Genomic DNA, 144179 nt, shown 5'->3' with positions numbered 1-144179 from the left:
AAATGTTATTTTAAGTACATAAATTTAAAAAAAAAACTTGAAGGAGAGAGATACATTGAAGTTGAAGGTGCCACCACTGGGCACAAGTCATGGCCCAGCAAGGTTTACCAAGCTTGGTAAACCCATGGCCCCTGCCCTCAGACACTTAGGGATTGGGCTGACTCTCCCTGATCTGGGGGGTATTCTATGAGAAAGGTTAGAGTGGTGTTTAGTGTTTTATTTTGTCTTGCTCCTTGGATTGCCTGTCACCAACACATCAGTCCCATCAGTGGCACTGGTGGATCATTTTAATGCAACTTTGAATCTGATTATTTTAAAATAATAATAATTAAATTAACTTTTTTAAGTGCAAATTGAAAATGCACATTAAAACAGGAGGATGGGATCCACTCATGGTTTGCAGGCAAACATATTGCGCTAATGGACCATATTTATGAAGCAGTTAAAGACATCTTTCAATACCTGCTTCTCCCCTTACTAGATTCTTTGAGTATTAAAAGCACCCTTCAACTACACTGAAAAAAGGCTGAGCTCCAGTCGGGTAAGTGTCCTGTTTCATGAAATGAGCTACAAAGCATTCACCATTTTCCTTTTGAAATGTGCATGAGTCACTCTGCTGGCTGTTTTGTGGAAATGTGGTGCAGATTGATAGATCATTTCATATTGTGGCTTTGATGTTCAACTTTAACATGTAGTGTCTTACTAAAGATGAAAGCTCAAGGTCGTGCCTCATCCTTAAGTTGTGTCTAGACCTCTTCCTCACGTCTTTTCCTGCTCTTATTATTCTGCAGAATGCATTCTCCGTGACAACAACCCACATTACTCTCACAGACTTCAAGATGTCTGAAGTACATTTTTTTTTTTCCAGCAGCACAAATGATTCACCTCAATTTTATTTTGTCCTCTCTTTTGATCTCAGGTTATTTTTTCACCTTGAAGTAAAAGTTCCAAAAAAGAAAGGACAGTGTTTTTAAATTCTCCCTTGTCCGTCATGTGCTGAATAGACTCCTTTCCGACTTTTGTCTTCATTTTTATTTTCCACGCACACTTTTATTAACATTCACTCTCTTCACCTCAGAGCCCATGTGACCATCTCTCTAACCAAAGCATCTCTTCTCTGTTGAATCCTTCAGAGAATGAGCTCCAGTAAGCTCTGCTTCCATCTTTCATTGAAAGCATTTCCCTATCCCCCTTCTCCTCGTCTGTCCTTTAATTAGATTGGTTGAGGAGCCACAAAACTAGGAGAAACATTGTTCCTGCAAAGTCTCATAACCCTTAAAGACTAAACTAAAACACCCCCCCTCTAAACAAAGCCTATAATACATAGCCCACTTTAAAAAACCAAAAGCAACCTAAGCTAAATCCCTCTCCTTTTTGAGTTACATGAGAAGCTTCTGGGTCCCCAGTGGAAGACATGGCACTCCTTCAGTCAGAGCCACAGCAAAGCAGATCAGCTCGGCTCTGCATGATGTGGCTGCAGCCTTCATCAACCTCCTCCTCGTCATTTTCTGCTGCCGGACATGGTTGACAGGATCAGGAGGAGAGAGCCCCTCTCTGGATCTCCCCACAGAGAACATGAACTGTGTGCTGGTGTTTAGTGTTTACCCAGTGTTTCTGCATGGAACAATTTCACACTAATGCTGTCTCAATTCCATACTATATTAGGTTGGACTTGACATCTTCTTAAAGCTTCTTTTATGTGTCTGCAGTCCATATACGCTTAATCTCATATTTCTGCCAAAATAGGAAAACACAGCTTCCATTTGTTGCTGCTGTCTGTATTTGTCATTTATGACCAACATGAGTAAGCGTAGGTGGAGGATTTTGTTGACATCCACTTCCACAGACAAACCAATGAATTCACTCAGGCTAAGCGAAGCAAGCTGAATAAGTTAGGTGACCCTTCAGGCAGTCATTCACTTTGCCCTTCTTTTTCAACAGCTGAGTTCACCCATGGCTACTATTGGATGACATGCTGATTCGCCCAGAACTTCTTCTCTTAAAATGTAACTGCACTCCTGAGTCAGAGAAAGCAGTCACATTGTGTCCCTGTCGACTTATCTTTCCCGCTAGCACTGCCAGACGCCAGAACTTAACAAGCAGAATGAGACAAGTTTGGATGTGGTTAGGGAGCATTTACCCTCCTGGTGCTTTATGCAACTAGGTCACTGAGCCAAAGACTGCTGGAGCTCCTTCAGTGAGTACACTCTGTCCACTGTACATGTACTCTTCAGGGACAAAGATCCCAACAGACTGTACAAAGCAACTATATATCATGCTCAAATCCTAATTAAGGTCTAAAGGTGAAGCTGCAGTACTTTTGGAAAGGGAATAAGTTGGAAAGTTGGAAAAGGAACAAGAAGTGGTGATTTTTGAGAGTTATTGTTCCATTAAGAGGATATTTAGACTAGACTGACCGGGGTCTCACTCAGTCATGGTGGCTGGCACTTCGAAATCCCATCTCAGCTCCTTTCTTTTCTTTTCACCAAATTATTCTCTGGCCTCAGTGACTTCCAGGTGGGTGTTCAAAATGTCCCTTCAGACACCTATAGGTGACATCACATACACTAAACTCTGTCATTATTAAGCCCTTTTACTTAGACACAGTTGTCTTTGTTTTCTATATTTATACAATTATTTGTCTTCTCATCTGACATTGAGAAAGATGAAGAATTGGAATTAAGTTTATTTCTTCAAACATATATAAAAACATACCATGGTGTAATCAAAGCTATGACATGTGAGGCTTTATTTTGTGAAAGCCGTCTTGTGCTGGTGCTTAAAGAGGAAGCACAGCTGCTAGCTTGATGTTTTGTCTTCCTCACTTAGTAACTTGCCACCCTGCATCTCACCTTACAACAACCATGTCCTTTCTTTTCTTCAGACAGCCTGTCTTTAAGAGTTGTGTTTTCTAAAAATACATAGTTTCTTATGAAGTTTCTAGGTTGGAGAATTCTTGAAACATAGCTATCAAAGAGAGATTCACAAAAAAGAAGATGATGATGGTCTAAAATAATTACTCAACACTCCATCTAGTTAAATGTATGAAAAAAATATACTGAGGCTTGAACACATCGAGGTTACAGTGTGCCACCAAATTCAAAGCATTACAGCTGTTTTCAAAGCTCTCTTAAGACTGCAGCCGATGCACACTCCATGTGTTAACCCTCCTTGTGATGTTTTACGTATGCCGAAATTGGCTCCAGCTGGTGAGGCGTGAGGCCCATCCTAATTTGCTGCTCCTGTCTGATTAGCCGAGGATCCTGATTGGAGTGGCAACCCGGTCCAGCTATCCATTTCAAAGGATGCAATTTTAGGGACGGAAATTATAAAAGGTTTGCCAGCCTGACAGTATTATATGCTTGCCTGCCAATGTGCCTTTCGTTATTTGATATGTCAGATGAATAAATGTTAATATCTGTATTAACCTGCTGAATATTAGTACTGAGGTACTTGCTATCTACCTTGTTAATGATGTAGACCCTAATGCCTTATTTGTTTAGAATCAACTCATTTTGGGCTGCTGTTTTGAATGTTTTTGGTTTTTACTAGTTGGACAAAGGTTTTTCTTTCCATTTTCAGTTTGTCTTAGGCATTTATTTGTAGCTCTTAAAGAATCCTCTTATGGGTTAGGGTTAGAGTTAAAAGATAACTGTTTTTACCAAAAACATCTGGTTGGGGTTAGGGTTAAAACCTCTGGTATTATGTTGCTTTCCTTTTCCTTCATGAGCTAGGTCGTAACACTGCATTGACAGTGAAACTGAAAAGAATGGTTAAAAATTCAACATGGTATTTTCTAATTAACATTTCTCAATTGAAATTCTATTTATTTCAGATTGAACTTTCTGAACACATAAAAGGGACATTGACAAAGATTTGTCCTCGTTCCATTTATGGACCTTCTTTAAAGAAAAATAGAAAGAATTTAACCCAAAGGCCATATTAAAAATTTCTTTTGAAAAAATAAGAAAAGCAAATGGCCACAGTGGCTGATGATTGCTTGAATTTTAAAGCTCAGTACCAATACAAACTCATGCAAGTGAAAACCAGTACTGACACGGCTGCACATTTACATATTTTTAAGTTCCCAAAAGAGATCTCTTAAAACAAGGTATAAAATTTCCAGCAAAGTATGCATGTGCATTGCGCTCATCTGAAAATGTGTATGAATAACCAAACACTTCAAGCTTAATATGTTAAAAATGAAGAATAATCAGCTGACAAGGCCAAGAAAATGAAGTTGCAACATATGTGACGACACTCTGAACAGTGCACTTGCAGTAGTATTATAAATACACTGAGCAGCAGGTAAACAAGATTAACTATAATGGGCTCTGCATTAAGCTTAGAAAACCATGGGTTTTAAAGATTGTAGTATTGCAGTAGCACATGCCTATTACTGTGATTATAATGTACTGCACAGTGGTTGTATAACTAGTTAGTTAAATTTCATTTTAATTAAAGTTACTTCTATGGGAGCCATTCCTCTATATGTGTCAACATATCCAATTTAACCCTCTAAGACTTTTAGTAGAGTTAGCTGTAGTTCACTGACAACTGTCACTCAAATGAGCTTTTTTTTTCTTTTTTTTTTCTCGTGTCACAGTGTCAGGATCAGCGAATGTCGTGTGTTGTTCCCTTTTATTAACACCTGATGCGTGTGGAGTTATGAGAGGCCAAACTCATCCTCTACTAACCAGCGAGGATGTAGGGTATTTTATTAGTTTGAAAGGTCAACGCCAGCAACAAGAGCAAGTGAGTGTGCAAAAGTGCCAGCAGTAAGCGAGCAGCAAAGCCTAGCTATCTAGTGGCTGAAATATTGGCATAGGCTACGAAGCTGCACATGACTGCCACGATGATCACATTGCCATTGTTGATAAAAGCTGCTCTAGAGGAATAAATTCTATATATTTAAGAATGATCAATTCATTCTTGGTGTCTTTTAATGGGATTTTCTTGACAATAGGAAATTGCGATCCACTGGGTTTTCACAAGAAGATTGAACGAATTCAATGAGCACAAGTCAAAATAAGAAATACCCTAAGTGGCCTGTGAACGTGGAGCATTGTGAGACAACCTCTACAATGATGATCATGAACAACTTGCAAACCCTTATACTAATATTAACTACAAACCAAGCCCTGGAAGTGAATAGTTTACTTCATGCAGCTTGGAATTTTGTACCCAAATGGGGGGTAAATGTGATTAATAAGTACACCGCTCTGCTACACAATTCAGTTTTGGTTCATTACACTTTGCACTGAGGAAGCAAGACGCCATCAAAATGTCATTCCATGTTGCTCCCAACTGAATTATTTTCGTTTGCTGGCAGTAACTTACAGTTATAGTGTCTGTTGTCCTCGTTGTCTTTGTATTGCAGCTATTTTACAGCTGATCGTTTTACAGTGACATTACAGTAACAGTTACAGGACTTATTACCTGTAATTCATCACGACCTAACAGTGTGTATCTCACGAATAAGTGAGAGATTGCTTTTGCTCTGTTGAGGTTTGAAAGTGCTGATCAAAGCAGCCAGACTTTTCACTAAATTAAACAAAGAAAAAAACAACTTGTCAGCGTCCACAGCAGGAGCCCTTTATTGATTTCTATGGCTCATGTTTCAGCCTCATTACTCATAGAGCTGCAGTAAAAACCGGAGCAGGGAACGTCAGAGGAGACGCTGCTGCTGCTGCTGCCCACATGAAATTGCCAGAATCACCAGAGGAAAGTACCAAATCCCAAACCTAATTGAAAGCCAATCAGTTTCAATTACAAAGCTTTTCTGTGCAGCATGGTATTGCTGCTGTGAATGCCACTAATGGCAGGAGGGCTGCCCACTTATACCCACTCACAATATGTTATGGTGCAATTTTTACACAGAGTGGTGGGGTGAGAGACGAGACAGATAGATAAAATGCCAACAGAAACTGTCAAGGAGTTAAATGTTCAGCCCACCCTGTCTCTCTATTTCTCTGGCAGACTCCCACCATCATAGCTTTGGCTCATTTAAGTTTATTTGGCATGTAAAAGTGGTTATTTCCAGGCAAAATAGTGAATACATAAATAGAGATGGGAAGCTTGAATTTTAGCAGACTTTTGCCTAATGTGTTCACCAATATTTCTTTAGTGTGACATGGTAAAACCAAATCAGTTTGTGGTTGTTTATCAGGTCCGTTCCTGCTGACTGTAAATAACTGTAACACTGTAAAATATACATTTAGCCCTGAGGACACAGTGTCTATTTCCGATTTCCAAAAACAGTTTAAAACGTGGATTTGTTAGTCCATCTCAGATGAGTTTGTTCGTTGGCTTTTTGGCCTTGGTCTTTACATGCAGAGATCTCTTTGGATTCTCTAAAGACGTTCAGGTAAAACGTCTCTTTTCTCACATGAACCTTCTCTGTCGGTACAACAGATCCTCATCAGGAGTCAAATGTACTCAAAATCACTTTTGTAAGACATGTATGAGATCATGTAAACATGCCTTTACTTTATCTTTAGTGTGTATTCATGATGCACACACATCACAGTATATTCCCACTAAAATGTGTCAGTTTGCAGGTATCGTGGTGATTCAACTCTCTGGGGAATTACTGTTGAATGAATATTGAGTTTGACGGTGGAGTGAATTATAAATGAATGTAAGTGCAGCGTTGTCACGCAATGTTAAGAATGCCAAGTGTTCAAATTGTCGCAGAGCAAAAATACACATACATGTAGAGATGTGTTGAAAACGAAAGGAAGATTAAATTAAAAAACACAATGTGTCTCAGTAAGGTGTTGAACAGTGTGGAAAACATCGCTCCCAAGTCTGCCATGGGTATTCAACTAGATTAAAATCTGGTGATTCAGGAGGCCATAGCATACAAGTCACATAATGTCCACACTCATTAAACCATTAAACCTTTGCAGAAAGCATCTGCAGTTGTGTTTATTCACTTATTTACTTAATGTCTTTGTTCCTACGCTTTCCACATGTTTCTCAAGTTTCGCCAGATAAAAACTACAACTCGAGGCGGCTACAAATGTTGTGAATGCATTTTATGTTTTTGTTACATGTAAGTCAAGTAGCACTGTTTGTTTTGTGGTGTTATTTTACTTCTCTCTTTACTACCCTTACAGACCGTTTCACAGCATTTTGGCTTCAAATAGAAGGAAAATCAACCTCTTTTCCATGACTAAGACGAGACGATGACAAGCTAAAAATAGATCTTTGATGGGAGAACGTAGGATGAAAATGGACAATGGCGTAAATTGTGGGTGGAGGTGAGGCAGGCTGAATGAAGCCTGGTTGCTTAAACAAACCATCTTAATTATGCACTAAGACTCAAATTAAAATTGGTAAGCTTCGGTACAGTTGTTGTGAACATAGAAACTAGCTATTGAGACCTAAACTGTTTTTTGTACCAGGCTGTATACATGCTGTCAAGTTGGGCATTTTAATATGGGGACTTATGGAAATTCATTTTCGAAGCCAGCCTCATGTGGCCATTACTTTTTATCTAGTTTTTGACTTCACTTCACAGCTACAGATGTTGCTGCTTGGTAATAACTCGAAATATCCCTTGACTTGCTTGGGGGGGAAACAATGAATATAGACTTAAATTACTTTTCTGTTGCTATTGACAACATATACAGTAAATTATATTTTAACACCTCGACAAGCTGCAATCCACCTATCATTTCAAAGTCACAGTGTGAGATCAGGCTTTGTTTAAACCAAGTTTCTAAATTCTAATGGAGATTCTGCAAAAAATGTCCAGATAATGCTCAAGGACGTGTAGGATGTTTCTGTTTCACAGAGCCATAAAAAACCCCACAAACTCAGTCAGTGTAAACATCTTGTAGCTTCAACGCAGAGCTGGAACAAGATTACACAGAATCTATATGATACTGTCAGAGGAGTAAGATGATTTTTTTTCCGTCATTAAAGTTACACTGGGAATTTTAAAGTTCAACGGCAAACCTCTGTCTCTGACGTTAGTTATGTGGTTTTTGGCAGAGTTTGCATTATTAATTACCTGTTTCTGGCTGTTTTCAACTCAACAATTTAAAAAAAAAGCACACACAACACCAGGCATATCAGTCAACATGTTTCCAGCACTATCCTATCCGCTATCGACTGAAACGATTTAGCCTCTGGGGGCACGGCTGACGTTTCTGGGCTTCAGGAAACGGATAATGGATATCCAGGCCAATACTTCTTCTGGAGTCAGATTAACATGAATTAACATATGTGAGGCACATTTCTGCTATCTGCTGCTATCTCTATGAACAGATATATGTCTATGAATGCAGATAAATGTCAATGACAAGTGATTATTCAGCACTTATCTCTACTAATCTCTTGCTCGGATCAATTACACCTTTTTTGATAAAGGACTACCAAATACAGAAGCACAAATAGTACATGGCCAAATGTCACTGAAGTGGTTTAAAACTTCCTAATACTTCTGTGGTTATTATCTATTTCTTGGCTCAATTTGGCCTTTTATTTCACAGAGAAACACATATTTCAGAGACAAATTAAGGCCTTCACCTTTTCCTCTACCACACTGAAGGTTTAATGAATGCTATGACATCCAACACTATCCTGTTTAGTACTCAGACATTGTTGTTGTTTATCAGGAGAATAAATCACACCGGCATGACGCCATTCAAGGTGAAGTCAGAACTGAGAAGAAGTGAGAGACCAAAAACTTTGCTTTTAAAAACCTCACACCATCTCATCTGATGCACCAACACTCAGCTGAGAACACACTCCTGAGCGCAACACTGACAGCACACTCACACCTTCACTACTTCTGAGACTCTGAGACACAAAGTGACTGAATAAATGGATGAAACAACAAAGGGAAAGAGACCGGCTGGCTTTGGATAAGTTGTGTTTGATATGGGTGAAGCTTCTCCTAGGCGGTCGTAAGCAGAGAGCTCTACAAAGCGAGGACAGAGCAACAAATGTAATCTGAGACGAGACCGATTTTAAAGCCTGACACTGTCTCATTATGCACTAACACACACTCACAATGAAACACGACAACACGGCAAGAAAGCTCCAGCTCCTCTGGGAGTTATGGAAAGGAAGTAAAAAGGGACTGAAGGTCAGCCTCACTTTGCTTTTACGTGTCCATCAGCCAGCCTACACTAACCCTCTGATCTGCCGATCCAAAGTAGATACATGTTTACGCCATTATGTCTGTGACGTACACGTTTCATCATTCGTTCCATTTTAAGGATGTGTCATACAGTGTTATGCTGTGACTGCAACATAAATCAATACAACATGAGAGCACTTATGTCACTGCTGTGAAAGACTCGTGTCGCATGATTGCAGAATAATGCAGAGTTTAAACTCGAGACCCAGCAAGAAAACATTTGGAAGAGGTTGTGAGGATAACACTTGCTGTTAACTTCATTTTATGGTCCCTCAAATGGTAATTAGCATTGCAGCCGTTAATGAAAAAACAACAGAGGACTTCATTACAAAGCCGCTTGTTGACTGTGAATGGCTTTCTGTCAACAAACCTGGATCACAACTACTGAAGAGGAAGATTGTTCTGATGAGTGAGATTGAGATGAGTGTTAGCCTGTGATTATGACTGATACAGATTAAGAAACTTTGGTCATATCAGTGTTGCTGTGTAAACCCACCCTGACGTCACCCATTGGTTTGAGGACAACCGCTTCAGAGCCTCGAGTTTGGCAGTTTGGTCACAAACATACGTAGAGATATACTAGAAACAAACAATCATTCACGCCCACATTCATACCCGTGACAGGTCACAGATTACTTACCACTAAATCATATGTGATCAGCTAGTTTGGTGTTGTGCTGGACAAACTCACTGAGAATGACTTGTCAATCACAAGGTAGCCACACCTTCAAGTGTACCCTACTTTATCGTCTTTCACTTTAAATAGGACCAACATCATGCTGTATAGAAAAACTCAAAAACATTGTCGGCTTCACTGCCCAGATCTGACGGCTCTTCCCTCTAATTGTATACTGTCACTTACACTGTCGTTTAGCTGATGCAGTTAAACGTCTGTGATTCGTGACAGCACAATGGAAACCACACTTCCTCTGGTTTTGTCCAGATGGCTTTAGGTTTCCATTCAACCCCTCCAAAACACAGCAGGTGAAAAAGCACCCCCATTCTCCAGTGAGAGGGATTAGAATAGTCAGCCACACAAAGAGAGTATGTCTGCCCATTGAAAAGGACTGCGGATGGTATCTGTTCTGCTTCCAGTCTCATGTTTCCCTTACTGATTCACAGGCCGGTTTGTTTTTTAAAAATAGTTTTTTTTTATTGTGGCACAGGAAGAAGCTTTTGTATTGAAAATAGGACAATTCTTTTCACAAAACCGCTCTTAACGAGCAGTGGGATGACTAAAAAGAATACAAGTGACACACAGTTTTTACATCAACTGAACAAAAGCAAACACCTAAAAAAAACACCTTTAACTCACAGTGTGACACTTCCAGTCAAGATTCAGGTCATTCTCAAAATGTGCATACACACAAACACACAGCCAAACACACAGAATTATTAACACAAGTGTGGGCACAGCTCACCTGCTGTTTACCGGGTCACAAATACAAAGACAAAAACGCAGCTCTGCGGCTTGAACTTCAGCTCCAAAAGCTGCAGCAGGGTTCATGTTGCAATACTTCTCTGCAAAAGCGACATTATTAGTGCTTGATAAAAACACATTTTTATAAAATTTGATAGTAAAGTAAGTTTAGTGATCTGAAAAAAGTTCTGTACCAGCATCTGTTTGTAATCTCAGTTCAAAAATACATAGATATAAAAACACCGTACAGTGGACTGAGTGGTGCTGTAAGGTGCTGTCTCTTTGCCAGGAGCCTGAGTTGATGTAGGCCAGTTTACTGGCTGCCTGACTTACCGAGTGACTCACTGACTGGCTTTCAACTGGCTCACAGTTCGTCGTCAGTGTTGACTGTCTGGCTGACTGTGTGGCCGGCACACTGTGCCACAGTCTGTCACTTTGACTGAATGGCTGGCTGGATGTGAACAAACTGAAGCACACACTATGACACTATGGTGAATGGGTAACTGTGAGAAGTTGTTTGGCTAGTAAAATGCTGATGATCACTTAATTGTTTTGTCTATAAAAGCTTATAGAAGATTATATAAAAGTTGCCCTCTATCATTTGTTTATATGAATGTAAAAACTGTTGACATTGTAAAGCCAAAAGCTGTAAATACTCATATTAAAAAAAAGATTATACAGATTTTGGTGGTTGCGTAAATGTGGTTGGTGCAGGAGCAGAAGAAACCCAAATCAGCAGGAAAATGAGCAAATTCAACATGCAAACATACATTTGGGTCATAAGTGTCATTTTGTTGACATGCCAAAGATGTCAGTTTGTTGTCATAAAGGACTATAGAAAACAGAAAATATTTATATTTAATGAAATCTTTTTAAATAATGTAATAGTTAATAGACAACTAATTCATTAATTGTCTCATTGCAGTTCTATTGTACATGTAGGTTTTAAAATAAAGCAATATTTTGTGTGTAGTTGTTTCATTGGTATGCTATTGTTATGAATGATTCACTGGATCACGTAGATGGATGTTTTCTGTTTGTGGATGATTTAGATATAAAACTGTCACAAAACCTTTTACTATGAAATCAAAGTCTACATAAATAAGCATAACATCAAAATTTATAATTTCATTAAATGAATTAAATTTATTCAAGAAATACTAAAGTTTGGTGACCTTTTTTTTTGTTTAAATTCAATTTCTAACTTTAAGTGTAAGATTTACTTTGTTACTTGATTAATCCCCCTTGGATACATTTTATTTATTTTTTCCACTCCATTGTTAGCACATACATGCACGCCACAAAATCCTTAGACATGCATTTATTTGGAGAGTTGTCTGTGATATGTGGCATCAAAACATTCAGATTTTATAGAAAAAAGACTAACAAAATGAAAACAATGCAGCATTAAAAAAGCTGGGATTATTTAAACATGAACCGGTATAAAATGTGGTGTTTTTCTCGAGTTCAGCACCACAGACAGAGGTAGCAACCACCAGAACGGCCAATGTCAAATGCAGCACCATGGACAGCGACTGTCTACCAAAGCTCAGCGGTGGAGGTTGAAAAAAGATGACTGAACCTCTGAACAGCTGCAGGGCACGTATCCATCAACACTGCATGAAAACAATATGCCGATTTTTGGATTGGAAACAGTTCATTGACTGGCTGACATTTGGAAAGTCAAAGGTTCAATCAGCACTTGAACGCACCACAGCGACAAATACTCTGTCATATTTTAACAGACTTTTCAAAGCAGTTGTAGTCAGTGGGGTGCATGAAAATACATTTTACATCCTAATATATATATATATATAATATAGATGTGTTTCTAAAGACAACAAATAATGCTCATACGCATTTGAGTTAACTGTTTATTTGTTTATTGAATGATTGATTTATGTCAACAGCTAAGTTTATGTAAAAAGGAGGAAAGTAAAGGTTTACCTCGCATGACAGTCCTGAAATTTCTATCTATCTCGGCTGTACTGCATGCTTTTCATAACCAATCATAACAAAATGCTTTGTTACTTAACATTAACTACACCTTTTTTCTCAAAGCAGTGGTTCTCAAACCTTTTCAATAATGTTAGTTATGTGTCTAATTCATTAAACAACATTATAACTGTAAAACACTTAAAGGCAGCATTTCAAACGTTCAGCTTTTTGTCATGTCTAAACAAAAACAGCATTGAAGTTGCATTGAAATGTGCCGTTTTCATATGTTGTGCTTCACTGCGGATCTTTGTCACAATTTGTTTTTGTGTTTGTTTTTAACAGAGTCACAGTGAACTAAAATCATCACGAACGTCATGAATGAAAGGGCACACTATATGTTATCCACTGCGCTTATTCTTATTCCGCTTATTATTACGCCCTTTTTTTGGCTTGCTTCTCCTCCCAGAGTTTTTGTCGCACAAACACAAAACAAAAAAGGCAGAACCAAGCTCACTGGTGGACAGTCATCCACCATGACCTGTTGAGTTAAAGAGAGAAAGGAGGAGAATACAGAGAAGAATAAAGAGAAACACAGATGCACAGCAGTAGCAAATCATTAACTAACTATAAACTAATGGAGATATGGTAGCAATAATGACAGTAATAATATATGTAGTGGACGTCATGCAGGACCACAGCTGTAGCCACGATCCATGAGAACCTGCTGGACGAGGGAACACAGAAACTCCAGGGAGAAAGTTTAGTTAGTATTTTTTTTATTTTTCATCCAATTAGTAAAATTAGCAGGTGTGCTTACATCAGAACAAGTGACTAAATAATGTGGATATAGTAAAGTCTTCAACCCATGTACTTTATGTACAGTAGAGGGTCCCCACCATGGAGAGGTTACTAGCACATACGATGCATGGTGGTGTGGAGTCCGTCTTCTCACAACAATCATCCATCAGAGTTATATAAGTGGAGGAGATAGAGAAAGGAATCAAGGGTGACTAGAGCATGTGATTACATCAGAACAAGTGACTAAATAATGTGGATATAGTGAAGTCTTCAACCCATGTACTTTATGTACAGTAGAGGGTCCCCACCATGGAGAGGTTACTAGCACATACGATGCATGGTGGTGTGGAGTCTGTCTTCTCACAACAATCATCCATCAGAGATAGAGGAGTGGAAAGGGACAAGGAGTATGGAGTCAAGGGTGACCAAAACATGTGATTACATCAGAACAATAAAACAATTGACTAAGTAATGTGGATATAGTAAAGTCTTCAACCCATGTACTTTATGTACAGTAGAGGGTCCCCACCATGGAGAGGTTACTAGCACATACGATGCATGGTGGTGTGGAGTCCGTCTTCTCACAACAATCATCCATCAGAGTCATATAAGAGGAGGGGGGGAGACAAAGAGTAAGGAGTCAATGGTGTGTAAAGTGGAGGAGTGACTCACAGGAATAAACAAAAGACAGATGGTAAAGGAACTGAGAATTGAATGTACCTGCACAAATACAGGTGTATTTTCTCTCCTTGCAACAAGGAGATCCACCTGTAAGTCAGTGCACCTTCAAAAAACTCCCCACAGTATAAACAGAGGGCTGAACTTTACCTCCTCTTTTGTCTTCGAACATTCTGGGTCTGAGCGAGTGAAAATGAACAGACGTGTTGACGTGATGTAAAAACTTTGATCATGAAGTGTGTCCTGTTGTTGACTTTGAAGATTAATTTATGATTAGTTGTTATTTGTCTTTTTTTTCCCCAGAATCATAGCAAGCATCAACAAGTACAGTCCAGGGCAGCCCCCCTGAACTCACACCCTTTTTTAGTACATAAACAGAAAGAGCATCAAGTGTTTCCTGGTGGTTTGTGGCTCCAGTTAGAACATTTTATATCCACAATAAACAGACCGTCGAGCTGGAAACTGAGCCACATTCCACCGGTGTGGCTGATTCAGTGACTGATGGCATTAACCCTATTGATGTTTCATGCAGCAAATATAAACGTGGACAACCCGGTGAAAAATATGCTGCTCTTACACTTAGACTACGTCATGATGCGACGGCAAATGTTATTGATGTGATCTGTGGTAAAACTACAAAGTTCAGAAGATGGACTACAAAATGCTCATCTGAGATACTTACTAGATACTCCCCGTGCGCTCTGATCGTGTTTATCATGCAGGAAATATAAACGTGGGGAGTTTTAAAGGTGCACTGAATTGCAGGTGGATCTCCTTGTGGTAAGGATGGGAAATGCACCTGTAATCGTGAATTATGCCCATAAAGACAACGGGAGACCTTTCAGATCACTTGGACAAGAGGTGGAAGAAAGGTAGGCCTCTTTAAAACAACTCCAGTCGCCTTTGGCTTGCTTCTTTTACAAATATGACAACTTTATAGAGTCTAAGCTGTTATATTCTAAGTAACTGGACTGTGAAATCTAAAATCTAGCTGTATCTGTTTAATCTAGCCTCTTTTTTTCTTTCACTGTCTAACTGATTAAATTTCCCCAAGTGAATGCATCCATACCTTGAACTCCTCCGCTCAGCCTGGGTGTCATGGACAGAGCTCCCATCGTCAAAGTTTCCAGACCGATGACAGATCCTGTCCCCTTCCTCAAGCACCACTAAAAGGTGTTCACCCCTCTGCTGGTTGTACTGTCTGAAGGTCAGTCCAGCCTGCAGGGCTTTTATAGGGTTCTCTCGGAACACGTGTGTCTTTTAAGTCAAGAGTTCTGAATTCTGAATTCTGAGTTCTGAATTCTAGAGTAGTCAGCCCAGCTCTGCATCTGAGCATCACGTCCATAGAAGCTACTGATTTGCCCAAGCCCGGTTCTGACTGACTGTGATGTTACTGAGAGTTGTTGTGAACTTACAGATGATTAATATGATATTGTTTTGAAATGTTTACAGTGATACTCTGTGATTTATTATCTGTACTGCTGTAAAATAATTATTATATATCACTGTAAATTTCCTAAAATTGTTAGCCAGTAATTTACTGTCAAAGTACAATAACATATTTTACAGTAAAACACTAAAGTCTCTAGTTAACACATCATATCTTGTTTTAATTTGTAAGAAAACAATTATTTGGGTTTATTCTTGGATTATGTGCCAGACTAAGTCTCGGCCAGGAGCAGTAAATTCCTAGACTCCCTTTTGCAATTGAAATAAATGAGATATGTGTTAATTAGAGAGCTTCCACTCTCTTGTGTAGAAAATAACTTTTAGATCAGTGAAAGGGAAATCTGCTTCCCTGCTTGTTTGACCTCAAGTTGTACCTATTACTGTAGGTCAAAGCTGTGTCTAAAAACCCATAGACTGATGATCATCATTTTAAATTCTTTATGAGCATTTTTGTTCACAGACAACTGTTTTTTCAGCTCAACTCAAAACGTAGTCTGAAGTTAAAATTTCTTTCAACTAAAAATATAAAACTGTACTGTACTGTAGAGAAAACCATGCCTCACACACGTGACAACACACAGGTGCTATTAAGTTTATTAAAAAGGTCTTACATCTCTTATTTCACGTGGAATGGGTGATTATACAAGTAGAAGAGCTCACATGTCCTTCATTACACTTCTATTTAAAGGTGCCTCATATTATTCCCCTCAGGGAACAGCATCAAAATAGATAGAGATAATGAAATACAATATGTTTCCACACAAAGAACAAAATTATCATCACAATATTTATTAGTGCATTGAAGAGGATGATTACTTGAATCACTGAGTGCTGTCTTTATATAGGCAGCGCTGTAATTAATCAATGTCACATTCATTTGACAACATTTGCTGTTTCTGTTCACATTAAATCTTTCATCTTTTTAACGCACAGCAAACTCCGTTTCCAGTTTTCAGTTTTTAGTTTGCTGGGAGCATGTTATTCAAAGTTGCTTCTCTGATCAGAGAAAAAGCTCCAGACGAATTTGATCACACATTAGCACCTATAACAGATAAAGGGATTACTGTGTTAGGCTCACAGTCAAAGTGTCTCCTTTACCTGTTATTTTTTAAATGTTTATAAACTCAGATTTTTGTGCTAAGTTTATTTTTAAGGATGTACTTTATCTTATTACATTGTCCCCTAAACAGAAATGTAAGGTTTTATTTTGAAACTTGATTTGGATTGGACCATTAAGATTTCACTGCCAATTTGGTGACACTTTGGATCTATAAAAAAAAAAAAAACTGGATACAGTGGTGGAGACAGGTCTCAAATCTTATGCATATACTTCCACAAGCTGAGCTGCAGACAGACTTTGTTTCTTGGACCTTTAGACAGCCATGTTGATGTTGGTTCATTATCTGACCTGACATGACCAGGCTTCAACATGTTGTCAACCCACTTTTTGAAGGACATCATCCTTTTCGACGTGAACCGATGTGCTACCAGATGTAATCAACAAATGTCAACATCTGTTTGCTCTAGCTCTATAATCAAAAAGATGTTTGGGCAGATAACTTAGGTGAAAGTAAGAATAGGGACAGTCAGTGACAATGTGACGACTGTCAGGGTATAATAACATGAGCTGAATAGAGGATAATGAATGGTCTGGCTCATCCGGCCTGCTGTGTTCAGGCCTGACCAGCAGCTGTGAGGGACAAAGACCAAAAACCACAATGGAAAACACAGAAATCATAATGCCTGTCGCTGTATGGGACAGGAGCTTATGTGTCAATTTGGGAAGTTCCTGGCAGACTGACTCAAGCCCCACAAACAGTTTTGACTGTGTGAGGCATCACAGGATTAGCTGTTTCATCACCTCTGAGGACAAGCAAGCTAACACCAGCACTATCATTTCAACCAATGAATTCAAGTGTAGCGTGAAACTTCCCTCCAGTTTTAAGTTTTAGATTTTGTACTTCTTTGTAGAAAAGGCACAGTCCTTCCTTAACCAGAACCAAATGTTTAACCCTGATAATAGTCAAGAACTAAGAGTGCTTCTCTGCAATACCTCTTGTTTGACAGCAGGTGACACAGGAGATTTAGATGTTAAGGTATCTACTTGTTTTTAGTAGTTTAGTAGTTAAATGTTTAGAGAGGTTACTCGTACGTGTGCGTGGCATTTTCTTGTCACAAATAGTGTAAGTCCATCTAGCTGTAAGTCCATTGACAGATAAAAACGTAGCACTACACCACTCCATGTTTGACGTTATTCATTTATTTCTCTCCCACTTTCACAACACGTTACTTTATTTGCGAAAGCGTGCAACGATGCACGGCTGTGCAGCGCGCTCTATTATTGTGACATTGGCCGACTAAATATGTTAGGCAAATGTAAAAAATAACGTTTCTGAAAACATTCAAAAGTGTTGCAGCCAACTGCGTTTTGTTATACAGTTGTGTGTATCAAAGTATTAATGTCACATCTGCTGTGAACCTGGAGCCAAGAGATGGTTAGCTTAGCTTGGCATAAAGACTGGGAAATCCTTCCATAGTTTACTTTGAACAATAGAACATTTACTACATAACATCTGTCAATTGTACACAGGTATCAAGGGCAGCACCCCCTGCTGAAAATACGTTCTGCCGCATATGACCATTTTCTATTAATAAATATTCTGTCTGGTGAGAAGGTGGTTACAGGTTTTTGTAAGTCATGTTTCATCTGTCTGTGTCAGTCTGTCCCTGTGGACAAGAGGAAAAAGTCACCCTATGTAACACATTCATATTATAAGAAGCCTTTTCTTACTTATCCAGTTAAATAACACACAACCAACCCAAATGATAGCATTTCTTAAGGGGCTGACAGTGATGTGTAATGTTTTGAAGCATCTGTCTTTTTTCTTTCCCAGTTTTTTTAATCTCTAGCTCACTTTCTTCTGTCTGTTTATGATGCGGTGACATTTGGAGGCAAAACCCATCATGATATCATTTTGAGACATCTGTTGGTATTCGTCTTTGATTTTCCCTCTCTCCCACACACACACACACACACACACACACACACACACACTGCACATATGCAGAAGTTGCCATTGTGAATCCAGAGCACAGCATGGCAATCTGTTAATAACGCAGCTTCCAAAGTTCAATATTTCAGGCCATAACTACAAAGGAAAGAATGAAATGTATAAATAATGAATTCAGCATTCCCTGTGATTAAAGCTGAATATCAAACCAATCAGACAATCGTAGCCGCAGCTATCTGATTATCATCCTCAGACTTTTTTTTTTCTCTGTCTGCTCACTTTTCTCAGCTTTCATGCGTAAAACACCAGGGAAAACAGAAGCGGAGGGGGAAAAAAGAATAAGCATGAAATATTTGTTATTCATGAGTTTCATTTTATTCACATTTCCCTCTGTGTGATAGTTCATATCTCAGTCTAATGTAGTTTCATGCAGATGAGCATCCTGAGTGAGGCTCTGTGGTTGTTGTAATTTTAGTTTTTTTTGTCTGTCTGTCTTTGAGGGAGTTAAAAACACAAACATAAAAAAAGTCTTTCACACTTGCTCTGACTCATGAGGTTCACGAGGTCACGCGCACACGGAGGGGTGTCAGCTGTGGGCCTGCATCGCTTGACTTCGATGAATAACAGGAGCTCAGTTTAAAACACTTTGTGTTTGCACTTCAGCACCTTCTCGCATCAGGCCTCCCACAGCACATGCCTGTCTTTGTTTGGAACAAAAGAATAAATATATATATTCCAATTCAAGCAATGCAACTTCAGGCTTTCACTTTATTTTTCGGTTCTCACCGCCTCTCTCTGCCCTCTTTTCTCTTTTTCTTCCTCCCTAGTTCTCTCCCACCTCATCCACAGCAAGTGCATCGTTCTGTATTTTCCGCTTACACTGCAGTACGATCATCTACCTCAAAAACTTACTCGAAATCAATGTTCACATCCTCTGCCTTGTCCTGAGAAATCATCCGCAGCATCTGCCGAACCAATTAATGCTGTTATTTGTTTAGACGCTGATGAAGGTATTAAATCAGCAGTGGGGAGGAAATAAGTTGGTAAATGAGAAGAAGGCTGGCTGTGATCCGCTCAGTTCGAAGTAAACAATGCCGAGAAAGGATGCACAAGATTGAATTTGCTGTAAATAGAGTATGAGGATCTTTATTGTCAACATCCGAGAACTGAGGCATTTTCTTATTTCCCTCATATTCTCAGATAATCAAGTTTAATGTAGAATCGCAAACATCCTGACTCATTTCCTCTTCACCAAGATAACAACATCATGGCCATCGTGTGTCATGTGCAGCTGTCAGCTGAACTGGTGACACTGATTTTCTTTCCCACCTCACATGTCACATTAACTCTACTGCCTCATGGCTACAGTATGTGATCTGATTATTTCATCCATTAAATCAAGATGTTGTTCGAAATAATCAGCTATAACATTTTCACAAACGTCTGCTGTGTAATGCAAGACAATAATGATGCAAGCACGGATGCAAATTAGACACAAGTGTTTTCATTTGAGCCGACAAACAGATTTGAGGAGTCACTAAATGCATCAAGCTGAACTCACTGCTGCTTTGTACTGTTGTAAAGTTGCACACACCTGCATCTCCAACCTGCTAAAACAAAGTGTGGAGATCCAACAAAGCAAGACTAGTTAGCTATCAGTTCATCACTTCATTTTATGACACTTTCTAAAGACCAGGAAGTCACGATGAGGTAATAATGCAAGTCCTGGTCAAGTTAATCTTCATTCAACCATCTTCCTCCCCTGATCCGGGATCGGGTCGGTTGACAGCTGATTAGGCAGGGGTATTCCAGATGTCCTTCACCCCGGCAAAGTTTTCCAGTTCCTCCTGGGGGATCCTGAGGCTTTCACAGGCCAGATTTGTAATCCTGCCAGTGAATGTTGGGTCTAATGCCAGTTGGATGTGCCCAAAAAACCTCCAAAGGAAGGCGCCCAGGAGGATACCTAATCAGGTGCCTCAGCTGACTCCTTTCGACACAAAAGAGAACCAGCTCTACTCTAATCTCCCTCTGGGTGTCTAAGCCTTTCACCCTATCTATCTGAGACCAGCCACCCTAAGAAGGAAACTCATTTCAGCTGGTTGTATCCACAATCTCATTATTTCAGTGACTAACCAAAGCTCATAGCCATAGATGATGTTTGGAACATTGATCGAATGGTAGGTCACTTTCCGGTTCAGCTCACTGGTGTTTACAACGGTCTGGTAAAGTTTCTGCATTCCCACTCACGTGGAAATCCACATGTCCATTACATGCTCCATTTTACCGTCACTCATAAACAAAGTTAATTTGAGATAATTAAACTCCTTCATTTGGGGTAGTAACTCACTCCCAACCTAGAGGGAGCAATCACCGTCTTCCAAATCTCCAATTATATGGTGATTTAACAAAGGAATGACATTGCAAGCAATTAAATAACACACAAATGAACCTAATTAATGATTTATTTTAATGTCTTCTGTTTGAGATTGGGAGCAATGTTTCAAATCAGCGAGTCTCGAGAGAGCTACTATTGTAAAATATCCAACAACGATGTGAGAAAAGTTGCCATTTGGTATTTTGCTCTTAAATTGTGATCTTCATTTTGGCAGAAAAGATTCTTCCCAGTGCCCAGCAAGCACAAGGATTTCATTTTTTACTCTGTGCCCCAATTAGTGGTGATGTGACGCTGCTCTTCAATGCAGCCCCAGCCTTGTGATTTAGACAGATAAGATGGGTGTATTTTTACATAAACGCAGAGCCAGCATAGCTTTCAGCTAGACAGTCCAATAAACAAAGGGTTGCGAGGTTGACAGCCATCTGACAGTTTGCTCATCACTGCCATCAGAGAGTGAGCAGCCCCACGCTGTGCCTGTAATCATCTGACGGGATCTCGCCACAGTGGCAATCAGACACAGAGCGATTTCAGTCACAGGGCTCACTGTTCTCCCTCAGACTCCCCACATGTCTTCCTCTCCGCCTGTGATCAGGCAAGAATCGAGTGAAAACTGACACTTGAAGTTGATGCGAAAGCGTTTTAAACTGAAGTTATTCTAACGGATACTAGATGTCGACTAAAAGACCAATCTGACTAAACTGAAGTGAGTAAGGAAAACATCAATTATATTATATTTTTGGAGGGGGAGAGAAAAAACTGTCAAAAAATGTATTTGTAAATTGCTCCTAAGGCCACAAATTTCACTCTACAGAAATAATTTATACATAGAAACGTAAGAAAATTTGTGTTGGTCGCAGTGATAACACTGCTGAAGCTGTCACACTTATGGTTTTGGCGTGGGACACAAAGATGCACCAGCAGCACCCATCCACAGACTCATAGACTGCCATATTAAAAAGACGGGAACATTTCTGGAGGAAAGCAGAAGTAATGTTTCTTTGAATCACTCTAACAGGTCACACTTCTTCATTTTACACACAAAATACCTATGTAGACATTCAGGAAGAGCTCAAGATGCTAAAAGTGAAGCCGGATCAATGATTGGATATATTGTTTGGCCAGAAATCCTTCCTGTTCCAGGGGTTCTTTTAGAGTTTTTTCTCTCTTTCTTAAGTCTTTTGAAAATAATAGCCCATTAAAAAGGCAATGAATTGAATTTGCTGAGCAGTGTCAATAATAATGTATGGGGGCGACGGGGCCAGAGTCAGGCACACTCGAATTTTTTTAGAAATTTTTCTAATTTTTGTTTTAATATATTTAAATTTAGTCACCAACCAAAGAAGACATTTCGACTCAACTATTTTCTGAAGGCCAGGACACTGATAACACATGTTTACTGTTTACTGTTTGCCCTGTAAGACGGCCAAGAAAAGATTAAATTTTTATCACAATCCCTCCCAATCTGTCCTACTTTTGAGGGATACCACAAAATCGGTGAAGTGAATTTGGTAAATTTTCTAAATAAAACACCAAATGCAGACTTCTGATTGTAAAAGAGACAGAGACAATTTAACTAATGCTATGCTTCTGAAATGCTCCTGGTGGGGTGTAGCAGTTTAATTATGGATTAGGGTTTGGAGGTTTTAGAATATGGTCACCCTCGGCTGATGAGAATGACAGTTTTGAAGGTAGTGAGACATAATCTATGGGAATAACAATTAGACTAAAACTAATCCTGAAGCCGACCTGATCCATTCAATAGATGTTGAGACATGTTACTTAACACCACAAAGTCAGCCTCATGGTGAAGCTAGGTGAAAAGTCAAGATCAACAGACTCTGAATGCATGCATTCTCTGGCGATTGACAAAAGCTCAACTTTTTTAAGGACTGACATGACTAATCCATCATTTTCTTGTTAGTGAAGTGCCATGCATGTAGCAGCTTCACTGAACCAGCATGGACATGAGAGATGACCCCCGAAAGAAGCAGAGAGCTTATTTGATTGGTATTCAAGGAGACGCCTCCGATCCACTCACAAACTAGAGGGAGATATGGAAGTGAAATGCCTCTGAACACAAGTCGGAGGAAGCAAACGTACAAAAAACGGATGTGACATCTTCTGTTATTGTTACTCTGCCCACACGTGTCGCTGTCAGTTTATATCAGGGCTAGAAACACTCTGCATCCTGATGTAGATGTGAAGAGTCATCCACAGAAATTAGGTATAAGCGGTGACTCTAAATTCAGCTCGAAGACCTGCACCAGGAATTAAGCTGTATGTTTCTTTATACTTAGAACATTTCTGTCTGCTTGCCTTTTTTCTTTTTCAGACTTTATCCACCTGAAATGCTACCATTTCTCTGTCTGATCTCCACCTGTTGCCACCATCTTTCTCTATCATTACGTCTTTCTTTTGGTGTCTCGACTTTGTCTCTTTTCCCTTTTCATCTTTATGCTTCATTTCATGTCCCGTCTGCTTGCTGTTCATTTTGCATTCTTGCTGTGTCTTTAACCTTACCTCTCCCTGTTTTTATCTGGTTCTTTGTCCTTTTCAATTAGATACCTATCATCTACACACTATGTTGAATTCATCAGCACTTTAACCAAGTCTGAAAATGCAGAACCTCATGTTTTATCATTCCTTTCTTCCTCCTGTGTAGCAAAAATGTTTCAATATCAGTCTGGTGCGTAGTCACATTCATGAACATGGCACATTTGCTTTATTTATGAATATAGTCAAAATAACTAAATTAATTTGAGATTAATGAATCACCAACTACATTCCAAAATTAATGATTGTTGGTTGACAGGATAAATAATTAACAAATAAGTATGTGTATCTGGATTAAACTTATTAACTGTTTTTGCAGCAGCATTTTCCACAGATGGTCAGTTGACTTTATTTTGAAATTACGCTTCTTTATATCTCTCCTTGTATCTGTCTTCTGAACCTTCATCATGTATTTGACACAAACTCACCAACAAATCAAACATGCATTAAGTCTGAACCCTGTCTCCGTCCTAAACACCTGGACTGCAGTGTGGGTGGATTGTGTGGATTGTCACAGTGCATCACTGCACCTTTTCATCTCTCGCTCTGTCCCTTTGCCCACATCCAATTTTCTCTGCCCTCCATTATTACCTTCTCATCACCTCTGCTCAGTGATCTGCCCATCTGCTCATGCCTAACTGTTTTTTTCTGTGCTACTTCAATCTTTTATCTATTGTCCATTTTATACCTTAATATCATCTATCTGTCTTTGTCCTCTCACAAATCTGTAAGATTATAATCTGTATAATTTGAAATCCCTCACATTACCCAAGAGACAATATTATAATACAGATAGAGAATACATTGTCTTTGTAAGAGACTGCTGAATACAATACAACTTTCTCAGTATGCAGCCCAATTTTAAACAAACAACGTGTTATTTTTCTTTTGACTGTACTTTTTTATTATTTATCTCAGTCCAATTATAATCTGCAGCTACAAACTAATGTTACCCGACTGAAATGTTGTTTGTCACACTATGATTAGTGGACAAACCAGCACACCTGCCGTCTACATGCCTAACCATCCCAACCCTTACCTTAACCTTGACCTAAAAAATTCCTTATCTTAACAGAAGATGAAGTATTAACCCAGTAGTTAATGGTTTACCTTGCAGGGACCAGGTCCCACAAAAGGACATATGTCCTCATAATGTAATGAATACCAACACTTACACACAGATTCAAGCCAACCAACATATCAAAATACCGATAAAGGTAATCATTTGAAAACATACATACATGCATGAATGATGAAGTACATCCCAGGAAGTTCAGTTTGGATAATAGATAGATTTGATAGTGTTTGTCAAAAGACATTATGAAGGTTTAGCCATGGCTTCACTGCTTTGCTACAGTTTCCACATTACTACAGCAAGGTGAAAGGTTCTTCTTGGAACTTCTTGATTTAGAGAATTTCAAGAGTTGGAGACACGAGGATAGATCTGGAATTGTGGGAATCCTCTGAATTTGAGGACCTAAACTAAATAAATGGGCCAAAGAGTGAATGTATACTTTTAGTTGCTGAGGATTCAGTTAAATTCAAATAAAAGCTCAGCGATTAGGTGTCTGAACCTAGGTCTTTGAGAGTTGAAGTTACTCTGACTTTCCAGGCACTATTTAAATGTTAAACTACTTCCTGTTTCTAGTCGTGTCTCCTCGTAATCCTCTCCTGCCGGGGAAAAGGATTACCCACTTCTCGAGTCATTAGCATATGTAGACATCATGCTCATTTCCAGGCATTTCACCAGACTTTGCGCAGTGCACACATCCAGACTCAGACACAATAACGCTTTTTTTTTTTTACTCAACTTTATCTCCACTCTGCTGTTTTAAACAGTCAGGACAGTGATGAATGTCATTTCTCTACATAGCTGCAGTGCTAGCAGGAGAAGAATCAATGCAAAATCACTAGAGACTCATCTTGCTCTTTGTATCCCTGCCACAGCACAGACAAAATGACCTCAGCGTGAGAATCACAATAGGCCCCATTCATCAATCAGAAGTAGCTGGGGAAAAAAATCTATTCTGCATCAGTATATCAGAGTGTGTAATGGTTCTAAAAATAAATGTTCTGACATTTATTTAATCAATGCAAGGAGATAAAACTCACTTTTCTTGTCATTCTCACCTTGGAGCCGCACACCTCTCAACACCCTTACGGCAGCATCAGAGATCATTTGAGGAAACCTTGAGTGAAACTCAACTTTCAACAAGACAACCTTAAAATGTGATTCTGTCCCCTTTGAAGGTGTATTTTGTTGAGCTTGTAGTTTTGAGTTGGAAAGTACATCTTTCCCTCTGTGCATAAAGAGCTTGCTCGTCTTGTGTTGTACTCTAGGTGGAAAAATGTAGTGTACACAATGTTAGATTACCCCTAGCTTCCATATTTGTAGTAATGATCCTTAGTGTGAGGGCCCCCTGTATGAAAAATCTAGTTTTAAGACCAGCTGACAGTGTGTTTATATAGTGCATATACATTTCTGTTCTGTTTTCGTATTAACGATATTGTCGATATCTCTATGTATTTTACCATGAACTTTTAGAAAATGTTCTTGAATGCCAGACTACTGCACTGTGAAAAATATTATTTTTTATATAACTCAACTTAAGTGTTTAGATGGACCGCCGCCTCTCAGAACTCCTAAAGGATGTTTATCGATTTAGTTCTTGGTCACTTGTGTGTCTCCACACAGCAACAAGCCGTGAACACTTATTGAGTTATTCTGGTGAGCATGTTAGCAAACAGTTACATTGTACTTCTGGCAAGTGCAAGTCCAATGTTCACTTTTTCTTTTTAGTTCTGTGTGTTGCTCTCTCCACAAACTCCAGAGGGAAATATGTGACTCTATAAGCTGCTGAATTCTCCACTGTTTACCAGCTAATTGCTAACTTTGCCTGTGTGCCGCCTGGTGCTGAGCAGGTGTGGAGTAGGTTTAACAGCTGCCTGCTGCCTTTTTGGAAACAGGGTTGATGAGAAGTGAGAGTGGATTTAAACAATGAACTGAAAATGAAAATAAACACGCTGGAAAGTTAAGAAGAAACTGTAGAGTTGGTTGAGAATTCTCTGTGGGTTCAACACATTTCACATTACAGTCATTAACTAAATTCCTGTTGAGGATTGAACAGGTACACAGGTACATTGCAGATTGTATTATGAGGCTATTAAATATTTTCCATAAGCACAAAACCCCTGGGCAGTTTGTTTTATTGGGATATGGACACAAATGTTTTTGAGTGTTTCTTGAGGAAGTGATATATGATGGCAAATTGCCATTAAGTCTTTATTAATAAATATTACCCTGTCTGTCACATATTACTGTAAAAGATGCTCAGCCAACATTCTGATGAAAGCAGAGCACAATAAAAATGAACCAGGTGGACTAGCGTTCATAGTCAGCATCATTTGTTGTTAACTGGTGTATGAGCCACAGTAAAGTTGAGCACAGACGAGAACACCAAGTTTAAAAAAAGAAGACAAAAAAAGTTTTCAGCTTTCTCCTCACAGCTGCTCTTGCTAACAAAGAATCAATGTGGACGGAGTTGCTTCGGCCTGAGCTCATTGATGTTTTGAATTTTGATAGACTATCCTGTCTGTCTGTCTGTCTGTCCGTCTGTCTGTCTGTGGAGCTTGTTAGTTTGTTTTCAAGCAAGGATTAGTGGGAGATTGGGGTATTATCTCTCCGACTGTGGTTGTATTATCTTTCACTGACCCAAGACCAAGATAACAAGACTGTGGAGCAGAGGGGCTGATAGAGAGAAGGAGAAGAAGAGGAAGAAGGAAGAGACCATGAGAAACAAACGCAACATAATTTAATCCTTTTTTTTAATTATCTTTTGTTTGTGTTGTTTTCTTGTTGTTTGTTGTCTCCTGGATTATTTAACCCCTCACCGAGGCTGTCTGCTTTTTCTTCTTTCACGTGTAGTGAATAGCTGCGATGATGATAAAGAAAGTTTCCTTTGGCCAGTAAACAAAACTTCAGTGTTGTCTGCTGAACTGTTGACTTTTGTTGTTGTTGTTGTTGTGCTTCCATTTAACCTAATTTGTGTGTGTAGCTCTTGTAGGTTTATTCTATAAGTTACATGTTGCGGTATAATGACAGCCCACTATCTTTCCACCATCGGATCTCTCTTAGACTTTTCAGCCACCTTCATGTTGGCGCATAGAAAAAGCTACAGTAGCATTTAGACAATATGCTGCTTAAAACAGTGATTTACAGATTGACTTGCTTTTTCAAAACCAAATAAATCAGAAATATATATTTTTATATATAATAATATATAATATATATAATATATAATTTTTTTGTTTATTGCCAGCTACGTTTTGACATAAAAAGAATCTGTCTGTGTAATCGGTGCATAAATAAATGAGGAAGAATAAGGGGGTAAAAGAGAAAATAGTAGTAAATATAGTGAAGAAAAAGTCAGGAATCATAACAGCTGTACGTGCGTATTTTCTATGATTCCATTACTTATGATCAAAAACTAGTGAGTTGACAACCTTGCTAGAGGCCAAACATGCAGACACTTCATTGCCAGCTCTCTGTCAGTATTCATCGTTCGTTCCAGGCCTGAAAACTACCTCCAAACTTTCTCTCCTATCAGACACTCCGTTAGTGTTGTGAGCAATCAGACCGAACGGAGCTAACCAGCTAACAGCAGCTGCAGGATATCAGAGGGAAATACGATGAGACACCATTCACCTGATTGCAAGTCAGCGTAGTATCAGAATGATTTAAAATCTGTTATTTTATGGTAGAAAAGTTGCAAAATGTTGCATTAGGCTCGTCTACACAGGAGACGTATTTCAGTTGTCTGTCCTCGCACACATCTGGCAGAACAGATACACTTCAATTTGAATCAATCCAGCTGTCTAAACAGGCTGCATCCAGACCCGTACTCAATACTGTGCCTGAACGAACCCTGTGTAGACACTGTTGAAGGACTAAAGCTGCTGCCGTGCTGATAACGTGCTGCTTTCTATTACACAGCCTCTGTAGACGTTGTGTTAGATTTCACGTCCAAATAATTAGGTTAAACTGATGACTTAATCTCAAAAAGGAAAATCACATCTGATAGGAGCTCACATATCCTCTAACCAACTACCCTAAACTTTCCTGTCTCTCGACATTAAGTTCTCTCTCACGATAGCAGAGAAGCCAAAAATAATCTTAGAAAAAGGCAAAGTAAGTTTTCCCATACAGCCCTGCAGTTGAACCTGTCAAATCCGCCCAGGCCTCGGAAAATGTGCGCGAACCAAAAGTGTGACACACTGTCATTGAAACATCTTTCCATTTTGCTGCGTAATTGGAGGGAGCTGTGGCCCGAGACAGAGCGAGAGAGGGAGGGAGGGTATTAGTGAATTATGGGAGACAATTGGATTGGCTTTTACGTTTTATAATGGTGCTAAGCCCTATAAAGAATCTTAATGGATATCTTCAGTGGAACATTGTGCTAATGTAATAGCCTGATCTCTGTCCCAGTTACAGCTCATGAGTCTGAGGGAATGCTGATTATTTGCTAATTAACTGGAAATAAATATGAATGGGAAAACCATTATGCAGAAAACTAACCTCTACTGATAACATCGGTTTAGTTCACACCCACTGAGAAATGTAGAACCAGGGTTTCAATAATAACAATACAATAGATAAACCATTTTATTTATTTTTTTTCATTTTGGTGCTAAACTGTTCCTGTGATTGTGTAATTATTTGAAAGCTCCAATAAGATCCAGACTAGAAATGGTTCTCACAGTGTAACAAACCAAAATGTTCTCCCTCCTTCAGAGCCGCCGTGACAAGTTGAGCATTATGTGACGTCCCAGGAGACTCAGAGAAATGGGGGCAACTTGCAAAAGCAATATCACTCCAGTCACGAATAAATCACTGAAACCTGAAAGCTATCAGAGTTAGCGAGCTGCCGGGGGGAAATGATTATGGGATTAACGTTTGGGGAAAGTGTGTTTTTGCGCCATCAGTCACAGAAGCGATTTAAGTCATACAAAACCAACAACAAGAAGTGACAAGAGGAGGAAATTAGAAAGCTCTGGGCAGCAGACGCCCACTCTGAAGTTATTTAGAAGAGACGTTCGCAGCTGGAATGAGTCGCCTCTCTGTCCACCTGGTGCTCTGTCATCTCCACTGTGGATGGGTCGCCGCGTTACACAGATTATGAGAACTGCTGCAAATATTGTGGTGATAAAACCTACATGCATTTGGTAATGAGATCTGTACCGTGGTCCTACAGAGGCCCACACAATGCAATTTAAGAAATTATGCTGCAAGTAGCACTCGGGAGGGTGGAAAATGTTTCCAGGGACCCTAAAATGGGATGAACATGGGAACATTTTCTCTGAAGACCACCCATAGTGCGTTACGGGGGCTGTCATAGTGAGTTATTCACCCAGTTATTACCCAATTATTCTCTAACCCATTCATAATGTGTCATGACCACACACATAATGCTTTCTAAAGCACTGTATCAAATTATTAGTAATGAACTATAACTTAAGTTTTTGGTGGATGCTCTTCATTAGTGACTGGTGGGGCTTATAACACATTATGAATACCTACACTCACTTATACACACATCTCGACAATCAACTGTAGTCAAGTTATGTCAGGTTTAATAAATACATAAATCATTATTATGTAAAAAGTCAAAATGCAAAGAATTACAGTTATGTATAAAACATATATAATATGTATTATAAGCCTGTTAAGTTAACCTATAGCTAATAACTACTCAATGGCATCCATGAGACACTTGACATTACAATTCATTATAAGTTACATCTATAATGTTTCATGACTGTTGATATAGTGCATTATGTGTGTTTATTAGTGTAGTCATAAAGCATTATGAACGCATTATAAGTCACTATGAATGCCCCCATAACACGCTGTAAATGTGGTCTTCATAGAAAGTGTTACCAATGAAACAATGAGCGTGTCCTGTCTGTGTTTGTCACTTGTCAGCATCCCCTGGAGACAGTTTATGTTGTTATCTTGTGTTACTTGCAGCATTTCTGTTTTCCCCACTTGTCACTTGTCAAAATGCTCAAGATGTTTTCTCAGTTTACTTCTGTCTGTTTGAGTGTGTGTGTGTGTGTGTTTTTAAGTTACAGTTCATTGAGCTCTCAGGGCCACCATACCTTTGTGAAATTTGGTGACATCTGTGGAGAGTATTGATTCAATGTGCACAGGTTTTTACTTTGAAGAACAACACACTCATTGTTTTTGTGAGTATACAGCAACATTAGCAGCTCTGTGTTCTGTACTTGGGCACTGTAGTGCTTCCCTTTGTCATGCTAATAATAAAGTTAAGGCGTGTTTACCCTGTTTGCCACGTAAGTTAGTTACTGTAGTTTACTGCCGATTTGGCTCCTTTCTCTTGTTCCATTTTCATGAGGTTTATCACTTCCATATGTCTGATGCAACTTGCACATGTTCAAGTGCAACTGTTGAGAAATAAACTTTTTAACAATACTCAAGTAGCACAAGTACACACAGAAACTTTGGTCCAGTAATGAGAAGAAGTGTGATTTGTTCACAGGTCTACAAAAACAAGATTTTCAGGATGTTAAAAACATGTTTTAAGCTGAGGGGTTTTAAAAAGCAGGACAGAGCTGGTTGCTGACACATTATTTGCTACAGACAAATTCATTCAAATCCCTCAGCAAAAATTGATTTCATTTTACAACTCCAGCATGTATTTCATCAGCGTTTCCTCACGATGAAGAAAAAAGTAATTAGTAGTCAATATTTAAAGCCACGACGACAAACAATTTTCAGTTTACAGAAAGTTTCCGTTATACAATCAGTCAGCCCTAAAATATTTTGCTGGTTATTATAAAGCCAACGACACATGATAATAATAATAACAAGGATTTTTTTAACCTCGGAACTACTGATCAAGTTTCTCCTGATACTTTATGTAGAAAAACATACAGTAGACAGGTTTACTGTCTACTGGACATTTTAGATTTTTCAGGCTCAGCCAGCAAGAAAACAAAATCAATAGAGGCTTAGAAAGGACATGACTGTAACTGTATGAATATGTATGTAAATCGGGATATGTATAGTTGCTGGTTTGATGTACAAAGCGGGGACCACAGACAGGTTTTCATCCAAATATAGAAACCTTTTTTTATTTTTACAATTTCACCAAAAATATCATACAATTCCAGTTTAATTGTACAGTTTGTTAAATATCTAAATACACTTTTACAGTTGCAATGTCAGTAGAAAAAAATATTGGATTTTTTTTTCTATGAGATACAAAATTTACACTTCCCTACACATCAAAATTCACACACATGTACACAACATTGTGTGACTGGCCGGCACTGGCCGCGGACATTAAAAACCTTTGCTCTTTATAAAATGACATTTCTTTACATCGCTTGACAAATTTTAGTCTGAACACAACAACATTGGGGGGGGAACCATTAACCACTTAAAAAAACCCAAAACCAAAACAATTTTCGTATCACAACCAAAAAAACGGCAACACATTTACAATGGCCTTACCTCATAAACTGTTGTAAAGTATTGTGATTTTTTATACTTTGTACTGCACTGAACACTGGTTATCAAGGAGTGAATACACAGTAATAAGAGGTTTGTAACTTACTTTACCACAGCGGATAAAAGCTGAAATAAAGTAAATGTAAACTGTCACCATTAAGACTCTTAAGTCAACCCAAGTTACAGTTTGATGAAATCAAAACATACTTTACATGTGCAATGGAAAGGTACAATATACTCTGATCAGCGAAAAATTATGACACTTTCACAAAATTATCCGAAACTTTACTTCAAGGGATACAGTTAGCAACATCCTTTTGGCTGATTTCTCTAGAGACTTCCTTTTTCTATTTTATGCAGCTCAAATAAATTCTCCTGTAAATAGCATATAGGTGGATGGACTTTATGTAGAACACAGTAATGGCCACAGAGGTTCAAACACTTTACTTCGAATCCCCTGGATCTGTGCGACAGAACAGTTCATCCTAATCATCATCTGCTCCTGTGAATTCAAGCTGAAGTTCTATTAAAGAGAGCGTAAAAGTCCGGCCAGAGGAACTGAGAATTGTGGAATTAAGTCATTACCGAGGCAGTTTTATTGTCAGAAAGCCAAGAGCGTTGGTTGCGAACGAGAACTTGTACTCTACTGAGTGAGCCAGTGCTTAAAGCTGCATTAATAGATATTTTTTTGGCCACTTGGGGGCAGAAGAACTCCGCAACAAACTGACAGACACAGACCTGAAATATGAACATCCTAAATGTCGCTATCACGTTTCATCGTATTGGAAAAATATGACCAAAGAGTCATTTCAGCCCAGAATGTTGCCTTATGTATCCAGTTCTCTACACAACTTTGTCATTCACAATAGTCACCTGACTGAACAGCACACATCACACTTCTGATCTGACCAGAACTTTCATTTTAAAGTTATCGTGGTGATGTGTCAAAGAAACTTTACTGGAACCATGGTGTAAAAAAAAGGTCAGATGGGTGTTTAGTTTGGTCCTGTAGTGGAAACTAGGCTACAGCCGTGACTCTGAAGCAGCAATTCCCACTCACCTCTTAACAATCTGACCATGTACAAGCTGTTCAGGCGTGTAGCTAGAAGGTCAAGAGGAAACAGACACAGAGCGACCCTGAACTATATTTAAAATTCTTTCCTCAGAGTACGACAGGTGACCGTACTGCAACTCAAATAAATGAGACGTGAGACAGAGGATGTACGGGAGGTTCTGCATATACTGTTAATCTCCTTTCTTTAACGCATCTTTTGACTTTGATTCAATTTAAACTCGGAGCAGATTCAAAATGGAAAAGTAAAGCTTGCCTGAAATATCTCAGGAATACCATGACTGTACATGTCTATTAAAAAAAAAAACACAGATTTCTGTCTTTAGTCTGAAGCAGTCTTTAGCAGAGGAGGATTATCCAAATAAATCCTTGTCAGGGTGAACCAGAAATTTATATTTTATTTAAAATATACATAAGATTTGCTGTGAGATTTGTGTTTACGACTTGACTGAAATCAACATATCGAGTTGATATAATGATAAAACCTGCATGTGTCTGTAATTAAAACTAATTATTACTATTATCATCTGGAAAGAATTCAATCTAACCTGCACTACAAATGTAAATGCTACAACTGAATGTGATTTAAGCCAGCCTGGTTTGTGACTTTACAGATACCTTCGACTAAGGTACGCCGAGGATATGACCTCTTTCTGTTTCAGTCTACATTTTCACTGTTAAAAATCAAGCGGAGCACAATACCTGGAAGTGATGATAAAAAAACAACAACACATTGTACATTGTTCAGCTTCACATAATCGGATTAGAGAATGATGCAGGCGACAGACCAGAACATGACGTTGAGCAGGAATTCAAATAAAATCATCAGCTGAACCACAGAATCAGAATAAAAGGTGAAAGGACATTTCTTTAAAAAAAACAAATAAACAAAAGGGATTCAAAATGGTGGTAAACAAGAACAATTCACTTTTAGTACTTTGGATTTAACAGGTGGGAAAAACATACCAGCATCATGTTGTGGATAAAAGAGAACAGAACAGAGGTCTTCTTAGGGTCTGTTAACTTTTCAAGGCAGGAGGAAAATATGGTGAAAAAAAAACTAAAAGTCTCTTTAGCTCTATTCACAGCCAGCAGTTACACCTGCGTTCATTTAGAAAGCCGAACAACAGTCACAAAACCAGCGGTGCCTTCGATGTCCTGCGCCAGACTCGAGCTCAATTCGTGTTCAACTTCACTTCAGGAGATTATCAGTTTTCAAGAAAAGTCACTTCCTGATTTGAGTGAATCGTTCACCCCGACGCCGATACGGACAAAACAGTCGCGCGCACACACACATACACACACCCACATCTAGTCCTCTTCCAACAAGGCACTAAGATTTCATTCAAGTTTATCGTTACACAAGTGCTTTATGCATTTTAAACCTCTACATTTGTCTCAATCCCAGAGCTACCTCGGCGAGCCTACCCAGCATAATTCCCCCATTTGTCTCCCCTCCTGCTCACACTGTACGCTAAAGTGATGTGTCAGCTCAGCATCTACCCAATCAGACAGCCATGCTGTGAATCAGCTGGCCTGCCAGTCACATAGCAAGTCATCCAGGCAGGCAGGCCCGCAGTCGGTTTGCGGTCCTGCGGTGTGTGACGAGGTCGTTCCGGCGACTGATCGGCAGAGCCGAGTGGGGAACAGCAGAAAAAAAAAAGGGGGGGGTGTACAGAAAGCAGGGAGGGAGACTCTAAGAGGAGTGATAGCAGCTCGACCACCACCACCACAACCATAGCAAACAAGCCCTTAACCAGCAAGAGTTGGCCCGCACAAACCCCGGCGTTAGATAGCGCTCAACTCTGAGGAGTAAAATGTGGCAGAGCGAGGAAAGTGCCAAACAGAAGAAGAAGAAGAAGGAGCGAAGGGCATGACAGAGAGAGGTCGCTGTCACACTTTCGTTGTCAACTTGCTACATCAGCCACAGAGAGAAAGGAGAGGAGAGACTACGAGCCGGAGGGGAGGAGGGAGGCGGGAAGGGGGGAGGCAGGGGACATAAGGGCAGGATGAGGGGTTGTAGAGGAGAATCAATTCACCAGGTGATTTTCAGAGTGGTTCTGCCTGGCTTCACCCAGGTGTCAGGATGACTTTGGCTCAGTGGGAGCCCTCCCCTTCCCCCCGCCCCCAAGGGAGGTTGTCAGAGCTGGAGAGACATAAGGGGATTTGAGAGGGGGATTGGAGAAGGTGGGCAAAGATGCAGTCATGCAAGGTAGATAGAGACGGACGTGCAGGCAGAGGCGTAGCAGGAGAGACAGGAGGGGGAAAGAGATGGAGACGGAGGATAAAGGTGGATAGATAGAGAGGGAACAAGTGGTGGAAAGAGAGGCTGTAAAAAAAAAAGGAGAAGAGGAGAAACAGAGGCAGGAAAAGAGAGGAGAGGAGAGGAATGTCAGATAACTAATCAAGAGCAAAATCAGGAAGCGAGACAGACCCACCGCCACAGCGCCGCTGTGTCAGAACAAATACATCTCACACACAAAGTCACTTTTAAACACACACCCATCCATCAGAGCTCAACTCAGTCTTTCCTCTAACTGATGTGTTTAACCAACCCCCCCCCCCCACCATTCCCCCCCTGCGGTATCCCATCCTGCCTCGCTCTGAGCACCCCAAAGAGAAACAGCTGTCACCTCAGCGCCAGGTAAACGTTGGAACCAGAGTAAATATAAAACCCCCCAATTGACAGCATCAGGAGCAGCAGATCCACGTCTGCGTGCGTCAGGAGTCTGTTTTTATTGTTTTGTTGTGAAGGGCCTCAGTTGGCGCCCTGGTTAAAATGCTCCAGCACGGTGGCGTTGGTTTTCTCAAACAGCCACTGCTGGCTGGGGGAGGAGGGGTTGCACGTGTTCATGAAGACCCGCCGCTCGGTCATGCTGCAGTCGATACAGCTGTTGCTGACGGGGTGGTAAATACTCTTATCCTAGAAGAGGGAGACAGAAAAAAATATCAAACAGACGGATTTTAACAAGCTCCCCGTCGTGAGTTACCTGCAGGGACTTTGTCAACACTGTTAGTGGTGCATTCAAAGATTTCAAGACTCTGAAAATGTTCTTTGTCAACAACTGAAGCATCCATAGCAGACGATGAACAGCTGACTTAAAACAGTAGAAGGCATTTACATTTATTTGTATTCATACTGTAAAGTTATTCATTTGATTCATGTATTTATTTATAAATAGATCTTCACTGTCTGTCCATCAGATGCATCTGAAAGCTCCAGAGAAAATCTAGTAAGCAGGCCTTGAGTTTTTAAATCATTATTTCTCAAATTAAATATCCCTTAAACGTAACACGTGTTCACGAGACACATTCAAATCTGTCGGTGAATAATAATAAATATAAAACGCTATAAGGTTTTGTTCTGGTGCATAATAACACATCGGCTACTGTGCTAACATTTATTCATACACCAGTTATGGATGCTTCATAGGACGTGTTATTATCGGTCCTATTATATAAGCTTACTGCATTATAATACAGTATAATGTTCAAGCACATGTTAATGATTTAAGATCAGACTACTGTGATAATATGTTCAAAGACAAGTTGATATCTCAGGTTAGATACTTTTGATCAACAATGATTGCTGATATTGTCTGAGTCATAAAAATAAAGCAGAATACGTTGACACTGACATGAAAACTAGATGTTTTGTGGTGCCTCTGTTTTGTCATGTGTTCACTGCTTTTAACTGAGCTGGCGAGTTATCGCTGACTCTGATGGATTATGACTCTTGATGATGTCTACTGCTGTGTTTCTTTACCATGCAGCAAGAAATGCTTGGTCATGTGTTTTTTTAATATATATATATATATATATATATATATATAAATATACAATATGCTGTATCACTGCTGTCTTGTCTTTCACTGCTGTAAGCTTGTTCATGACACTGTGCAAAATCTTAGAAGATTCACAAATAATGTGGCCTCCTGTATGCCATATCTTTGCAATAAATGAGCTTAAATGCATAACAATGGCATAATGAGGCCCTATGAATATCCATCACCTTGAGGGTAGATTCTGTCTAAACTCTGTAGAATGATTAAGTGGCCTCGAAGTCATTTATTTTGCAGCACTTTGTTGTTTTTCACAGAAAGAGGAAGGAAGGAAGGAAGGAAGGAGAACAAAATGTTCAAAACGTTTGCCCGCTTTCCTCTGCCGTACCTTTCTGTAGCGCCACAGCTGGTTCCCCTTCATGCCGTGACAGTCGTACAGGGTGACGGGGCTGTTGTGGGAGATGGCATCGAAGCAGACTTTTTTGGTGTGCATGGGGTCGCCCACCCGGATGTCCTCTCTCCAGCCGAATGTGAAAACCTGCAGGAAACGGAAAAGTTGTAATGTCATTTTTTAAGGTTAAAACAAAAAACAAACCAAAACCAATTGGAGATGCAGCCATCATGGTCTTTAAAAGGCCTTTTTACAGCGTCTCCATCAAGCTATGAAGCACCACAGTGTTCTCTTGTGTGTGTTTCTCTTGAAAATGATTCATCCAGACCTAACAGTGCAATTTACAAAGTTAAACAGACTAAAAAGTCTCAAAGCAGGAGAACACTTTCGTCTTAAGTACTTTGCACTTTTCCATTGTTCTTAAAGCTTATTCCTCCTTTCAGACTCTGGGTTTGATCCTTGCAAGGTTCCTCTGACTGAGTGTCACCGTGGCCTTTGTACTCACATTATTGGCTGGCTACTGTGTCTGTATTAACGCGTATGATTATTAATGTACTGATTGTAAGCCTTTGTCACTCTCTCTCAGAGTAGCCTCTGTGGATAATAACAAATCTAATGTCTCAAAATCAGTGGGTAAAAAGGTTCATTATGACGTCTGTGCGAGTTGTTGTGAATTTTATAGGCACATTGAGCGTAAATTATACTTTCAGTGTCTGCAGAGCTGTGGGGATCTGAAAGCTGTACATATTTGTCTTCCCATATCCAGCAAACACTTGTCAACATGTCCTCGAATGCAGACACACGATGTCAATTTGGGAATAATTGCAGTTTCCAGTTTGGTCTTTTGAGCTCTGATGTTGATTTGTTTACATCAAAGGGAACCCTTTCAAATTATATCGTAAGATGAGATTTATTTTTTTCATAACCTTTGAAAGGAGGACAATTTATCTAAAGAGAGGGAAAAAAGTAAGATGAGATTTATTTTTGTGAAGATTTCATTTCATAGATTACCCTCATGGTTTTGCTCAGGTTTAGAGAATTCATATCATTTAATTAATAATAAGTATTTCTATTCGATTCCTTAATTCAGAATAGGAAGTATCTTTTATGGTACACCCTTTTCCTTCAGTGTTGAGTTGTCCTACAGTTCAAGCAGACACAAGTATTCATGTTACACACATGCTTTTGCTTGACCCGCACCCCCGAAACTCATTTAAATGAGTAAAAGTCAAATTATAGTTAATGCTAAGAGTAACCAGTGTTACAATATTAAGTCTTAAATCTATGCAAAATTAACAGTGTGGCTGATTAAGCTGACAGGTGGGTTTGTCAGAGGTTACTTGTTTGAGCAACCAGGCTTCATTCAGTTCGTTCATCACAGACTGAGAAAAAAACAGATACAAAATTATATATTTTCTCAGACTCTATATTATTAATGTAACATAATATATAATGCACATTATGATATATAATTTACCTGTGCAGTGTATGCAGTAATTGCTCATAAACATCTTCAGCGACCGGTACGGACAATCAATATTGATTTATCTATAAAACTGCAATGAGACGGTGGTGACTCATCACACAGTGTCTTTTCATGCCACTTTGATTGATGACAGCCTTAATGATCTTCCCTTTTTATCTAATTGTTTTGTCACTGTCTATCCGTTGATCTCAAAGTTGCATTAAATATGACCATGATGAACTCAGCAGTCACGAGTGATAAGTTTATCTTCTTGCTGCTCCGCAGAGTCATATCCGTTTGCTTTTATTACATTTGTCAAAGAAAATGATTCTTCTTTCTGATGTTTGTTGTCTGACAATAGAGAAAGCTCTAATATTATTGCAGTTGTGTGATTTTAGTGAAAGTTTTTTTTTTATTTTTATTTTTTAATCTCACAATAAAAAATGTCTGTCCGTCACTTTGTCCGTGACTTCCTCCACTCATCTTGTACAGAGCTACCAGGGGGCCTTCTGTGATTTGCAGTGAATCCATTTTCTCGCAGACACCGAACACAGATTGCAACTGTGACACAGATTAAAGTACAATGCATCCTCAGATTAAAGCAATTAAACTGTCAGAGCTCGGAGGCGCGACATTTCAGCTGTGGAAACAAAAGGGGACATCGAATTCATTGAGGTTGTTTTATGAGCGTGGCTTAAAGATCTTCAGTGTGACGCGCGAGAACAAACAAGACTCCTACAGGACAATGCAAAGACAATGAAGCAGCGAAGTGTTTGTGTGTGCGACTGCGTGAGTTCATTTGACATCGATGTGTGTTTAGCAGAGGAAACACAATTACTGAGGCGACAACGATGACAATGTCTGCTTCTATAAACCAACAAATTCACATCAAGTCGCTCAAAGTGTTTTCCAAAAACACAACATGTATCAGGTGTTAAATGAGTTAATAATAATAAAAAGAAACTATTTTTCCTGCACTACAATCTTCATCTGCCTCAAAAAGCATGTCTGTACCAATAGAGCAGAGCGTAACCGGAGGCAAATTCCTCTTGTGTGTTCACATACCTGGCGAATAAAAGTGATTCTGATCCAGGTAACTCGTGACTGTAATTTCTAAAGCCTGAACAGGTTGAATCATTTTACTTTTATTGGTATTTTAGTTTTTGTTGCTCACCTGTCCATGGCTCCAGCTCACCTCGCCCCGTCCCTTCACACAGCTCTCCAGACGGATTGGACTCCCCGACACAAAGTGTTTACTTTCCATACACATGCCGCTGCCCGCGTTACGAACCTACGACACAAACACACGTAACAGCAAAATCATCGACAGGGACACAAGGGGCGTTCAGCTGTTACACAATTATGATTCATGCAGCAAGAGTTTTAAGTTTTGAGTCTGTGTTAGTGGCTGGAGGTTCCACACTTATACTGAACAAAAAAATGTGTTCAAGTTTTGGAATTATAGCGTCAGTTTGGTTTATTTCGGGAGGCAATAACACGCTAATTAATCTGTGATGGAATAAACTTTGAATAAATGCACTCAGTGCAATCAAAGAAAAATTCCAGGCAGCAGCCAGACAGATATGATTATTAGAGCCAAATGGCTAAAACAGCCTTGACAGCTTCTTGAGTTATTTTAAGAAGAAGCTGTTGCTAATAATCTTTTGGTCTGACGGTTAAATAACTTTTAAAAGAAGGACTTCAAATCATGCCTGAAACTTTTGAGGATGTACTTTTGTGTTTTTAGGCGCAGGCTTTCACAGGTGATAAATAAAGGGAATATTCAAATAAAAACATAACAATGAAAATGAAATGAATCAAATATCAACTTTTGGTTTCATAACTTTCATGTCATACTGTCTACTGGCACTACCGTGACTTGAGCGTCACACCAAACCACTGGATAAAAATGCTGTCAAGTAATAGCTACTTAACACACAGATGTATTAGCAACAACAAAACAAACGTGTTTGGACAGATTCCAAGACAAAAACTTAATTCAAGGAAGTTGAAAGAAAACTTTGGAGAAACTAACAAGGTGTATTATCTTGTACTCATGATGTTACAGTTTCAACACCACCAGACTTTATGGACAAAAACACTCATAAAACTCGCTCTACATACTGTTTCTCCTCTCTGATACCCTCTTGCTCCTTTCCTGATATTTTTACACCTGATGTCTTAAATTTAGATTTGGTGTTACATGTTACAAGATAAAATAGTATAGTGTTTTTTCACTGAAGTCCAGTACTCCGGGTAAAATAACTAATGACTGTACCTCTCCCCACGCAGCAGCGGGTGGCTCCACCGGTGGGTAGTGTTTGGGCAGATCCCAGGCCACCTCGCCCATGAACCACTTGAAGCTCTTGCAGTTGAGGCGGTTTCTCAGCTCCTTTTGGGCTGTCATGTCTCCTGCTGACAGGTGGCGGTACTCAGGCCGACGCTGGTAGACGTATTCGGCGTATTCGTCCATCCACACCTCTGCCACACGTTTCAGATTCTGAAATCAAAGTACAACTAAAGTTTTGTTTCTGTTTTACATTTTCACAAAAGTTAAGCTGCCATCCGACAACATACCGAGGACAATAAAGGAAGTTTACAGGGACTCATTTCAGTTTGTTCATTGTGGTGAGGGACGGCTCAACAGACATTTGCTTGGGTGAGGTTGGATGTAGACCATTGATGATGTTCAGTCTTTAAATAAGAAGCAGAAGCAGCAGTAGCAATGAGATGATTTCTCCCATAGGAAAACCTCCTCAGATGGACATGAATGTGACCACCTGATTAGAAAACCCAATTTACTAGACCGTCACCGTTCACCTCATTTATCTGCTATATACTCTATGTGGTCTAGAATCAAACTTCTAGCAGATAGGGAGAAACATTAGCATTCATTTGGAAATATGTCTCTGGCCACCTGTTCAATTTAACTCCATTATTAACTCTCCTTGTAGCTCTGTTTTTGACTCCTAAGGGAAATATCTGGCTCTTTAGCTGCTGAATGCTCCACTTTCTCCACAGCTATATACTAACTTTGTCTGTCTGCTGGTGCTGCTGCTGGAAACTATGCTGATGAGAATGGTGAAAGTGAATACAAATGAATGAAGTTGAATTAATGAAGTTCAGGACTGTTGAACCAAAACAATGAGCTGAAAGATGCTAAAACGTTTGGTCGAGCTAAGATTAGATTTAATGTCATTAATGTCAAGTACTAAGACAATGAAATGCAGTTTAGCATCTAACCAGAAGTGCAAAAAGTCAGTGAAGTGCAATATGTACAGTATGTATAAAGCCATGTATAAAGATATATAAAGAATAGAGCAGATATAAATATGGATTATCTTATAAGATATATACAGTATTAACAGTATGGACAGATTGAAATTAATACAGTAAGATATTACAGCTTGTATAGCAGCAGCAATTATACAGTACGGATAAATAAATATTAAATATTAAATAGATTAAATATAGCTAACAGAAGAAACAGCTAGATAAGGGGAGCTGCCGAGTTGGGTGATAATTCTCTGTGGGTTTGTCCACATGAGCCACCCCTTTCACATTACACAATACAGCATTAAGTTGTTTCCATAAATCTATTACAGGCTAACTAGTATTTTTCCACTTGGAAACAAGTGGGGAAGTTTTAATGTTGGCACTTAAATGAAAATCCACTAAAAGTGCTTGTTTTTGCCACTAAGTGTCTGACACTTATTCGTGAAAAGGTCTACCTCTCTAGGGACATTTCCATATTTTTTTTTACTAAATCAATTAAAGCCACCACACTTTAGTCAAACTTGGCAGAAAGAAAAACTTTCCACTTTCCCAACAATCACCAAATCTGGTTTGGTTGAAGTACTGCCCATAAGGATTACGTCACAGACAATTCCAAAAATTGTTGTCCCTGTTAACTCACTGCCACTAACACACAAAAACATAGTAACATAGGGTCCAGGCTGAAAAAATACCACAGTTACCCTAAAAGATGACTCAGTGCTACTTCAACATATCTAATCCACTTCTTGGATGTTCTCCAGACTAATATCTCCAGACATCTGGTCGTTTATGTTTGCTTTGCGATGTCAAGGTTAATCTTTAACATCCAGGGTCTCACCCAACAGGCGAGGTGGGAGGAAGAGGAGTGCACAAAAAAAAAAAAACAGACTTAATAGTTTATAGTTTTTTTTTTATACTTCAATATTTTGTTATGTTGTGTACATGTCAATGATTTCTGGTTTCTTTCCCTCTGTGCTAAAGAGTAAAACACTCTGACATTTTAGCAGATCTTGGTGCTTCTGGACATCAAATCTTCATTGAAACCCAGACTAAGCCATCATCTGTACATCCTGCCATCCTTGATGTTTTGATTGATCTGACATGACAGAATGATCAAAGCCACTGAGCTGAAAGGCATCCAGTCATCACACAGAAGCTGCCATCGTCTCCCAGAAGGCGAGAGATAAAAAAAAAAAGAACCAACTTGTCCCCAATCATGAAAGCAGATACAACACTGAACTCAATTATTTGCTTAATTATTTACACAGTGGCTTCAGAAAAGATGCATTTTTGTCTCTGCCTCTTGCTCTTTTCTCTGTAAAACAATAATTGTTTCAGATGCAGCCTATTATACTATCTGATCTACTGACTAATCTGGCTATGTAAACAGAAAATCAATGTTCAAACCTGCAGCTTTATTCTAAATCCTAGTTGTTCTTAAAATGTTGTACAAACAACATATACTGTATGATTTGTCTGCACCAATGGGACATTTGTACAACATAAAGGCCAACACAAGGTTTTAATGGATAGGCTTAGATGTAGAGACGTAGGGTTGTATGGGGTATGTATCCATAGTCAGTGTATTACCTACAGTAGGTGGCAGTCTGCACGTGGCACGTATTTTCACTGCTTTACCGTACCGTCAGACAGCCCTTTTTGACCGGAAACTGAAGCCTTCAACAGACTCCCTACAATTTTACCTTGCAGCACACAGGAGTCGCTGGTTGGACCAAACTAATGTTAGTTGTTAAAACGTCAAAGTCACACAATAACACAAACAAACTGATTAATCGTGGACCTGCAACTGTCGTGTTCTGCGAGGCAAAATGTTTTTGTCAATTAAGTCTGCTGGCTTTGAAGAGAGCGCAGATCGATATAAACACTTCAGTTTCCTGTCGCAAAGGGTTGTCTGACAGCGAGGTAAACATGTGAAAACTGATATTGATTATTTTAGGTTTGCCTTTTTTTTTTTTTTAAGGTGGCAGAAATTGTTGCTGCCCCCGTCCACAGCAGTACATTGCTTTCTACTTTCATGCTGTTTCTTCAGTCGGATCCTCCACTGTCAACTGTAGGTAATACACTGACAAGGGATAAGTACCTCAAACAACCACAATTCAATTCACCACCTTCAATTAACAGGATTAAGCATCAGCTTGCTTGTCACATGTTCAAAGAATCAGGTCATCTCTCTGTTTCACTCTCATTTTAACTCCGAGCCAGCAGCTGGCCGGCTGATAAACCCTTGACAAGACCACCTCTTGTGGAAAATAATGTGCCATGGAACTGTGTCAAACATGAGCATAGGACAGACCATTAGATTAGGTAACAAAAAGAGTACCAGACAGAAATATCCTAAAAGTGGCCTTCTTTATAGAGTATAATTTGCCAGTTGGTGTGGCCTACATACGTGATAGAAGCAAACTGAGAGAGCTGGTCTTAGATCACAGCTGAAAATTGTTGTCATGGGAGTGCTTGTGTTTTTGCTGTTTTTAGGTGAGAAGTACATTCAGCTGCACGTTTTGTCTCTTCTCTGAATGTATTTGCCACACCGTGTTTACATCTTTTCATTAGACTACAACAAAGCATGTGGGGTAAAAAGGGCAAAATGTCTGCAAAGGACTTCACCTAATATACAAAAAGTATCAGACATTTGGTTTCAACAGCTCTTTCAATCATTACAAAGGTATCTAATTTACCAATGAATAAAAAAAAAAAGATAAGCAGGTGACTGATAGGAACTGTGCAGCAGGAAGGTTCTTCCACATCCTCTTTAAGCTCAGACAATTGCAAACATGAAAGATTTATGCCAAAGCAATGGGAAATTCATCCATCTGAAGCCTGTGAGGTGTAAAAGAGTTAAAAAAAAACGGAGCCTGTCAGCCTCTGAGGTACAGACGCATGTCTGGGAATACAGATGCTAGCAGCCTCGGAGGCTTGTGTGGCGAAATGAATGAGAATATGGGTTCAGTGAGCCTCCCAGGAAAGAATAACTACAAATCTTCCAGCCTGTGGAGGTACAGATGTAGAGGAAAAAAGCCTCTAGCCACAGACACACATACGCACACAGAATCCCTGTAGCATAGTTCATTGCCTGCAGCGAAAATCTCACCCTCCAGGTGAAGTGGAGTTCAGTGGTTCTATCTCCTTCCATGCTGACTGGACTCAAGACTGCCTGTACCTGTTGTTGGGACTCACCTGCTCTTGCGGTGTTTTGTAAAAGAACTATGATGATAAGTAATCATTCATGTGTGTGGGAAATTCGAACAAAACAGTTGATATTGAAACAGCATCGAGGAAAATAAAGACCGTGGTTTTATTCTCACCTCAGGTGAAGAAGTTTTAAACCATGACTGTTGTGTCTAGACACAACTTAAGTGGCCACGTTAAAGCAAAGCGAGCGTGTCAATACACTTATTATTATTACATTTTATTATTATTATTATTATTAAAGCATTTGTGAATCTTCCTACACTCCTTTACCTTGCAATGTGAAAAACACAGCTTCCTCATTTCTTTGCCAACAGGGTTCTGACAAAAAAAGCTGAATCTGGCTTAATCATTCTGCACGGCACTCTATTCAACGCTGCATCAGAAGATAAAGACTGTTGCTGTGACAACTGTCCAGAGCTGTTTCATAGTAACAATAGGTACTTTGATTTGCACCTAATTATATGAACTATTATTAAAAATTCACTATCATCAGCCTTCCTGGGTCACTTTTCTTCAGGTCTGCCACCAACCCAATCCCTTTCTTTTTTAAAGCAGGGATGTTTGAAGGCTAAATCTCAAAATGCTGTTTATGTGTAAAGACAATGTGTTCACATTACAAGGTAATTTTCCTGATGATTTTCATCCACATTAAAAGGCTAAAAACAGCAAAGGAATGTCTAAATCTTTTCCTTCTTCCTTCTTCCTCCTCTTTGAGTTGCCAGGAAAACCTTTCTGCAGACAGCAAAATACTTTCAATTTAGCTTTACTTCAAAGCTTTTTGCAGTCTATCTATGGCTGCCTGGACCTCCAGGCTTTTCAAAATATTCAAAATCTCTAAGAAAACAGATTTAAATGGAGCACACCTCAGACCATACTTTTTGACAGAAGACAGCTCTGTTTTCTGTCTTTTCCACCAGCCAAACTCAAATGTATATTTAACAAAATGTCTGTAATTGCAATGCGGCCAATTAATAAAAACACTAAATTATATCATAATGGCTTTTATTTCTAATCAAGATATGCAGTCCCATTCATTCCTGATGATACTAACAAGCACACCAGTCATCCGGCAAAATCAGTTCAAAAGAAGAGGCCCACTTATGTATTTAATTAAAAAAAACAAAAAAAACTATTATGCAGAAAAGGACACAGGAGCCGAAACAGAGTTCATCAGGCTGAGATACAGCGAGGATTTCTCTATTGTTAAACCTGCTGCCTGTTTGATATCAGCATTTAATACAGCCTCAGTAAGAGGGGTGAGGGTGTAGGGCTAATGGTCAGACCGACACAGCAAAAACAAAGGCCAAGAGGTTTAATTACATATGCAGCTGAGCCAAACAGAGCCAGGTGTCAGGCTAAGGCTGACTCATGCATAATGAATAGTCTTCAGCTACAGGCCAGATGAGCAGTTTTTAAAAATTTCTCTACTGTGTCGAAGTGTTAAAGCTCACCGGGAATGAAGAAACTTGAGCTCGTTATTGGAAAAATGCAAGGTTAAAATTCTAGATACACAGAGTTTCATATGTGCTCTGCAAGTCAAGAGACAAAAAAGGTGCTAAAGTTATGAGTCACGGTCTATGTGGTGCCAAATGCAAAAAACTGAACTACTGGCCTCAAGGACTGGATCTGGTAAACTTCCCACAGCTCCCTGTGGAGCCACAAAAAAAAGCCTTATACAACTTTTTTCAAAACATACGCACCCCCGAGATCTGTAAACCGAATCTGATACATAAGGTTAATGATGTTTCACCTTTAATAAAAGAAGTTATAGCTGAACAGTTGAGAATAATCAAAAGGGAGACCAGATGCCTGCCAGAGTGAACAAAACATGAACACGTCCATTCTACTCTACCGCTACGAGCTATTTTATTTTGAAGGTTGAAAATATATATATATATATAAAAAAAAAAAAAAATCTGTTCATTGTCATCCCATTTATAATGGAGTAACAGCAGAAGTGTTTCATTTTTCACAGCACAATGTATAAAGTTACTTCAACATTTGACCATGAGATGTTCGCACAGAAACATAAACAAACATAACTAACCAGAAATGGAAATACAGATGTAAAGAGAGATGCTTTTTTGTTCCCTATGAGCATTTTAAACAAATACACTGCAAAGAAAGTCCTTGTGTCCACATTACCATGCCTTTAAAACCATCAGAGACTCACCCTGGCCAAGCTGACACCTCCAGGAACTTTGTAAGGGACGTACTTCCTGTAGATGTGTCCTACCCTGGAGCAAGGGATGTCCTCCATCCGACCACCACACATCCACACCTACAGAGACACACAGAGATTCAGCAGTGATAAAAGATGAGATCAGAGGAGGCTGCTGCACTGGTGTTTGTGTAACTGTACAGTGTGAATATCAGATGAGTTGATGAGGTCAACAAATCAGAGAGATCAAACACAAAGCGTGGGAAGACAAGATGATGACACAACAACGGAGAGGAAGCAAGGTTAGGATGTAAAGATAGATGGAAGGAGTGGGAGGATGACTGAAGCAGAGGGACATGAAATTATGAATATTGTTGAGTTGTAAAGTGTGTTGACTGGGTCATGAATCCTACAGCCGACTGTGAAAGGGACAAGACAAAAGGAAAGAAGACAAAGTCACAGTAGAGATGCACAGTCAGACTCCTCAGTAGATAAATATGATGTGACATTAGACTACCGCAGATATTAATCATCCTCTGTGAAGAGTGAGAACACCTTTCAAAACAATTCCACAAGGTTCATGTGTTTCTAGACTGCAGAGAGATTAAATGACATCAGAGGGAACAAGACAAGTCAATCATGCTTAGCTAAATGAGAAAAGACTAAAACTGGATTTGTTCTGCTGCTTTTGGAAGGCAGTCCTCGACAAACTCCAAGATCTTGCAATGTACTCGTGACTTGAATCCCTCAGATCTAGTCTGGGAAACTATTCTTTGCCCTTTTATTTAGATTGACTTGCAATGGCTTAACAGGTTGGAGTTCAGTGATGATGGGCATAGACTGATCACAGGGGATGCTCAGTGAGTCAAGAAAAGAAAACGTTGCTCTGTCCCTGATGGACCTTTGTTTTGGACTTGATAATTTCCAATTTGTTGGTATTCTGCATCACTCCCCTTCCTGATCCTCCAGAGTGGACATCAGCTGGATGCTATTTCAATTCAATTACTCCTTGTCAAGTTTGTTGCACCACTCCAGCTTAGACAAACAGAACCAGGGGAAATAACAGATTGAATCCACCCTCTCCACGTCTCGCTGCAGGGGAGGACTGACCTACTCCACCAATCCCTTTCATGGTCTTCATCCCTGGCTGAAACACTTGAGCTTAATAATGGGGGCGCCTCACTGCAGGAGGGATCAAGAGCTCAAGTTTAGTATCCCGTAAGATTAAATTGAATGACTTATCACTCACCTCTCTCACACAACCTCGACAATACGCTCACCTCAAACATAAAGGCTAAACCCACATCACCAAGACAGGGCATGGTATTACCACATCATAATACAAACTGACAAATACAGTAAGCCAAGATTGTGAATCAAGTATTCCTCCACAAATTAAGTGCTGGTTTATTTCTGTCAGTGTGTGTTAGTACACAGATTGTGTTTTGGTGAGAAAACTCTGTTACGATGTTTCTTCAAGAGTCTTATAATGTAATAATGTGACAACAGATATAAAAGAAAGCACCGAAACACTTGCATCTCAAACTATACTGACGTTTCTGTTAGAAACTTTAAACTTTAGCCACCAACTAGGCCAGTTTTCATAGAACAGAAGGCTATTTGTAATATTTAATGACATTAAGTGTCATGATAATGAAGTATGTATTTAGTCTGGAGATGAAAGGTTTCTGTTACTCAGTCCTTTTTGGAATTTAGTAGAGGTTTTTAACAAGCACTGACATCAAAGTTTAACCAGTTGTCAAAAACATTTGACAAGGTTCAAGAAACAGGGCAGAGGTCCTCTCACAACTGTCAACTGGTATTCAGTCATAACATAATCAAAAAGTCTTTCCTTTTTTTGGGGTCACCTGTAAACTCAAAATTATTATTATTATTTATGTTTGAGCGTGTCTTTTTCCTATTATTTTCAACTGTATGAAATGTTTACATTCACATTCGTATCTTCATAGCATCAGATGACTACTGCTCCTATTTTCTCTGCTCACTATCGGCTCTTTTACTGCGGAAAAAGCTTCACAGTGAAGGATTTGGTCCTGGTCAAAACAGCACATGTAAAAGCTTTCATGCATGTGATATATGCTGAATCACTATCATTGCAGTTATCAATTAGGAAAATAGGGCAAAAAAAGAGCATGCGTTAATATGAAGAGGCAGTAGAAGGTAAAACAATTTTGACAGTCAATTTGATTTGCATGCTCAATTTTTATAAACAACAAATGCACTCCACTGGAAATTCCACTCCAAGGAACAACACTTAGTATTGCATTGCAACATATGTCCAATCAAATCAAACTACCCAGCAGTGGCCTTTGTGCTTAATTGAGTGAGACGACAAAAGTCCTTACTCATTCAAACCAGAATTCAATTATTGTGACTGGCCGTTCTGTCTGTTCAAAGCTCAATGACAGAGGCAGCAGAGAGGAGAGGGAGGCTAGTTCTTAACATGCTGGCCAAGTCGCAAGCAGTTGCGGTTACACTATAGAATAATTCATGCTGAAGCATCAGACAAAAGCATAATCTATCATGGTATCGCAAATGTGATTACAAAGAGCGTCAGCCATGCAACAGGGCCTGTTTGGCTAAAATGACCAAAACAAGAGTTGAATTTAGCACGTCCTTGTACCTAAACAATTGAAACGGTCGACTGACAATTGCTGCCAAAACAACATGAACAGTGGGGTCCAAACGCTGGAAATATTCATAAAGTAAGAGAATTCAGAAAGTAGGTGAAAGTGTCAGAAGTAAAACTGTTATTCCAAACAAAGAGGGGCTTTGTCAGCTTAAAAAAGACTAAAGGATTCAAAGGGGGCAGTGAAACATCTAAAACATTTTGTAGAAACTAGATCAGTTCCATCCAAAGCATGATCAGGCAGACCAAAAGTAACCACACCATTAAAAGATTAATATATCAATAAGTAACTTCAGAAAGCAAGACTCCAATCAGCAAAAGTCCTGGCAAAAGACTTTCTGTAGCAGAGGACGAGTAGCAGTTAAAATACCAGCATTTCACAGTGGATGACTAGAAAAAGTCATATTTACTGTTAAATCCAAGTTCGAGATTCATGGCAGTAACAGAAGGGTGTATGTGAGTAGACAAACAGGAAAGAGTATGATACCACAGGGTATCAAACCCACAGTGAAACATGGTGGTTGGAATTTTCAAGTCTGGAGCTGTTTTGCTGACTCTGGAGTTTGACGCTCTCCATTCTTCAGAGACATGCTACACCCTCTGACAGCATCTTTATGGAGGATTTATACTGCAGCAGGATAATGACCCCAAACACACCTCAAAGCTTTGCAAGAACTACTTGGAAGACCAAAGAGGACCTGACTGACATGCACTTCCCTTCACAGTTACATGAACTCAACCCCACTGAATATTTATGGTTGCACTTGAAGTTGAAGAAGCCAAATGTTCTGTAAGATAACAGGAAGGTCTTTGGAACATTGTCAGACAAGCTAAGATAACATGGGTCATCAGGTTTTACACAAACGTGTGGAGTCTATGCCAGCACGAGTACATGCTGTCATTAAATCAAAAGTGTGTCATTCCAAATACTGTATTCAATTACATTGTTCAAACATTCAACTTTTCACTTGATATCATCATTTTATGAAAAAAAAAAAAAGTATTACATTTGAAACAAATGCAAATGATCAAAATCTTGACTCTTAGTCTCTGACTTTTGGATCCTATTGTTGAACCTTTTGAGGTGTATCAGACCTTTGTGATACCAAACCTTCATTGTCACTTTGTTAACGTTGTGAAATGGTTGCATCAACACTACTTGGTTGGTTGGGTTCAGGAAAAGATCATGGTTTGGTTAAAATGAGTACATTAGGTAAAGTCTGCTAGATGAAAGTCTGGGTGTGTTTGTCCCATCCATCCACTCCAACATCCTTCCTTTCCTAACATTAACATATATATATGGGTCGCAATAAGCTGCTTGTATTAACGATCTATGCAGCTGTTTTAAGGGCGAGGACAGGCTTGGAGAAATGGATGTGAAAAACTCATTCCTCTTTTAAAAGCAAACCCATGTAAACATACAGATGTTTTTAGATGCATCTGAGCACAGTAGTTTCATGTTAACTAGAAGAAGCTCTGAAGGAAACTTGAACATACACCATGCTGTTAAACAACCAAGATTCAAATCTTGTCAGTCCCAATCTGTGATCAGTAAAACTACACAGTATGAGCAGAACTTGAATTACAAATTGTAGATGAACATTTAAATTAATTGCGATTACAGTAACAATCAAATATTTTTTTATCCCAAAATGAATACATCTCTATTTAATTTAACCCTTATAGTAAGTCATAGTAAGAACAACTTCTACTGCATGCATTTTCTTTACCAAGTAGCTTTCAGTAAAGAACATTCAGCAAATTCAAATGTCGCTCATGTTTCTGACAACAGAATTTAATTTACATTACAAGAAACACCGCATGGTTCATAGTGCACATTATGTTCTACACACACCATAGTATTCAATAGTATAGAATATTGAGTATAAAATGTACAGTAGGAATACAGCAAACATGAAACCACTCATGATTCAAAACACTCACACAGAGGTCAAAGCGACAGAATTTATTTATTTTTTTTCCCACACTTGACTGTAGCTTTGAGTGTGGAGGTGGCGTGTTTCATTTTTTACCTTGAAGGAGATCTCGTACTGTTCTCCTCCCCAGATCTCCAGACCCGTGTCATAGCCTCCGAGCTCCCAGAACCACTTCCTGTCCACAGCAAAGAGTCCACCTGCCATCACTGGTGACCTGGAAGACACAAAGGATTGCACACAGAATACAATGAGACTCAGCGTTTTAGTTGTGCTCTTCAACTACCAAATTATTGACCAATCACAGTGTATGTGGAGGGCAAAAACACACTGGACGAAATAAAATCTTGAATATATTCAATGCATACATATATTTATCTTGTAGCAAGGATGTTCTGCACTATATATATGCGAAGCAGTAATAGTGGTGATGCTTAAAGTCCTGGTAGTAGCAGATTAAGGGACCATGGAGAGAGACACTGGGTGTCCATCACCACAGAAGGAAACTGTGTGGAATCTACTTCCTCAGTAACTCCCGTCACTTCTCCCAATACAACAGATTTGATAGTGATGGATTTCACAGTTCTTATGAATCATAACTTTGTGTCATCACTGACAGGTGCTGAGTCGCAAGACTGTTATTTTCGCATCAGGAAAGTGGTGAACATGCCATTGACGGTACTTTTCTTTGTGCTATTATGGGGATTGGGGATTTTCAAGGGCAAAATAAAAACAGTGGAAAGTAAATATAATGCAATTTATAGTAAATGGGAGTACTTTTAGACATAGCTAGACAGGCAGACAGAATGTTTGACCGTCCATATAATAGTTTTATTGGAAAATGACAAAATAATGACACTACCGACATTTCACAGCCAACTTTCAGAGGGTGAGAATTTAAAACATTTCGGGTGGAGTGTCTCTTGATGTTCTGCCAGTGCACTGATCTACCCTGGTGATTCATGGAATTAATTAAATTCAATTAGACTGTGGAGTTACACTCGTCTTTTCAACCTAAGCATGTCTGAACCCTGGCATTACATATAATAGAAAGTGCTTCGTAAATCTGATTAGTGTGTACACCACACAGGTAAATCAAAGACCTTTTTCAGACCACAGAGGATTCACTCAAGAGAAATGTAGCTCAGCCTGATATTTTACGACTATTTATAGGCTGTGAGATTTATTCCTGTTCTGCTCGATGCGCCTCCATTGCGTTTAGCAACCCGGTGATACTCGCATAGTGAGTGCAAAACCAATTAACCCATCTGGACCATTGTGAGTCCAGACTGGTATGACAAGCTATGCAGTGCCAAACAACATAATGGTCCTCAGCCTGGAGTGCAGAAGGACTCCTTCCTGGACTGGAACTAAATGAAATGTATTGAGCAGATTCTCATCAGGAGAATAGTGTCGACTGGTAGAAAACAGGAGGAGCAGTAGGGAAGAGAAAGATTTCTTTTTACTCAGAAAGCATTTTGTGCCAACTACTATGACATAATAGAAGGTTATGGTGGCTAACCATCATCTTATTCCTTAACCACATCGAAAAAGAAGGTAATCTTACCCCAGAGTCTGAGGTCATTGTGATCATACAGGGAAGGCAGGCAGAGAACAGACTATTTTTCAATTTCATGTCCAATGTGCTGGGGTACCATAAAGCATTTTTTTAAGCATGATTGCATAGAAAGCCAATGGAAGATGCTAGCAGAGCTTTATGTGTCCACTACAGGGAAAAGAAGAAGCGGAAGTGAAGGTCCTGCTAAGTTTTTAGATCAGTCTCTCAGGCTGTGAGTTTCTTGTCTCTATGAGAAGGGTGTTATGGGTAACCATAGGTCAGGAAGAGGCTGACAACGCCATGTGATCATGTACAATGCAGCCCAGCTCCAGACACAAACACAAACACAGTCTTTAATCTGTCTGTACAGTCAGTATATTTGGCTGTTCGTGGCAAACAAACTGTGTGACTGCACCAACGGTTCATGTTAAAAAGAAATTTTGAGCAAACAATCTGAGATATAAGTTTATTAAGTCAAGAAGTAAGTGAACACAGCTGAGCCTTTAAAATAATCCAACAACAACCTTGTAAGAATCCACAATCTTCTGCTGCCTTCCTTTATTTGGATTATATCATAGACCGCCTTCTGAGACCGTCTTCCAATTTCTAATTAAGTTTGTTTATTGTTTATTTAGCAGGGACAAAAATACATGTATTGTACCAGCTAATTTCCATCTGTATATTTTCAATCTGTAGAAAACTGAGTTCCATGCATGACAAAACTTGTGTGATTGAGTGGAGGCACAAATGTCGCCCTCCAACTCTTTAAATATGTTTGTCACACTGACTGACTTTTTTTTTTTGCCTGACTGGTTGACAGTGTGTTTGAGCAGTTGTATGCTGGAGGAAGAAAACTGAAAGAAACACATGGCCATCACACACACACACACGCACACACACACAAATATACACTTTGCCTCCCTGGAGTCATGCCGAATGAAATGCAGTAGACAGACTTTCATCAGGAGACAAAGGATAAACAACGGTGGCTGAAGGAGGACAAATGGTGTGTGTTTGTCTGCACAGAGTAGTGATTGCACACTGTTGTATGGTCACTGGAGTGTGTGGGCTTAGCAAAGAGAGCACAGACACCGTGTGGGTTCTGATTTGTGGGGTGGAGATTGTTAGCTCTTGTTTGCCGGAGGGAGAAAACACAAACACACTTCACCTTCCTGGAGTTGTGTGGAATCAAACACACTGGCTTCAGGATCGACAACACTGATATCTCACAAAATGGATGAAGACCATGAACATGAGGATCAATTAAACACAACAAGTTCCAGTATAATTTCCAGAATAACAGCCGGGGCATGCTCAGTTACAAATGATTGTCAATAAACACAGTTTAGCGTTACATATCGGAACATTACCTTCTTATCCAAATATTAGATTTGAAGCTTAATACAATAACTTGAGGAGCCTTTTACATTTTAATTTGAATTATAATAGAAATATTTGATTCCATTTTCTAGCTTAAGGCTTTTAGAATGTGCCTTTTACACAGTGGACGACTATGTGGACATGCCACTGGGTAAAGGAAAGGAAAAAAAGAGGCAGGTTGAAAAATCCAGCAGAATGATTTACTGAAGTGTGGGTAGCATTTCAGCTTGAAAGCTGCAGTTTTTACTCAGCACAGCAGCTCATGGGTCGTAATTAGCTTTGGCAAGCCCCCCTAGCTTACAGCAGGGCTAGAAAACCATTTTAATTTTAAATATTGATGAATATTTTCTTGTTTTTGATCAAAGAAAATGAATAATTGTTTATTTTAAAAGCCACCCAGCTCAGTGAATTCATTTCACACTTAAATAAAGTTCAAAAATATATAACCAGAGCAATTAAATACTCAATAATGAAAATAATCAATACCCTAATTTGATTTCATTCAGTTGATATATTTGAATTAACAATTTGGGCAGCAAATACAGGAATATAAACATAAATAGGAGTAATTGTTTAAAAGTCACGTCTAAAATCTGTTTGCAGTAAAAAGAACTTAACATATAGGAACATCATGTTCTGTTTTCAAGCAAATTAGTATTGGTAAAGGTGCCATGCAACATTCAGAACCACTAGATGTAGCAGTAGAGCACCACTATCTCAGACCAAAACACACATTTATCTGACTGCTTGTAATAATTAATGGAAAAGTAGTCTACATATGGTTAATTTCCGAATTCGACATTTGAATTATTGACACATTAACCATAACTAAATTTATTCGAAAGGCTAGTGAAGAGATCCACACCTCTAATCATGGAACAAATCAATGTCAGATAAATATTCTTATAAATTGTAATACATTTACTATATTTCCTGTGCAAAGCCCTTGACTTACAATACTTGTGGTGTCGTGAATGTCTGGGGGCATGGGGGAATGCAGATGGGGTGCTCAGCTGGTGTCATGCTAGAACCGGAGCTGGGCAAGTGGGAAATTTAACCAGGCTCAATAGCCTTAGACTTAATGGCAGAGGTGAGGAGTAAGTAAGCAATGGTACGGTTTCATGGTTAGTTAGCTGCTGTGGCTTTCGAGTCTTGTTTTGTTTTCCGTCAATTTTAAAATGCAAGTTCTGTTTTATTTGACAGGAAACAGACAAACACTGAGGTTCTGCAATGGCAGAAAGTCTGGTAGAAGCAGGGCTGCCTACGGACTCCTTTTGATTACCTATTCATACACACTGTGAGGCACAAGCTCAATATCGACCTGAATAATGATGGCAAACAAACATGTCCAGGTATGTCTTTCAAACGTTTATTCCTGCAGTCTTTCAAAGAAAAGTAGCACAGGAAACTGTGTTGCTCTAAATGGCTGCTATTATCTTCTGAACTATTTTTATGTTTCATGTTATCTTTTCAAGGAAAGAAATCACTTTAGAAACACGGTGGCAAATTGGATTTGCAGAGTACAACTGCAGACAGACAGTGCTGCAGCTCCACTGAATTAATATTGACCAGTGTTGACTGAACCGACCTCAATGGTTCCGGAAATAACTAGAAAGACTCAATACTCTAAAAGTAAAATACTGGGCTGTGGATCAGTCCTCAATACATTTTGACTGCTGACTAAAATGTGTGCTTGGTTAGATTCTAGTAATTATTCTTTGATTAGAAATGTTCTTTATTAATACTGATGCATGGGTACAGTTTAGCATACTTTATGTCAACAAGTCCCCATGAAGTCAAAACTGAGGTTTTAATCACGTCTGCATTATGTGTCTCCTATATTTCAGTATCTGGCACGAACTTATTTGTCCCGAATCTGTCTGTACTATTGATGCAGGTAACTATTACGTACAAGAAACTGGGAATTAAGCCTGTCGGATTTATACTCTTCTTCACTTATTGTTTGATTAACAGTTACCGATTTAAATTTTAGACCATTTTATGTTTAATTGCACATCTGCTTGTGTTTTGACAACATTTGGCGAGTGCAGTTATCAGCTTCTCCAGCTGGACAAAATCCCTGCAGGTCTTCCTCAGTCACTGATCTTTGGCAAGTGTCAGTCCACTGGAGGAAAAAAACGAGATTTAACTCAGTGTTCCGTGAATATTCCAACTTATAATTTAGATTTAATTAGAACTGCTCAAGTTGATATTCTCCATTTCAGTCTATTGACCTTGAGGAAAGAGGGAGTCGAGGCCTGAACTCATTGCTAAATGAAACGTTGAAGCCTGAAGGAGGGATGAGAGAGACAGGCGGAAAGAAAAGAGAGAGAGGTGATAGCACTGACAAAAGAGGCAGTGACATAGGCATGAGAACAGAGATAAAATCAGATTCCCATGGACACACACACGCACGCACCTCCAAGATGGATTTTACCGTCCCACCGTGCCTCATTCTCCACTGCGGCAACGTCAATCAGAATGAAAATGAAAATCTTTGCGACTCAAATTGGATTTGCACTGATGAAGGTCATCTCATTGGGCAAGAGGAGCAGACTAATTCACAAAATGAGGATTGATTCTGATTGTTCTGCAGCTCATTTCTTATTTTTTTTTGTCTCTTATCTTCCTGCACCATCACCGCCCTGCCTGATGATACCTACTGTATTCCCCAGGACACCTAAATACTCTTTGGCATCCAAACATAGAGAAATGTTGTCTAACTAATCCCTCAAGGTTCACAAATAAGAGTGCCTGGCTTCACATGCAGAGTGATTTTGCCTTGCACTTAGAAAAGTGTGTCTCTGGGTATAGTTTATTTATTCTGGCTTCAATTACTTTAAGGTTACCTATCTGTGCTGTGGTGTGTTGATGAAGGACACTGATTGCCATCAGTCCTGTTCGCACTGGAGTAGTATTACATGGGGGCATGCGGTTATGTATATATAATATACATATAATATATATCTGTGGGTTGCCTTTCCAAGCAGGAACTACAAAATGAAACAAGCAACTAGGGAGCTTTTCAATTAACTAGCTATTTGTTTAGTCTATAAAATTTCACAAATTCAAAATCTCCAGATCCAAAAGTGACTAAATCAATTAACTTTTTCTTTTTTATCAGAAGTCCACAATCCCCAAATACTCCATTTACAGTGACAAAAACAGAAAAACAGAAAATCCTCATAGTTGCGAGGCTGGAACGAAAAAAAAGAAAAAAGAAAATTTGCAATCAAAATGCTGGAAATAACTTGTACTTGCTGAGAAACATAAATATATGAACTTCAAGATCATGATATAAATAATCTTTTCCCAAAGCTTTCAACTGCATCTCACCGTCAAAGTTAGTTAGTTAAATTACGGTTTCCAAGGTCAAGCACATATTTCATACTTAATTCATGTTAATATATTCCCAATAATTTCCTTAATGACACAATATTTTTGTATATTCAACAACAATACGATCAGATTATTAAACGGTGTCCTGAATCTTTCACCCCAAAGAAGAAGATGAAACAGAACATCGACAAAACTAATAAATCTATCTTTTTCTCGATGACCGTTAGTCGCAGCGCTCTACACATTATAGACAAGTTGGATTGGCGTGGGATCTGATGTTCTCAGCTATTGTTGCCAAGAGATGAAGACTACTGCCACTTACTGCAGATTACATCCACACTAAGGTGGATATTTTTAGGTCACTTTTCGAAAATCTCTTGAGAACGTATTTGAAAAGCTACATGTTGTGTGTAACCTGACAAGCTACAGGTTTAACAGACGATGTGTGTGTGGATGTGAAAGGAGGGCAGCGCTGACAAAACACATTTATACTCACTCACACTTCACCTTGGTGAATAATGAGGGTTGGAAGGTCCTGTGTAGCTCAAAAGAGTGTGGCGCCAACACACCCAGTTGGAGGGTTTCCACTCACACCGGCGCCCACATGTTACAGAAGTATGCAAAACAAAATTCTGTCAGATCTGTCAGAGTAATCTGCACTCACTCAAAGGGTTCACTAGGGTCATCCTTCTGCAGCTCTGTAGGGATGGGTATCCGTTTGTAGTACATTTCCCAGTCGAACGCCCCTCGCATGGCGTCCCCAGCTTGTGTCTCGTAGCCAAAGTTGTCATGGTCGATCACGTCGATCATCGGACACACGATGGTCTTCCTGTTCTGTGCAATTCGGTCTGAGAGACACAGAGGGAGGCGGTTAATGACAATAAATGAAGAAGAGAAGCAGTTCCCAAGCTTTGCTTGTCTCTACCAATGAATGTCTAAAGCTGCTCACGACTCTTCTTCACAGACTGCAGATGTCAGAGCTGGGAGCAGTTCAGCTACAGCATGATGTAACCTTCTTAGACTAAACATACAGTACAGAATCACCTGCTGCAAAAGCTTGACAGACAGCCATAGTGTCAGACAGCCGAGAGGAATTTTCTATATTTTTCATGCTTTTAAGTTGTAAAAAGTCCTCTTTAGAGGTCTTCCCTCTCGTTTCGTGTTTGTGTGCGTTCATTCCTCACCCAGCAGCGGAGGCAGCCAGTTGACATTGGCCTCACAGTGGGAGTCCAGGAAGGTGATGACTTCTCCTTTAGCGGCGCCGGCTCCGAGCAGGCGAGTCCTGATCAAGCCCTCCCTCTTCTTGGTCCTCAGGATGCGAACCTTTGGCAACCGCACCATGTACTCCTCTAGTGCCACCTTCAGGTGCTCTGCAAAGATGGAAAGAGACACAGCAGTACAGAACGATGAATGTGGAATAATATAAAATGGGATTAAGGAAGCAAAGGAGCAAATTAAGTTCAAACACTTTGCAGTAAATTAGTCTATGCTGAAAGCACAGCTTCAACATGGACTAAAAATATGCAGAAAAGATCAAAAGAAAACTAAACCATTAGTAGCCACCATCAAATAAGACATCTGCCTATGCCACATGCTCCAGACTGAAATGTTTCCCCGAAGGCCTCTACATCATAACACACTGTCACCCATACTGGGATCTTACTTTATATTTTCATTTACTTTTCTGCACTCACACATGGTTTTTTATATCTGTACTGCAGACACTAGACAGAATGTTACCCCAAAGAGAAAGAATCCAACTGTGAAGAATGAAAAATAAATTAAATCAGCCCCTCGTAACGATGTAGCCATAAAGACTTTTGGCAAACAACACAACATTTCCTCTCAAATTGCAATGATGCTCAACATTTCACCAGACAAAACTCATAATGCCAAATGAAGAAATTACAGATAATGTGGCATCCACTAATCTCTTCTTTTTATTGTCAGCGGGTAAATCACACAAGTTTCACAGTTAAAAAAATAAGCAGAAAATTAGAGTTGTTGGTGCCAAACATCGAAAAACTGATTTGGAGTCTTTCACAAGCTGCAGTGCCACAAATATATCTCAACGGAGACAAAGATGGCTGCCTGTTTAGAAAAAATTTAAAGATACAGAAAGAGAAGCATTAATCAATCAAAAAGAGAGCTATGCATACCCATTTCTTTCAAATCTTTCCTCAGAGCTGCCAGTGACAGAAATCAATCCTGTCCTAAATGGAGCCTGTAAATCTTTCTGCTCAGACATCAAGTCAGTTCTGACAGGTCAATAAAAAAAAAAAGAGCCAGACTCAAGGCCGTGTTTCATTCGCTGTCTGTCTACTGTCACTGTGTGTCCAAAGCTGAAAGCATCACAAAGAAACACTATGAAACAGACCGCCAACCCTTATCCAGATGTTCTTATATCCCTGATTACTGAAGTGATATATGCACTTTAAACCTTTTAGGAGTACTTTACCAGCATGATTTGAAGAGCCAATATAAAACATTATGGTTTGGAAAAAGGTCAGCTAAACTCAAATTTTGCATGCTCTTTAAATCTCTTCCTCTTTTTATCTACAATCTTTCCGATCTCCTTTTTAACTGAATACAGTACAAAGATAAGATTTTATTTTTTTTTGTAAATATACAGCCATTTTAAATGTGATGCCTCAACCTCTTCCATTAAAGTCGGGACAGGGTCGACAAAAGACATCAAAGTTGCGAAATAATCAAACAACGTGTTTGGAACCTTCTACAATAAAACAGGTTCACTGGTAACAGGTGTTAGCATCATGATTGGGTATCAATTGGGCATCCATCAAAGGCTCCAAAAAGATAGTCAACACATAGTTTCAATGAAATTATGGATTTCACCTACATTCCATAATATCACTAAAATATTCAGAGAAATCTCTGCATGTAAGGGCTCAAAAGTCTCAACATCAACATTGAATGCCTGTGAACTTCGACCACTGCATTAAAAACCAACATGACTGTATAAAGGATATTACTACATGGGCTCAGGAACCCGTCAGAAAACCGTTGTCAGTAAAGACAGTTTGTCAATGCATCTACTATTGCAAGTTAAGACTCTACCATGCAGAGGAAGCCAGGATATCAACAACATCCAGAAACACAGCCAACTTCTCTGGGTATGAGCTCATTGGTTTCTATATCACATCACTATCCCATATATCCGTCTATAAAATCACATATGTGTAGAGGCATCTGTCTAATACCATCCATCATCTCCTTGTTTTTCAGTCTCAACATGTTGCAGAAATTAATTTGCATCTAATGCTATCTTGATTGAAGGGAAGTCTTGATAAAATACCATATGTTACAAATCATAGCCAAGAATAGTGCCAGATATAATGTTGCCCATGGTGAGAAGACACAACAGATGCATGTGATAAGACACTCAAAATGTGTTTTTTTTAAATCAATCTATCTCCAGAAACACAAAGTGTTGTAATTTTAATTATTTTTTAATGTTGTCGTCTACACGCATCAACAGCCTCACAAAAATGAATCCAAATGTCATTGTTAGACACAGAGCCAGTGTTGCTTCAAATTACAAGAAGTGTAGTTTAATTTTCATCAACAATACAACAATATGGCCCCTTCAGGTGTTTGTATTTTGAACAATAGTGTATAAAGGCATGTGCTTTATCACTCTGAGGCTACACAGACTTGTTTAGGGCTGGGTATTGAACTTTATTTAGTACAGACAAAAATGTGTTCCTCCAAGACACTTATACTGCAGTTTATTTTTAGACAGTATTGGACACTGGGGGTGGTTTTCTTTTGTTAATGAACATATTTAGAAATATGTTTATATTCCTCCAAGTAGTGAATCGAAACAATGCCGGAACTCGGATATGGTTTGGCACTAGTATTGAAAAGTTGCAAGTAATATCAGTTAGCAAGACAAATTTAGTGTTGGTTTCACTCTCTTCTCACTCATAATAATAATAAAAATAAAATAATGCCATTGTTATCGTTTAATTCAATGGGGTTACCACCTTAATTATTACTCCTCAAAGTCATGTCAGATAATTGGTGATAACCATAGAGATATTTTAACGCCTTTTTAGGCCCTCTCTGACCCATGAAGGTTGCAGTTGCTCATCATACCATCATACCATGATTGCACTATGGCTGCCGAGATAATCAATATGCAATCAGGATGAAAGCTTTCAAGTTGGTGATTACAAAAACTGAGCCATGACATAAGTATTTGTTTACTAGTGGATTTTGAAATTAAGCTAATAATTTTGTATTGTGTCTAAGTGGATCGTACCATATGAGGTATGGAATTATTCTGCAGATGCGCTCCACAAATTGAGATTAAATGTTTCTATTGATGTCAGTTTTTGAGCTATAACAAAGAACAGTATTGACTTATTAAGTGTTCAGTAACACGCTCATCATAGCAATGAAGGAAGCAGAAGAAGTGACGGTGAGGTGTTGACATGACTAATGACTTGATGAACAAAACCCTGGTCAAAATATGAAACAGCGCTCTGCGGTTCATTTGAATTTCAAGGGCTTTTGAGCTAAGCTATTGTCGAGGTGTTCCTGTCTTTTGATTTTACTGATTCTGTTATACCAGCTGCTATAACAAACTAAAAATGATCATAGGTAATCAGCATTGGATTTGGCAAATCAAATCTTACCCAAAAAGATTTAGACTTTAAGGTCACGTCCATCAGTGTAATTTCAACAATAATAGTGAATAGTTTCGATTTTTCTGTTAGCTGTTTTTTGTTTAATCTTTTCTGCCTCTGTCTACAAACTTCAACACAAGAAAAGTTTGTAAGGCTTGACAAAAAGGGCCATTATTTGCAGAATACGGGAAGGCATTAATAAAATATTACCTCTGTCAGTGTTCCTCATTGATAGCAGTTCTTACAAATGGGCCACTGTCACTGAGGAACATCCCTCCCACACAACCACTAATTGGATTCTGAATATCAGAAAAGACGATGGGGGGAAGGGAGCAGTCCTTTGAAACCTTCACAGGACAAAGTGCTGCTTCTAAAATGACAGACAGGATGTCTTTATCTCTGTGTTATGATGTTTCCTTGTGCTTAATTTTTGCTTTTCTGCTCCTTTGTTCCTTTTCTTTATCATCCCCGCCTCATTCAGCTTACCATTCTGTTTTGATACCGTTTGGCAGCCTCTCATGGAGGCACTCCCAATCCCAACAGACAGCTGAAACATAGAGGACAGCAGGACTGGGCCAAAACCAACAAATCTGAAGCCAGCAGGTCCTCAGATCCTTCAGTGCTTTGTCTTTGCTGTGGTTTACTTCTGAAGAGACCCCGAGTAAATGACAGCCCAACCAAACATTACTTCATGTGACAAGCCAAATTGTTTGGGCAGAACCAGATCTGACCAGACATGATTAAAGCGGATCAAATTAGAAGAGAGCAGTAATCAAGACTGCCTGGGGTGGTCTGGTCTCAAATTAACCCGTGTTACACGCGCTAAAGTTTCTGCTTTAAGGCCAATTGATGGATTATTTACCAACAGGATAATTAAATCTGCTTGAAACATTAACATACAGTGCGGTCAGAATTGACAGATGGAATAGATTAATTAACATATATTATATCTGCTTATATTATAGCATGCTATAACCTATTTATTAAAGTTTATATGCCATTTACAAATGCCAACTCTGAGGGTTAAAATATTACTACAGTATCATTATGCACCATACTGTGGATATTTAGTTGATACAGGGAAAACAAATCATACAAAAGTCCAAAAATACCTATGTTGACGTATTGTTGTGTCACCTGACCATAAGTTGGTATCTGACCCACAGATTTCTGCAGACACTGGGAATTTTTCCTGATTTTGGTAGTTTGTTCTTCATTTTTTCCAGTTTGGTGTTCAGCAGTGAAACATGCTGAGTTGGGTTGAAGGCAGTGTACTAAAACAGTGGGACTTTGGTGTATAAAAAAAGTGTTTTTTAATATATATAGAAGAAATAGCTCAATACAGATGTGAAACCCTGAAACATTGTCAGAGCTCAGTGTCAGTTTTTCAACCTCATTTCAAATCCAATGTGTTGGAACACGCAGACAAGGTGAAAGGATGAGGACACATTCTTGATACTTTCTGACGGTACGTTTACACAGTGCAGCAGTTAATGATAATCTCTGTTTGATATGTGTTATTTTGGTTTTGTGCTTTACACGTTTTATTATATCTTTTATTATATTATTTTTTTTGGATTTATTGATGTATTCTTTTGCCCTTTGAATGTCTTATTATTTATTAAAATGATCACATTTTAATACAGTGTATATTTGTGTTTTAATGACATTTTCAGGTTTTCTGTTTTAAAAAAAAACTGTGGAGGATTTAATAGTTGCAAGCCCCTTGCATCTACATCTAGCATTAAGAAGAAACTATGGTGCCCACAAAAGGCCCTATCTAGAGTATGTGATTAGTTTGTCCATATAGAAACATGGCTGTTTTCCATTCCATTTCTGCCATATTCTGTACATACAATGTTTTGGACCTTTTACATAGAACATCAACCTGTCCACAGATTTCAGCCAGTAGTCAGTGGACAGGTTGACTGAAATACGTCCATTTGGATAAACTGGACTCATTTTCATCTTCATAACTGATCGATTATTCATCGTCTCCAATGACCAAAGTGAACTCAGTAAAGTCAAGTCAAATAAAGTAATTCACCTATGAATGACTAATCTGTAATTATTCTCGATTAAACTAACTCATCACAGAATTAAAATGTGCTGCAGGGTTTTGACACTGAAACAGAGGCTGAGGGGCTCCATAGGGTCGCTGCCACCCTGAGAGGAAAGCGCAAGCCTTCACCTTCATAATATGGCAATAAATCAGCCCATTAGCTATTAACCACAAGGAGACTGATTCAAGCTTTTGCCCTGCATGGGATGATTCTTACATAACCTTCCTAATGACAGCCAGCGAGATTAAACAGTGAACATTTGCATTGCATGTACAGTCCATTCAGCGACGGTGAGGGGAGCAGGAAAGGTTACCGCGTCTAATTATGAATGGTTAATTTGACCTGAATAAATTGGAATACGGCTCCTCTGGTTTACAGAAAATTGCCGAGGCAATAAATCACCCTAACGAGAGCAGGCTGATGTCTGCAAACACATTAGTCATTATTAGAAATGTGAAGTCCAGGACATGATGAGGGCTCAGACATCATCGATGCCTGGATCATTTCCGCAGACCCCATTTACCAAATAGGTGAACATTTGCTGCCCTCCATCTGTTTCTGCTGCAGGAATGTGTAGCGTCTTCCTCCGAGCCATTAATTAGAATTCAATCACAAACACTAAAACTGAGCACAGAAGAAGGACAGTGCAGTGTGGCCGGCAGAGCTCCATTTCATTGAGAGAAACATGCATCTGATGACAATTTACTATTATCAGTTGTTTATTTTAATCAGAAAATGAGCGCATAAAACATCCAATATATATATATTTCCATATAGTTCTTCAATGTCTCATTCCCTACAGCTGACTTTTGGGGGATGCGAAAGAGTGGAAGGGGGGATTTTCAAATCAATTAACCTCAAATTACAGTGGATCCAAAATGGCATCCAAATCTTTGTCTTTCCGAGGTGCTGGATTACTTCCCAGAAGTCTTGGCACAACACCAAGAAGCCAAGCTGCTAATGTATTCCTCCAAAACATTCGGCTGCTCCTGTGAACTCCATCACACATCTCCCATTCTTTTTTCCTGAGTGCCAGTTTGGGAACATTTGAATCTGCCTTTTTTTTTTTGTTGCATATAAGACACACACAGCTTAAAACAGCTTAAAAAGCTACTGAGGCGATGGTAAGAGATGTATTACAAAATGTGCACATTGCCGTCACGTCATAACACGATGAAAGCAGGATTTTGATGAGCAAGAGGAGAGGACGCACAATTTTGTGTATCTGTCTTGAAAGTCTGTCACACATTTACAGACCAGACACAGATGCTACATGACACAGTGACATCTGTATCAGTGCTGCTGAAACTGAGTACTTGTCTGGCATTACAGGGGATATTTTTGCCTATCGGGCTTTGATAACACGTTGATGCCAGTTATTATTTAAATTAAATTTTAATCTTAAACCTGGTCCGACACCAGGTGTAAAGTGCAATATGCTATTTGCTTGCAAATAACAAATGATATTATTACTAAAAATAAAAATATCATAAAGCGAAGTCAGTGATACAGCAAAGGAGACTAGAGGCAAGCTGACTTCATGAAGACAGAACAGGAACAGCAACAGAGACAGAGTCACTGTTAGTCACTGTTAACACGGCAGCACTGATGTTGTGTTCACTCCAAATCTCCAAACCTCATCCTGTCGAGCTACTCTTGTACTGCTGCTGTCGTCTGCTGTAAAAATATCCCCGTGGGGATTGTTAGTCCTTGAGAGAGTCATTGTCAGTGTCTGAACAGCAGCCTGCCAGCTCAGACCTGCGAGTTCAAGTTTTCCCTAAGACACTGTCGTCTAGCTTCTGTTATGACACGACAAAGGCAAAAGAGCAAGAGCTTTTAACACGTTTCCTGGCCCATGATCTCATTTTTTTCGGTTTCAAATCCGCATGGCCACATGAAATGTAGAGCTGGCAAGTCAGTCTGAGTCTTTAGTACTCTATTATTAAGAGCATAGAGGAGCCCTGAGGAGCACTGTGAGATTGAAATCATGACATCTATCCAACCTTTCACATGAGAGATCAGTATTGTAAATCTTCCACGACCTGAATTATGGATAATAAGTGACCCAACATGTGACCTAGATGCTTTGTTTCAGCCAGGACAGCCAACTCCAACTCATTTTTCTTCTTTTTTTCCGTCTAAAAAAGCAACAGGATGCATGAGCCACATCAAAAGAAATAAAAGAGGTAAATGAGGGTGAACAGAAAGAATGAAGAAGAAAGAGAAGAAAAGGGAGGAAAGAAGGCCACGGTGAGGAAGGATAAGGAGGGCTTGGAGAGATCATGGCCATTATTTATCACGACAGTAGACCGTTCATGCAGTAAGTGTGACACCAACGTGCTGATCAATAAAACACCATCTTAAAACCTTAACATAGCTCACAGGTATGTTTCCTAATGCAACCTTTATAGTTGCTACTTTCAACTTGCTGAACAACCAGAAATGGCATCTGTGCTCTCCAAGGAGGCTATTAAAACATAATAACAAGTCTTTAGCTCAAACACCACCCCGTCTCTTATTGGCCATTTCTCTTATCATTGCTCATTCGTTTCTTTCCGCGTTTTCCTCCCACTCGCTTTTGTGCTTAATGGTTAACTCGCACTTATGATTGTTTTGGTACTAAGAATGCCCCCATTAAGCTGGCAGGATGCCAGTTACTTCCACTATTACAGATGCTAATGACTCTCCTTGGGGAGCAGCTCCAATTCTCAATTTAAACTTCAATGAAACAGAAACAATAATAACCGCTTTATGGAAACAAGACAAAACAAACAATGTGTTCTGTGAAGTCGTGTTCGTCCCTTTGTTAACGCGGACGAGACATTTTCAACGTAAAACTTGAAAACAGGGAGAAAATGACAAGATAGAGCGCTACGTTAAATGAGGCACGCCGGATTAAACCTAATTTAGGAGGAGGAAGGAGGAACATTAAATAACTTTTGATCCATTTGGTGATATCACATGCAAATATTGTGTGACAAGCATTTATTAAAGACAGCTCATCACATGCTTTTCTCTCTCAATCTCTCCCTTCTACGCTAACATGCCTGGACACTTACAGGTGCTAATGAAGTCGTCCTCCCCGGAGAACAGCTCTCATCTCTCAAGTACACTCCAATTAAAAAAGGAGGGGAAATAAAATAAACACTTGCTAAAACGTATTAACGTGCTCCCCTGCTTCGTGCTGCCTCCTGTGTAAAAGCACCGTCTTTTACCCCCTGGCCCTCCAAAACGCAGCTTTATTAGAGCAAATAAAAATATCTGAGAAATTTTTTTTACCTGCGGCTGGAGAGCAAGGCAGAGAAAAGTAAAAAATAAAAAAATGTCCAGTTTAGCAGTATTGAAATGTGTCTCTATGCTGTTTTGAACACATTCAGTGAGCAGAAAAATAGAAGTCCTGACCCCACAGATCGAGTGGGGACCATCCTTTCCAATAGCACATGCTGCATGTGTCCATGCATAAATACAGCAGGAGCACAGAAACTCAGTACTTCAGCGCTTTGCACCTGAACAAATAACTCTTAAAATGCAATTTAAAGCAACACCGTGGAAGTTTTCTACCATGAAATGACAGATTTTGAATCATTGTGATGCTACACTGGACTTCAATCAGGTGAATGGTGTCTCCGTCATTCCCACTCTGCTCCCTGTACACACCCCGCACAATGTCAACTCTGTGTACAATCTCCCACAAGAAGTATGTAACGCTTTACGGCACACACTACCGACTGTTTTGATTTTGGTGACAATGAATCATATTTCTCTAATGTTCGACACCTATTAACTGGTAACTACCTAGAAGCGTCAGGTTCTTTGCCCTGGCTAGCTTGACTTTTGACTCCTTCGTCTCCTCAAAATGTTTCCAAATGTGTTTAGGGTTAGGGTGATAATATAAGTCGAGCAGGGTAGGTCATGACTTCACTATCCTTCCAAAAAATGGCCTAAGTGGTATTGGGTCAGTGAAATTCAGAGACACACATTTGATCCTGCATTTTGAACAGTATTGGCGTCATTTCCAATACTGGTAACAGCATCAGAAGAACTACAAATACCAACAGAGAATGTGCCACATTATGGAAACAATGCCATTACATGATGTGATTAATAACCCAGCTACCTAAACTGAGATGAACTTGAATACATGATTCATAGGCAGATATGACACAAATGCTAAAATTCAAATGCGAAGCTTTCCTTTCACAAGTTAGAGCTATCGAGATCGACTCCTTACAATTTAAATCAGCTGCTGTGGCTGTTGATAATATCCAGTTATAAGCTTTTCTGAGAGACAAGAATGACTGTCCTTCATAGTCTGTCTAGCCAGCTATCACTGGGACACTGCAGGTCCTTTGTTGAGTCACTGCCACAACTTGTGTCAGCTGTTATCAGGTCCAGAGGTGGTCCACTGCAGTACTAAACAGGGTCTCCAGCACTCTGCTCCACTCTATTTCAGCAGCGTCACATTGTGGATCATGTACCTGTGCGCCTACATGTTCAGACATGTAGATGACAGACGGCGAGCAGGGTAATCTGTGGAGAAAGTAGCCCATTAGCTGAGCTAACCTTGAAAGTATCTGGGAGGTGGGGAGGCCGGAGCAAGCCAACAACACCCCTGCAGGGAGAGGCTGAACATCCTTCCTGCACAGGCTGTGGAAATTCAATTACAGCCTAATGAAGAGTGAGCTGACCTCCATTCACCATCACCACTCTCTCCTCCTTCCCTCCCTCCCTCGTTTCACTCAGCTGAAGCTTATCATGGACTGTAGCTGGGCAGGTTAGCAGGTATAACTAGTTACATTGACACTCTCTGCCTTCCTTGATCCAGTCATTATTACACTGCATTCCTTTCCTGTTGTTCCTGTTTCCTCCTTTTCGGGCTGCTTTTTATTGAGCACTGCATCCTGTTTAGTCTGTTTTCCTTAAAGGTGCATAGTATAGGGTTTAAGACGGGTGGGGCAACAGAAAGGAGTCGCACATCTGGGTACTGTGTGATTGTGTTGATGCAAATGCAGAGGTCTTTGCCAGTTTAAAGGCTGTGTAAAGTAAGTATAAATAAATGTTCTGAGGAGAAAGTCTTATTAACCACCCAGTCAGACGTTGAAAATGTGTCACATGAGTTCAGAAAATGACATAACTAACTCTGACTTTGACTAACTTTGAAAGACTCGAGATGTTCAGCGTGACCTCAGTGTGTCATCGAGCCACCCTTTAGGACCGCCCATAAAATCCTGGACTGAAAACTGGTGAAAAACTTTTCTTTTCACATGTTTACAGCAACTATTTTCCAACATATCTGAGCTATTTTGAAATAAATCTCACTTTACTTTAATAGCATAAAATAGCAATACTACATTATTGCTTTTTAGCTGTTAGTCAGTCAGGCAAACAATGATCTAGCACTGGAATTGACATCTCAATATAGAAAGAAGTAAATAAATGGGGGGTTGATGCGAGATTTTTTAGGCCGCTTACATCAAACATACATATATCACTTTGTCTGTGTTTTTCTGTAGCATCAGTAACTAGCCTGCAATGAGGTCTTAGCCACAGACGTACAAATATTGACTGGCTGGGTCTCACAGTTTACCATTTTCATCCTCTCTGTGGATGGCTCCCTCAAAGGTCAACTCTGTAAAGACAGCTTGCTATTTTGCTACAGCATTATCTGAACAAAGTTGCTTAGATAACTAAGTGGAGCTGCTTCGACCCTGCGAGCAAATCCATCAATGAATTGATTTTCACAGTAAATTTTCCAGTCAGATAAAACGGTTTTGATAATACTGAGTCAGTGGACTGATTTATGTACTAACACAATTATTTTTTAATTATTATTATTTTTTTGGATAATCTATGCCCGAAGAATGTGTGGTCGCTTACATGATGTGAAAAAAGAGGAATATAAAAGAGGACCATAACATCAAAATGAGGGGTGTTTGTTTTCATCATCATGACAGCCTTTTTGCCAAATTGGTATTTTTCACTTGTCCTGCTGCCAAGATGGCAATCCATCTCTTTAATGCTTACTCAGACTGCATCGTGAGTAAGATAATCTGGTTATGGTGTCATTTGTTTGCCAGGAACTGACATGCTCATTTTTAGACTCCAGACTCAACACTTTCCATCACAAGCTAAAAGAAAGAATGGAGCCACTGATATTATGTGTGGTGATAAATATTTCTGTTGGCTCTAATTATCCGTTTCATTCATTCCATTGTAAAAGTTTGACATTTGTGTCTATTTCACCATCAGCTGTGCCAGAGATCTTAGACACAGATGCGGGTTGATAAAAAGTCATAAATTCAATTCATAGCATCCACCTCACCTCTCTGTCTTTCCCATTATCGCTTCCTCCCTCCCATCTCTGAATGTTGTTTCATGCCTCTTGATTACTCCATTTCTCACTCTATGACTACATTTAATGCTCCTGCCCATTTATCACCTGCCTCCACGCTGAACTGTGCTTTCATTCTTCCTGCCAAAACATGATAATCGCCATTAAAAACATGTCATACCGTCTCAGATGTCTGGAAATTGACAAATGAGTACAGAACTAATTACTGGAAAAAATTAATTGGAAAAAAAGAAAAAAAGAAAAACTCACAAATATTTCAGAGCAGAATCTATCTTGTTCAATTTATTCTATACTAATATTTTTCCCAAATAAGATATTTCTCTCGTTTTTCCAGATTGTTGTCTAATTGATCCCATCAGGCACTGGACAGCCGTTGAATAATTGTGTAATCAATCTCGACTTTGTGACAGGTTTCCATCGCAGGAGGTGACGCTGCAGTGTGGCTCGGTGGTCCAGCTGAGAGGGATCGTCTCTGTCACAGACCACAGTTAACCATGATGGATACATATGGGCTCACACCGTCCCCGCTTTAATAAAACTCCACTATGAAGATGTCTAAGTCCAATAACATGCCAGAGATGAGATATGAAAGGAAAATATGAAGTTGCCCTTTGGCTGACAAAATGTTGTTGTTGTTTTTTTTAGCAAAGTGTTTTTTACTTTTCTTTAATAACACAGAAGCATTAATGATATCTAATCTAGTCATATTTTGCCCTGAGTGGGTAAAAGACGATGAGAGAGATAAGCGAGCTGACACAGCAGCTGGCTGAGTGCAACTATCACATAAAATGCAGGACTCTTATAGCGACCTCACTGCATGATTCAAAATGTCATACATGTGTAAAAATACACCAAAAGTGGTTCTTGCAGACGTGCTGGAATTTACAGCTGAGATTGTCGGATATAAAATCTTACCAACAAAGGAAGCTGCTAGACTATAAACCAAAACAAGTAAAAGACACTGACATGAGAGCCAGCCAGTTTTACTCACATTGGCATGTTTGGTGGAAACTTTTAAGAGCTTATCTTGTCTTTATTCTTCAGATCAAAGGGCAACATGAGAGTGGAAACCAGTAAACACAGGGGCTGAAAGACACTAAAATGCTTCGCAGATCTTAAAGGGACCTGCAGAGTCCGGGGATCGTTTCTGTGGGTTCATCACGAGCAACACTTTTCACTTTACATGTAGTCGTTTCATCCATTAATACAAAAATATCAGCGCAGCTTTAAGGGGTAAAGAGGCTATTTCATGGTCTATGGTAGTTAATAGGTAGTGTTTTCTTTAATCTATAAACAATTTACTGTGCTCAATGATTCCTTCACAGCTGCCGGCATCCTCTTCTCATGATGTCAACCAGGTGTACTCTACTTAGTAATGAACCTCGGGCGTGCCACAGCAGCTCATCCGAGGAGATTCCCTTTTATCTCGGGAAGAAAGGTTTCATTTTGAGGCTTCTGTGGGAGGAAAAATTGGTCCCTCTGCCTTTTCTGTGATGGATTTCTATGGATTTCTTTATGATTGTTGAATGTCAGACGAAATAGAACACAAAACAAAACAAGAAAAAAACAACACTTTCTCTTTGATTGAAGGACTCACAGTGAAACCTGACATTTACTGCTGTCAACAACCTTCCACTGAGTAAAGTAAAGTGAATAACAGCACAGATTAGCAGGGAGAACAAAAGTTAGGTCAGTAACATGACAGCCGACAATCCCAGCAGTCAGTGAAACTGACGGGGAAGTCAGATTTATGAGCTTTGTTGATGTGATCCCTGGAAAAAGGTGAATATCACACCCACCTATTTGGACTGCAACTGTTGAAAATTTCCAGGACTATGTCAGCATGGCCAATATGCCATGTTTCGTGTATTACCCACAATACCAGCACAGAAACTACGCAATGCACTGCTGTAGACGGGGGCAGCCACAAAGGTTAATATAAGTCTAATTGTATGTTCTATTTAGAATATGTCCACCTCTTTATAGACAGGAAACTCAAGTCTTATGTATATCGATCTATGTCTGTCTTCAAACCCACCAGGCACCTCTAACAAAAAATGTATTTTACCTCACAGAATACAGGAGTTGTTAATCCATCACTGTCTCGATCAGTGAGTTAGAAAGGGCTGTCTGACAGCAAGGTAAAGTGGTGAAATTATTCTAAATATAACGTACACTTAGACTGACACTGATTTTTTATGTGTCTAAAATACCCTTTGCCGCTGCCACAGCAGTATATTACTTATCTTCCCTGCTGGTCCTCCTGTCCTGCTTCTTCAAACTGGTGACTAATGTCTACTGTAGATAATACACTGACTATGAATATGTACGTCACACAACTATACTTCAAATAACCAGAACTACACATTTAAGCAAATTGGATACAGACAAACTCAGGTCACAGAAGGAAGTTAACAAGCTGCCATTACTCTGCTACATGGAATCAATTTTCACTTTAATTCATTACCAATATATATATCGTGTTTATATTCAGAGTGGCATGCTGACAGGCCGGAGGACAGTGTTCACCTGTGGTGAGTCGCTGATCTCTTGCTGACTGACGGTACATCTTGTTACTTATTAAAAGATGGAACCATGCACAAATAAACTACTTTGGGGGAGAACAAGTCAGCTCTGTTTTTGCTTCTGTAGAAGTTCCCATGAAACGGAAAGAGTGCTACTTGCTTCCTCATATTAACGCGTTTCCCGGGAGGGACTTGTCGTGAACAGGTGATTAAAGTAGTCAAAAGCAGAGTATGCTTTACACCCTCACCTCTATGCAGCTAACGCTATGAGCTAGTGTCAGTATACTTGGCTGGATCTGACATCGAAGACAAACCTCCAAAGACCAACGGTGGTCATTTTGGCAGGAATACAGTAGCCTAACGAGGTGGTTTTCATCCTGAGTTTGGCTCCTGGCATCTTGGGAGTAAGTCAGTTCGGTTTGCTGCACGGCTGCTTAGCATTCTTTCCCTCGGGAAAGTCTGTAAACCACCATGGTAGTGTAATATTATCTTTGTTGTCTCAGAGGCTGTATTTGATCTTGGTCCACTTTAGTTGCCTGCTCAGTTAGTAGCAGTTAATTATAAGTTAGCTAGAGGTTTCTGTCCACCAAGAAAGTCGCATAGAGTTGAAGCTGAGCAGTCGGAAAACATCAGAGGTAAAACCAGCAAATATATTCTGTGTAAAATATGATCCAGTTTCATCAAAATCACTGAATAAAGTAATCAGTAAGACTGGGCCATGGATACATGCAGCAGCCCTCGAAATCACTCTCAGACTCAGACTGTGGTTTAGAAATACCCCAAAAATAACTCACAAGTGATGACTTTTTGTCATTGTTATAGAAATGGCATAGAAAAACAAACCATTAGAAATAAATTCGAAAACTCTGTCTCGCACATACTGGACACACACACACACACAGTAAAAGGTGATAAAAGAGAAGCACAAACAAGAAGAGATGTCGAGAGATGAAACAGGGCGTCGACACGTAGATGGAGGCACTAAAGATAAGAGGCATCAAGAAAAGACAGAAAGAAAACAGGGAGAGACAAAGAAAGGGATTACAGACAGGAAGGGGCAAAAAAACAAAGAGAAAAGAAGCAAGAAAGAGAGGAAGGGAAGAAAGGAGACATTAACAAAGATGATGAGGGGAAGAGAGAGGAGATAAAAACAGCAGGTTTCAGTGTTTGCATGTTATCGGTGAGTCACTGCTCAGCCTGACTGAACTTCTCCGACAACACAGAGGTGAGCGTGGGCGAGAGACAGTGAGAAAGGCAGAGCGAGGAAGTGCATGGACGTAGAGAGCGAGCTGGAACTGAGACCATTTTACACTAACAAGGTGATACCTACTCAAAAAACAGATGAATATGGATGCAAATATTACCAGATGTAATTTTGGTATTCACACACTCGTGGGAGGAACAGGAAATTATAATCATAATTGGCTGAGATTTTCCTCCAAACATTATTGCTGCAAAAGCGCAAGAACAGCTTGTGTAGAGAAGGGTGTAAACCTTTCTGACTCTGGACAGATTGAATTTCAAAATTATAAATATTGTGCCACAGTTCAAAAAAGAAAAAAGTTCCAAGGTGTCTTTTTACTCTGCAGCCTGGCTATGTGTTGCTGTGCTGAAGGCACCTATCTGCAAACCCTAACTGTACTTTACTTTAAAGCATTTTCTCCTGGAGAAAGCTGATTTCTTGGTTCACTAAAAATGAAAATGACACTAGGTAGTTTCCAAAAAAATAGTTTCCACCGCAGAAGATCCAAATGACCCAACAAAAAATGTAAAAAAAAAAAAAAAGATATAAATAACAGTAAAGTCGGAATAAGAAAGAAACCTGAGTATGGTGGGAAGACACATGACAACAGTAGAGCTGATTAGAAATATGATCTGGGCATGGCGACTGATTGGACAACATGTCCTCACTCCTAACTTGCCAAAAACGGCAGCTTGATCAGTGGCCTTACACTTCAAACTAGGACGATAGTGTCAGTTCTGCACATGTGGGACTCCCCAGTCAAGTTAGCGATAATAAATATGCAAGGTCCAGCTAGACTTTCAAAAAAACAGCTCGCTGAAAAGCATTTCACATTTTATGAGTTTGAATGATCGCAGTTTGGTTAGGAACAAAAACTACTTGTGGGTTTGGGTTACGCAATAATGTAATGTAACGTCGGTTGTGCAAGTCATTTACCATTTATGTTAGAAAGAAGTCAAAGTTGAGTTTTGGTTTCACACAGATCGCAGATTTGTCTCCTGGGTGAAAGTCTGGTGTTTGTTTGACCCATGCATCCACTACATCCACCTCCATGTGCAGTCTTTCTCACTTTTTATACTACATCACCTGACTTGACCCGATCTCTCCATCCAACCTCTCACCCAAACCTAGTCCTTACTATGGACATAAATTAGCAGCAGTGTGCTGTCTCTGCATTTACTCGTTGTTCAGTATACGCCCCTTTCTGGCTGCATGCAAAAATAAAATAAAAAATAAATAAATAATAATAATTGTAATGTTGTATTTTCATTTCCAGCTTTACTGACCTGCTGCAAGTCGATTTTACATTTCCAGGCTAACAGAGTGACTCAATATTAAATTTTCAAAAAAAAGTTTTATTCCCAAATATTTAATGTATGAATAAAGTCAGAAATAATGAGGATCTAACTGTTATTTATAATTTCAAATTTAAAACATGCAATACACTGAAAGAAGATGGGCAGTTTATGTGCGATGATCATTGTTCCACACAGGAAACGTTGAGTTCAACACTGTTTTTAAGCAGCAGTTAATTTCTTCAGTTTGTTCTTCCATTTAAAGTAGACCTAAGCTTAACAGAGACTTTATTCTTTGTCATGTTGGAAGAAGCAGCAGCGTACTGCTGACTGCACAGTGGAAAGGAATAGAGAAGCAGGGCACAGTGGGGAACAAACAAATATAGAATGAACGAAAGCCATCTGACCCCCGCCTTGAATTTGATGATCCTTGACTTACAAAGATCCCCGACTGACACAGTCGAAGCTCCTCACAGCTCATACTCATACTGTTCTTTGTGTTTCTCAGACACTATGTTCACCTAAAAACACAGTTTATATTTAGCATGATATGATGAGAAACAGACCACAATCCACCCGAAGCTTTCCTGAACCCCAAAGAGAAAAGTTTACTGCTTATATAAAAAAAAACACAAAGTAAACTACAGTACAGTGTAGCAAGCATACAGATGAACATAAACCATCAGGTATCCTTTGTGTCAAATATGAACAGTAGAATTAATTCTGATTTTCAAAAGGAGAGCTGAGTCTCACTGCAGCGAGGCTCTGATTACACAACGTAGAAACTGGATATTAATTAGCACCTCAGAAAGTATAACTACACTTGAAAGTGACTCATCAAAAAAAAGCACTCATCAATTGTTTATCTTTTTCATGTCGACTGTGAAGTACCAAAACAAGACAGCATCGGTTAATGTAGCATCAGTATTAGTGCAAGTAAGCAGCAGAGAGATTCGCATGCATCGAGAAACGTGACTGAGAAGGTTTGAACCTCGCACTTTAACACGCTGCGGGTCCTATTTTTGTGGTGGTGCAACGACCAGTACCTTGAAATTCTGTGTTTGTGGTATGTGAATGTGAGTGTGAATACTTCCAGCCCGACCCTGATAAGGATAAGCGGTTATAGAAAATGAATGGATGTTTGTGGTATTCTGGTGCTCACTGTAGAGTTCACAGGTGGGAGGGTTATTCAATAGTGGCAGCAAAAAGTGAGTTGGTGTATCGGTGTGTATCGGAGTGTATCGGTACTCGATACTTTTCAGGTATGGACTGAAACAACCCGGTACCAAGTAGTATTGAAACTGCGCCTGTCAGACGATACCTGCATTCGGTTCTTTTTATACCCAGATCAAGAAAAAAATTACTGTTTCTATGGTTTTGCTCGCAGCCAATCACCACAAGCGTTCTCCGATTCAATGCTCCGTGTGATTGGTCCACCAATAGTTTGTATGGCGGTAAAGTGCGTTCAAGCCGTGCCGAGTTGCCTGGTTATCATTACGATATGCCGGTGACATTTACGCAACCGACTTCTTTCTTTTCGTATGATTAATATCGAGTTAAGATGAAAAAAAGTATCGAATGAAGTACTCAGTTGGTATCGGTATCATTTTAAGGGTACTGGTATCGAAAATCTTTAAACGATACCCAGCCCTATGAGTTGGTGGTACTTTGGTAGAAGAGGTGTCTTAAAAAGTTATGCTGAGAATAGAGACATGGTTTTGTCAACAAGAGCCAAATAAATTGTTATGGAAAATGTGCAAAAATTAGAGTGCAGTCTTCCACCGAGGTTTTGAGGATGTCGGAGGTGCCTCTTATGTTTAGTTGTATGTTTATTTCTTACAATCCAGATCATTTTGCCACAAACACTGGTGTTCATCTTGGCCAGTATTTTTTCCTGTAATCCTGCTGAAAACATACACTGGCAGAGGTAATTAAACACAACCAGTAGATGTGTTTTAATGTTGGACAAAATGTCAGTTGAATTTATCAATAAATAAATAAATACGAGTGATTCTCACAGTATCTGTTGTCCACGGCTGCTTTATAAAAAGCTTCTCAGCCAGTTCATTAAATCCCTGCAGCCATCTGAAGACAGCAGGACAGATACGTAGATAAATCTGCAGCCTGTCATTACACACGGCCGACTGGTGTCCTTGATTAAATCGCATGCAAATGACACAGGCTGCTACACAAAACACACACTTCTGCACAGCAGAATAGTCAACAACTCAATATTCTACCTGCTTATGAGGCAGACATCAGATTACAGAGACTCTTTAGTCCTGTGGCACAGCAGCTTTTACAGTTTTTAATCAAATGCTCCTGCATCATAAATACACTGCAATACAGCAAAGTTATGATTGGAAATCATGTTGGATTCATGCAAACATATAAAATGCTAATTAATTTTTGTGGCGCTCGTCCCTCGTCCAAAAAAAAAAACATGATTTCTCGGAGAAGCAGATTCTTCATTTGCTCAGCTATTATTATCACCTTGTGTCACTGTGGTTGGCTCAGCTCAGGACGAATGGCTGAGAGCGTATTTATCAATCAGCGGACAATCTCAAATGACCTCGCCAAGCCCTTCTGCACTTTGAACTGCTGCACATACATGAACCAAAACAACAGTCCGTGTGCCTCATGTAAGATGGCAAAAACACACGACTGAAATACACAGTCATCTGAATGTCTTTTCTCCTCTCTGTCTCATCATATATATATTTTTAGAGCATTATTTAATACCAAAGGAAATGGAAAAGAGAACAGGAAATTATGCTTCACACAGCGGCTGTGAACCAGCCTTAATGATGAATATCTTGTTCTCTCCTCCAACTCAGACCCCGGCGATAATATTGCACTTGTCCCCCCCGATTTATTATGTAAGGGTTCAAAGCCGTACATTAACTCCAGAGTTCAAACTGATTAAGCCAGCCCGTGTGAGAATACCGATCCACGCCAGAAAGTGGATTTCTCTCCATCGCTAATGCTACCGGGGGTCACACGATGCCCTCATCATCACCATCTGCTCAGAGGTTACCGCGCTCTTCAGCTCCAATATGATTTTCATGTAGCCCGTGTGGAAGCTCGAGGCTTTGCGTTGAGAAATAATCTACAAGTCTCAGTTCAGAAATAAAAATGCAAACCAAAAAAAAATGAATCATATCCCAGCAGAACCAAAGTTCACACACTCAAGAGGAGAGCGATGAGCTTTGTGATGCTAGATGCTCTCGGGTCTTGATAATAAATGGCCGACTGGGCCGGTGACACAACACATTGCTGAAACACTGACTCATAAGTGCGTGTGTGTTTGTGTTATTTCTCCTTCTGTCTGCTTATGAAAAAAAAAAAAAAAAACCTCTTGAGAAGTAATTTTGGCTTCTGCAGAAGCTGGCTGATGCTTTTGTTTTCTGATTATTTGTGTCACTAACACTTGCAAACAAATAACACAGTGGTATATGTAAGAGAAAGACGGAGGAAGAAGATGCCACGGTACACTTCAAGTCTCAGTTATTACTAGCAAGCCAGTACTGACTGCAGCAGTGCTCGTGTATCTGTGTGTGCACAGTGGCGCAGGTGTGTTTTCTGATCAGTGGTGTGTGTCAGTGTGTGCCCTCGGTACCTTTGTCGCTGAAGTCGTCGACCAGGATGACTTCTGCTATGAGCTGTGGAGGAGAGCGGTTGAGCACGCTGTGAACGGTCCTCAGCAGCGACGACCAGCCTTCGTTGTGGAACGGGATGATGATGCTGGTGTTGGGCAGCTTCTCTGCATACAGCTTCTGTTTACAGCTGCACAAACACAGGAAACCAGATGAAGAAATGAAAGAGGGAAGTCGACCAGAGTGGATCACACCTGCTTAAAAAAATATACATATTATTAGCCACGCTACGTGGTGTGGCTCTAGAGAGGCGTTCAGTCCAACATCCTGGTCCAGACTGAACTGTAAATAACTGTTACACACACAGAAGTTTAATTTCAATTGTTAAAAAGGAACGATTGTTTTATGACAGAACTGTCATAAAAATGTGCAAGGCACTATCCAGAGCAGTGTTTGTCACAGTTTTTACACTGTGTACCATCTCAGAAAGTAATAGGCTCTCCAAGTACCACCATTATGTCAGATGTTAAAATACAGCAGTGTTGGACGACCACATTCAGCTACAAACATAGTTTGAGAACCAGTGATCTAGAGCCTACGTTTGGGTTGGGAACTTGCAGGTGAGGCCACTGGGAGAAACACGACTAAGCATATTCAGTGGGTCTGGAACCTGGAAGTTAGAAGTCTAATTCCTTTTGGGGTGAATAGGTACCATCTTGGCATTCAGTATCTGCTTCTATTATTCAGCTGTGCTCTACTGTAGACGCATTGTATGTTGGTTTCAGTTTGGCTGTATAGTCTTCCTCATAATAATAGCCAGTAGGGCTCAAGTCTCTTAAAAGATTTCCCAAAAAGTTAACATTAACAATAAATGTTGGAATGCTTATTAACAGTGAGGAAGAAAGTCATCTGGAACCACAGACACAAGCCTTTTCTTCAGCGTACCGCAGCTCGCTCAACCAGCTCCACCTGAACAACGCGTTGCTCTTTTAATAAGATGTAATGAAGCATACCACCTGCTGGCTTGCCCTTCCATCTCTTCCTCTTTTCCCTTTCTGAGAAGTCGGAGAGGAATCTGTAGAGACAGTAATTATCTCTGAGTCTCTCAGGCCTGTCTGGCTGCCTGAAACTCTCTCTCTCTCTCTCTCTCTCTCTCTCTCTCTCTCTCTCTGCATCTCTATCTCTATCATGTCATTCAGTCAGTGAGGGAGAGTGAAATGAATGAATGAATGCAGTTGGGAGGTCTCGGTCCACCGAGGACTGATCTGGCACTTGGCTGTCAGACACCTGTCAATCTGCTGTCACTTTGACCAATCAAACAAACACCCCTGCTCCCTTGCACCATCCAGCTCACCCTGTCTGGCCTGTGTGAAGCGTATGGGTCCTAGTATGGAGGTGCTGGAGGTCCAGAACGTCCATGACAAGCACTTTTTGTGGTTAGAGGATTTCAATGCTGGACTTTTACTCGTCCTTTTACTTGTACGGTCAGACTTTGAGTGACTTTTGTTGGCCTGTGCATGGTTGTGTCGAAAGCCGAACTTCAATTCAAATCCATTGCTCAAAAAGATGCTGCAAATGTTTGCCTCCTGTAACCCTGAGAAGCTACTAATCAAGGACTATTATTAAAGACAATAGCACTGGTTGCAAAAGACATATCCAACATGTTATACAACAGAAATCACAAAACATAGGTTGTAATTATATCTATCGCCTGCTTATAATTGTTGCAATAGAAGATGAATATTTTTTAGGAACTTGAACATGGATAAGTATGTTTTTTTTTTTTTTTTTATAATATATTATGTTAAATTGTGTTCATTGACTTTCTCATTTCAGATGAAGAGGCATTATCTGTTGGAACAGTGGTGCACATTCAACATATTCAAAAGGCTTTGTTACTGCAATCATGAACAAAACACCTCCAAATAGCAGTGTAAGTGATCCAAAATCAAACATAAATTGATCAGTTTTTCTTTGTAAAGTTCTACATCCAGCAGCTCAACCTCTAAAATTACTCTATAATTATCTGCTCAGGCTAATTTTAAGCTTAATGACTGGACATATCTCCCTGTGCTCCTATGGATTCTCTCTTAACATTAGTGCTACGCTGAAAGAAAAGGGACAATAAATATACACATAACTCTAATTCACCCACAGAATCTTTCAGAGAAAATGTTCCTTCCAAAAGGCATGGACGTTATTAAGCTGTTCCACGTTGGAGTTTACAAAATTTAAAGAGTAACATCAATATTTGTTTCAACATGCAGCAATTGTCCAGTGTTTTGTGTTTAAGTGGCTAATGGGATATTGATTACTGAGTACAGCTGGCAACAGCACACCTTACAGACTACAAGGTAATCCAGTTGTGTACTGTTATAGTACAGAGCGTTTTTGCCAATGACAGATTTTTATTTAGGCAAGGTGTCTGACAACATTATGGAAAGGAACCTACTGAGGTAGATCTCTTTTTTCTGAGACTGATTTTGTTAAACCAGAAACAGTCATATATTGCTCTCCTAAAACCCACCGGACTCCATTAACAAAAACTGTTTTTTCACTTCACAGATCTTACAAACATAGTTGGGAACGGTGAAAATACAAACCAAGATGTTTTTTGGTGAGTTTTATTTTGTTTCTGCTGAGTTTGAATGATGTGTTGTTGCTGTCAAGATAATGTGGGATGTTAAATTGTTGTGTTGTCAGTAGAGTCTGGTGGCTTTGAGGAGAGTGATGTACGACCGTTTCTGGTTAAGCAAAAACGATCTTACTTCTTGTCTATGTCTATATGTCTATATCTGGAGGGTATTTTTCTTTGTCGGATACTTTTTAAAATTTGCCACCAAGCCTGTTAGTGACAAAAACATGATGTACTCAGACACAAAACATCGGAAAATATTTTTCAGGTATATTAAGCTTAAAAACTTCCCTTTAACTCTGTTCCTGTAACAGCTTTGAGAATATACAAATATATAAATATACGAAATACTTTTTTCATGTATTCATTTCAGATACTGTGCTGCAGTGTTTGGTCGATTAGTGGAGAATAGATAGATGTCTGAAAGGAAAACATGTTTTCTTGTGCAGGAGCTATATATAAAAGATGTGAGGCATTATGTGACACAGCATGAGGAATCCTTGAGAGACAACATATAAAAACTATTCACCACATGAAAGTGAAGCCCGGGTCAAAAAAGACTTTAGAAGGAAAACGTTGAAGGCTGATCTGTGATCTGTGAATCAGGTTAGCAGGTCTGAAGCTGTTTTGTAGACAATATTTATAGTGTTGCTGGTGTGTTTATTTTCAGCATTTTATTCTTTAATGAGTCAGAGGAGAGCTGGACGAAACCCAGCAGTCTGTACTGTCGCCACGGGTCCATATGGCTCATCATGCCTCTACAGCATCTGTTCTTTGACAGTTTAATCTGCTACATGTTGAGTTTAATGTATACCTCCTCCATGCCGCAGGTCTACATTAGGGTTAGGGTTAAGTCTACATTAAAAAGAGCAGTAGTGGTTAGGGATGCTTACTGAAACCCAGTGTTTAATGGGATCTGGGGCTAAACCATAGTATCAAAAACCACCTAGAAGTCTGACCTTCTGTCTGCATGACAATAATGGAGAGAAATAAACACTAATAAAACTATTTAACATACAGGCAAAGAAATGCAGTTTTCAACAGTTATTTTTAGGTATGTTACATTTGCCAGCAGCCTAGACCTACTGACTGACTGATTGTTTAGCTATAAATATGGTGTTGATCTGAACTGGCAATCAGAAATTCACAGTTTTATGGCACTCAGAGCATCTGAACACAGAGCCAGACCAATGGAGGGGTCTTGTCAGATTTATAGACTATCAACCTTGAACGTCAGCATTGCACACTAGATATCTCACAGTATATGAGACAGATGTCCAGGGTGTTTACTATTAACATTCATGCTCCCAGGTTGATGAACCCAATGGATTTTAAGAACCCTAAGACCTTTCCTCTATCCCAGAAGATTAGAAAAATCATCAAGGTATCAATTATTCCATTCCATTCATACTGTGGCGTACAATAACCATGGCAGAATGTCATGTCCAAGAGGCTTCACCTCAGTTCGCTTCACTGTTCTACTTTCCCCGATGGAAAATAACACATCTATCATCAGTTCTTTACACCTTGTGCGGGGGGGGGGCATCAATGACACCGATAATTGCTGTCAAGAACACCGTTTATGAGAACATAGGTGTTGTGTTGTGTGTAATCAGCTTCTGTCAGTGTAAAGCTACATCTCTCCTCTGAATAGACTGGGCAGGCTGATAATTAGAACAATTGTTCCAAACAGTGCTCATTGTAATGAGCTGGGACAGAGCCGGCATGGAAAATAAAAGGTGTGAACACAGTAGAGCTAGGGCAGGATTGTCCACCATCATCCATTCACAACTGGAGGAAGAGGGTAAGGGGGGTGGCAATGCAGTCACTAATAGTGCACAATTTACATTTGAATGGTGAATTCATTATTTGGTTCAGACCTTTCATATCTGATGCTTTAAATGCCTGGAGGGCAGAAATACGTTAGCGTTGTTTTTAGGGCATTCTGAACATTTTTTGTTTTTTTTTAGAGCTCAGACCGAGATGTTTTTGTGCACAGGTTCATTAATTAAACATTCATGCTATGTGGCTATGTAAGTCAAATTAAAAAAATTCAAATTTTAGACTTTCGCTCTCGAGTCTCACAGCATTCATGTCCAAATGTACAGCCCTAGAGACAATTCTAAATTTGTTTGGCAATTTGAGACTGACCGAAACAAGCCCTTTGCATGCATGAAGCAGGCGTGCCTGCATTTATCTCTCACGATCCAAATTCATAAATTAACATCTGTCTCCTGACATCATCGGGAAACCATGAATTGTATCAGCTATTTCACTCTCATCATATCTAAAACAGATTTCCCTGGGACAATTTTGCACTCAAGCTGGCCTTTCATCTAAAAGTCAACCTTATTTGGAGGGAAAACAACCATCTGCCATGAAAGCCTGGGAGTCTGCTGGTTTTCAATCCAACCAAGGAGTGCACCAGGTGATTCATTTTTCCTCTCCAGTTGATGGAGTGCCAATCTGTGAAATAACTTGCTGCAGTCTTTGGCCAGAATGAAAACCTGCAGACTCTTGGCCCTGTGAGGCCTATTCCTGCCCCCTATTCAGATGAAAATGCTCACACAAACACAGATGATTTATTTTTTTGGTAGAAAAATGGCAGTTTTGCCCGAGGTTACTGAGCACTTAACTGGAAATGTTAAAAGGAAGCATTTTTCTGTCAGGTCACCATTGCACAGTTCATAAAAATGACCAATGCGGCAGATCGAGATGGGATGAAAATCATCAACAGGGTCCAAATTTCTATCTATAATTTATTGAGTAATACAATCTAATCTAAAACCTTATGACAAATCATCTATGGTGATAGAGTTATAGTTGATAATGAGGCAAAACAACTTGTTTTTGTAGATAAATTGTAAGCAGTCCAGCAATATTTATAGTTAGTATATAATAGCATTTATTGCTGTAGTTGCATAATGAAATCCACAGGCCAGTGGACAGCTCTACTGATGTTAATGCACCTAAGATGCATTGAGATCCAATCACTCAGACCACATTCAGAGGTGGTCTGGTCAGCAAGTGGCCACAGTCTTTCAGCAGTGTGTATACAATGTGTCCTTGGCCACACTGAAGAACCGCCTACTCAACTGACATCCTCTAAGTACACACAGAACATGCTGTCTGATTTCCATTTGCTTCACCGTTATGCAAATGGCATGTGTGTGCATGTGTGTGCAGCAGATGTTTGTGAACACACTGTCTGCTTCAACTGATTTTGACACTGAATTATGAATTAAGCATGTTAATGTTAATGGTAAACATATAAACGTCACATACAAACTTTAAACGTATTTGAAGTTCTGTTGTTTGCTTCCCAGGAAATTTTAAGTTGAAACTGGCCACACCTTTATTTTGCTGTCACTCCTCCTTAGACAAACACACACACACACACACAGAGGACTCACTTTGGATGGCGGATCACACACACACACACACAGAGGACTCACTTTGGATGGCGGATGTCAGGGACGGAGCGGTTGAGGGAGATCCGGTCGCTGACGTAAATGTTGAAGCCGTTCTCCCTGTATGCCTGGTCGACCCGGTCAGCATCAGTCAGGGGAAACGGCTTGCCCTGTTCACCATTACCTGCGTCAAACACACGCATATTTCACTGTCAAGACATATGCAAGAACTCAGACAATCAATTCCACCACACTGTATCTCCTCTGCAGGTACACATATAGTACAGAGATCAAAAGTTTCCTGCTTTCATGTGGATAAGATAACGGGCATTGTTTTTTAACATTTCTGCCCCCGTGGAAATCCCCAGTGAGACTTGAATACACGAGCAGCACGCGCCAATCGACACAGAGCACCTCGAGCAGGCGGAAGCCAGACAGAAAAGGCATAGAGAATCCAGTGGATTTTCAAAATAAAATTGAAGTCGTGTGCAGGACGGACCAAAATCGACAGAGATGTGTGCAGTGGGGTTTCGGCCAATGCCGATGTTCAACTGATGCATTGATGCATCCCTACCACAAATCCATTGAGCAGTTGAGCTTAAAATATTTCCAGGAACCTTGGATCAGCTTGGATCAAATTTTATTAGCTGCTTCCCCTGTCATTATAATAATAATTGACATAAATTCCGTGTGTAAAAATCAGCGGCATGAACTTTTTCTTCTGAAGTGAGGCATGCCAAACAAAGTTTGAAAAGCACTGACCAAGACAAACCTTCCATTTTGATGTTTTATGAATAACGTCTGTCAGTAACAGGCATTATTGTGCACTTGACATGAAAACAGTTATCTGTTCCCAACTCAATCTTCACAGGTTTTGATGCCAAGCTGCCAATTCCTTGTATTCTTATTTAACTCTTGCTCAGAGGAATCTTGTGTCTTTCTGACCTTTTCAGTCTGGTTGAACCATTGGACAGCATTTTGTTCTCCATGTACAAAACATCACCTTTTTTTTGAAAACTCATCATACAAAATAACAATACTTTACCAAAGGACTTTCTGCGACCTAAAAGCACCAGAGACCACTCAAAATATAGAGCAGTCCCCTCAGCCACCTGACTGTCGCCTTCTAAACAGTAGTGTACATTACAAAAGTCCAAAACTGATAAATGGCACAGCACAATGTTGTAACGGGTTAAAGCGGAAGTTAAAAATAACCAAATAAAACATTTGTTTACAACCCTGGTCTGGAGCAAGAGCAAGAAACCCGCTGATGAAACATGATGAAATAAATATGAACTCTTTTGGCCAAACAGCTTAAGACAGTTTCATATTTTTACATCGTCGCATTGTGTAGATTTATTACAGGAGAAACGGACAAAAAAAACTCTCATAATTTACAGACATGCATGTTTCGTTGAGCAGAAATTATTGTTATGATGGGGGCTTGTTACCCTCTCCCTGCCTAGTGCGTCCTGTTGGTTTCCACCTCTCTTCTGTGTGTCTGTCCACCATTTAATAAACCCTCACAATACAAGTCTGGGCCAGCCTTCCAGACTCCTCCAGATCATTTTGACTACATAGTGGTAACTATGCAAGGCCTTACTTTGTACTCTGCTCTCCTCGTTAAATCTTTGTGAATCCTGTTTCCCCTGTGCTCAAGGAATCCAGTTCGTCACTCATATCATGTCCAGCTACAACTTGTCCCTGCACATGAAGAACCTGTCCAACCCAGCCCTGTTCTGTCTTGTGTCACACCACCAGCCCTGCATCATTTTGTGCCTCCATCCCTGAAGTCATCTTCAGCCCTTTTGAGTATCACTCTGTCAGCATTGTCAGATTGGTGTTTGCACTTTTGTGTCTGAAGACATTCATTACAACAATGATCCACTTTCTCTCCTAAAGGTAACAAGTGTGGAAAAAAGAACTTTTAGCCAACCTTTCAAGGATAAACCCATTTTCACTCAGTTACACTGTTTGTATAGAAGCTGATTTTCCTGAACAGAGAATAAAACTGAGTTAGTGATTATTGTAGCAGATATAAACTGTATTTATGACAGCAGAAACTGCTTTCAAAGCACAGATTTGCACCGGTGGTGCGGAGTTGGAAAGCAATAAGACCTAGAGAAGGAATAAAATGATGTGTGTACGAAAGATAGTTACTCTGGGTATATATGAATCTTTCTTGTGCATAACTGTGAAGACTGAGTCCATGATGAATATGTTACAACGCTCTCATCTATATTTCACAGTATAGCTGTGACTATAAGGAGGTTTGGACCTACCAGATCGAGATAAATCTCTTTTGATTGCTTCATAGTCGTGCCAGTCTTTCCTCCGCACTCCATCGCGTCCCATCTGAGCATCCTTGTTCAATCGGTTAACCCCCTGTAGAGACACACAAGCACATTCATGAATGCTGTCATACTGACAAGACACACTCCTGCATCATTGTCCAAATGCACCATAAACTCAAACAATAAGCACACATGGAGATTGTGAGAAGGACCATCTATTCAAAAGCTCTCTGATTTCATAGCACCACATGGAAGGTATTTTTACAGTCCCTGCCTGCTATTATAACATGACAATAAGTGTCAACTTTTGATTTATTATCGCTGGCAGACTTTACAATTACCATTACAATCAAGTGTTTGAAATCCCCACAAGCCCACAACCTCCCACCTGAAAGCTACATTGGTTTGGCCACCTTATATGAATCCTAAAAAAATAAAAGTAATGTAAAACACAATTTGCTGTTCAAATCTGCAAAAAAACAAACACAAAAAAAAAAAAAAAACTGGTGTGCAGCTTTATGAACTGTTATCCAGTTATACAACAGTGTAGCACACACAATAACATTTTTTTTTTTCCTCCCGGTGCTCTGTCAGTATCAGTGTCAGCGAAGAGATTTCTCCTGAGCATCAGACACTCGCTATCCAACAACGTTCTGCTGAGAGTTTATCCACAGAAAAGTGTGCTCTTCTATTTCATGCTTGACGACCCTGTGAGGAGAATATCAATGCTACGACGCACGACTCCGCGGAGGCCTTATATACACAACCGCACGCATACAGACAGATACGTTGCAGCTCAGCACACAAAGGCAGAGGCTGTTTCTTATTCCACTAAGTCATTCTACACACTGAGTGACTTTCGGTGACTCCGCATCGTGAATTGCAGGATCACAGCACAATGGAGAAATAATTAACTCGATGGGAGGAGGCAATTAGTGAAACGCTTTAAATACAAATGGCACCACTGACTGCATGAAATACTGTGAATTATTAATCAGACTGCTGGCTTAAATGAATATGACACTGAATAACAAACTAATGTACACACACACACAGATTTAGTTTGATAGGCGTTCGAAAGCCTTTGTACTCTTATACTTCAATCTTTTTGAGGACCTAGTCTAGACACTAAGGACCCTGGAAAATGAGGACATTTTGTCCTCTTCTCACTTCTTCAAGAGCTGGTCAAGAGGTAAGACTTGTTTTTTTTTCGGGTTAAGGTTTGAGTTTGATTGAGGTAAACGTCAGGTTAGGGTCAGTAGTATGTAGTGTCATGTTGTGGGGACACAGTAACGTTGTGGGGACTTTTGTACCATCTGGGGAGAAAATAGTCCCCACAGGTTAAGGATTATGAAGTGACTAAAATGGGACAAAAATATCAAGGGTTTATGTCTTGTGACTAAATCTAATTAGGATTTATAGCTCTGTGTTATGGGGTTCTGGTGTGACTTCAGTTCCTATTTACACAGACAGCTATGGCAGCTAGGTCAACGTAGACTGCTTATCCATCTCTGTATACGGAGACCTTATTTTAATACAGACGATGAAATATTGCACAAGGCAGCAACATCAGCGAAAGAAGATGGTCACACTGAGCCAGGCAGCAGCCCGCCACACAACACAACAGCCACAGACTGAACAACAACCCACATAAGGTTTCATGGTAAAGTCTCCTTCTTATCCAACGTACAGACGTCTTGTTCTGCTCCACACAAACAAACATTCACTGTGGGAAAAGTTCACTGTTAATGTCATTTGCAGGCTAGATAGCCAATTATTTGCTCAGCTCATCATTAAACAGCATGTAAAAAAAGTGTTCTTACTCTTCAGTAGCACTAACAACATGTTTCCATATACGACATACATTTCCCATATGTGACATACACGCCTCTCAAGCCAGCCTTCTACCTTCCTTTTTACCAATACATTTAAAAACACAGAGTCATTTCTGACTTTTAAAGGGAATGACTTAATGTGATTTCCAGTTCAACCTGTCTCCTCTTCAAATAAAAGCATTTTACGCGCACTTTATTTGCTTTGCATCAACATCTTCTCTGCAGACTGTCTAGGTCAACCTGACACACAGAAAACCTTGAACGCATTTCAGCCTGTTTTTGTGATGAATGTTCAACCTAATATTCCATCCCCTGACTGGCCTCTGCTTAGGCACAGAGATGCTGCATAGGAGCCTAATATAAAAATCCTCTCAGCTCCCCCTACTCCTTCTTCCCCTCTTCTTTTATTCTTCTCTCCGTTCTCCTCACCTCTCTCCTTCACCCCCTCTTCCTCTCCCTCTTTCTGTCACAGGCAGACGCCCTCGGTGTGTCACACAAGGACCTGACAAGCAGCAAGAGTCCATCTGTGCAAATTTATACTAAAAAGAAGCGAGATTGTGCCGCCCCATTTCCTCCTGATTAAAATTTCAGCGCACGTCGCCATGATATTCCTCTGGGGCTTTTCTTGCTGCTCAACGAGACCTTGAAAAACAAGACAAGGAGAGAGGAAAACTTTTCAGCTAATGTGTGCACATGTTTAGTTTTGTGGAAGCAGAACGTGGGTGGATGAATGTAATTGAGACAGACAGAAAAAGAGGCTGCGTATGAAACAGACAGTATAATCTTGAGGAACAGATGGGAGATGCGATCACATGTGTGTAATGAAAATAGGGTGAGACAAGTCTAAGGACTCTACGATGGAAGACCTTAAATTCACAACACACTCCCCGATAATAGCCAGTCGACTTGCATGTTCTCTGGCTGAAAGATAACAAGAAAAGCTCAACATAAACTTAGCAAACCAGTGTGTGCTGATGTTCAGTCATTCATTTCGATGAGGCTGATGTTATTAGTTTGGCATGTTTTCAAGAATTGGACAAACTGATCCTCTGGGGAAAATGAATATTTGAGCCACATTTCACGGCAATCCATCCAATAGTTATCTAGATAATTAGTTTGGACCAATGGCCGGACCAACCGACAGACCAACGATGCTTCTCATTACTCAATGATGCTGCCAGTCTGTAACCATGCATAACACGTTGGAAATGACAATGCCAGCATGCTGGTGTTAACCAGTGATGTGTAGATGGTAATCCAACATTTGCAATTTTACACACACGCACACAGTAGAGCTTCACCCTGAAGTGGGAGATATACCAGGAACCGCTCCAAATGTTCTTGCATCGCCAAGTTTGAAGTGAAAGTCAGTCATACGAGGAGAAAACTAAGTCAGCTAATTTAAAGATCGACATGTTAGCATGTATAGTACTAAATTCAAAGTATAGCTGAGGTTAATGGAAGTGTCATTCATTTTGTATTCAGATATAACCCAACCAAGTATTGGAAACAGTCTGACCTCATGTTCACCAAAGTGATTAAAATTCATCCCGAGGAGGACAACGTGTGCAGCAAATTTAACAGAAGTCCCTTAAATAGCTGTTGAGACTATAAGCAGTAAAGGCATTGCAGGAAAAGTCAAGGGATCACTAAAATCAGTAGGCGCCATCTTCTGGGGACCATTAATGTCTGTTGAAAATTTCATGGCAATCCATCCTTAAGATATTAATGTGTTCCAAGGTGGTGGACCAACAGGCATCGCCATCTGTAGGCATACCCCTTTTTGCATGGCTAAAAACGACATAACAGGCATGATTAATAAGAACCAGAAGGTCTGAAATAAAGCAGCTCAGGTCCATAAAATGCCTGCAAGGAGGTAAAAAAGACCCATGATAGCTACAACTATCCTGACACTTCAGTCTTCACGTTTGTTTTGTTGCTCAGTAAAATAATCACATCAGTGTGCTCACCGTTCCATGAGGGACACAGTAGATTTCTAGGAGCTGATAAACGGAGTAAATCCAAGGAAATACTAGATGGGGGAAAAAAAGTGCACTGTTGATCAGAAAACAGATACACATGCAACAAGAAGCAGGAGACAGGGTTCTTGTTTGCAAACTTCCATCAACACTCCTCGATCTTGTGAGTTTTTATTACATTTAATAGTAGGAAATGTTTAGAATGCATTACTCTAGATCCTGATCTATCGGCCTCACAGACTTATAACCACAATGCCCCAGCTGGAAGCTTTTGTTGCATACGCACATGTACTGAGCATGCATAGTTCGGTGGAATCTAATTCATCACAATGATACACACATTGTGTTCAGAAGAATCACTTGTTTACAATAAAAACTCCACAAGTAATGTGCAATGTAGTGAATGTAATGCAAGAAATATTCACAAGACGAACCCAGTCCTATCTCAGCCAGCTCATAAGAGCACACATCCATAGCCACGTGCCAGCCCAGATGAGGCATTGAAACTGAGCTGAAAATAAGGCAGCAGCAAACACAGTCATCTGTTTCTCTGCTGTAGTACAGAGCGGAGTATTGCCTTCCTCTACTCTGCTAATCACCATCATCAAAAAGCTGAGGCTCAGTGCTGCCACAAACTCGTTCCACTCTGGGCACTTTTCCGCTCTATTAATATTCAAGACGCAGCACAAACACACTGATAGGACATTGGAGAAGCGACACCACAATCCACACAGGCTGTGTTGTCTCCATCCAACATGCTCTCATTAAACTGACAGGCCCCAAAATGTCTTGTAAGTGACACAACAACACAGAAATGTATCTTTAACACATATCCTGCTAAAAATACAGAAGAAGCAAGAGAAAAGATGTGAGGAGATGGAGCTTGTGTCGCCTGGCAGTGTGATCCCTCATTAAATTTTATGTAGCCTTTTAGTGGTCTATTTAACTGATGACAAAAGGCCACATGTCAGTCAGTGTTTGCACATGGATTCACAAAAAGACAGACTGAGTGTGTCGGTTAACAAATGCGCGGGTGTATTTGCATAAGACACAGAGACAGACACATGCTCGTCGCTCGTCTATCTACAATGAGCTAAAATAGCTTCAGTGCAAGTTTCTACTCTTGGGGCTGGGGTATACTCAATCAGAACTAGTTCGTACTAAATGTTGGCCAATTAAGTCGGAAAGAAACACTCAGAAGTGGAATAAAAAGTCGGTCATCATAGAGAGTGTGATACCAAATGTGGTATTATGGTGCACATGTCTCTTGTAAAAGACATCTGTAGTGTTGTTCAAGTAAAGAGGGACAGAAATAGTGTCAAATATGAAAGAAAACAAACCCAAACTTCAAACCCCTGCTTCTTTCTGACCTCAACAGAAAGCTGGCCAATCAGAATGTGAAGTGGGTGCAAATGTTGCATTGGCGAGGTCATAAATATACACAGATGGTTGGACAAAGTCCCCTCAATCCCATATCTAAAAGGTGTGAGCGGATGGGGGTGTCCAAAGGTATCCAACCATCCGATAAGCACTTCTGATAGTGTAATGGCACTTTTAGCATTGCAGAGACCACAACTGATGGTGTAATCAAGCAGCCCTATTCACCTCATGAAATCATGATTTCCAAAAATTTGCACACCAAGCAATCAACATCTCTGAAAATAAATACCCAAAGTGCAGTCTGCCTGAGTTAACAGTACGAATCGTCAAAACTGCAACCCAAAGCACCAGGTCGGTATTCATCATAATGTGTGACTGTAACAGATGTACTGGGTGAACAGCATGTCCACACATGTAACCAGAAAAACAAGGAAAGTGTGGCTTCAAAGTTTGATTGTCATCAATTTAACCCAGACCTTTTCCCAACTATACAGGATAGTGAAGCAAAGATACTATGCGAGTTGAAAGGGACAGGCACATCAAAACTATTACTTCTTCTTAGAGTCATAATGCAATCAGATCTCGACACACAGACATTCTGCACATACTTTTGGATTCAGTGTGGCTTATACCTTCTGAGGAATTGCAAATAAACATCCATAAATCCACTAAAACCAAAAAAAAACTACTCATAACTCTAGAACTCTAGGCTTTAATCAGTATCAAACAAATCCAGTGATAGATGAAGGAGTTGTAGCCCAGACCTAACTAATTGACATGGCAACATGGAGCAGAAGGGGATATGGGTATCTTGGGGCAGGCCATAGTTGTCTCAATTTGACAGACAGTAACCTGTCCACAATGTGGGTATAGTATTAAGATATATACATTTTTAATCTTTTAATTTTAGGTAAAAGGAGAGCAACACTTCTCAGTGGCAAAGTGGAAGATGGAATAGAAGAGCTTCTGAGTCATTACAACATATTAAGTCCTGAAATGTGGACTACACCTGAATTAGGACATTATGACAGACACCTAAATCGCATTGAGTCAGTGGTCCATCAGTTTTTCTCTTGGTGACCTGGATGAAGGGATTTACTGATTACGAAGAGCCTCTCTGAAATGCTGGCTGCCTAACCTCATTTCCATGCTGCTGTGGTCTTCTGTTAATCTGCCCAACAGCAGATTATGTTTGCTATTCGGTCAGATAGGGTAGGATTGGTGCTGCTGCTGTGAGTTTAGTCTCTCAGCAGCTGTTGTGGGACATTACCCAGTAATACGGCACCAACATGGAAAGGGAACATGAACCAAGTAGCTTTCCCCAACAGGCATGTTTTCTTTGAGTTAAAGAGTAGCTTAAAGGTTGGGTATCTGGCAGTTCTCACAGACAGATGTAGTCTTCTATTTTAGTTCCCACTCCATCTTTCTGTTATTATTCTTTCCAAATCGATTGTCAGCTGCAGAGTCTGTCTGGAATTGCCCTGTATGTCAAGGATGGCCTACTGCTGTCTTTATTCATAGTCTAGTCATTAGAGTTTAATCATCATCATTTGGTCTAACTGGTTAAATAGATTGCATTCAAGCCAAGCCTACTAAGGTCACAATCCCACCTAAGGCAGAAATCAGGTGCAAGCTGGCTGTCAGACTGTGTAGAGAGGTCTTTCATTTTTAGCGGTACAGTATCCATGTCATCCATGAATAATAACTTTAAAAGGTGCCGGTGAAAGAAAAAATGAGCACTCTGTAGAGTAATACACAGCATTTTTTCTTTTTCTCTTTTATAGTTTGATTTTCTTGCCTGCATGATTTGAAGAACATGTTCTCATTATCTACCAGCTTTAGTACATTATTATTACAAATTTCCATCCTACGTCATATTAGTAAGACTACTGATAACCAACTCACTTAGTTTTAATGATGTTTGAATGATGATGTTGTCCTCAGGCTTGTGCTTGACTAGTCAGTGATGTTTAATTCTGTCCTTGTACTAACCACTGGGCCCTGAGAACATCATAAAGAGACATTATGGGGCCAAGAACTACAGCTCAGGAACCAAAACTGAAACTACATTCAAGTAGTCAAAAAGTGGAAAAATATTCAGAGTGTGTATAAAAAGGTCCACAGGTTTCATGAAAAAAGTTTTCGTTCTGGAAAAAGCCCATTTGACACTTGACTACAGCTTTTTGAATTTCATGGAGAACTGCATTTTCATACAAGGGAAACAAAACAAAGACGAAATAAAGAAAAGTTCTTTCTGCAAGAACTTTGGGTTGTCTTTGGTATAGTAGAAAGCTAGTGTTTCCAGTAAAGCAGTGTGTCTGATAAGAACAGAGTTGCTGTTTCATTCTCCAAGGAGGACGAATCAGACCACCTGAGGTCAATACTCCCCTTTTCTGTTTCCTCTCCTCCTACTGAGATCCGACAGTATCTTGAATGGGAAGAGGAAGCTTTTCTGTTCTTTATTCTTCCCCTTCCTGTTCTGTCAGATCACAGACAGATCCACTTCGACCCCCAGAGACACAATTACCTGTCTTTCCAGTTCCACCTCACCCTCTGTTCCTCATCTACCCCTTCCTCTCTTCAACCACTTCACAGACAAGTCAATTTGCCCTGGCTGTCCTGGCTCATCACACAGAAACATAAGCTACCAATCCTCACCTTCTAAAAATAGTACTCGGTACCACAGTGCCTCCACCTCCACTACACAGGTTACAGATCCAACAAGCTGTTGATCCAACAGTAGAATGAAGGTGAATTATATTATCTCCTGCAAACTGGTTTGTGTCATAGTATTGAGTTTTCATCTGGCATTACTATGCATCTTTGGTAACTCAATCTCAAGAGGGCAACTCTAGGCACAGTTGTGAATGTCCCCAAGAAACATTTGAGGATGTATTGATATGTGATCACTCTAACCACATTTGAAGGCATATAGCCACAAGTCCTGGGCCACACTTAAGGACTGACTGATCAACTGACAACCTGTAAGTGCACACAAAAATGCCTTCGGATTTTCATTCGACTCACCGAAATGAAAAAGAAAAAGTGTTTGGACTCTCTTACTTGCCATGTTAAGCAGCAGACACTGTCTCATTCAGTTGATTTCTCCATTGTACTAGTATTCGCTATAAACAGAGTTCTTCATTTGCATCTAACTATAGGCAAAGGACAAAGATTGTGGCATCAGAAGCATTCTGATTTCTGCTTAATAGTCCGAGTTGTACTGACCATTTCCATTTGATTGGGCTTTGGGAACATGCAGGTGAACAATCTGTGTGGAGAGCTAAAGAGGAAAACCCATCTGCGTCTGATGGTTACTTAACTTGTTATTAGCTAGTTTTAAAACATATGCACTCACTTGTAGATGTTTGTTAACTGGGTTTTCTCCATAATGTGTCTTTATCATTATTCTGACAAATAAAGTTACTAATAAGACGGCAAAAGAAGTCTTGGCCCGGATATCCATTTTTCAAATATCCGCAACTGACATCAGAAGTTCCAAACAACAAGTATTTGGTCTTTGTAAATAGAAATGATGCCCATTGTGTGTTTAAGTGAAAGTGATCACAAATGGTCACTTGAGACACATGTGGAGATCGCTTTGGATGCCAAGTGTAAACTGATGTACTTACAGCTGTGCACTGATGTAATCAGATCACCCAAGACTCATGTTAGGTCTCTGTCTGAAAGTCCAACTGAAAGCAAGCGAAGGAAATCATCTGTTTCTAAATAAACATTGTCCTGAAGGTGTGATGATTCAGACCATGGAGAACTGGTAGAAGTACAGAGAAAACAAAACAAACAGCAAAATCGTAGGCAAAGGGCAAAGGAAAGAAAAAGAAAAAAATCCACTTGACACTGTTATGAAAAACTTATACTGGCAGCGACTGCATTGCTGAACCCACCCTGTTACTTGTTGTATTTTTCTCAACCCTCAAAGAAATATTGAGTTATAGAAAAGCCAGTTGGGAGTTTTGACTGTACATCTATTCCAAATCCCTGCCCGTCCCCCGGGTTCCTGCTCCACTGCTCTTTGCTGCAGAAGCTGAGGCTCTCCGGGTGGAGACCGAGGCACAGAGACCTCCCTGGAAGAGGAGCCCAGCAGGGCTGCCACAAAGCGTCTCATCTCCCAATCAGAGTCATTATCCACAGCTCTGCTGCAACCAGAAATACCAGGCAGCGGGCTGGACAAAGGCCATGACAGATGGCTGCTTGTCTGCCTTCTGCAGGCACAGAACTGTGCTTAATTCTTGGACTCATGACATCCATACACAAATAAAAACTGTCAATTTTAAGACTTTTATGTTGTGTGAATAGTTTCACCCCTCGCAAGAAGAAGTCAGTGTTTATCTGAACTACCATCAATGCCAACAACAAGCCCTTACGACACCCACACCAGTCTGCTGCAAAACACAAGGAACGTTCTTCAATAAATACTTCGAAAGACTTGGACTCTGTTTGGCAGCTCAAAAATCATCTTATCTAATTCCTCCACATAGAAACAGTTTCCAGGTATTGAAAAGTAAACATGAACAAATGGCTGCATCTAACAAAAGAAAAGCAATAACCCGCCCTACATCCTACGTGGTAGACGAGGAATACAGCAGTACCAAAACTGGAACTTGGACGATGCATGACAGAGCATATGTTGCTGCTGAAGGCATCTCAGGCAACATTACACAAGAGAGATTACATCATGCCATTCAAGTTAAAAAAAATAAATAAATAAATAATAATTTTAATAGGAGACACAGTGTGATGGATTTGTAAGAGGCTTCATTGGTAATTTACAGCTGTGTTGCCACTGCCATGATCACAGCTTCCACTGGCTCCTGTCCAAACCCATCTGAGCAAAGTGCTGTTCAAATAAGCTCCTTATTATCATGTCTGACAGAGAGGAAGCACGAAAATACTGTATGGTGGCTATTAAGTGCTGAGTTGTGGCGCTGCCAGCTCAGAGAGTGGCCTCTGTTCCAGCAAAACATCTCCTAACATCACACGGTCCTTGGAACTAATGCAGAACCAGGACACTGTCCTTCAGGTCTTTGTAGGGTCATGGGAGAGTGATAGAAACAATCTGTCCTACTGTAGCATGAGGGAGTAATCCTTGAGCATTGGGAGTAATTCTTCCAGGAAGTGCCCCTGAGGAGAGGTCAAGAGAGGAAAATGTGTAGCTGTGGAATATTTGTATTGTGATGTCGAGTGAACGGACAAGAGAGAAAACTTTTCCAGGGTGGACATACATGCAACAGATGTTTTATGGACAGAGCAGAAGGAGCAAACTATGAAAATGGCTAAATAAACAGGATTCTGGTTGATGAAATGGAATGATGAAGCTGTGAGACCCTAAAAAGGACACCACTCCAGACAATCCAAAAATAAAGATGACATTAAAAAACACTGTGTGGCATAGTATTTGATGAAAGAAAGAAATTCAAATGGTAGACTGCATTGAGTTACAAGTTCTGTCTGTCCCTTTTCAAGCTAAATTACCAAACATTTTAGGGCTGCAGCTTTTCAAAAGAGATGATTTTCTACCTGGCTATGTTTTATTTCATTGTTATTTTTCATTTTTAACACTTTAGGTTGTGGTAAACTGTGATGGGCTTTTTTTGACTCATTTATGACAAATTACATGCCATGCAATTCATCGAAAAAATAGACGGATCAATGCAGAAAATCATCGTCTTGCAGCTTATCGTCCAAGGAAAATGTGATTTACTGTCTGTGGGCTTTTGTACTGGAACTGATATCACAAACAGCGTTTTTACCAGTCACCCCTATCATCTGCTCAGTGTTTTTGTGACTAACAGCTAAGAGCATGTTTACATCCCCCTCCCTCACCTCTTTCCCCTGGCGTCGTCTCTGTAAGCAGAACCCGAAGCCTTGTCTTTTCATGTTGCTACTGGGTTTGGCTGCGTTCAGCGTGGGCGGCCGAGTGCCACCGAGGGGGGACGGAGGACAGATGTGGCTTACATAATGATCAGCAAATCAGTTATCTCAGCGGCCCTAATCCTACTAGCATCCCTCCATACATCCCCCCACGGCTGCCTCGTCCTGCTGCGCCAGAGAGCTCGAGGCACACTGCTCCTTCCCACCACTGGTTAGGAAGAGCGAATCAGTGAGCTCAGCAGGGAGAGCTTTTACAGCTCCACTGGAAGGTAATTATCAACATTTGTCAGTGAGGGGACAATCAGGCCGCAGGATGATAGCTTGGGGTTTAACTGACAACAGTCCAATATGAGAGCATAATGTGAAACAAAGTGGGCCGAGAACTGCTAGAAAGACCCTCATTCAGAGGCTGGTTCATAATGGAATAACATGCTATAAATCTAGCAACGTGTTTCAGCCCACTGCCTCACATCAATGCTAGGTACAGAGACTAATGACAGGCACCTGTTCACCTGGGCAGCAAAGAGAGCCGACAATAGGAGCAGAAATGACTCATCAGACTTTATTTTAAATAGCAAAAAGAAGCGGCATCACTTAAAAGGTCCATTGATATACTCACACTTACCTCTAAGTGGCTTCTAGCCGTGCAGATTGTTTTTACTTGTTCAGGTTTGAGTTTATGTTACCCAAATTCAATGGAGGTGATAATGAGAAACCATTTTTTTTTGTTTTTTTATATACTACTTTTTACTTGGATTAACTTTTTTCAGAGACTTCATTAAAAAAAAAGTGCCACTTATTAATCATTTACTCTGATAATTTGTTTTGTGCTGGATATTCCAGATTTTGCTGTGGACAGGCTTTTTTGGAATTTAGGTATAAAAGTTAGGGAAGCCACGCCAGGCAATGAAAACCAGATGAGTATCACGTTATGACATGAAAAGGTTATTATTGTAGTTTCTGTTGGCAGCATTTAGTCAGTGTCAGTGCTGTGCAAAGCTCAGGTTATATTCCCCAGGACAAGTCCAAGGTATTTGAAGCACCCCACCCGGTCGAGAGTTCGGACAAAGAAAAGAAGAGAAGTGTACAGACAGTGTGGTCGCAGCAGAGAATGCATTGTACTATTTTAATAACGTGACACTTTTTCCTTCCGTGGCAACAACAGTTAATCATATAAAGCAGTTTCAGTCACTGAGTTTGACATCAAATGTCTAAAACTGCATGGCTACGTACCACACTGGGTGAATAAAAAAGAAAAAAAAGAAAAGACATTTGCTGTTGCTTTAAATAACAAGGTAAGACATTATATTGAAATCGGTTAGCAAGTCCATTACAACTGCAGGTCAGCTTTTGTACTCCAGAGTCTTGAAGAACAATTAACATTTTCAAGAGGTTATACAGGTTCCTCTGCTATCAACTCCAAGGCCATTACGTAGTTTTACAGAGACGATGCTGAGCTTCTCTGCAATAAAGCAGCCCGAGAGCTCAAAGAAGAAAAGAAAAAAAAAAGCAATTGATTGCACTGTGTGCACAACTTCAGAAATCGCTGAGTGCTCTTCCAGACTGGACTAGCCTGTAAAATACAAAATGACCCTCTTTGACCCTCTCCCAAAAGAGAGGGAGTCAATATGAATAGGCTCCTTTCACTCCATTGAAATGTAATCTTTTGTTGCATTTTTGCTTTGACTGTTCTAGAAGACTGAACCAGTGCCAGTGCAATTTAGATCTTGTTGACACGGTGACTTACTGAGTCTCTTCAGTGGCAGCAAGACAGAATATGACAGCAGCTATGAGAGTTATTTTTCCCTTAGCATGACGTGTTCGTCATGAGATTAATTCTCATGCGTCACATAAAAATGGTTGAAAGGAACTACTGGAAATCTCCACAAGTAGCTGCACAAGTGAGTCACCAACATGTGGTGTGTCACATCCCATATAAGGGTTATTTATTAGCAGTATGACGATACCAGTTTAGTCTCTTTCTGCACCACTCGAGCATCATTTGCCACAATGCAAATGGTGATGATACATTTCATTAAGAATTCAAAAAACCACAACTCCAAAAGACTCAACACTTCACCAAAGTAACACCAACTGTAGCCTACTTGTTCACATTTCTTTAAATTTAGTAAACCGATAACACCGTCACACATGTGTTGACCATGAAGGGGCAGAAAGATGCAGCAGAAAGCTACGAGGTACCATATAACCCTGATGAGCAAGACTAGTTCAATCATAAGACAAGTAGACGGTATAACTATGTTCCCTTGACCCCTGTTATTTCTTTCTGGCATGCAACCAAACTGGCTTGGTTTGCAAATGCTTGCTACCTTGCTAATTACAGTAGTTTGCCACTTAGCTTGCTGACCGGCTAAATACGTGCATCCAATGAAAAGAGTGTCGCTACAAGATGTTTTAGATGTGATGCCATTAGAGGCCACCAGCTCATCAAAACTTGTTTGATGGCCCAATTCAACTCAACACAAAAGTTAGAAATGTAATACATAATAGCACTTAAAAACATCCAAGCATTCAAAAAATGGCAGCCATGTTGTGTTATCCAGTGTAACTCTGCAAAAAAAGATATTGTAAAAACCCATCCCATGCATTTAGCAAACCAGAGGTTGAGTGACAGCAGTGTTAATGTTGCCATTAAACTGGACTGTTTCTTCATTGCATCAGCTACCATCTCAGCCATTTCCCTGAGCTTGGAAAAAATCCAGCATTTATTGCTTGTTTCATTTACCTTCTCCTCACCCACACAGCTTGTCTTTTCACGCATCGTTTTACAGCCCTAATCAATGCCAACAAAAAATTTGAGGGGAGAATAAGGAAATTTCTGCTGATTGTGTTTCCATGATAAAGATAGGTCGAGGTGGAGGGGGATGGATGGTGTATACGTGTGTATGTCTGATATGATCAAAGCTTTGTGAATGCTAACAGTAACATCACCTGCTGTTCCCGCAAGTAGCTCAGTAAGAAAGGCAGCGGTCTATCGGAGCAAAAAATGCAGCAATTTCTTTCAGAGACAGCATGTCAGTCTTCAGACAGCTGTTCAGAAATGCTGGTGTGGATGCAGTGTGATTGCTGAAAATGCTTTAAGACTAGAAAACGAGACCGACTGCCTCAGTTTAAACCATTTCTCTGAAGCTCTCTGAACTACAGGAAACATCTATTGCGCTATGATCTGTCAAAATGAAAAGAAGTCGTCACACTTACAGAAGAGTAGGTCGGCGGAAGCCTAATGGTGAGAGAAGAAAGATTTGATTCAGGAAACTCTAATTTTATCCGCAACTGTGGGAATGTGGGTGCACAGGGTTGAAGAAAGACAGCGATGGCTATACCTTCCATCACCGCGTTTACATACATAGAGAAAGAAGAATGGGTGATGATTATGGGTAATCAGGCTATGGCTGGAAATAAAACAATGACATTTTTACAGCACAACACCTGCTACAGCGCCCATAATTATATTAGCAGGTTTATTAGCAGGTTTTCTCAGCTATCGTGGATAGCAGATGGAGAGATATCTATATTTATAACATTACAAAAGTGAAGCTATAATATCCCGGGTAAGGCCACTGTGATCTTGAGCTGGTTGCATTGTATCTGCGCAGTAGTGATCGGTGTCATGGTATTGAGGTCCCACTCATACACCAGCCAACGCAATCGTGAGCAGGGCTCAGCTGTCAATCATGACGTGAATCCTCGTTTTTTTGTAGCACCAAGTAACTATAACTGATTATCAACTGAACATCAGTGTTCATCAGCAAGAACTACCTAAATTAGTGGAAACTATCTTTAGGAGAAGAAAAAAGCCAGCGATCAGGGGGAAATAAAGATGTGTTGGCTTCATTTTTTCAGAAATCTGACATGTCGTATATCTTTATATTCAGTCAAGGTCCCCAGTTGTTACCAGAGCTGTTACTTACTAATCAACTGATATTTTTAAATATAAAATAACACAAATAATGGTGAATGACAATCACAAGTTCAAAGTTGTGTCTTCACTGCTTGTTCTGTCCAACTTTGGCTGTTTTCACTAAAGAAACAACTATAAGGTTGTTATAACTGTCAATCATAAGCATCATAGAATAATGATAAGAAGACTCCCATTCACTTTTTCCATGCAGATTAAATTAAAAATAAGAAAAAATTGAAGAAAGAAGATGCTTTGATAAACCATGTGATGGTTAAAATGGGCCCCCTGAAGCTTCGCTGAGAAATTCTTAATGCTTAACCCTGAAAATGAAAACCAGGTTTCTCGTTCATACTGACATTTGTGATTGAGTTTAGTGTCCAAGAAGGACAATAACCACATTATAGAGAAGCATGTGAACACAGCACAGTGGTTCAGAGGTTGTTAATAGACACAGCTGAGTGAGCAGAACATACAAGAGCAGAAAACTGCCTTAGGTTAAATGGTTTATCTGCTATGGACACTGTTTCTTCTTTCCCATGATGCGTGCCTGATTTCATGACTGTGACATTTCTGCTGTATACCTTATCATCTAATCTTTGCTGCTGTGCAGCCAGGCAGGCGATGTGGACAAGATATTCCTTTGTTTTTAACACAGAGCTTTTATCTCATATGCACAAAGCCAACAGCAGACTGCTTTTAAATGCTGTGGACTCAGAGAGTACGAGCAACACACTCCTCATCAAAGACCACTGCTGGAAGAGGAATAAAAAAAAAAAATACATTCTCTGCTAAAAAACTGAAATCTGCATTCCCCTCAAGAAAGATGAACTCATCATAGGTCAGGTGCTTTGGTCGAGTACACACACAGCTTTTCAGCAAGGGAACAGAAATATATTCACCCAGTCAACAATAATATAAAGTGAACGCAAGCAAAGGTGAACAGGTTCATTCATCAGCTAATTAGTGATTAGCTACAGTTAATAACATGTTCTCAATGTTTAGAGTTAATCAGGAACATTTTACAGTTCACAAATTCATCACATATGAGCAACAGTAACGATAGCAGCGGTTAACAGTATGTGACCTTTAATTCCTACTTCAACAAGATTACCAGCGGCCGATATTTAAGGAGTACAAGGGTCAGAGACAGCGTTTAGACAGAAGATATAACAAGTACAGTTCGCTTTCTCACAGAGAAACAGAATTACATAATAAGCCTAATAATCTGTGTGAATTGTTTCGGCTAAATTCTGCAGTTATTCTGTTCTGTAACTCCACGTTGGATATGGATGCTCCAATGTGGATACCATAAGTAAAGATTCACAGTTGGTTTCAGAAACTGGGCTCAAATCCTGTCCAGTCCGGCTGCTAAGCCTGGTTCAGTTACCCGTTAATGGCAGGTTCAGTTAGCAGCTGTTAGCTACTTTAAGTCCTTCGGCTAAAGCTAACTGTTCATCGAGGAAATGTATAAAGTGAATAATAAGTTATATAGTAAAGTTATAAAGTTGCGCTTTTATACTGTACTCAGTGAGGCCTGTAGATGCATATTGTAGCACTGACACACTGTATAAAACAAGAATCACTCTGCTGTAGCAGCGTCATATGCGAGAAAGTGTTTCATTGGATGTAAACTGGATATACACCAGTTCCACCAACCTTTTCCCTGCCATTTCAAACCGATCTGTTGCGTGAGGTTAGATGGTTGGATGTTACAACTACAGTCCCACATCAACAGTGGGACAAAGATGACATCTCGTGAAACCGGCAGGCACGGGTGGTGGTGGCTAGTCTCAAGCTCAATTTGAGACAATCCTGATGACATCACAAGACAGTGAAGAGTTTCTACAACAAGGTAGTACTCCTTGTGACAGGTAAACTGATTCTCATGTATTAAACTGATGGTCATAATGGTCGTGATACCCACAGTAGTGCTACATGAACCAAAAGACTCTTGTGTTTCTGTGGTGGGTAATACTAAAGACTAAAGTTGAATGATACCCACAGTACCCCGTGGTGCCAAATCGTAACCGTTCCTACTATACTAGAAATTCTACACGATGGTACTACCGTGGATTACTATACTACCGGTGCCAGTTTCCGCTACATAGCGACCGCCTCTACTCTCCACCCAGCTTCTCAATGCATGCTACTCTCTTGTAAACAAACCAACATGGCAACTACTGCAACCAAACTACACAGCTGCTGAATGATTGGCTGTTTGCCTGTTCGCAATACTACCCGGAACCGTGATACTTTGTCTGGTATAGTATCATGATTACTCATTTTGGTATCGTGACAACTCTATTAAAGACATCATTTTTAAAAACAAACTTTGAAAGGGTAAAATTTTCACCTTGTAGGCTTAAGCTTACAAAGTGCTGAACAATGCATATGCTGGGTTTTCATAAAATTAGTGCAAAGACTGCATGTTTCAGATTGTGTATTCACACAGATTTGGTCTGGAGCCCAGAAATGTTCAAATCTGACCCCCGGGTTAGTGTAGATTTATTTCTTTTAAAAGAAAGAAAAACGAAAGAAAAGAAAAACTAAATACACTCAACATAAAACATTAGAGTTGATCTTGTTCTCTGTGAGGCTCAGCACTGTGAAGCACAGAGCTGGCCTTAAATTGGCATCCAGGGATTAGCTTAATCATCTGAACATAAAAAAAAAGCGGCTCCATAACCCACGTGGCTGTAATTAAAAGCCTGACTCCTCGCTCCGTATCCACAGGCTGTCTGCTGCACCTGTCCCTCATTTGGCTCCTCGCACTGATCTGGGGCAGCAGATCCCTGACAGGCATACAGAGCAGCCTCTGCACGCGCTCAGTTGGTTGCCGCAGCCAGCAGCGAGTCAACGTCTGCCTTGTGTGAGGAACCTGGGGAGGAAACGCTCTCCAACAAAGTCAGCCTGTGAACAAACACCTCTTTTTACCCGCTCGCCCTGCCTTTTTTCTCCTGAGGTGTTTCATCCCCTCCCTGCCTCCTTCGCTCCCTCCTTCCCTTCCTTCTCCCCACTCTCTCAGCTCTGAGTGATAAAGTGCAACGACTTAAGTCTGCGGCGAGGAACTCCACTTGTCTTTGCAAATGACTTTCATCCCTCAGTCTCCCTCGTTTCCAGAGGCTTAACACATTAAAGGTAAAATCTCATTTCCCAGTCTAGCAGCGCAGCTAGCCCACAGCTCTCTAACATCAGGTAGTGACGTTAACAGCTTGTCTCCTGATCACAAAAACCTGGAGCTCTAAATAATCTTACTCTGACAACGTCATATCACATAAGTTAATTTGTGCCTTACGTTCCTGAACGTTTCTTTGAAGGTTTCACTGGCAAAGCGATGAAAAATGTTACTTGCTGAGATGTGATGAACGCAACACACTATCGCATCACGATGTGAATTTTAAGTGTTCCATAACACTCACCGCTGCCTATATGAGAAAATGTTTAACGTAATATGAAGGGCTGTAACTAATGATTGGAATCATTATCGATTCATCAATTCATTGTTTTGTCAAAAAGTGTCAAATGGTTTCTCCAAAAACCAAACATATTTAGTTAATTATCACGCATGACAAATAACTACAACTCTTCCTAAATGATGCATAAATTATTAAAATCAGATCGACTATTTGATTAATAAACTAACAGTTTCTGGGGCTTTAATCCTTCAGGGTGCTACCAGCCAGGAGGAAAATTCCATTCAATTCATGTTTCATTGGCCTTTCGAAGCATGTGTTCTAGTTTTAGTCGTGTTTAAGGATAATTCTTACTTATTAGACTTTCTTTTTTTTTTTCTTTGCACTAGCCATCATTTATGATAACACTGTAACAAATTACTGTGTGGCAGCATCTGCGATATTCTATACAGTTGTCTGCTGAGGAGGGGGAAGCATGGAGAGGGACAGAAAAAGACAACAAGCAGGTTAAGAGGGTCAGCTCTGTCCTGGATTGTCCCCCAGACTCCATAGAGGAAGTGGGGGACAGAAAGATGTTTCTTGTTCTATTGGACTTCTTTTTAGTGATGCCACTATAATCCAAGATCCCAGTGATGAACTTGGTGAGTACACAGTAGGGATGTAGCGGTGTACTGATACGACGGTTATACTGTGTCCAATTCTTTATTGAAGGTTTTAAATGTGACTGTATTTATTGTGTCGCCATCACAGAATAAGTGTTCAATGCTGCATTCAGGTGACGTCAGACGGCAGATGGACGTCTTCTGGACAGCATGAGAAACCCCGGTCCAGATTGCCCACGTCTTCTCCTTGTGGGAGGGAGCTACGAAATATCAGGTTGTAAGTTATGTCCTCCAAGACAGTTACCGTTGATGGTATTCTATGCCAGCCTCACCTACTATTACCTTCCTGCTGTGATCCACTAATATGATATCCATGTTGCTGTCTGCCTGAATCCATGTGAATCCACTGTAAGTATGATTCAAGAAAGTAACCTTGCAATGTCAAAATCATTCATTTCCATTTCAGGTTCATGACCTTGCCTTGTCCTCTCTGGCCTCGTATTGACATTAACCTTCTCTATTGCTTAACACTCCTGAAAATAAATATTAAGATGTCAAAATTGCAGTGAGAGCACAGCATACAGCACTGCACGGTGTAATCAACTGTAATGAACTCTCACAACTGTTATCATAAACCATGTTAAATTGTCTTAATCCTTCTCGCAGCCTCTCTAATTGCTCTTAACCTCACAGGATTCATAGAGTTGATGTGATTTCCTTAATTGCAGAGAGCTCCCATTTCCCTCACTTGTTTGCAGGAAATTCACTGCAGCTTGAAATTACTCCCAATCTTAAAAATGTGCCTTGAGGATGCCCGTCGCCCCACCCCACCTCAAATCCTTGTTCACGTATGGTGCAATCTGCAAGAGCCGCTTCACGAAGGAAACCTAAATCCGTTCAATTTCAATTTTGTTTCTGCGCACTTTGGGTTCATGCTTCCTTTAGGCGCAGCCTCGAGGTTCCCGAGCGCTCTGAAACTGCTGCCTGCTATTCCCACATGATGTCAATAGAGCAGAAAGGAGAGATTTCTCACAGAACCACGGGGTAAAACTCTTATTCAACTTTAATGTTTATCAGAATAGCAACAGAGAGGAAACAGAAAAGGGAGCCGCAGGTCAAACAGCTCAACACTGCCGGAGCACTGAGGAAAAGCAGGGACCAGGCCTCACAGATGACTAAATAGGGGCGTCAGAATCTGGGACATTTAAATGACTTCATATGTCTTGTTTTATCCCAGATCCTGGAAGTTAGTTGTAGTGATGAGAGACATGCCATGTCTTCTAAATATTTAATTACTGGGTAAACTTTCAGGAGAAATGATCTTTCACACTTATTATTATTAAGTGGCTACAGAACATTGTATCTAAGGGAGCTCCGTTAAGGTTCTTTGGGGACGATAGGGAGCAGTCTCGGCACATATTGATCACGGAGTGTATTTGGAACCTTATTTTGACTACATAGCAAATATTAAAATTAAGAAATGATAATGTATCACAAATTGACAACTGCTTATTTATTCCAAGGCAACATGTACAACATTCTACTCTCTTGTAGAGACAACTTAAACCGGAGCAGCTTCATTTTTTTTACTGTGAGCCGTTACGAAAACTCCACCGGACACGTCTCCGTCATGTCCCCATCACATCACTGTTGTGGTCTGTTCTCTATGCAACTTCAAAAACCCGGCTTCTGCAGCTCTTAAACTCTGAGCTTAACACTTCTGTTTTCTTCACTTCTTTATTTTTCATAACTACAGACTGTGTAAAACCTTTTGGAGTCAGCCTTCCGCTGCAATTTGTTTTAGTTTTTTCTTAAGCGACATGCCAAGGTACTGTACCTCTGCTGGAGAGAGTGAAAATGATACTTAAGTTCCACCTGCCACCTTTTATTTATTTTTCCTCTTTCGTTGACGTGTACTCCGTTCAGTTACTTATATTGAGTTTAAACTCAACAGTCACTCTGACACTTGCGTCCACATTCATTAGTTGCCATGGGACGCGTTCATTTCACCGTTCACCAAAAATATAAGCACGTTCAATTAGCGGTGCTCTTTCAGCGCATTCATGTACAACATTGATTGCCAGATAACATCTGTCTCCCGTGTTTCCTTACAAAATGCCGTCAATATACCTGGGCAGCCTGCCCAAGTACATTGATAAAGCTTTCCTGGGGCATAAAATAAATACGTCATCTGATGTGCCTTAATAGAGACCAGCAACCAAACTATTTGAATGATGTGATAAAGATCAGCGGTTGATCAATCGGAGCACCCTTGATTACGTGAATATACAGTAACAGAGTTTGAGGTTCTTCCTCCAAAAATACAAAGCAACATACTCCATTAAATGATTTCCTTCCATGGGTCCAATCATGCCTCAGCACTTTGTTTTAACAGTTTAAGTAAATGAATAAAGCATCACTGGTTTCTTTATTTTTCTGACAGATGTCAGCCTTTCAATGTTTTTGAGGCCCATGGGAGCCCTGGAGGACAGAGGGGTCAAACAAATATCTGATTTGCATTGTGACTGTGGGGTAGGAATACATCACAAGCAGACAGCCAGGGAATTCAAAATCAGACTGAAGTACCGGGGGTATTTATTCAGAAAGCCAGTTTGTTCAACAGTAATAATTTGACTGGCTCAACAATCTGTGACTACAGAAATGAGAAATTGAAAGATGTTCTTGCAATATTTTTCAGCTGGGATTTCTCCTTGTCCTGAGATGTTCTACATAGATGTCCTTGTTTACTTTGAGCACTGCTCATTAATAAGACCAGACTGTCACTGACTTGACCTTCTACTGGCTTTAAAAGCAGTGTGTACACATATACGTGTGTGTGTGTGAGTCAAGGGGTGTACTGTACATGTGCCAGGGGCAAATCGCACAAGGTCCTGCAGTGATGAATGAATAGTAATCCAGCCTACAGTGTGTGGCTCATAAATGTAGTCTCCAGTGTACAGAAGCCTGTATGTTGCTCATTTCTCTGACAGGCCTGTGAATCTCAGCCAACTTTCCTTTCAAGAGCACGCTTTATCTTCTGGACTTTTTTCAGAGCTGATCACATCCAGTTAGCAAGTGGAAAATCCACCGGCAACAACCCCAAAAATGGAACCGGACCAGGGAATACATAATAGGCCTATATGAATATCAGAGCTGCAATTATCAGTCGATTAATTAATTAGTTGCCAACTGTTACATTGGCAATCAGTGAATCATTTTTAGTAGGGATGCATCGAAAATGGCCCAAAAGTGCATTTTCGGTGTTCGGCCGAAAGACCTACATCACCGAAACAACACGGCCGAAACAGAATTGTGATGACGCAAGCAGGAAGTGCAGCCAGCACACGGTTATCTGGACAAGAGTCAACATGTCTGCGGTGTGGATATATTTCAATATCTCGTAGCAGACGTTATTCCGTTAATTGCGGCACTAAAGCGTCTTCTGTGAACACACTGAGATCTATTCGGATCCTCTGCACTTCATCGCGACTGTACTTGATCCGCGTTATAAGGATCGTTACTTGGATGTGGGAATAAAGCAGCGTGCACGAAAAATGATCCAGGCCGCGATGGATGCGGACAACCCGCTCAAAGACGGACCGGCGCACAGCGCAGGAGGAGAGCGGACTCTACACCAGAAGTGGGACATGCATCTTCGCTGTCTGATATGTTCAATGAGATCCTGCAAGATCCTCTTTATGGGAGAACATATTTAATTTTAGAATCTTTTAGCAGACCAGTCAGTTATAGGCAGCGCCGGTCCTGGCCACATTTGCGCCCTGGGCCACCATTTTCTGGAACAAACAACTAATCGATTAATCCAGAAAGTGTCAGATCGTAATCGATCCAATACAATTAATTAAAATGAAAATAACAAATTATGAAAATAATCATTATTTGCAGCCGCACTGTGTATTTTTTTAGATGACTATATTTTGCTGCTTTGGCTGTACCATTTATCTACATTCCCTGTTAACCTACTTATTTTTATTTTTTATAGCTGATCTGTCTGTCAAAAATAATGACAAATAACTGTCACATTATCAGAGCCCAACGTCCATCATGAGATGGACACCTTTGAGTCAGAGAATGGCAGCACATTCTCACATTTGAGATCCTGTAACTTAAAAGATTCATTAATGATTCATTTTCTCAGTCGATGGATCAATCAATAATTCATGCCGGTTCTATCCGTAACACCTTCATAGTGAAAAAAAGGTTTTAACAATGAAGCGCATCTTGAGTTACACTCACAGGAGGCTGCTTAGCTTAGGTTTGGTAGATTTGAAGCCGGAGGTTAGAAGTAAAGTCTAAGTATGGCTGACATGTTTAACCTCAAGCTTGATGGAAAAATCAATTTACAAGTTAGTTTTTTGATTAAGAGGCTCAAACCTCCATTAACTTAGTCACATTCCCAGCAGCACAGAAACTGCTTCGCTGGGTGATTTCCTCCACTTGATGCTACTAAATCCTGCACACTGGTCCTTTAAATCCAGCCCTGTCTGGGTGTAGCACAATGGTGCCTTAAGGATGGGTGGACGGTGGAGATTTATTGCTATAATATTACAACGCACTTTGCAGGATGTGGATTTCTGAGATGCACAGTAAGTCAGAAATAACTGAGCTCTGAACAGAGCAAGCCATGGAGAGATGTGTCACTGTGAAAAGAAAGAGCTCAAAGAAATCCTGATACATCTCAGCTTTTAACACGACTCAGAACCGCTCGGCCTACAGCTTTTCCCACAATGCAATACCTCGTCTACAGGAAACACTGTCAAACGCAGCAACGGTGGCAAACAAGTTCAAGAGGAAAAAGAAAACACCCTCAATCTGTCTCCGTCATTTCATGCACTGTGCATTCCTCCATCACATGCACATTTGATTTAACTTGCAAACAGCACATGAAAATGCATCCATACAGTAGATAGCAAGCTGATAAATAATATCTTATCATGGTGCTAGCTTCCCCCCAATTACTAAATTACCTCCCATTTCCAGTTAATTCCCATACATTTCCACAATTCCTTTGGGAACCATTTGGAATATTTCCAAAATTCCCCAGCTTAACTTTCAACGAAATGTTTCCACCCCTTTGCAACCCTAACAGAGAAAGAAATGCATTTAATCAACGACCTTCATCGTGGTTTAGTTTACGTTCAATACTTATCTGCAAATCTGGACAGCGACAAAGACAGCTGACTTCTTCCTGATCAAAACAGTGTCCCCCATCCATCACAGTGGAACATGTTTGGAATACTTGAGACAATATGAGCCTCACTTGATCTGTCAAATGTGGTGATGCTGGCCCTGCCTGGACTGGGAAAGTGAACACTTAAGCATGAATGCATTTGCACCAGTCTGCCAGGCTTTTGTCAGGACATGTATAACTGTCCAGTCACTCAGACGTTTAGCTGGGCAGCGGGCCACAGGTCAAACTACAAGGCCTCTTTTTTTATTTTTTTAAAATTATATCCACTCCTCTCATCTTCTCTAACCTCCACTTAACCCGAGCTGCTGGAGCAGGCAGGTGGAAGCCGAGCAACCTCTGCTTCAACGGGCATCCTTAATAAGAGAGGGGAAATGTGCAAATTACCTCTCTGTCACTGTCACGGCGGGGAAGCTCTGAGGCGAGTGGTTTGCTAAAGCGGTATGAAATACTCATACAGGCTGCCGTATGCATGGACGCTTGATCACAGCTTACTTGTAGCTGCGAGACACAGTTGTGTTAGCGCGGTACAGAGGGTCAACCCCTCGGAGAAAGACACTTGTGTGTTGGATCAGGGAGGCAACTGCATCTACATCAGAGGTCAGGGTTTGTTTTTTTTTTTTGCAGTCAGCAAGTTGTGAAAAGCAAACTCCAAGTGACAAGTCGCTAAAGCGTGCAAGTAACAGACACGACCTGTCAGACAGTAGATGCATGTGATGTTACTAATAATGCACGGGGTTCCCCATGGCCTTCTTGTCTGAAATACAGACTGTCAGAAGAAGCGTGCAATGTTAAACGTGCAGAAAGCCTCCACCACACAGCTCAGACTACATATTTAATGCGAACCAGCTACGCTTTCATCTGGTAACTTTATTGATCACAAGATGAGAGTCAGAGCACCAATCGCCGAGCCATATCTGCTGAAACTCGTCTTTTTTCTCTCTTTTTTGTTTTGTTACAGCAGCTGGTATAATAGTACTCCTTGATAATAGTCCCATATTCAACAACGTGCTTAAAAAGTCCTTGAAATTCACATGAAACGCATAACCTTTAAAATTTCGACGAAAGTTTTGTTCAGCGAGTCATTATAATTCAGTCATTCTTTTTTGATTCATCATCGTCTCTCCCTCGCCTTTGTTGCTCACCTTGATAAGCTCGTTAACTGAAAATATGCCAGAGAAGTGTTTGTATTTAATCCAGCATTGGGTGGAAATTGATCTTTATATCGACTGGCTTTTTGACTGCTCTGTTTTATACCGACCGCTGACTCCTCACTGCTCGGTAGAAGCTGCAAGCGATCACCAACCACTAGGCTAAGAAGAAGGCTCAACTAAACCACGTTTTGGTTCCTAAGTGACATCCATAGAATATTTTTGTCCCAACGTGAACCAGAGCATCTGCAGATTAATTCCACACTCAATATGTTATGTCCACTTATATCCACGATAGGAGATGAATAAATCCCTGCTGTAGCTCATCGTTATGCGTCTGCTCGGTCGCCATATTGGAGAGGTCAAGATCAGATGGTAAACAAATACAACGTGCGACTCGAAAGCACCAAAACCAAACTTCCGATCACACATTTTTACTCAATATCAACTGGCAGCTGATCAATCTGAGCATCCCTACATTGTATATTTGCTTTAGAGGAATTAGAACTACTTCAAATGTCTGCTTTCTTGTTTTTGGCTGAACTTTCCCTTTAAAAGGCTCCTTCATTATTTCTCTCAGTCTCTTATCAGACAGTTCTAGAGGTCGACAGCTATTATCACGCAGTTTGCTAATATTTAACAGGCTTATAGATGTTCTTTAATCCTATTCATAACGCCTCTTGTCATTCAAGATATTGAATCCAAACTTGAGCGGAGAAAAGTAATCCTTCCCGGAGATCTGTTCAGGATGAGCTTCTTTTTTTTTTTCAATCATTCCCACAGTTCGGCCTGCAAATTAGCTGTAGCTGCTGATAACAACATGATGTAGAGAACACCACTGTGGACTTTCGTTTGGGATTTGTCAACACTCACAGAATAAATGATGAACTGATGAATTGATTTTCTGCTTGAAGAGATAACAGACATTTTACAAGCTGAGGCTAACACATCAAAAGTGAACTCTGCCTTCACTCGGGCCTTTCTCGCTACATTTCCACAATCAGTCCAGTCAAGCAAGTTTGCACACAAAACACACACACACACACACACACCATCAGTGAAAGCCTCCATTCAGCAGATTTGCCTCATTTGAATCAGAGGAACTACTATTGTCTTGCCAAAATCTGGTCCGTTTTGGTGAGCCTTTTGAATTCTACCCTCAACTCCAGCTTGTGCCTCTCATTTATTCATATATATATATTTTTAATTTTCAGACTTTTAAATTCATGACGATTCAACCCAAGCTTCTGTTTTTTCTCATGAAATAAGTAGAAGTCCAACCTTGAAAACCCAGACCGAAATCTTTTATGGCTCCTGTTAAGTTGATTTTAAACCGTTCTTTGAAGGTGTGACTTCATCAAAACAAAGATGCCTTACAGATATGGCACAGCTCCATCCGTGTGTTTTATGACACAAAGAATACACTATTAGATATAAAATGTGTAAAATAATACGAACAAAATCTTTATCCGTCAGATGCATGCTAAAAGATGAGCACAGACATAGATTAATAATATCACAACTTGTGACACAGTTTTAAACAATTTATAGTGCGTGTTTGTTTATTCTGGCTGGAGAAGTCTAATTTCTACGTGCATGATAACTTTTATCAAAGCCTTAATTAGCTATTAGTTAATAATCAGTTCATCAAAAGAAATGCAAGATTGAATTTTTGCTGGTTCCAGCATCTCAAATGTGAGGATGTGCTGCTCATTATTTTGTTGTTTTTTTATCTCTGCAATCTGAATATTTGTTTGTGGGGGGTTTGGTTTTGTTTCGCTGGTTGAACAAAACAGAGTCACCTTGAGCTCTAACAGACAGTTCCTGTTTGCTGACTTGTTAGAAATGTTAATAATTACTCATAACTGACCTTAAACTTTCAAAGAAAGAAAGAAAAAAAAGATGATTATATTTCATACAGTGTGGTTCTGTGGGGGTACAAAGCACCTTGATGAACGGTGCGTTCATGGCCCTGTTGCACCTTTAAATGTGAGCGTCAACCTGTGAACGCAGCACAGTCCTGCCTCACATTTTTTGACAACTTCCTGAAGTCCGTGTTATTGTAACTTTACTGCGACGCCCAGCTTCGGCTTAGCTACGTGGCTCTCTTCATTTATCCCGCTCGGTTTGACTAAATAACCTACCCTACTTGCTGAGACAGTGTTCAAAATGTGCATTATGTGAACCACAGCGCACACACACACACACACGCACAGTATGGGAATGTAAAGGTTGATGTATTGGCGGAGGAGGTGGGGAGGGTTGAGACGGTTGAGGCGAGAACAGAAGCTGGGAGGCACGCAGCAATCTCTGCCTCCACTGCGGCGACCAAACTCACATTTGAGGGATGTTTGGCTTGTACTGTCACCGGCGAGACAACCAGGAAAAAAAAAAAAACACTGGAGGACCGCTGAGCCACCCGAAAACGCTTACCTGTATCTGGGGGATGCCTCCCGGACCGTCCACAGTGTCGGGTGAGTTGTCGAACACTCGGTCCCGGTACAAAGACCACAGCCCGACGTTTGGGAGGAAAAGAAGAGCCGCTATGAGCAGCCCCGCGAACTGCAGCAGCCTCTTCTCTTTCCGCCTCATCTCTCCGGGAGAATGCGTGTGAAGCAGCAGCAGCAGCAGCGGCAGCGGCGGCGGTGGTGGTAACCAGCGAGTCCCGAGCTCCCTCGCTTTTCGAAGCGGAGACAACTTTCACTCTGACTGGGGGGGACGGACACCGGCGCTGAGTGTGTGTGTGTGACGCTCTACGCGGCTGTGAGCTCCGCCGCTAGGGGGAGCGAACCGCTGCGCTTCCGCCAGAGAGCCCCGAGTGTGGGTGGGTGTAGAGGGGGTGAGGAGGTGGAGGTAGGGGGGGTTCAGCCAACACAACTTGACTTTCATTTTATTTCTTTTCTAAATGAGATGTAACATCTCCTAAAATATATTCTATGAGCTTGTGTGAGCACAGCAACAAGTAAAAAAAAAAAAAGCCAAACTAAATTATCACATGAGAGTTACATGGGAAACTCACGACTAATGCTGCCTTCAAATGCAGCTCGGAAATTAGACCAACGCTGTCTGCTGGGGTCATAACCAACCGTGTAACTGGTAAATCCTCCTTGGAAAATGACAGCTTACACAACAGATATCTCTGTTTTTATTTTTATTAGTTTTTCTTTTTATTTTTCCTGTGACAATCTAAAAGCAGCTAGAGGCCATTGCCAAAAGAAAAAAACTTACTATAATATAACAAGTGTTTGTGCACACTTGTTTATCTTATTAACATATATTAATGCCAAACTCTAACTTAATTTCTAAATTCTGTTACCTCCCTCGCCCTCGGGAAATTAAAAAAATGCACAACAGGACAGTTGCTATGTAGTTTGTGACATGGGTGTCGATGCCGACCTGACAGTTACATTAATTTGTCAAGATTTTGACCTGAATTAATCAACAACAAAACTAAATACCTATATACAATGTCTTTCATCTGAAAAAGTGGTCTGAGTTACTCTGCAAATCAACATTTTTGGATTAACTAACTGTTTTTGCTAATCATTGAGGTCATTTATCATGATTTTATAGTTGTGTCAACTGAATGTTAAGGATTTTCTTTTCAATGAAATTGAATTGTGAAAGTGTGACATTGCATGAATTGCTGTTTTCAGAATTTTTACAAACTAAACAATTAATCAAGAATATAATCAACTGTTTCCATAATCCATAATAAAAAAAGGATCATTACTTGCAGTCCAATACAAAATACTTCAAGAGTGACGTCCTGCTGTTACATTTTGCATCAGTGCTAATTTTCTAATGCTACAGTATGTAATAGTATAACAGTGGACATTTCTCTGCATTGAATATTTGGCATTAGTACTATAGTGGTAAAAGAAACACTGCTAGAACAAGAAACATGGCTAACTGTGACAAACTGGTGTTTTTTTTACAGTTTTTCAAGTCTCTTTAAATAATGCTCACATGGCCATATGTGCAAAAGATTGGTCGCTATAATCATTCCATCCGTATTCAGCATGAGCGTATGTGAGTTTAAGAGTGTTTGGAAGTTCAAGTCTTTTAACTGACTCGGATCACTTACTCTCGGCCAGCAAAACAAACTAATCTCTTTTTTTTATTCATTTTGTTCATTCACTAGTGCAGCGCTGAAGCCCTCTTGTTGCTGCCTTGTGGCGAGGGAACATACTGCATGAAAATGAGGGAATCACTCACTGAGACATAAAAGATTAGTTCATACACACACACGACACACCACTAGAGTTCAACAAATCTACCATAGTTCAGATCCTTGTACAAAATGCCCATTTTGTATTCCTATCCCTCCAAAGCCTAACAAATGTATGACACAATGTTTATCAGTCAGAGGTAAACAAAACATTCCGGAATAGAAAGCCAATAGAACCTTTATGCATGTATGACATCATAGTATACTTACTGTATAGAGGACACTCTGGGGGAAATACTTAGATTAGTTTAGATTTGGCGTCCCAGAAGCGTCTCTCCGCGCCACGGCGTGAGCATTCCGTAGCATTTCTATTTTTGATGCGAGCCGCTGCTAAACCTCGTAAATTCCAACAGAGCAGATCGCACCAGACAGGAAATCCGACATAGAATCAATGTAATAAACTTCTGCCCCCTTTCAAAATAAAACGCAATACGCAGTTCATGTAGCTTATCACAACTTCACATCAATGTTACGCCATGACCAGTGGTACCAGGTCAGCAGTCAATCAATCAAAGGGTCTCAACATGAACGATGAGAGACTAATTGTTGAAGTGGAACAATACACAATCATTTATGACACAATACATGCTTTTTCAGAGAAGCAAAGTCAGCTGTTTGTTGTTGTTGTTTTCTTTATATATATAGTTTATCGCGGGGTCTCGCATACATCCAGGATTCTCGGGTGATCTCGCTACGCTGCCGTTATGCAGCCAACACGCGCCCGGTGTGAGTTGACGCCGGGCAGCGGACACAGCTAAAACGCGGCGCAGCCATTCCGCTGCGCTTACGTCCCCTGTGTGAGTCCCGTGTTAGCCTGCCAGACTTTGTTTACTTGCTCAGATTTGGTCGTATTCCTTGGTTTATGTGTTTCTCAATATACTTTTAAAATATGCCACGTAGTAGTTGTCGCTTTTGTCTGTTTTTACAACCGACAGTCTGCCAGCTTGAGGTGCTCTGTGTATATTGACGCAGGCTGCTCACGGCGTCCGTCAAAAATAGAACGTATATTCATATATTCAATGCGGAGCCGAATATACACTTCTGAAATGGACTGCAGCGTCCTGCATTTCACTCATCCAAAATAAAAACTCCGTCTAATTAAGGCATGTTGGAAAGGTCATCAAATGAAAGCTGGTGTACAGCAGCACACAGGAGAAGGTATTTAACTGATCCAGGGAGCTCCAAAACAACAACCATCTGTTACATCAGGTTTCTCCTGCAGAACTTCAATACAGTTGATCCAGAGCCAGCAGTGGAGGAAATGAAGCTTAATCATGTCTCTGATGGAAATCCAAGCAGCCACCACATCTATTTTGTAAGCACAGAACAAAGGCCAGGTCTGCTGTGAGCTGGCTGTGAATGTGTGTGTGTGTGCGTGTGTGTGTATTCCCATACCTATTCATTGCTGGTGTAGAAAAATGTCTGAGAGTTCAGAGGGTGATAGAAGATAGATGTAAGAAGCCATGGCCATGGATAGTGCAAAGCCATGGCTTCATTTACATAACTAACACTTACATAACAGTGTAACGAGGAAGCAAGGTGAAATTGTTGACCATTGATTTTGTTGGCTTACAACTAGTCCTACAGTACTAATGCAGATTTCCTCATCTGCAGGTACGTAACACTGATTAAATGAGTTGGTCAAATGCTCTTGCTCTATGCTCTTGCTTGGTTCATATGCTTGTCTGTACCGTCTTTACTTGCTATTCTGTGGGATTTCTTTATGAATCTCAGTTCTATGTATACCATAGATTCCTCCTTACTGCTCATGCAGCAGTGCACCATCTTTTTCCTTGTCAGTTCTTACCCTTTTTTAAACTTTTCAATAAGTAAACCTTTCTGTCCATCAGAAAACTCTGAAACTACTGAGTCGAGGTGAAACAGGCGGAAAACCAGAAAAGAATTTGTCCATAAAATATGATTCAGTTTTCACTTTGTAACTGCTTGTTTAGCAATTGTAGCCTACAATAATTGCTGTGTTACCACAAAACTTTCATGTACATTTTCAAGAAAAACAAAAATCCACGTATCATCTCATAAGATTTTTGTGGACACCAGGAGACAAATGAGAATTTTAATGTCTGTTAACTGACGAATGACAGTATGAATGAGAAGGTATTTTTATTGTGATTCCTTGATGTTTGGCCTGTTGTGGTGTTGCAAAACCACCCCGAATTGCTACAGACCTGAAATACAAACAGAGAGATGTCTGAAATGAAGGAGACAAAGACAGATTCCAGTTTCACCTTTGCAAAGGGAGAACACAGCTCTGAATCTTAACAGACCCCGCGGCCTGTTCACCTTCTCGCACTGCTGAGTTCTGGGGTCCCAAAGCTTCTGGCTAAGTTTTATTAACACACACACAAAACAGATACAAAGCATATGTCATAGGGCGTTCACTATACATCTACAAGTCCTTTCATGGTCATTTCTCTTAAACAGACACTTTTATTGGGGGTTTTGCTCCATAGATAGTACTCTTCCTGAGAACAGTTTGCATCTTAGCGTGGGAGTACTCTGTCTGGTAGGGCATCGTGAACTTTGACACAACCTGTCTAGTAAGATGTTCTGTTTCTGCTCTCAGTTCTAAACAAACTCAAGTGCAGCCCCCCCTCGTCTCTCTCTCTTTGTGTGTAGGCCTTGAACCTGCAACTTCTACAAAACACTTATACTAGTTACACAACATTTAAAAACAATATACTCTGTGTGACCTTATACTTACACAGATACATTTAACACACATCTATTTTAATTCAAACATTATTATACATTTCCACAGGCCCTGCACTGACTTTCTTACTTTTAGTGTTTGTTGCGTCACTGTTATACCTGCACCCTGCGAGCACCAAACCACCACTGCGTCTGTGTCTCTGAACACAACCTGTGGAGTTATGGATTTAAAAAGTGCTTGGTGAAAATCGATGCGAGTCGAGCCAGAAGGTTGTGGCTGACACGGAAAAAAAAAACCCATCAGAAACAAAAAATGTGGGAAAAAAAACTCCTACTGGAGGCAGGAAACATGCAGTGACATGTATGTGAAGATCACTCCTGTACCACAGCTGTAATGTGTGAGAATAGCATGATTTAGAAGAGATATTTCCTCTTATCGCCCACAGAAATATAATAATTAAATAAATGAACCACTTTGGACATTTCATGGCCACTAAATAGTTTGGGTCAGTAAGCTTTAAGATAATTATATATGTTATAATTAAAACATTATGTGACAACTGAAAATAAAGCACTTACATATCTGTCACTCCTTACAGCAGCACGCAGTAGTGGAATGTGAGCCTATAGCTGCTTTTAATAAGTTTATATAACGGCAGAACAAAGCACCTTGCTTAACTTTGTCACACGGCGACGCTCTGAGTACAAACAAGTTCTCAAAGCTACCTGTGATATACTGTGCACGCGGATGAAAATGTGGGAATTTCACACTGAAAAGACTTTGTAAGACACCCACTTGACTTGTCTAACTCAGACTGCTGAAGCCTCATAACTTCAGCTTGAATGTATAATGCATTTTTGTACAAAAGGAGGTTTTTATCTCATTGTTTTTTATACACTGGAAGTGAATTAGGAAAATGATCATCAACAAAAGAAAAACTGTTGCAAACCTGTGTGCATGTGAGTGTTTTAAGATGTCAGTACCCACTTTTCGCTGGCAATAGAGTTTCCATCACTTGAAGTACTGAACATAAAGTTAAGCTCCAGTGACATATTTCCCAAGATGAAATGTGTCCTACAGGCTCGGGTCATCCTTCTCAACTGTCAGTCAGATAAAACTTTCTTATTTCTGTACTTTTCTTGAAACAGAACTGACTGAAGCATTGGATCATAGTGAAATCATTTCAGCGTTGATGTGCAGTCGGTCACAGGGGAACATTTACAACCTCCGTCCTTGCAGTGTGTTCTCTATGATACTGAAGTTTATTCTGCACATTTTATGCAGTGAGTGGATGCTGCCTCTTCTGCAGGTGTGTGACTCTGGTTATTTGGCCATTGTCCCAGTCTGCTACTCTATCTGTTTTGTGCCAGGGTATGCTTAAAGCCCCATTGTGTAACTTCCATACCATAAACTACCATAAAATAACAGATTTTAAATCATTTTGATGCCACACTAGCTTACAGTCAAGTGAATGGTAATACAGTACACAGAGTGGCTCTGTCTTAAAAGGATACAACTTTGCAATAATTAGTTTTCATACCTTTTAGCGGCACCATCACGCCGGTCTCCGCTCTAGAAAATGTTTCTTAACTGCACTCGACTAGAGTATACATAATAACATATTTCCGCAAATTAATAGTTTTTATTTCCCTGACCCAGGCAACACTGTAAAAACGTTCTCTGCTGAAGTGGACTGACGCTTCCTAATTGTTATCAAGGATGACTCAATGCCAGAATGACCACGGCTAATGGGTTTTACCACACAACAGTCAATCATTGGTCTGTCACCAGGCATGCTAACATGATGCTTTGATTTGGTACTCTGCAAATTACCTTGATTTTTTCCCCCCTCTTAACCTCTCCCAAATCCACACTGAGCCTTTGACACAAGCAGGACGAATTATAAAGCGAAGCGCTGCTCGATCAACGTGAATCCTCCCAACCACATTGAGAGGTTGCAGGGTTCATCCATAATTCATGCTTGAAAGACGCTGAACAGATTGAATTGTCACAACTCAGGCTGGTACAGACGAGGAGAACGAGAGAGGAATGAGCTTTTCTCTTTCTGAGAGAGTCCTGAGTGGGAATAGAAAGAGCGGAATTAGTAGGGAGAACAACTCTGACACATCCTGAGTTCACGTCCACTGTGGTAATGTGGCTAATCTTTGTCTTCTCCTTAAATTTAGGCCAAGAGCTACAGCTGGCTGGTTTATGATACCAAGATTAAGGAAGTAGACTATTAGAATTTAGTGGCATTGTGAAATGTAACAAATTAAGATAAAGACTTAAACATTCATATTATTTGGACAGCCAGAAAAATGTATTGCTTGGAGGTTGGGGATTAGGGTTACTTAATGATAGGACACAAATTTCTTCCTATAACAGAATCCCCATTTTTAAATCTGTAAAAATCTAAAATGCCACGGTCCACGCGTTCTGTATGAGCAGTAAGTATTCGTACAACAATACATCCACCATTCTCTGAGCTCTTTGGAGTTGCCTTTTGTTTCTTTTACTGATTGATTATCAATTGAAGTTTTAAGTTCCGGGCCACTTCAGATGGTTGCTCTGTGAAACAAGAAAGATCAGGTGAAAAGTGCCTGTTTAGCTTGAAGCATCAGAATCTGATTTATTGCCAAGTAAGGAAAATAGGAGAAAATATAAAGAAAGATGGTGGTTAAGCAGTGCAAGTCAAGCAGTACTTCTGTGTTGGGAGGACAGACTCAGTGTCAGTCGGCTTTTTTTTCGGCACTGTTAGACTATCATTCCTTGATTCTTAAAGTCCAACAGATCATTGGTTTTAACAGTCATTTAGATTTTGAAATTCATCTTGAAAAAGATAAGCTACAGCTGGCGTGATATAACCACCACTTTTTCAGTGGTCAAATGTTTCAAAAGGTATTATCAACAACTTATTTCAGCAGTCAAACTGAGAGCAAACTTTTAACCACAAAACAAAAATAAGAGTCAGTAGAAAGGTATCAATAACAGCTTGACTTTCCTCACCTGCAAAAAGCCACAAGCCCCTTTAAGAAGGTTGGCCTTGTGAGTAACCTGAACCTTCATAATGTGAAGTAGTATGATGTGGCATTTGTTGTGGGAAGTTAAGTTACATTACACTGAAGCTGCTAGATGACTATAGGGACGGTGGACAGTGAGGGTCCCGGATGTCAGTGGTGAATAGTGCTATTCTGCACAGTGTTGTCCAAGGGTTTTTGATTTTCTCCCCTTTGGACACATGGGAACATGCAAGTGCAATGTGGAAGTTTTTTTTTTTTTTTTTTTTAATAGAGACTGAAAGCTCAGTTTGATAGTTTTTTTATCAAATCTGTGACACCATTATTGATGACGGGAGCTGCAGGGGGGAAGAAACTGTTTGTATGATGTGAGGTCTGGTCCTGATGGGCTGCAGACTCCTGCTGGAGACGAGCATCTCATGCTGTTTGTGTCCAGGGTGGGAGTGTTCACTGCAGCTAAGGGTCCTCAAGAGTCATGCTCAGAATCCTGTTACGACAAAGAGAGGAGAAAAATGTGAGAATATGTGAAAAATAATGAGCCCTACATGTATTAAATTCTAAAATTAGTTTTTCCCCCATGCATACTTTTATTTCTACAATTAAATAAAATGAACATAGAAATATGATTTTATCAATTCCTTGATATTCACTCAGCTTTCAAGTTTTCATGTGACTTTTATAGTCTTTAAAATCTGTTCATAATCCAATTACACGCCTTTAGCTATCTTGAAGGCTTGTATTTGGTATGTGTAAAAACTGAGTAGGTATAGTAGGAGTGTGTGTGTGTGTGTGTGTGTGTGTGTGTGTGTGTTTGAATCTTCATCAACTCCATTAAGCTAATATGATCCTATAAACACTAATGCACTTGAAACACCAATCTCACTAATGGAAGTTCTGCTCAGTATGTGACTGAACACGTGTTACATGTTTCATTTTTGATCTTTGGTGAGGAGCAAGGACTCGACTTTCTTCCCAGCCATGAAACCAATCAATGATAACCCCATGATCGACAGCTGCACTGCAATAAAATGTAAAGTGAGTTACTGAGAGAGCATGTTAAGTATGTTGCTGGGTGAGAAGCAGCAACCACCACATCTGTATGTTGAAACTAAAATGAAAATGTCTTGACTGCAACACTGACTGTGTGGAGGAAACTCTGAACGTATTGTGGTGGTGGCTTGTTTTGAGGTGATTGGTGGCTTCTCCACCATCATTTTGTGTGACTGATGAATGCACTTGGCAAAGTACTCAAACTTGCTTCTGTGGTAGTTCTCCCTACAGTATATATACTCTATAGTTTATATATACACAGTCTCCAGGACCGCATTTTGCCATTAAGACACACAAATACAGACTCACAAGGTGAAGCACACTAAGAAAATATGAATTATTGAATGTTGCAGAAAGGATTATGGAATATTTGGTCATTTCCAAGGTTAAATTCTTGAAACACGGTTCAGTGCAATAATATAGACTCTGTTCAGAGCTGCAGTAAAACAAGATTATAAAGTCACATTGTGGAAAAATAAAAAGTGCGTACTAAAAAAGACACATTTAAAGTTTCATCGGTATGCTTTGGTTTTCATAGTGTGCAAAATTAAACTGAAATGGCGATACACTTTTTTCTTCCTTCATGTGCAACTGCAAATAAAGCCTGTGGCCTTGAGTCGGCCATTTTAAACCTTCCCACATGCTCTACCGTGTGGCCACCTGTCCATTAAGCCCATCTAATCTGCTCGATATTGATGCAATAAAAAGGCCACAGTAGAAGTGCCTGATTAGATTGGAACATCTGCTCCATATGGACGCCTTGGCATGTGCACTGTCCTCAGCCTTCACAGTCACAATGTAACACAGCATCCGCCATTGAAGGTGGCAGTTCAGATTTACTGCTGGCATCTGGACTACCTGTTATATGATGGCTTGATTCGGTGTAATCTATGTTGGGGTTTATGAGCTTGAGCATTCTGGAGTGAGTCAGGTGAATTTATTGATGTAGTGACAACAATTAATACAAATTTCATTATATTATATTGATTTACTGACAAGAGCTAGCAGGTTATTCAAACAGGAACTCTGACATTTAAAGGAACAGTCCAACATTCTTTGCCCACATAGTAAGTGGAAGCTGTTGGTCAAATAAGTATCGCTGTACTGAAATCATCTATTGCTGTGTTTGATGCCAAAGAAGCATTTAAATTTTGGTAAAAAACTGTAATTAACCTGACCTGTCTTGAGTTATACACCCTCATACTCCAACACAGTAATTTGAGTATACACAGCTCAGGTTGTTGTCTATATTATAGACCATGTCATTTCCATCTAAATAATAGAATATATAATGTGTTTTCTATTTAACAAGTAGTAATCATTTACATAAGAGGTTATTCTCCAGTCTAATGAAGTTAACCTGCTCACAATGGTTCATGATTTCTGGAAAAAGACATTGCTGTTGAGTTTTTCAAATATATATACAGTGGTCCCTCGATTATCGCGGGGGATATGTTCTAAAAATAACCCGCAATAAAGGAAATCCGTGAAGTAAGTTTTACAATTATTATACATGTTTTAAGGCCGTGAAACCCCTAACCACACACTTTTATACACCTTTTTACACGCATTTTGTACAGTACTCCCTTAGCCAATTTAGGACGCAGAACACAATGCGCGTTCATACTGTACAGTACGCTGTAAAAAAAGCAAAATTACACAAAAAATATCTGCCAAACAGCGAGTCCGCGAAAAGTGAACCGCGTTATAGCGAGGGACAACTGTATATAGAAGGCAGAGAGACAACAAACAATCCCTGGATAAAAGCAGAATCTAAATGGGCTTCAGGATGGAGGAAAAAGGTTATATATTGAACATGAGGTTTTCAGTCTCCTGAGAAAGCAAGGGGAATACTTCAAAACAGAAAATATCATTGCCCTCAAGTCATGCTGAGAAATACCATCAATGGCTGCATGTAAATAGAATGAACAAGCACTTTAACAAATACTTAAATATGAAATTGATCTACAAACACCAGTCATTTGCCTGTCACTGTCTGATTTAACAGCCTCCATGCTTGGTGCACTTTGGCTCCCATGTTGACATTTTAATGTACAGCCTTTTGAGCTGCAAAGGCTCGGCGGTGTTCAGGCTGTGTCCAGACATAATATCAATGTTAGCTGTTTTGTGTTTTACGTATAAATCAATACAGCACCAATATTTCTCCTTGAGTGATGAAACCCTGTGGATCCAGTGGTGAGGGCATGAACACTTCCTGTTAAATCACTATAACTCAAACTGCGGGCCTATGCAGTTTCACACTGTGAGCTCAGAGCACAGAAGGAGTGTTAGTGTTTGTACCACGGGCCAAGAAACAAGAGTAGGCTTTCCTGAAGCGGAACTGGCCAAGAAACTGGGCAAGCAGGGTAAACTAAGCTCAGCAGCCCCTTTGTACATAAAGACAAGAGGTGACCAAGCAAGAAGTGACCGGACAAGAGTAAATGTGGGATTGACTTTTAGTTGGTGGTAAGAGCTTTGTGAAATGTGACCTGCATTTCACTGTGGTGTTTCTCAAAAGAAAAAAGAAAAAGAACGATCAAAGCAGCCTAAAAGGTTTGCTTGATGTGCATTTCATGTACATGCAATAACAAGTACATAGCATATTGTTATGGAATTTTCTATCCTTAGGTTACACAAGGTCATGTGTGGGCCTTGTGGTCCTCAGCAGTATTAGTTGTTTGGCTTTGGTTAAGAACAGTAGGTGCCAGTCTATCTCAACACAGTGGTAGCCAGGGTCGAAGAGACCTATTGCTGCCTTCCTAGACATAATAGATAGCTCACCGTTGACGTTCCAATCTGCGTAAACAGACATCTGTGTCTCCAGACTAGAATATGATGACAGTAACATCTGCATGGGTAAAAACATTCTCTTTGGCTAATTCTGGGCGTATAGTATTTGTGGTGTTATCTTGAGGTTTTAAGTCTATCCAGCAGGATGAGTTGGGCAGAATGTGAGACCGACTCAGGCACTTCTGATGAACTTTGAGAGTGTCTCTAATTCTCCTTGGCCAAGCGTCAATAAATAATACAGCATAAAACATCAGAGACTCCTGAACACTTTCTTCCCTCCTGACCTCACCACTGACCTTTGACTTCAACACTTTGTACTAAAATGTTTCTAAAAAACATTGTAGTACACATACATGCATCCCCTATAAGACCAATATATAACATCACAATCTAAACATAAAAAACACATTAATAGCAATTATGTCTCTATTACTTCCTCCTGTTCCCTTCCATCATTCCAGACATATTGGTCATCTTAAAGTTCTCTGTGAATGTTTGCTGCCCATAGCTTTCTAATTTCCTTCCCTTGTGACTCCTCGTTGTAGGTTTTATATTACTTTAATGGTCTCCCTCACCGATGCCACTAAAACACACTCTCTCTAAATGTTAATCCCATAATCGCTTCCCTTGGCATCCTGCAAGCTCTGATCGTCCGTAGCTATCAGTGATGTGTTCATAGCTGGAGTGATATTACTTCTGCAGCGGGGCCCATTCCCCTGAGTCTCATAGGATGTCATATAATGCTCAACTTGTCACACTAGCTCTAAGAGCGGGAGAAAGGCCACAGATATATTAAGTGACGGCATTATATTCAGGTATATTCTGATTTTGGAGCCTGGTCATGTGTTCTAGAAGATATAAACTCTGAAATGCAAAAGGGATTTAGATTTTTATTCCCTTTTAAGCCTGACAGTAAGAGAACCACAGACTAATTTATCTCCTCTGCGGTTACAATTTTTGCTGATGATGGCAGTGTTGCTCTAGCAGTCCACAGTTTTGGTCCACAAGATATCTGGACAACTCCTGGTCAGCCAACATGTGCTCACTCCCAACTCACTAACAAAATATCATGCTGTAGCCCTTTTAGTGTCATTTCTGGATGAGCAGGGATCTGTGGCGAGGTTAGCAGGGAACGCCCGGTTACTCTGTTTTTTGGTTAGCTTTGGGCACAGATTTGGAGAAAGATCACTTACACTACATACCTGACGTTACTAAATGTGTTAAATAAGTTAATTAGGTAGCCTATATAACTTAAGTCAACATTTATTTGATCCATCCATCCATCTAGCAGACTTGCTAGAGGGGTACCTACAGCATGATTAGGCAGTATTTGACAAGACCTGTCATAGGTAATGACCAAAGGAGTTTGAGTCCTAATGATTTTGGTGAACCCTTAACCGTATCCCTAGCAACACCAACAAGTAAAAATTCCCCCACATGACAATTTAGTCCATGACTAATAGAGGGACATGAAAAATGCTGTAGGCACATTTGATCCTCAGAGAAAGATTCTTGAGGAGTATTTTTTCCCCCACACCTTGCAATACTTTTGCACTGTAGTACAACAGCTCTGCATAGTCACAAGGGCAACAGGACTACAACCTGCAGCAATGATGAATGAAACTGAAATTCTATTTAAAATATTTTGTGTGACTACATAACTACAGCTATTGTGCAGATCTGACATACTTGACATACTTTGTCGTGCCAACACATGGGTCATTTTAGCTGCTGAAATGTCAAAGTAGGGTTACAGCCAGTGTCTGTCTTGTTTGAGGCCAGTTGTGTTCACTGGGAAATGTCCAGGTTGTCAGAACTCTGAAGTGGTCAATGCTAAGCTAGCTCAAACTATCACAAGTGTGTTAATATGTTCGGATACCAGCTGTTATATATGTTACATATATTCTTTGTTTTGTGTAATAAACTCGCAAGCAGAGATTTGGAGTCTGAATAAGAAAAGGTTCATGGAGCATAATTATATATTTGTATGGGAGCACAATGAAGGTAGGCTGTAACAAATGACAACGTTGATTATTTATTATTCTCTTCATTTTTCTTGTTTAGTTAATTAGTCTATAGAATGCCTGTAAAGGTTTGCTTGTTTTGTCTGACCAACAGTCTAAAGCCAAAAGACAATACATTTCAAAAGGTATAAAATTGAGAAAATCCTCACATTTGAGAAGCTACAACCAGAGAATGCTAATATTTGTATTATTTCTAATATTCATTTATTAATTCTGTCAATTTACTGATCATTCCGTATGAACGCTTCGCTACTCCAAAATCCAAACTGCCTCACGATCAGCAGCAAGAAAGCCCCCTCCCCACGCTAAGCCATTAAACAACGTTAGATCAGCACTGAAATAGTAAACATGAGCATACTGTGTGTAGTTTACTGATGAGACACTGCAGGATTTCTGGGTGTCACAGAATAGATTTTCTCACAAAAGCCTCTCATAGCTACCAATATTTGAAGCAACTTTGAAGAGGAGTCTCCAGCTGGAGTATATTGTGTATTTCTGCTGGTTTCTGAGCGAGTGTCTGTGCGGGCTGGCCGCCAGGTGACTCCTGTGACTCCCGAGCATTGTTATCTTACTCTTTGATCACTGAAGGACGGTACAAGCTCAGTCAGAGACAGTCTAGACCACCTACTAACCCTCACTGCAAAACAAACAGGCTACACAGCCAGATGTCAATATATTCCATACCGCACCTCGCCCGCTGTGTGCAAAAATAAAAACACCATCATCACAGGAGAATCATCTTTAATGAGACCAAAGGTGAGAACTTAACTGCAGGTTTCACATATCATAGAGTATTACTGTTAAGATAAAAGAGAAGTCACCTGTTGCGTTCCCTGACATCACGCTGATTTCTGTCAGCTGCCACAACAAGGAAAGTTGTTTTCTTTTGTTCATCATAAGAGTCGGCAATCTGAGTGTTTTTGTACTTTTATTAAATGGTAGGAAGTCTGAACAGAGCACACAAAAGGGGAAGAAAGAGAAGAAGACCTTCACCCGTAAAATGCTACACACTCTCACTAATATAATATAACTCAGTGGACATGAGAAAAGCAAAAAATGGGGTTATTTATACACCATTTGTTGATACCAGACTGGTTTTACCTTAAAATCCCTGTTTAAACCAATGCTCAGGACTTTTTGGGGGGGAAATACACTTATTGGATTTCTTGCCAAGAGTTATGTGAGCAGATCACCACTGTATGCTAAATATGACTCCAAACTGCAGACAACTGGCTGACAAAATGTGTTTAACATAATAACATATAATTAGTGAGCAAAGAAGAACTTTGAACAGACCCTGGAGAACTCTCCGTGTTTCTCTTCTTTATGCTATGCTAAACTAGTTTGAGCTTCAGACTAAGGACTCAGACACGAGTGTAAAGCAAAAGAGAACAAACATGCAAGAGTTAAGTTTTAAAGATTAATCAATCTAAATCAAGGTGAAAAAAAAGTACATTTCCCCACTTCCTCTCTCAAAGTCTCTAACACAGAAAGACTGAATGATGAATGAGGTGTTGGTGGGATTCTCATGCTATGGTCATTGCGTACACTGTGTGTGTATGTGTGTGTGCTGTGGCAGGAATATAAAGAACAGAATGGTCTCTGGGGGTTTCACATTGATTCCCCTCCTGCCAGAACTGCAGCGCTGTGGAGAAATGACAACAACATTCATCATTTCACTGGTCATTTGTATAGACAGGACAGGTCTACAATACAAGGTGGCACTGCAAGAGCACTGTGTATCTGTGTCGAGAAGAGGGCAGTGTACCTTTATTGTGAAGGGTAGGGTAACATGTTTAGAACACAGAGGGCGTATAGTAAAGTGTGGAGAATTGGATTATTACGTATACTAAGTTTAGCCTACAGGCAGTAAGTATTATAGGATTTAAAATTTTCTGTGCTGCGTTCCATTTCACAGCTAAGGGAGCAATGCACATAAACTGAGAACCAGGTCAATTATTTCTAATAAGCTGAAGTCACAATTCACTGGACAAAGTCAGATCAAGTCTAAATGCAGACAAACAGGACATCCCTGAACTCATCTTTACTCTTTCTGTATCATTATTTTCAGTATAACTATTTTAAGTTGTAACTGTGGTATGCAGGGATTACCTTTCCTGACAACGCCACCTACTACTAAGAACTACAAAAACCAGCCATTTTCCATTCATTTCAATGGGAGTAATGCATTTTAGCTGTGGTGGTTCAGGCTGCAGGGGGTGCCCCCCCAAAAAATTGGTCAAGATTGGTCAATGGTGTATCCAAACGACTCATCATTTGTAGAAAACAATTGTATCTGCCAACAACACGTTTGTATTAGGTCTGCATGTTTTGTTTCATCATGGTGTCTGATTTTGTAACTTGTATGCTGCAGCTGTCATTTGGCAAATGAAACAAGATTGGTATGATGTGGCAAAATAAAGGCAAATTTCTTCTGTCCATTGTCTGTTTTCATCGTCAACCTTTTGATATTTGCTGTCTTCACTCATCTTTGCCAATAGGCAAATCCTGCCACGGCCCCACGCATATCATTGCCTCTGCATAGATCACTGATAGACTAATATGCACCTTCCTAAGGGACAACAGTCAAGGTACATTATTGAACATTTATTCATTTGTATATATACACACATTCCCAGTATGAATACATTTATTTTCATTGTGAATTACAAATGGTCAATGGAACACTCAACACTCAATTTATCCTTAAGTTAAGATTCACAAGATGATCGAAGAGATGGTGACATTTAAGCACGTCAGATTTTTCCCTCGTACATCAGAAGGTGAAAAGAAGTTAAGTTGTGTTAGATTATACAGTTTGAATGACTTCTTCTGTTATATAAACTGTATATATTCTGTACACAAAAGTATCCTAAGAGACCTATAAAGTTGCTTTTACCGCTGCCACTGCACTACTTCACTTTACACCTACTTATACTTATATTTTTGACATGTTTGTGTCTTGTTTTTGCACCTGATTTTATATCTTGTTGTTGTACCTTCTGTGTAGTCTGAATGTTTGCTTCACTCCCACTGAATGTTGCATCATTCATTCTTTCTGCTTGGGACCAGGAAAAACACAATTCAATTTTTCTACATATTGTAGTGGTCTGTATACAGGACAGACACTCTCTTAACTCTTATCTTACAATAATTTATAATATTTTCTATGCAGTAATGTGTTGTCTGTCACCAGTATTTCATTTCATTATGATTTCCCCCGTGCACGATAATGCAGGCAAAAATCAAAACCGTCCAATCAATGACTCACCTGTCAGAACATGTGACTCCATGTTTACCCTGAATTTTGTTTGCTTTTATACCTGCAGTTTGACTTATTCAGTCCAGACCAAGCAGACATTTCCCATATCACTGCTGCACAAAGAAGCTACCAGAACTTTCTCTGCTAAAGCTAGCCGAGTAGGACGATGCTGCGATGACAGAGATGACGTCAACCCACGAGGATGTATGTATGAGCAGATCAACTTGAGCGATGCTGTCCAATGTTTTATTGATGAGTTTTTCTGTATGTCGATAGAAGCGATGTTTGACTCAAGATTTTAAACCCAGGGCTTTGTTAGATGCCACAAAGCTGCTGAGGCAGAAAGAAAACTGACAGCTGACCGGATATCAATAATCAAAATGTTAAATCCCTCCGGATGTGGGTGTCATCATCATCACAAGCCTGAAACCGTTATACTTCATTTAAGATTTAGCTATTTTTTTCAAAAGATGATTTGTACATCGTTTTGACCAAGTGGCTGAGTGAACAACAAAAAATACATTTATTTGAAGAGATTACTAATTATGAAAATGGGTTGAAATGAAAAAACAAAAAAAAACAAAACAAACAACAACCAAAAAATTGGTTACTGTGTGAACTTTATGTTTTACGTTGTAGAACTAGTGGAGTAGGACAGAAGCTCTTTCTCACTGATGTACAAAATGTACATCAAAATGCACAAAATTACTACATGCATACATGGTACTGTACCATGCTTCACTGACATTTTCCATCATGTGCAGGAGCATCAAGGTTAGCAAAATAACAAATGTTATTACTGTTATTATTTGCACTACCCCTACTCTGGGCACAGCTCAAAGGAGGACATCTATAAATCTAAAATCTCACTCGCATCACTGCCTCTCACTCAAATATCCAGTCATACATATACAGATTACCCCCACACACCCCACTTTAGTTTTATTTCATCTCTACCCCCAGGCTTTTATCATCTTAATACAACATTGCAACTGCTTTATCTTACTGTTTGTATATCTCTCCATTATGTCGATTGTGTTTATTTTCAGTGTCACTTTTTTTTTCTCTCTTTTCTTTTAAAGTGAACAACGTAATTTCCAGAGATGTATAGTAACGAAGTGGAACTACTTAAGTACTGTACTTAAGTACTAAAATGCAGTATCTGTACTTTTTTGGAGTATTGTTTTTTTCCCAACTTCTACTTTTACTGCACTACATATTTTTGATGAATTTAATACATTTTTCATGTGCTGAATCGTTACTCGTTACTACTGTAGCGTCCAGCCGGACACGTGATGAATGACAAGGCGATATTGAACAAACCTGCATTTATTGCTGAACGGTTTGGTTCCAGGACTCGGTGACTGTCAGCCATAACCACGCCAAAAAAAACAACAACATAACAGACCCGGTCTCACACATCAACCTCGCTCGTGCGCCGTACTTCATACACCTGACACCCAGGTGCGCGCATTCACAGACCATGGGAAATCATAGAACTCTACCATGAACATTGTAACACTGTAACATTTGAAGTTGTGCCTTAATAAATATTTGAAATAACATAAACAACAGTACTTCTACTTTTACTTTTACTTGTACTTTTACTTTCAGTACTTGAGTAGCAATTTTTTACATACTTCTACTTGCAATACTTAAGTACAAAACATTTTGAATACTTTAGTACTTTTACTTAAGTATGGTGTTTAAAGAACACTTCAACTTCTACTCAAGTCAGTTTTTTGATATAGCACTTGTACTTCTACTCCACTCCTTTACTCCAGTACTTTATACATCTCTGGTAATTTCACTTCACATGACAATTATCCACTCAAATGATGTTAGCACCAGATAACAAATGTACTTGAAATGTAGAGACTATTTTCTGCTTTTCTTAAAGCTATTTTATTTTTAACTTACAAGGTAAATCAGTTTATTTATTTATTTATTTATTTATTTATTTAATGTACTAAAATGAGAAATGGGAATAGTTTTGTGAAGTGTTTCGTTCTGTTTCCTTCTCTTCCTCCTGTACGATGTCTTGAGTACTCCTCCTTTCGTCAGCTGCACACACAGCTCGTGTTGCAACAGTTAATGTATAGTAGTCGGAAGCAGTCAGATAAAAAGGGTGTATGATTAATAATTCTTTTTCATGTTGTGAGATTTCAAGACCAAGTCAACAAGAGAGCATAAACATATAAACACTTAGCATATTAATGCCATGGTTGGGATTGAGTACAAGGGGAACAGCATGAAAGAAATCATGCATTAATAATCTCTGCACAACCGCAAACAGAGAATAAATGTGGGGTTTTAAAAGTTGTTTCAGTGTTAATCTTTAAAAATCTTTCAAATGTTGATTTCATATCTTGAATTGATGACATGACAAGAAATGTTTGTGTGTGTTTTTTGGATTTATATTTACATAAACTACACTAACTACTGTACACAACTAGTTATTTCCACTGCCCTTCATGTCAAATAGATCCCCAGTATAGAACAGCATACAACACAGTAGTCTATTAATCAACAGCTAGCCCAACAGTATCTCTGGTTACTGTGTGTTCAGACAGAGCGTGACGTGAATTTTAGAGTAAATGTACAATGACATGACGCATTTAAACATGAATTCACTTTAGGCAACACAAAAGGAAATGTTAAAGGTCAGAGACTGGAGGGATATAATGAAAAGAACTTGAATGGATGTAGTTAAATGTTCAATGTCTGCTTCTGAAATATAATGAAATAGAATGTAATGTCAAATTCGTACTCAATGACACTTACATAATCGTCCTTTTTCAGTCTTGAATAGAAGAATATAAATGATGCACTCTTTAAAAAAACTAAACAAATTACTTTTATGGCTATAATGATCCATTCTTTCATAAACATGAAAACAAACTAATTAACCAAATTTAGTTCATGAAAAGAGCATTAACAATCTGCGATGATTCCAAACTGTGGAACTAAACCTCCCCCCTGCGGGACTCACCGGGAGTTAAACTCTTTCCTCTCATCTCTTCTTATCTCAGTCTTTCTGTTTCTGCTGAGGCAGGGAGTTTGAGTTTTGCCTCAGAGACACTTCCTTCTGTTCAAACCATCAGACTGTGTAAACAGCCGTCTGTGGGCGATTAATCATGCCTAGTGCCTAGACACTGAGAGGAGAAGAGGTGATGAGAAAAAGGCAAAGATGGAGAGAATGGAGTGCACTGGGGGTAAAAAAATAAAAAAAGTGTAAATTATCATTTGAAAAGTGTGACTGTGTTTGAGAGCAGACGAAGAGTGTGGAGATCTTGGCTGCAGCTGTCTTTTCAACAAGTGAGAAATGTTTTGAAACTCAGGAAACTCATTACACTGTAAACTATAATAAGTTGACTTACTTAAAAAATATATGCAAAGTTGTTGCCTCAAAAAAAGTAATTTCTGTTGATTTAGATAAATTAGATTACAGAAACGTATTTATTCTGAGTTTGCAGTACTCAAATTAATTTATTTATTACTTATATAAATTGTATTACAGTAACTCAAATCAATGGATTTCAGATATCTTTTTTTGTAGATTTAACTTAATATTCATGAATTGTGAAAGCTTAATTCTCTTTAGTTTTACTCATCTATCATATTCAGGTATATTTAACTTTCATTTTCTTGACCTAAAAGAGTTCTACAATAGATATTAAAACGATACATGCTAATTAAATTAACAACAGCAACAACAAAAACACATTACCTAATGGTAATTAGCCCCAAAAACATAATGAATGGATTTGGATTTGCTTACTTTACTTAGTGCAATTACAATTTATTTTAAATGCTCAACAATGCATTTATGGCTCTGGAAACATGTTGACAAAAGAGTAAAATATTTACTTACCAAATAGGTGAAAATTATCCAGTCGTAGCCTATGATACTTTTAACAGAGCTCCAGTTTACCGAGAACTTACCCGAACTTGTGAACTGAAAAGAGCCTGCGATTCGGCGGCAAGGTTTGCGTCAGCCAGGTCTGCGCATGTCTGAAACCTTGGGACATTAAATTATTTTTTCTAATTTAACTGAAGTGGAGTACATTAAGTTAAGCATGTTCTCCAACCATTCATTACTAGTTACTTATTTAAGATTAGTCTTCATAACAGGTTGATGATTTTCTGAGTTTGGTTCACTAATCATTTCTAATTATATATATATATATATAATATATTATATTATATATATATATATATATATATATATTATTTTCTTCTTTCTGTTTTTTAATATGTTCTTTCTTTTGCAACAGTGACCTTTACAAATTATGCATAAGTGAACTTGAACCTCAAAGAAAGAAGTAGACAAAGAAAAGAAAGTTGAAATAGTACTCAAAAAAGACAAAATAACCTAATTTCTACCGACAGAGCACTGAAGTGGAAAAGAATCCTGGTTGAAGCTTCTAAATTCTCCCTGCTGTTTTTTTTAAAGAAGAAGAAGCCTAAAAATCCGATTTCCAACTTTCTTGAATTCTAATTAAATTTCTCACTGTGTCGGTCTGTGCCTACTGCATTATGTCTTCACTTATGACAGTCATTTGCATAAAAACATGTATTAAACATCAGGGAGTGTGTGATATAAATAAAACGAGTTCATGAATAAGACATTTTTCATGTGCTTGTTTTTTTTTCTTCCTTTCTTTTATTGTAAAACATTTTGTTGTGTAAAATCTCATGGGGGGGCGGGGGGGCTCCTCTCCAGAATCCCGATGCAGTAATCAGATAGCTGCTGCAACTGTTTGAGATTCAAGTGTAATCACAGCAAATAGTGAATCCTTTCTCTGAAAAGCTTCATTTCACAGTGTGATGTTCACCATTTGAAAATGGGACGCCTGCTCTAACAAAATGATTGAAAATGGAACTCTCTGTGGCATGGATATTGAAGTGATTTGAAAAGCGGGATGCTTTAGTCACAAAGTAGTAACATTTTCAAATATGCAATCCTCTGCTGCACTGAACTGTCTCTGAATCCACCAGATCCAATGCAGAGTTTCACTTATTCATGACCGTGGTTATCAGTGGCTCCTCTAGCAAGGCTAAACATGAGAGTAGGTAACTGTTAAGTTCATGACCAATTTCTTTGCTATATTCACCTTTTTTTTTCACCACTGGAAAGTTCCAAGGTAACACTAAACACTTTTTGAAAAATGCACCTGCATTTTACCTGCAGGTTTTGTTCCATGAACTAAACTCGGGAACGTCACCTCCTGATTGGGACTTTTTCATGGCACAGGAACTACCAGGATGACGTTTGTTATTGGATATTGCTGCCTGGTCAAACAGCCTGGGGACTGTTAAGAGTTCCCTGTTTAATTATTATTAAAATTATGTCTCTATTATCAGTGAATCAATTAAACACTGAACAGCACTAATCTTAATGAAAGGTGCTGTACGATTAAAGTTTGTTTGATTGAAGGTAAGCAAGAAACAGGTATGCCAAAATAAAATTACATTTAATTAAGTTTTGTTTCAGAATAAAGTCAACCATTGGTTTAAAAAAAAAAAAGAAACACCTGCCATGTCCGTCTATTTTTGTATCCTGAGGTGTAAAGCTGCTGTCCAAAACACGCACAAGCATTTACAAAATTAAGAATTCTGTGTTTTCCATCACGGTTTATGGTCTTTGTCCCTCACAGCTGGTTGGTCACATCTGGAAACATCAGGCTGGATGAGACAGACTGTCCTTCATCCCTCATCATTAAAATATACCCACAGTGGTAATGGCCATCGAGGACTTCTCCCTTTCACTGCTGTAATACTCATTTAATCACTCGTCGACTCAGACAATGGGACTCCAACACAATGGCTACTGATTCTTGACTAGGAGAGATTTGACTACACAATGGCACATGATGGGTAATCTGGAGCGCTTAGATTAGTTTCAATTGGTTTCTTTCCAGTCATTTTTCCACTGAGCACAGTTCAGAAGAAAACTACACATCCGCAAATTCACTGATTTTGTTACAATGGTTCTGGAGAAGCCAAAAAACTTTTTTTCTTCCTTTTAGTTGTGTAAACTTGTTTATATCACTAGTTTTTATATCAATATAGCATTTCATGTTATATAAATGAAATTTATATGAAACGGTTTATTTCCAAATAATGACTGGGTTGCTGTATATTATCCCGTTTATTACACAAAAAATCTATTTGACACAGAATGTTTATTTGAAAATAATAAAATTCATTTATTTTAAAATAACTGTGTTGCATTTATCGAGGTTCTCCACAGGCTTGAATCTGAACTTAGTAGCCATTTTAACAATAAGAGTTAATACGTTATAACAAGGAAAGTTAAGTCTTATTACGTGATAACTTATATTGTTGACTTGTCTTAACAATATAACTAAATGTTTTATTATAACAAGAAAAGCTTGTTGCTATGTGATGAGTTTTTACATCATAATGTGAACATACGTTGTTAGAATGTAAAAACATTTGTTTACTTAAAAATGTTATGTGTTAAATGTTAAAATATGATGTTGTAGTAGTTAAAATATTTCATATCTCAGAATATTTACAGAGTCAGCAGAAACAGCAGGCATAAACATTTAATTCATAAGGTGATAGGTTGGTCTTTGGAACACCATTAAAAGTCCCAATCGTATTATCCTGCCTGTAAATAATTTACAAATCTCCTGCTGACTTGATGTACATCAGCCCCACAAGCCTTGCTGATTATTTCTGTGTCGAGTTGGAACTGTCAGAATTCATACCTAACATGTGTGTGTCTTCCTGTTCATCCTCCAGTATGACGATTTTCCACTTTGTATGTGTCGGTGTTATAACCTGGCCGGGTTCTGGGCTGTGATAAAGGGCCAGCTGTCACCTCAGCTCTCTGCCATATGAAGCCAGACCAAGGCTGCTCCTGGACATAGAGATTAGAGAATAAATGACTGATAACTGGAAGCTAGAGGGGCTGTGAGAGCAGAGAGACACACCACTGCAGCCCACTGTATCTACAAAGATGGGGAGACAGAGGGAGTTAAAAGAGGTTAAAAAGAAGGGAAAGGAAAGAGATGCACGAAGCAGTACTTATCTCCTGAGATCAACAGTCTCACAGTGCTGAGAAGAAATGCCTTTTTTTTGTTGCTTTTGGTTGAGTATTGAGTGCACACTCCAGTCCTCCACTGATATAAGACCATGTAATTGTAATTGTTTGTGAAAAAGGGCTTCATGAACATTTCATTTCCTCTTAATATTGTGGAGAAGATTATGCTGCGGTGCCTGGCTTAAAGTAAAAAAAAAATCAATACCTGTTGTCAACTGCTTTCAGATGATGAAACACACTAATCCCAGCATATAGACCTTTACAGAAAGAGTGACTTCTTTACATTTATTTTACCATATCTATCCATCCAGACGTTGCTTTACCCATGCAGCACTTCATTCCAGCTCCTTCTGGGGGATCCTGAGGTGTTCCCAAATGGGCTATAGTCCCTACAAGAAATTCAGGGTCTGTCCCAGGGTCTCCTCCCAGTTGCACTAGCCTGGAACACCTCCAAAGGAAAGTGCCCAGGAGGCATCCTAATCAAAACCAACTGAACCACCTCAGCTGGATTCTTTCGATGGGAAGGAGCAGTGGTTCTACTCCAAGCTCCCACCAAATGTCCAAGTTATCTAAGTATCTCTAAAACTCTGCCCAGCCACCCAGAAACTCATTCGGTCACTACCCAAAGCGCATGACGACAGGTCAGGGTTGGAACATAGATAAACTGGAAAATCAAGAGCTTTGTCTCATTTGTGTGTGTCTATTGATAGCAAAGGTGAGGAAGTTCAAGTATCTCTTTACTGTACATTCTGCATCATGGTATGATGGGATGGTTTATAAATACCAGACCACTTTTAAGAACATAACACAAGTTTGTTGACGCTGTTACAGATGCAACATTTTGGTCATGGAGGGAAGCATGGTAAGAATAATAAAAATGTGATCGATGTAATGTATCGGTTGCAGTTTGGTTACATTTAGGACAACATTACGTTACATAGGTAACTTATCTTAAAATATGTCACCTGGGTGAAAGTCTTATGTTTGTTTGATTCATCCATCCATCCATCCATCCATCCATCCACCCCAACCTTCTCCAGACATTGACTCTCTGTTTTTTTATATGTCATCTGACATTTTTGTTCTCTATGACAACGTAAATCATTATAAAAAGAATAGTTTGGTCCTTGTTTATGATTGGTTGAGCCGTGTTTGAACCTGTTGTAAAACACTCTATAAACACACACCTGGGGACGCATTACATCAGTATTCGACTACCAGACTAACTCATAATTTACTCTTTTTAACAATCCTGTTTTAACACTGTCTCCAACCCACCCCAGCCATAGCTGGTAAATGTGTGCAAGAGTTTGTTTGCAGTAACAAAAATAAACATTAAATGTCAAGGAAAGGAAATTCTTACAGCTATTTATGCTTATTAAACAGAAAAATACAACCGTACACCTTTTGAATTCAAGTTTCTCTACAGAAGTTTAATTGCCTTGTTAGCTCATTTTTACGACCCCCAGGTTTGACACAATCATGGAGCCCAGGAGTTGCAATACAAACATTAAATTTATTAAAGTAAACACTGAGAGAAACCCTAAATCAAAACAATAAAAAAGTAGTAGACGACCAAAATTTACAAAAGAGGAGATACCAGACCATCCCTTCTACCCTAAACCAACCTTAAATAAACTAAACCTAACAAAGAGAAATAGGGCTATGGTTCCCAGCAGAGAACAAAGAAACTACAAACAAACTCAAATCTACATTACACACAGAACACAGTCAACAACTGCTGTTCAGGGATAGAAAGTGGAACATAGAGACAGACACGGTTCTTGGCCTCTCTTTTTTGGTCCAGGCCAGACCAGATAGACCTGCAGAGAGTACACAAGAGTCAAACTGAAATGGTAGCAGCTCCTCAACCATAAGGCTTTGATAGGTAAGTAGCTAAAGAATATAAATCTGTTGTATGTAAACATATTTTTATGCATTTAGAGTAAATGCATAAAAAAACAATAAAGGAAAAAAAAAATAATATTGGATTTTGAGTTTACTGGGATGAAACTCCATATTTTTGCCATATACCCATGTTACAAATATCATAAATCTCTCCAAAAGATTGAAATATTAATAACTATGAGTATCGATCAATATTCTATGACATGGCTATACAGTACAGGCATGATATAAAGCATGAGGCAGCAGTAGCTCATTCTGTACGGACTTGGTTTGGAGAACCGGAGGGTGACTGATTCAAGTCCAGCATGGACCATAGTATAGAGCGTGGCCTGGTAGCTGGAGAGGTGCCAGTTCACCTCCTGGGTTAAAAAACTATCTTGAATTTTCATCACAGCTTGCTCTTATATTTGGACAACATACAATTGGTTTACAGATTCTGAAAGCTTATGACATTCATATCTTTATGTCTGAATAAAGCATCTTCTATATACCACATCTCGACCCAGTATCTGGTCCGGTCGTGCTCAACAGGTTAATGTTGATCTGTGTCTGCAGGAAGTACTAAAATGTCTCCTAACACGTTAAACTACGCTCTAAGCAAGTGATTTGTGGTGGCTGTAAATCCTGTCTTTATGTTTTGCACTTTAGTGGCCAAAAATTGATCAAAGCAGCTTCAAGTTCATCATTCAACATTTAGCAGATCTGGTCTGTAAAAGTATTCACAGCAACCTCAGTGCAGTAAAGACATTGTTTAAAAAGATTTCACTACATAAAGAATTTACTTCTAGCTATTTTTCTGTTAGATGCTAATTGATATGTATAAAAATGTACATTTAGGTGATGGACACATAAATGCAAAACGTGGCTGACCTTCAGTTTACAGACAGCTACAACTCACTGCTGTTTAGTTCCTGTCTGAAGGAGCTGCAGCCGCCTCGCTGTGCTGCGTTTTTCTTCCATTGTGAGATGGTGGTGGGTTTAAAAAAATTCTCATCTTCTCCCAGATTACATTTGTTGCTCTGTCCTCACTTTATAGAGCTTTCTGCTTACAAGGGAAGACCTGCAATCTCAACAATACCAAACTCACAAGTTAAGCTGAAGCTGGCTGTCTCTTCCCCTTCCTTATTTCATCCATTTATTCAATCACATTGTGTCTCCAGGTCCCTCTGGGAATGAAGGTGGTGCACGTTTCATCAGGGGTGTGTTCACAGCTCTGTGTTGGCGCATCTGATCAGATGGTGTGAGGTTTTAAATCCAAACTTTCAGGTCTCTTACTTCTTCCCAGAGGACAGCCATTCTCTCCTCACCTTGAATGTCTTCACACCATGTGATTTATCATCATCTTGATGACCCCCGTCTGACCTATCTATGTGCACAAACCACCATAATGCAGCATGTAGAGCTAATTCATTAAAATTTCAATTTTCCCTCACCTTGAATATCACCATAAAGCTCCAGAGCCACAGGTAGAATAATTTACCCTGAGCTTGATAACCTTCTCTATATTTCCAAGATAAACATGTATCTTAAGCGAAGCGAAGCAGGCAGACAGTGTAATGAGTGAGACTAATCCATTAAAGTTTCAAGGTGTACCACTGATAAACCTTGAGCTCTTTTTCCAAATGAAAATTTCGCTCATGTAAGGTCACTTCCAACATCTATTCAATCTTCAGAGGGCTGCAGTCATAAAACTAAATATCTAATTTAGCCGATATGTACTTGAATTTGCTGACAATAGATACAAACAATAGTTTTTCATGTGTTCAGTTTTCCTTTTCATATCCAATTCAACGGTCTTTAAAGTGAAGTTGCGTAACTTTTCTATCATAAAATAAATGCTTTTAAATCATTTTGCTAAACTGACTCTTTTAATCAGGTGAATGGTGTCTCTATCATTTATACAGTATGCCTGTTCTTGAGCTTTGTAACTCCGTGCTCTGGATACGATCAAGTATGTAACCAAGTCACATAACCACTAATTAGTTCACTGATTTTGGTTAAACTGGGTTTTATTTTATAGAGAGACAAAGTGAACTGCTGTGTAGTATAGCTGCTGTTAGCTCTGTTTGTTAGCTGGGCTGCTCTAGCAATGAGAGAGTGACGACTGGGAAGAGGAGGCTTCCAGGCCAGGGGTGTTGGCGAAAGCTGATGACGAGTGGATGTCGTGCCAGAACTGGAGCTGGGTATGTGGGCATTGTAACCGAGCAGAGTCAGAGCATGGCAGAGGTGAACATTGACAGAGGAATTTCAGACGTTCATGCCACATATTGACTTCCACACAGTTTTTACTTTTGACTAGTAGTTATAAATGCCAAGCCACTTTTGAACTGTTTCTAACAATTGAGATTCTAATCATATCACAGATAGTTTCCCAACACTGTAATTTACCTCTAATTGTCCTTAAATGCACCACCAAGGACAAAAACACCACAACACAAGTCTGTAGCATTCTAATAAGCATTATTAAGCGAGAGGATCTAAAATCTAAAAGCACTGCTCCGCTGGGCACTAAGTGTCAAAATCTTGCCTCTTTGAACACTCCTGTGATTTCTTTCT

General features: G+C 39.7%; 1 protein-coding gene and 1 long non-coding RNA gene across 4 annotated transcripts; both read right to left on the bottom strand.

The window, feature by feature from the left end:
• Positions 1–13343: 13343 nt before the first annotated feature.
• On the bottom strand, positions 13344–15217 carry LOC113744355 (uncharacterized). Of its 3 annotated transcripts, none has more exons than XR_003461469.1 (2): positions 15058–15217; positions 13344–14167 (listed from the first exon to the last, which is right to left on the bottom strand). It is a non-coding gene; the product is annotated as an uncharacterized LOC113744355 (long non-coding RNA). The 3 variants fall into 3 exon arrangements; XR_003461468.1 differs by having other exon boundaries at positions 13344–13887; positions 15058–15208; XR_003461470.1 differs by lacking the exon at positions 15058–15217 and adding an exon at positions 14671–15032.
• Positions 15218–32031: 16814 nt separating this feature from the next.
• LOC104921918 (polypeptide N-acetylgalactosaminyltransferase 10) lies at positions 32032–117313 on the bottom strand. The gene is made up of 12 exons (XM_027273455.1): positions 116029–117313; positions 88204–88306; positions 85967–86105; positions 79900–80066; positions 59335–59520; positions 58815–58998; positions 51973–52090; positions 47302–47409; positions 40918–41139; positions 39814–39930; positions 37172–37321; positions 32032–35924 (listed from the first exon to the last, which is right to left on the bottom strand). Exons 1-12 carry the CDS (start codon positions 116185–116187, stop codon positions 35760–35762), a joined length of 1818 nt encoding a protein of 605 aa, XP_027129256.1. The 5' UTR covers positions 116188–117313; the 3' UTR covers positions 32032–35759.
• Positions 117314–144179: the final 26866 nt, after the last annotated feature.

Source organism: Larimichthys crocea, chromosome XXII (genome assembly GCF_000972845.2).
Source record: "Larimichthys crocea isolate SSNF chromosome XXII, L_crocea_2.0, whole genome shotgun sequence".
Classification (NCBI taxonomy): domain Eukaryota; kingdom Metazoa; phylum Chordata; class Actinopteri; family Sciaenidae; genus Larimichthys; species Larimichthys crocea.
Note: the sequence above shows the minus strand (reverse complement) of the source record. Positions and strands in the feature narration are given on the sequence as shown.

Coding starts and splice junctions, on each gene's coding strand:
- LOC104921918 (XM_027273455.1), bottom strand. CDS start 116,187: ATGAGGCGGAAAGAGAAGAGGCTGCTGCAGTTCGCGGGGCTGCTCATA. Junction 52,091..58,814: donor GACCCTAGTGAACCCTTTGA/GTGAGTGCAGAT, acceptor TGTGTCTTCCAG/GTCACCAGTGATGGCAGGTG. Junction 41,140..47,301: donor GAGGTGTCAGCTTGGCCAGG/GTGAGTCTCTGA, acceptor CTTTGATTTCAG/AATCTGAAACGTGTGGCAGA.